This window comes from Polypterus senegalus, chromosome 1 (assembly GCF_016835505.1).
Source record: "Polypterus senegalus isolate Bchr_013 chromosome 1, ASM1683550v1, whole genome shotgun sequence".
Lineage (NCBI taxonomy): Eukaryota > Metazoa > Chordata > Cladistia > Polypteriformes > Polypteridae > Polypterus > Polypterus senegalus.
In genome coordinates, this window is record NC_053154.1 from 185,458,363 (window position 1) to 185,602,541 (window position 144,179).

The following is a 144,179-nucleotide window of genomic DNA, read 5'->3' on the forward strand; positions in this document are numbered from 1 at the left end:
TTTAGTTGGGGCTCCTTTGGCCTAGATTACTGAAGCAATGCGGCGTGGCATGGAGTCGATCAGTCTGTGGCACTGCTCATGTGTTATGAGAGCCCATGTTTCTCTGATTGTGGCCTTCAGCTCTTCTGAATTGTTGGGTCCGGCGTATTGCATCTTCCTCTTCACAATACCCCATAGATTTTCTATGGGGTTAAGGTCAGGCGAGTTTGCTGACCAATCAAGAACAGGGATACCATGGTCCTTAAACCAGGTACTGGTAGCTTTGGCACTGTGTGGAGGTACCAGGTCCTGTTGGAAAATGAAATCTGTATCTCCATAAAGTTCATCAGCAGCAGGAAGCATGAAGTGCTCTAAAACTTCCTGGTAGATGGCTGCATTGACCTTGGACCTCAGAAAACACAATGGACCAACACCAGCAGATGACATTGCACCCCAAACCATCACTGACTGTGGAAACTTTACACTGGACCTCAAGCAACGTGGACTCTGTGCCTCTCCTCTCTTCCTCCAGACTCTGGGACCTTGATTTCCAAAGGAAATGCAAAATTTACTTTCATCAGAGAACGGAACTTTGGACCACTCAGCAGCAGTCCAGTCCTTTTTGTCTTTAGCCCAGGTGAGACGCTTCTGACGCTGTCTCTTGTTCAAGAGTGGCTTGACACAAGGAATACGACAGCTGAAACCCATGTCTTGCATACGTCTGTGTGTGGTGGTTCTTGAAGCACTGATTCCAGCTGCAGTCCACTCTTTGTGAATCTCCCCCACAGTTTTGAATGGGTTTTGTTTCACAATCCTCTCCAGGGTGCGGTTATCCCTATTGCTTGTACACTTTTTTCTACCACATCTTGTCCTTCCCTTCGCCTCTCTATTAATGTGCTTGGACACAGAGCTCTGTGAACAGCCAGCCTCTTTTGCAATGACTTTTTGTGTCTTGCCCTCCTTGTGCAAGGTGTCAATGGTCGTCTTTTGGACAACTGTCAAGTCAGCAGTCTTCCCCATAATTGTGTAGCCTACAGAACTAGACTGAGAGACCATTTAAAGGCTTTTGCAGGTGTTTTGAGTTAATTAGCTGATTAGAGTGTGGCACCAGGTGTCTTCAATATTGAACCTTTTCACAATATTCTAATTTTCAGAGCTACTGAATTTGGGACTTTCATTAGTTGTCAGTTATAATCATCATAATTAAAAGAAATAAACATTTGAAATACATCAGTCTGTGTGTAATGAATGAATCTAATATACAAGTTTCACTTTTTGAATGGAATTACAGCAATAAATCAACTTTGTCATGCTATTCTAATTTTATGACCAGCACCTGTACATAAATGCTCCTTTGCCATGACAGTGAAATATAGAAAGAAAAAAAAACTACCACTAAAGGAGGCAGTCATTAAGGGAAAGTTCAGTGCAAATAAAGTTACAATTAGCAGGTAGCCTAATGTGGATAAAGAGCCACAAAATGAGGGCATGTGAAAGTGTATTTAACATTAAATACATTCACTAAGACAGGTTCACTAGTTTTGAAAGAATTAATGTACCTGTAGATCCTTTAAAACGTATATTTAAATTTACAAAAGCGTGAACAGATCAAAATCTGTAATAAAAAAAAAAAAAAAATCAGTTGATGTCGGAATTGTTGAGGTGTATGTGAAAGTGCTGCTTCAAATAAACCTAAATTTGTGGGAGATGCCAACCACTCCAAAATCTCGAGCCAAAGATGGCTGAAAATGACGAATACATAGCTAGCCTGTGTTATTGAGAATTACCCAATTTTGCTTAGGTGTCCTTTACAGAGACAGTGCTCACCTTAAAGTTCAGAAATGTTTACTTGGTATGAGGTTTTCACTACAAAATCATTTTGAAACAACAAGCTAAATACAAATATGGGCTTTGAAGTTTTTGAGCACAGAAATACTGACATGCAAGTTGTTGAAAGATAAAGTGTCATGTATTACATTATGAATGTTCATTTGTTCAGTCTCAATGGTGTATGCGGGTTTCAGAAACTGTAAAGTTGCTTATGATCAGATTCAGTCATACTTACAGTCAAATATAATCAAAATGAAGGCTATATAAATATATCCATTTTTGATAAACCCTTTTTAGAAGTCTCTTTCTTTATGCAAAAATTGATGAAATGCCTACACTTGTTTGATTAGGTTTTCCTGCTTCGCACTCATTGCGAACTCTGGTCACTCATGACAATAAAAGGAATTAAGTGGTTTTGAACACAGTTAAAAAAATATTAAAAACATGTTATGAAATATCAACTATTACTGATTTATGAATCACAAATATTACAGCTAGTGTCCTGCAGCTACCAGAACCTGTAGGCTTTGTCATTACTTTAAATGTGTCTGCATATTTTCTCCACAGATGTGTCGTTTTTTTCCAGGTAGCTTGGTTTCCTTCTATATCACAAAAAATCAAGGACTGGATTGAGGGGTTTGCCAGTTTGCTCTGCAATGGGCTAGTTTCTGACTTGAATCCAGTCTTGCCAAAATGAACTGTGTGAGATAAGTCTCAGACCCAAGATTTAAACTGATCTGAAAAAAAGATGTCAAATTATTGTTTAGCTTTAATTAAAAGAGGTTTTATACTGTAAGATTTCTTTGATGGACTTTTTGTTGAAGGGAAAATAAAAACATAATCAGAAATTCTGTTCATTTGAGTTATTTGATATATTTAATTGATATTGCTAGTTAAACAAAGAGTGTGACATAAAAAAGATATTAATACAACAAATACATTTCAATGGACAGGTCTTTTCTGAATAATTATTGGATTTCATGGAAAATCGCTGTTTCTTGAGGCTGTTAGCACAAACCTGTTAGAACAGAAAGAAAAAACATTTTACAAATAGATAAATGGTGCTTGTTTCCCAATTGCAGATATGACATGAACAAATAAAGTTAATGTTCCAGTGAGAATCACTAGTGCATTTTGAACTATAACTTATACATTAAGCATATATGATTAGGGCCCACGATTTACCGCGGCCCGCGGAATTTAATGGCACACCGTGGAATTTAGGGTTTTGCAGCAGTAAAACGCCACACTGCGGAAAATACTAAATCTGAATGAAATCTCACCATTTGAGGCATATTGATATTAGTATGATTAGTTTTGATTACTTCTTTAAGTTCTTTCTTTAGCCTATTGCATCATCTCATTATGTCATTAGCTTTTCCATTGGAAGAGTAAACATACATTTTTTAAGTCGATTTATAGCATTGGTGGTACTTGTAGCAATTTTTAAATCGATTTATTGGCTGTGATAACAATTTGACCTATCGTGTACGTAAATTTAGTAAAATTAATCTTTGAATATGGCCAATAACAATAACAAGCAACGCAATAAAACTGCAGTGGATATTGGACCTGAACAGCGAGTTAAAGAATTTGGACAGGATAAATTCTACACTGAAGGTGGTTTACTGTGGTGCAAGACTTGTAACGAACCGGTCGATCATGTTAGACGCCAGACTATAACTGATTATCTGGGGACAAAAAAGCACACAGAGCGTGCAAATAAACGACAGTATGGGGCCACGAATAACCTAACAAGCAGCAAACAATAAAGTACTATTACCGGATGCATTGCACGATCAACTGCTGCCAAAGATAAGTTAGTGATGAAACTGGTTGAAGCATTTATGGCAGCCAATATGCCGCTGGAGAAAGTTGACAACCGACCATGTGTAGTTTTATGCTGAAGGGCGGTGGTGGAATACCGCAGGCTAATATACTTAGGAAACTATACGTTACAAGAATTTTCAACCAACAACAAACTAATATAATAGCGAAGCTAGCCGGACAAAAAGTGGTCATTATTGCCGATGAAACAATGGATGTTGTTGGACGTTATGCTGTGAATGTGCTTATTCAACCGCTCAATTCTTTTAAACCAGATGAATGCACAGCAATGTTAGTGAACACAGATTTTTTAACCGAAGTGAACAATGTAAGCATTGCACAGCTAATTATCCGTACTCTGACTGAGGTTAATGTGCACTTCAATTACGTTGTAGCGTTTGTTATGGATAATGCAGCTTATATGAAAAAATGTTTTCGTGACAGTTTATGAGGAATACTGCCAAATGCCCTTCATGTCATATGTTGGGCCCACATCCTGTCATTAGTTGGAGAAGAGTTTCGTGAAGCACTACAACTTTGTGATATGCTGGCTGCTTCTGTCAAGGCCATATTCTCCAAAGCATCAGGACGTCCTGCTAGATATCTTCATCATCTGCGACAAATTAAAGTTGAAAAGGCAGCCATGCTGCCAACTCCAGTCATCACAAGATGGAACTCTTGGTTCGAGGCTCTGCTGTATCACGCTGAGTATCTAGACTATTATATCTCATTCGTTGCTACTGAAATCGAACACAGTGGAGCTATAGTCCAGTTAAAGAAGCTGTCGGTGTTGCCGCAAAGTACTGATAAACTTAACGAGCTGAGAGCTGAACATGAATTTGTATCTGTTCACTGCCAGCCAATTATGAACACTCTGACTTCTTTTGAGGCACAGTCGTTCATGGCTGTCAATGTCTACAACAAAGTGTCTGACTTACTGTCTTGCCTGAAATCGTCCAGATTTCCAATTGCAACAAGCAGCTGTGAAGATGCAAAGCACAATGCTACTGCTAAACTTAAAGAATATTTTGTGGGAACCAAACAGCCAGTAATAGACCTATTCAGATCTGCAAGAATATTTGATCCACAACAGCTACCACTCTTATTGAAGAATTTTGCTGATCATGCACAATCAGTGCCAACAATGAGGCTGGAGCAAATGAATGGCAAGCTTATCTGGACATAGCGTCTCGTGAAGTAATTCCAGCTGATATCACTGCTTTTTGGCGTGCCTTAGAGGACAGACTGCCTCGCTTAGCAGCTCTTGCTACAGTTTTCACCACTGCAATATTCTCTGTCACAAGAAAACCTACGAGCTTACAGTGCCGTTTTCTTCAACAATAAATAAACAATAACTTTAGAAACATTATTTGATAGTTTGTTGAGAATAATATTATGCCTACATATGTTTCAGCATCGTTTGCCTAATGCAAATCTGTGGATTAAAATGTGCGGATGTGAACGCTTTGATATACCTATTTGATTAGTATTACGAATTATGATGGATTATTATTAAGGAATAAGAATAAGAAAAACTGAATTTATTTTGCTTGGGTTACGAATTAGTCTTATGGAGTTCTGGTACTGCATTTGCCGTGCCACGGTACGCTGCAGAATTAAAAAAAAATGCCACGGAATTTATGATTTATTGCCGTGGTAAATTGTGGGCCCTATATATGATGCCAAAAAATATGTAAAACATTATTTCAATGCTGTAGACCACAAAAAGTATACATACAGTATGTAATAAAAATGCAAAGTAGAATTCCATAACTTACAAGGATTCTAAAGAGCATATGCAAGGTTTAAATAGTTTCTTCATTATCTTGTCACACACATGCCCATGGGAGGCAGCTAAAGGGCTCAAATAAGGGTAATTCCATGTCAGACCAAGGGGTGGAGGAGTACACTAATCCTTTCTCTCTTTCCTCTGCAGACCAGTTATGGGAAATCCCGCCTGTTTCTGACGATGTCACTTCTGTTCCCGACCTTGATGATGTCACTTCCTCTGCCTTTCCATAAAACTGCCATCTTTACCTCCTTCAAGTCAATTATGTTTGGGACTCGAATCTGTATGTAATTGTACAACTAATTTACTATTTTGACGCAAGTTTCCAAGTATACGGGAGGCTGTCCCCAACTTTTTTCAGACCCTTGTCTATTCATTTGACAATCTATAGCTTGCTTTTGTAGATGAAAAGGAGCAAGAATCCATTTTCACTGATGCCATCACTGACTGCATGTAAACGGCCGTGTAAGTGTAAGGAAGTAAAAAACCTTGGATGGTCCACTTGTTCATCACAGTTACCACTCACACCTGACCAATACAGAATCAAAATATATACATTTCTCCTAGCTTTCTAACAGGTGTGTTTAGTTGAACTTGATTTTGCTTTCTGATAAGAAGTAATGCAGTTAATTTTGAATAGCTTAAAGTTTACTCATTTTTAAACAGCAGTGTATTCAAGGTTTACATTGAATTACAGAATAGAATAAACTGGCACCCATGACCTATAGGAGACTTCAGTGCAGAGTTGTAGGGACAGACTAGTAACAGTAACAAAAGTGTGTGGCCACTAATAATACCACCTTAAACAAGTATCTTGCATATCTGAGCATACACTGGTACCTCTATGGCATAAAAAAACAATAAGAATCCTAACCCAAAAAATGGAAATCAGGGTGATAGGAGATCCACGTATTAGGAAAATAAGCATGGTTTTCATGAAACTGAATTTCATGATTTTCATGAACTGAATTATTTTGCCAAAAAAAATTATGGAACCAATAGAATGGGTGGCATGGTGGCGCAGTGGTAGCGCTGCTGACTCACAGTAAGGAGACCTACGTTCGCTTCCCGGGTCCTCCCTGCGTGGAGTTTGCATGTCCGTGGGTTTCCTCCGGGTGCTCCGGTTTCTTCCCACAGTTCAAAGACATGCAGGTTAGGTGCATTGGCAAACCTAAATTGTCCCTAGTGTGTGCTTGGTGTGTGGATGTGTGTATGTGCCCTGCGGTGGGCTGGCGCCCTGTTTGGTGTTTGTTCCTGCCTTGTGCCCTGTGCTGGCTGGGATTGGCTCCAGCAGACCCCCGTGACCCTGTGTTAGGATATAGCAGGTTGGACAATGAATGACTGAGAAATAGAGTTTTATACAGAGAAAGAATAGTGGTTAGTTCCTGTGTGGAAGTATTTTCCTGTCCTAATTCTACATGTGTCGATCTGCCACTTAGTGCTTGGTTAAAAACCTCTAGAGAAAAAAAGTCAATGGATTCATTTCTTGTCATTTTTATATTTTCTACTGAGCAGTATAACGCCCACTTTGCCAATTATGATGACAATCTTAGCACCCTAAAGATGTGCCCGAAACAGACACAATACTCTACACATTCTTCCACAGTGCTAGAGTGATTATATCCTAGTCTGCAAGATACTGGAAAGGGTGGTTGCTAGGTAAGAGTAAGGGACGAGTATCCATTTTCTGCATTTTCCTATGGAGAAAACAAAATTGCGTGCACAACGGCTTAATTATATGCGCCATCATGTAGACATTATGCAACATGTCATATTTTTTAAAATTACACTGCACTCTTCCTTGATCCTGTGACCAACAGCCGTAAAAATTATTTTGCTGATATACTACAAATTAATTGCTTTCCACTGCTGAAGTAAACAGTGGGAAAAGCAGATATGTGAAAGAGGCTCTGTGGAGCAATATTTCTTGTTTTACAGTCGAATAAAAACTTTATAAACCCCCCTCAAAATTTGTGAGTTTTGCATTTTCTGATTGTGAAATCACATACAAAATTAATTTTGTCGTCAATTTGAGAAATGTATGCAAAAAAGAACTTGTTTGTTTCACTCCTAACTACACACAAGAGTGTACCAGAAGCAGGAAACAAATGATATAAGTCAGGCAGGTAGTAAGATTGATTAAGTCCTAAACACAGCAGCTTAATGTTTTACCATTGATTACTTCATGGTAGATTTTATATATATATTAAAAAAAACAAAAAAAAAACATTAAGTTGTATGAACTGTATTTAATAATGAACTGTATGTATTTAAAAGGCAATAGTTTTTGACAAAAGTTAAATTTCATTTTGGCATGGATATTTTGAAATACAATACTGAAGGTTTAGATAAAATCTGGTAAGATGCCAGTAATAAGTTCATCATAAAAGAATTGATATGCCCACCTTCACAGTCAAATGCTCGATTAACTGTCAGATAGGATGGTCCTAGCCATGACTGATAGTTTCCCATAATTTTCAGAAGTTTCTGTGTGTTGTCAGAGAACATGATGTCTTTCCCTTCATATGGAGAAGAAGCAAAAAGGGAGAACCCTTCTGTGGTATTTGAAAACATTCTCTGTGAAAGAAAAAAAACTCCATTAAAGATAATTAGAAATCTAATTAATCACATAATCTAGTTGAGTTTATTATGTAGAATGTAGTGAGAAGGCAAGCAAAATTACACCTTTTATTGGCTAACTAAAATTATATACAAAAAAAAATTATAAATTAAAGCTTTCGAGGCAACTCAGGCCCCTTCTTCAGGCAAGTGAAATACAGTATTTAGGCCACCCCACTGGCTACAGTATATGCATAATTAATTATAGGTCAGCTATCTTACTTTTAACACAATATGAAGGTAGATCTGAATTATAGCTTGTCTCAAGAGATTCTGGACAAAAGACGTGCTGTAATATATCCTGATACAATGCAACAAATTACCTGTTTTACGAGGTTAGTGTGATCTCTAAATAATGGAATGTAATGTTTGCAGGTGAAAGAATAATGGAATGATGGTAATAAATTAGAGGAGTTCACAGGTATCAGCATTTTTCTATGGCCTTTTAAAGTTGGAGTTCTGGAAATGAAGAACACCTGGAACCACTAGGATTTGTTCTAAGAGGAGGATGCTAGGTAAGAGTCCAGAAAAGTAACTAAGAAGTAGTTGGATTTAGTGCAAAAGCATCTTCTAATCATGCTACACAAGAGTTCTGAATGCAGTGTTGCGAGAAGGAAGGGCTTCAACAGCAGAAGAAATAAAGTCCAGGTTAACTTGAGGGAAGGACAGTATATTTCTAGCTTTTTATGGTCAAGTCATACATTTTAATGAAGGTCTTATTCTATAAGTGTTAGATACTCAGCCTCAAGTTACAGCTCTTTTTCAATTTTTACATTCACATTCTCAGTCCTCTTCAATAATAGATAGAACCTGATCTAAATCAACATATGTAACCTGTGTAACAGAAAGGCGCTATATAAAACACACAAACACTTCTTCACCTGTGGGGCACGTCATCCCCATGAACTCCAAAGGCACAGCACAGTCCAAAACAGCACATGCACAAAAACCATACTCTTCCTCTTCTTCCACCACTCCTCTTCATCAAACTTTGTCTCCCTCCTCCCAACTCTGGCTCCTCGAGTAGTGACTGCAGGCTCCTTTTATAGCAGCGCTGGAAGTGCTCCAGGTGCTCATTGACCTACTTCAGGCTGCACTTCCAGGTGTGGCTGCAGTCCAGCTCACATGGGCTCATTAAGCCATGTAGCTCCCCAGGGCAGTGGCCATGGAGCCCAACAGGGATGAGCTTCAGTGTTACACCATTGTGGCCCTGATGCAACCCAGGGGGGCTGCCACCAAGTGTTCCGGGGAACGTAGGGTGAAGCCCATGGGTGTTCCCCCGGATCCAGTGTTGAAGGTGCGCCCCGGCTGGGTATGGGACCCGGCCACCTGCCACACCTGCTTGTCAATTGTCTTATACTAAACCTTGACCTGACCTACAGTAAATCCAGAGCATTAATCTGTTTTTCTAACTGTGGACTTCATATTTACTCAGTTTCTGTGAGTTCTATGTGTTTTAACAAATCTGTATTTATAAGTGTACTAGTTATTTATTAATTAGTAAAATATATACTTTAACTGAGAATTGTTCACAGTGCTCTGCGTCTGCACTCAGTAACGAGTGCTATACAAAAAATAAGTTGTAATTGTATGACTCACACATTTTTTTGCTCATACCACTGGAATTACTGACAAACAAGTTTAGTATTTATAACAGTAAATGCACTATGATAAATTCCAGGTTTGTACAGTATAGTAATGATCAGGTGTGAGAGGAATGGACTAATACTTATAATTGTTGGTGGCGGATGTCCCTTTGTTATAAAGCAGCTGTTCATTCAATCTCATATGTGAGCCACTGTCACTGCTCTGGATCATGCTGCTCCTTCCCTAAGATTCAACTCTTAGCAAACTGTCCTCTGCTCTCCCCTTCCATGCCCACTGCCAATGCCAATTTGGAATATCCCACTGCTCTCTTTAGGTCCCCATGCCCCCAACAGGCCAAAGTAGGACTGAATATCAGTAAGAAGAAGACCAGGTCCATTGGAATCAACACAAAAATTAATAATATATTGAGAGTTGAAGATGGCTCCTTTACTTAAATTTGAAGCATTGAGGGGATTGAGCCATGAACCAGGCCATCAACCAATTGACTACTGGACAATGTACTCAAATTCCAGTCCAAGGGATCACAGGTCCTTGCTGCTAAAAACTCAGCTGTACTGGTTACCATTGATGCAGAAAGATCATTGTAGGTCCAGGAGCATAGAGGGCAGACTGCATAGCATCCAGACCAGTGGCTCATTCCTCACATCAAGAGATATTGGGTTATTGGATCTTGGGTTATTGGACCCCAGGACCTGACTAGCATGTTAAATACTCACCATAGAAGGTATTGTTCCACCTTAATTATGTTGGCAGTTCCATTGTTGTGACTGTTCTTTCTTTTTCCTTCTCCATATGGACACTCTAACCTTGGTTTCATCTACTTGTTTGATAGTATGTTACGATTGCTGACCAGGTACTTGAATTCTTCTTGCCTTAGGAATAAGAATTACTCCCTAATATCTATATTTTTCCAGCAATATCTTTCAGAGAGGATTTGAAACATAGCCTTTCCTCCTATACCATTCATAACTCTAATTATCTGCAGGCACAGCAAGGCAAATTGACTCCTTTCATAAGCAACCTGGCAGTGTGGTGTACTAGTTCTGGCATTGAACTACAAACCTTGAGGTTGGGGGTTCAAATCCCACTAGTAACACCTGTGTGACACTCAACAAGTCACCACGCAACCAAAAGAAATGTAACCAATAAATGTTGTAAGTTGCCTTGGATAAAGGTATCAGCCATAAAAGGAAATGAAAGTAAATCGATATTTATTGAATATTTGTACTTATTGCTTTATTAAGGGAAATAACACATGATTATTACAAATTTAAATTGCTTAAGGTTTAACTTGTACAACAATTAGGATAAGAGTTTAGAAAATGTGATTGCCATAATATGGTCAGCATTCAGAGTAAATGCAATGCGTAAAAGTACATTTTTTGGAAAAATATTTTTAATAGGCCTATACCTAACTGATGAGAGATTACAAGTCACCTTTAACGACTAATGTTTGTAAATAATTTAGACTGTTAATCAGAATTTAACACATGATTACTTACTTCTATAATATTACATTAGTAATGATCAAATTAGCACTTGCAGTATTACCAGTTAAGTTGGTCCAATTCAATCTTTCTTGGTTATTGATTTTAATAATAGAATGAATAATATAGAGTTTAAAATAAAGGGAAATGTGTTAGTTTAAGGGATGGTAAATAACAACTGTTTTGGGAAAAAGGGACACTCAGGACAAAATGTCTAAATCCATTAGTATAAGGTGAAGATATAATTTAAGCTAGAAGACTCTTCACACAACCAAATATACCATTTCTTTGATAAATATTGTTTTTCATGATGGATGTTAACTTTATGTGAGTAACAGTAATTGATAAAGAATTATGGAACAAAATGTTTATATTAGTGAATTGTGGATTTTGCATTAGGATTAAATACAACATTAGAACACAAATTATATGATATTTAACGTTAAGAATTTATACAGGTTATTGTACAAACATTTTAAAATTTGTAGAACAAGGTATAAGGGAAATTAATTTTGTGGCATAGTGTTAACAGTGGTTTTAGGAGCTTAAAATTTGGTCGTCATCAGAAATTCAAACAGCAACAAAATGGAGGAACTTCAATTCTGACATCATAGCAGTTTTATTGTACTGTGCAGAAACATTAAGAATAACACAAGGATACAAAGCAGATTCAAACTGTTATCAAAAATTCTCTGTGAAGATTTTTCAACAGACAGTACAGTGAACTGACAAAACAATAAATAATGATCTGGGCCAGAGAGCAAGGCAAGAGCTAGCAACCAATCCAAAGAAGAAAGTGGAGATGGATTAGACATAAACTCAGGAAAAAAATGGAGATGGGCATAAAGCAGCAATATCATAGTAGTGGCTACATCAGGAGACGAGGGTAGACCTGTCATTACCCACTTTAAAAAAACAGTTGCAGACCCAGGACACACTTAACAAATGATCTGGGAGTACAGTGTTTGGAAATTCCAGTGAAATGAACATGAGACTCACTCTATTGCTATGTTAGCCTTCACCATGGAGAACTATTAGATTGGTAGTTTTAGTATTAGTGAACTATTAGATTTGTAATGGTAAATATAATTGAAAGGTTTTAATACAAAAGATTTTCTGAAACATTATTATTGCTGTCATACTCACCTGTGTTCTGTTGAGAAAATTATACACTCTGCACTTATCCTCAGGTCGAACCACTACAGCATTAGCCGGGACAGCTGCTAGGCTGCATTTCTTGTAGTCATTTAGGCCTGCCTCAGTACCATCTGGACAAAGCAGCTTTAAATCTTCAAGTTCAAGATCTTTTGCCCATGATTCTTGATTCTTCCCTTGAAGGAGAACAAAATAAATATGCCCTGGCTTAACAAATCCTGCAACCATTAAGAAATTTTACAAAGACTATAAAAAAATTTACAGAACATTTTCAATTTACCTCTTTCTGTTTTTGACCTCCACTAATTAGTATTGATATAATTAATTTTAGTTGTGCTGACCGTGAAAATGTCTTCTGCACAACTCAACAAAAAAGATACTAGATACTACTTGCATATTAATTTGGTTGGTTTATACATTTATCAGTTTTCCTTTGCTTTTTCTTTTACTCAAGGTGGGGAAAAAATTTTAAATAAAACTGAACTAGAGAACTGGCCTCACACTAAACACATGTCTGGGCATTATTGGACCCTGGGGAGCAATTACCCTTACTTTTACAATAATACCACAACAGATGCCAGTGAAGAGGCACATACTAAGATGTTGTAAAAACTTTTATACACAAAAAACAAAAATGTATCAGCAGTAACAAGACTGAAAAGCATAGTGTAGCATAGCATAGTAAAAATGAGAAACAATTTTTAAAAGCAAAGAACATTTAAAAATAGAAATTTAGTTTTAAAAATATGCAAACTATGATATGCAAAGTCTTTCTAGTCCATGCAAATATAACATTTCAGAGAATCTAGAATCCTAATGTGACAAGAAAATGAGGATTAAACCCAAATACAGCATTTCCTAAATACTTAACACCGGTCAACTAGTTTTATGTGGCTTTATAGTATATCCATAACATTTCACATCAAACTCCACCATCCTTTTTTTAGTTAGTATGGCAAGACTAAAATCACTTCCTGCGATGCCTTACTGCTATCTGCTGAACATATCCTTTCATGTGTTTTCCTCTATGTAAGATCTTCTAATTCTTTCTTATTTTATTCCATTTCAAAAAACATTTCAAATAAAGTCATGTAATACTGCCTCTATTCCACAATTAAATCATCCATCCATCCATTGTCTAACCCGCTGAATCTGAATACAGGGTCAAGGGGGTCTGCTGGAGCCAATCCCAGCCAACACAGGGCACAATTCTCCTGTAAATGTCAATAAATATTACATTGATGCTAATTTAATCCAGAATGCTTTTATGACACAGTACTAATTATTATGTCTTCCTTTCTTGGATGACTATGAAATATAACCTCATCCTTCATCATTTGATTTAAAGGAGACTTTTGGTATTTTCATTTTGAACTTACTTGTTTTCTATAATGGTATCTTAAATTGCCAGATGAAGCTGTCTTCTAAAGTGAAATGTTGTTTTTAAATTAAAAAAATATATATCATGCAAATTTTTGCAGATTAGAATAAGTTTAAAGGAGTATGAGTCCAAATGTGAAAAAAAAACCCTTAAAACGGATATGTCAAGTTTTCAGCCAAGAATGCACTTCACCTCACTGCTCATCTCTTGCCGCCACAGTAACACAAGAAGTTACTTCAAAATCAATCCAGAGAAAACAAAAAAAAAAAAAATAGAAATTCAGGGGTAAAATCAAAACAATATTCAACCTACAACCCAGGGGAAAAACAAAAAGAAGAAAGACACAAGCGAAATAACTGCATCTACTGTAAATTTTTCAATATAATACAATATTTAATAGCATAAGAAAGTCATATACAACCCTGGTATGCTTATTCTATTTTTCATGGTTATGTCAATAACTATTTATTGTTTAATGGCATTCTGACTTTAGTATTGATGTATAGATTTATTTATTTTTTGTTTCTTTATTTATAGGTGTCTTTTAAGGCACTCAAGGACACATTACAAAACACATTAATAGTAATAGAGCAAGTTCAAGAATAGCAGTGCTATTTTAGCAGTAAAAAATGGGTGTAGATGGTGTCACACACGTGCGCATGGGAGACAGCTAAAGGGCTTGAGTAAGGGCAATTCCGAATTACACCGGGATGTGGCAGAGTGCACTGACCTTTTTACTCCCTTTCCTGAAGACCATTGACGGGAGATTCCAACTGGCCCTCTTGACGTCACTTCCGGGTTTGAGCCTATGGAAGAAGATGTTGCCGGCTCCGGCCCCTGTGATCTCACGTCCAGGCTCGAAGACCCTATGGCTGAAGACACTTATGAGCCCAACCCTTTTGACCTCACTTCCTGTCTTCCCCGTTAAAAGCCATCACCTTTTACCTTTTCCCTCAGTTCTGTTTTGGAATCGGTTTTGTGCACAGCAGTGCTATCATTTACGTCAATTTGCAGCCAGGAGACCATATATATGGGTGGCTGCCCCAAACCGTACTATGGCTCTTTATGGAGTTTGTGACAATGGCTAATATTATGTAGCCATAATATGGAATAAAAAAATAAAAAATTACAGTAACAATAAAAACAGTGTTAATCAAACATTAAAATTAAATATGGCGACTAAAATTTATGTCAAACAAAATAAGCAAGCTTAAAGAGTTGTGTCTTAAAGAGAGATTTAAACGTAGGAAGAAAGTCAAAGTTACCAATGTCTTGTGGGAGAGAGTTGTAGAGAAAAGGGGCAACTCAGAAAACACAACCTTCTTCCTCTGAACCCTCTGTCTGTTCTGAAAGATTCCTGTTCTTGCCAAGTGTTTCTCAATCTTATCCTTAATAATGCCTTCCATTAATTTTCCTGTGATGCATGTTAAGCTTACTAGCCTACAGTTGCTTGGATCTGCCCTGTCACCCTTTTTATTAAATGTGATGATATTTGCCATTTCCCTGTCCTTCTGAATCTCTCCAGTGTGCAATACTTCCTAAAAATATGTGTTAATTGTTTATATATGTACTTGACAACCTTCTTAGGGACTTCAGGGTAAATATTATCTGGTCCTTGTGATGTGATTGATTTCAGCCTATTTTATCTGAGCAGAATTCTCCCTCTACAATTTCCAAATCCCTCAGTACCTCCTTAGTAGTCCCTTTTACCTCTGGGAGGTTATCCACTTGCTCACTTGTGAAGATCTCAGAAAAATGCAAGTTTAGGGCATTCGCTTTTTTAATGTCGGTATCTTTTATTTCCCCTTTACTATTTCTGATGCACTTTACGTCCTCCTCGACTGTTCCTTTAATACTAAAATAATGAAAGACTTTCTTTGGGTCCTCTTTGCCTATATATAATATAGAAATCTTCCTCTCCTTTCTGATATCCTTCTTAATGGTTGCCCTCATGTTCTCATATGCTCTACGATTCACTTTGCAGTCATTAGTCTTATATGCCTTGTGAAGCAGTTTTTTCCTTTGTAGTATCTTTTTTAAATCTTTATTAATCCACTGTGGAGTTTTTTTTTTAATTTCCTATTAATTCCAATTTTAGGTACGTATCTGTCCTGCATTACATGTAAAATATTTTTAAACCTGTTCCACTGCTCTCGACTGTCTCAACACTTAAAAGCTTATCCCAGTCTATCCTCTTGTTGTATCAGTTCAAACTTTGCCCTACCAAAGTTCAACTTAACAATTAGTCTTTGCATCTGTACTCTTACAATACTAAGAATTGTATTACATTATGGTCACTTGACCCTCGTGGTTCAATCACCTCTACACCCTCAAATCTATTTTGATTATTACAAAACACTAAACCCAGACAAGCTTCACCCCGTGTTGGTGCTTTAACATACTGTGTTAAAAAACAGTCACTTATTACTTCTAAAAACTCCTGCTCAAGAACCCCTCCATCTGCAAGGTTATCCCAGTTAATATTTGGATAATTAAAGCCCCCGATGACTATAACATTTCCCTGTAAACCTGCCTTTTTGATATTACTAAAAAGATGTGTGTTGAAGTAACTGTCTGAATTGGGTGGTCTATAACACACTCCTAAAATAAGATCTCTTTCCCTAATGTTTTCTAGACAAAGCCACATCCCCTCACTAAGATGCGGCTCATCGTCCAACTGAAGAGGACTTACATTTAAATTCTGTTTGACATAAACAGCATCCCCACCTCCTTTTCTATTCTGTCTATTCTTCCTAAAAAATGTGTATCCCTCTATGTTACACTCATCCCCATCTTTGTTTCCGTTAATGCCATATCATAATTATGCTCTGCTATATATAGCTCCAACTCACTTACCTTATTTTTTGATACTTCTAGCATTAATGGAAGCTATGTTAATGTGTTACTCCTTTTATATTTAAATGTTGGGTTAGAATTTACATTACTACACATTTTTATTTTTGAACCGTTGTTTGTTCCTCCGTGTATAGATCTAAACCTTGCCTGTCCTAAACTCCCTGTCTCCCCATTCCATAGTTTAAACAATCTTCAACTAACCTACTCATATGCCTCCCCAATACATTGGTGCCCCTTCAGTTCAGATGTAACCCATCACAGCGGAACAGGTCCCATCTGTTCCAAAAGGAGTCCCAATGCCCCATAAACCTATACCCTTCTAACTTGAACCAAGATTTGAGAAACACGTTAAGCCTTCTAATCTCCTCAACCCTACCTGGACTGGCATGTGGCACAGACAGAACTTCAGAGAAGACTACCTTGTCAGTTCTGCTCTTCAGCCTGGCACCTAACTCTTTGAATTTGGATCGCAGAACTGACAGACTATCCTTATGTATGTCATTTGTTCCAACATTGACAATGACAACTGTATCCACTCCCTCCCTGGCCAAGAGCCCATCCACCCTTCCAGGGAGGTCCCCAACATGTGCACCTGGAGACTCTCTATCTCTGGAGCACATCTGCGCTTCAATCCCCATACTGATTGAGTCCCCACCTATCACTATTTCTTTCTTTCACAAATTAGTTTTGAGATGGCCCATTGTGGCTCCTCATCCCTGCCTACCACCTCAGAATCATCAGAGTTACTGTCCAGCTCTTCAAGGACCAGATAACGGTTTGACACTTCTAATTCTGGGGTTGATGCCCCCGGACAGTGTGCACCCTTTACATTACGCCTTACGACCGTGACCCACATATTTCAACCTGTCTAGCCTGGAATCACCTCCCGTGCGACCTTAGCGGTGCACAATATCTCTGTAAAAGAGACCTGGGACAGATCCGTCAATTGTCTACTACAAAGCAGGCCAGCCAACCTCTCCTACAGTTCAGTGACCCTGAGCTTGAGATGCTGGATCAGCTGGTGTCTCCTGCAGTTGTAGCCCTCATTGACAACTGGCTCCTCCAAGCCGTCATCTAAAAAGTCCAACATCCAACAGGTCTTGCATTGCACTGGCCTCATTATTAAAATTTCATTTAGGAATAGCAAAACTGCCTTAATTTTTTTTTCTTAAAATTAAGTGATTTAACTTAAATGGTAACACTAAGAAGTGCTACAGCTATTTTACACATTCTGTCCCTTTAAGCTCCTGTGCTGTTCTCTCATTCAGCTGCCTGCTGTTTATCCTTCAATGAGGTTAACTTTATTTTTCTCCGTCTGTTCTCCTAACTTTGCACTCCTCTTATTCCTTCCTAAAAGCTCTCCAGTCACACTGTTTGTATTCCCTGTATTAAAGAACCCTTACTCTGTTGCCTAAAATGAACAAATAAATAAACCTTTACTATCTTATCTGCTCCTAGAGCCCCTTGTGCCTGATCAGGGTCTTAACGCTGGCCACTTAACTACACACGGCTGAGCCTTCTCCTTTATTGCTTTGAAGTCAGCTGCAGCCATTTTTTCTTTTAAACTAAGGAATTGCTGTTACATCATGGTTATTTACTTACAGATGCTGATATCAGTTACTGTTACTTTCTACCTGGCTTCCTCAATGCTAATTCAAATACAGATAACAAGAACAAGTACATGTACATGTACAAGTACAAGTAACTTTTCCAAGCACATTTATTTGTTCTTTAAAAACAAAAAAAGACACATATGTAAATAGTGATTGTAAAGATATTTAGGTCAAAATTATTCTTTATTCTATAGTATGTATGAAGACCAAGTTAGGGTTTCATTTGGTATATTGCAATCACACATAATGCACTAGGGCCATTTATTTATAGTTTGAGGTCGCAACTGGCCTGAAACGACCAGATAGACAAATATGTCAATATTGAATTTAGAAAGGTTTAGTTTAAAAATGTTCAATATTTAATATTTTATATGACAGTGAATTTAATGAATCATTTGCTATATTGCAATCATGGATAAGGATATAGGTGCATTTATTTGTAGTGTGAGGCCTCATCTGGCTTGAAAGGCCTAGATGGACATGTTAGCCAATAGAGAATTTAGTAAAGATTATATAAAAATGTTCTCTTTATTCTGTTTTTATAGGTAAATTTAGAGTTTAATTTGCTATATTGTAGCAATGTTCTAGGGCAAAGAAATTATGTATTCTTTCAAATCCTAATCTATACTAATAAAAGGCAAAGCCCTCACTCACTCACTCACTCACTCACTCACTCACTCACTCACTCACTCACTCACTCACTCATCACTAATTCTCCAACTTCCCGTGTGGATGGAAGGCTGAAATTTGGCAGGTTCATTCCTTACAGCTTCCTTACAAAAGTTGGGCAGGTATTATATCGAAATTCTACGCGTAATGGTCATAACTGGAAGCAGTTTTTCTCCATTTACTGTAATGGAGATGAGCTTCAACGCCGGGGGGAGTTTAGTGTGACATCATCACGCCTCCCACGTAATCACGCAGTACATAGAAAACCAGGAAGACCTCAAAAAGCGCTGAAGAAAACATGCATTATATAATTGAGAAGGCAGCGAAACAATAAGAAGCGAGCAAGTGACATATACAACCATATTCATCAGTTCTGCTACTTCGGAAACAAAGCACGATGTAAACCTACACTTTAAATTAAGTTCATAGACAGGCTGCGCTGGCGTTTGTAATTTAGTGCCTGCCCATATAAGGCCGTCCGTCAGCGGCAATCCAATAGCAAACTGCCACGGGTAAATATTCACGGGTGAAGGACTGTGCTTATGGAGAGGAAGATGAGATGGTCAGGGTGGTGTTTGACACAAACTCAGCGAAACTGCGAGAGAAAGTTTTAAGTGCCAGGACTAAGGTAACATTAAATACAGCCATGGACATAGCACGAGATGGCACCAGCACAGCTGGGAACCTTCGATGCATGTACACGGCGGCTCACGTGAACTGGCGCAGTGCACAGATAAAAGCAACAGTTCCAAAAGCGCTGAACAAAACCGAATTACACAATTGAAAAGGCAGCAAAAATATGAAGCGTCTCATACATACAAGCATATTCATAAATCCAACTACTGCGGAAACAAAGCACACGTTGGAAAAAGTCAATGTCCCCTAAAGGAAGACAGTGTAAAAAACCGTGCATGCAGTGTGTCAGGTCTCAGATAAAGAAGAAGACGAGCTGTTTATTGATGCAGTAAGAAACGAATCGATGAATGAAACCTGTCATCTTTACAGCGATTGACAAACACGGAATGTAACTTGAACACAACACATCCTACAAATACGAACCTGATTGAAAGAAATAATGATAATCAAATCCTTGATGACAGCAACACTCAGTAACACTCACAAAACAAATACTGTATATTGACAGTCATGTTACGTTATTTTTAAAATGTTCCCTTTTCTTTTCTAGCTTTTTAACACACTACTTCTCGCTGCGATACGCGGGTATATATATATATGTATATATATATAACCCGATCTACATACTCGAATAATGGATACTTTATTAGCCATCAATGATTGTTTTGGTAAAGCCATACTCAGTGTATTCATTAGATGAGCGGTAAAAAGTAAGGGCAAGGGGAGGATGACTTATTGAGGCATGCAGGCTGTAGTCTTGCGTCAACTCTATCTGAATTGGCGATCACATTTGAAAAAATATATCTTTTCAAGTTCTATTTAGTCCATATGTGTCAAACTCAAGGGCGGGCCACATCCGCCCGTGTGTAATTATATCCGCCCCGAGATCATTTTATATACTGTATTATTGTTATTAAAGCCGGGTATATGAAGCGCTGGTAACACAATAAACTACAGATCCCATAATGCAGCGCTTCAGCTGCCTTGCCGAACACTTACCGCGTTAATCAAGTCTACCTTAAGATGCTGCAAGTTATTGCGAAGCTAGCTCACACGATGCTGAAGAGAAAAGTTGATTCTGAAAATAGAGCCTTTAAAACCGATGGGAGGCTGAGTATATGTTTACTGAACCCGTGTGTCTCATTTGTGGAGCTAATGTGGCTGTAATTACAGAATTTAATCTAAGACGGCACTATAAAACAAAACATCAGGGTAACCTGAAAGACCTGAATGCAATGCAGAAGATACAGAAAGCAGAAGAATTAAATAAGAATCTGACACTTCAGCGGACGTTTTACCCGTGCACAATCACAAAGTGATTTCAATTGAAGCTGCTTTTATGGGAGACACAACCACTTGCCCCACTTTCCCTGTTGCCAAGTAATGTTAAACCAAGTCGTCACTACGGTGTTCCCAAATCGCACTTTGCTGATAAACTGGCGCACTGAGTTTGCACGGCGCTTTGGTGACTTTGAAGAACAAAAAGTCCGTCTACATGCGGCTCGAACCTTGTGCATGTTTGGTAGCACATATCTGTGTGAGAAGCTCTTCTCAGTGATAAAGACTAACAAAACAGCACACAGGAGTCGCCTCACTGATGAGCACCTGCAATCCATCCTGAGAATCTCCACAACACAGAACCTCACACCAAACAGAAACGAACCTGTTGCCAAAAAGATGCCAGGCGTCCAGCTCTAAAATGACATATGAGCAAAGACAACTGAATGATTTGATTTGTTATTGCTGAAAGGAACACATTTTATTTATATTTCCAGGTTTTGTTATGCAGCATGTTCATATTTGAATTTGTATAATTTTGACAGGATATATTTTTATGGAGAGCAAAATCTTTTGGGATATTTAAAATCTAAGTTTATTTTTATATATAAAATTACATAAGAGTAAAGAAATTTGAATGTTTGTTCTTTTAATGTTTACTTTATTTCTAACTTGTATAATTTAGACAGGATATATTTTTATGGAGAGCAAAATATTATAAGTTGTTTAAGGTTTGAGTTGATTTATTCAGGAATAATATTCCTGTCTGTTTTACCATTCCTACCAAAGATATTTCTGTCGACTAAATAAAAATTCCTTCTATTTAAAATTTAAATAGAACTTGAACAAATACGATAGTTCATAATATCCACGCAGACTTGCACGTAAGAGCGGGTGTCATCCGTTTTAACAAACAGCGTATTGCACTGATACTGAAATAGCTGTGTGTGTATATATGTAGATATGTATGTATATGTATATATATGTTTATATATGTGTGTGTGTATATATATATATATATATGTATTTGTGTGTATATATGTGTGTGTATGTATGTGTGTATGTATATGTATGTGTATATGTATAGATATGTATATATATATGTTTGTGTGTGTGTGTAAATATATATATATATTTATATATATATATATATATATATATATATGACAACAACACTCATCACTCACAACAGTGACAAAACAATAACATTGACAATCATGTTACGTTATTTTCAAAATGTTTCCTTTTCTTTTCATTGCTTCTTTAACACACTACTTCTCCGCGAGCCTTGGTATTTTGCTAGTCTATACTAATAAAAGGCAAAGCCCTCACTCACTGACTGACTGACTCACTCACTCATCACTAATTTTCCAACTTCCTGTGTAGGTAGAAGGCTGAAATTTGGAAGGCTCATTCCTTACAGCTTACTTACAAAAGTTGGGCAGGTTTCATTTCGAAATTCTACGCATAATGGTCATAACTGGAATCTATTTTTCTCCATATACTGTAATAGAGTTGAGCTCGATGGCCGTGGGGGGCGGAGTTTTGTGTGACATCATCATGCCTCCCACGTAATCACGTGAACTGACTGTCAGCGCAGTACGTAGAAAACAAGGAAGAGCTCCAAAAAGCGTTGAAGAAAACATACATTATACAATTGAGAAGGCAGCGAAACAATAAGAAGCGAGCGAGTAACACATACAAGCATAATCATGAATGCAGCTACTTCGGAAACAAAGCACGGTGTAAACCTAAAGTTTAAATTAAGTTCATAGACAGGCTGCCGCTGGCGTTTGTCATGCCCACGGCTAATGCGGGATACAAGTTTAATGAGAGGACGCAGAATATATACGAGAGTTTTGATCACTTTGTAACTAAGTTAAAATTGCTGGTGAAGGGCTGTGCTTATGCAAATTCCGAGAGACTGTGTTTGTGGGGGGATTGACAGTTAAGGCGGGTGGGGGAGTGACGTCATCATCTCCCATCCCATTCACCTCATTGCGCTCAAAGCGGCGCTCTGCGGCTAATGCGGTCTTGCAGAAGCAACTTCGTCACACTGCCACCAAATACTCACAGAAAAATCCACAAGTTAATACACACGCTGTCTCTAGAGTTTCTCCACACTCAATGTATTCCTCGCGTCCCCTTTATACTCTCTGATCTCCCATTTCAATTCAGATGCCTCCAATTTCCAGTAAGGCTCTGCTGTGCGATGACAAGTAATAAGTCTCAAGCAAAGACCCTACAAAACGATGTCATTGATTTCAGGCATGATTGCTTTTCTCCTGGACAACTATATGTTGCATTCTCAAGAGTGAGCTCGCGCAGCTTCGTCATATTACAACCAGAGTGCAGCCAGAAACTTTTAAGTGCCGGGTCTTAGCTAACATTAAATTAAGCCGTGGAGAGCTCACGTGAACTTACTGAACGCAGTATGAGTGATCACTTTCATGCATCAAACCTGTTCAAAAAACGCATTACACAATTGACAAAGTGATGGCTTTATATGTCATTCGTTTATAAAAGAGCAGAGAAGCTGTGTAAAGGTTGTTTCACAAAAAAACAGCGGAGCATCTTATATGAGCAGGCAGTCAGCTAAAGAAGGGAATCAATAAATATCTATAATCGTAATAAACGAGCAAAAAATAACATTACCGCCGCCGGATTAAATAAAGGAAATGGGTACCTGAACAGTAAAGTAAGTCTCGAATAGCTACACAATAACTATAAGAATAGTAACCGCGAAGCAAGGAGAAATGACGGCCTTATATGGCATTCGTTAATAAAGCAGCGGAGAAACTGTGTGAAGGCAGCTACACAAAAAAACAGCAGAGTGCCACACTCTGAATGTATTCCTGGCATCACCGTTATACCATCTGATCTCCCATTTCAATTGAAATGCCTCAAATTTCCAGTAAGCCTCTGCTTCGCAATGACAATTAATAAGTCTCAGAGACACACCACTGCCACTGATTTGAGGCAACATTGCTTTCCTCCTGGACAAAACTATACGTTGCATTCTCAAAAGTCATATATATATATATATATATATACATATATACACACCCCGATATACATACTGTCAAATAAACGAACCACACACCCTGGCGCTGATGTCTGAGGTTCGATTCCCGAGAGCGGGTGCAGTGAGTGTGTACTGCCTGATGAGCCCAGAATTAGGGCGAAACACGTGCTGCATACTTTTTACATTATTTGACAATAAAACTATTTCAATATATTCTATATATATATATATCAGCGCTTCCCGATTCATTTTAAACCTCGCGCCCCCTTGGTTTGAGAAGAAGTATGAAAAAATATGAGGTTAACGCAGAAAAACAGATCACCAATTGAAGCTTTTTGAATAATGGATACTTTATTCGCCATCAATAATTGTTTTGGTAAGGCCATACTCAGTGTAATCCTCCGTATTAGTTCATAATACCCACGCAGCACTAAGTGCACGTAAGAGCAGGAGTCATCCGTTTTAACAAGCAGCGTATTTCACTGATACGAAATAGCCTGCCCATTTAATTATTTAGGAATGGATAGATAAATTAAGATTTTGTACAAATAATGTTTTTAATTTTTCTTCCTCGATGGATTCTGGCACCCCCAGCAACAGCTGCTCGCACTTCAAAGGAGATATATATATGTACATATATAGATAGATAGATATATATCCATTCATCCATCCATCCATTTTCCAACACGCTGAATCCGAACACAGGGTCACAGGGGTCTGCTGGAGCCAATCCAGATAGATATATAGATAGATAGATATAGATATATAGATTATATAGATAGATAGATATATAGATATAGATAGATATATATATAATTATAGATTGATAGATAGATATTTAGATAGATAGATGTGTATGTATATGTGTGTGTATATATGAAGATATGTATGTGTGTGTATATATATATATATATATATATATATATTGTGGCCCCGGCGGCTGGAGCCGGCGGGGCGTAGGAGGCGTGAGGAGGGCTTGTGCCTCCTCCAGACCCGAGGCGTCCGTCCTGGTTCTGTTGGGGGCCACGGGTTGAGGCATGGAAGCCCTTCCTGTAGGGCCGTGGTCACCGCCAGGCGCGCCCGATGCGGTTTATCCCGTCGCGGTTGCGGTTGGGGCTGGAGCCGGCGGGGCGCCTTGGAGGACGGAGGAGGCGAGTGCCTCCTCCAGACGGATGGGGCGTCCGTCCTGGTTAGGCAGGGGCCTCGGGTACAGGGCTTTGAAGCCCAGCCCTGTAGGGACCCGTGGGCCACGGCGCCGGTGCCTAATTATCCGGGAGCCCGGCACTTCCGCCACACCAGGAAGTGCGGACTGTGTGGCACCCGGAGAGCTGCCAGGAAGACAGCCGACACTTCCGCCACGCTTAGGCGTGGCTAGAGGCGGAAGCACCTGGGGCTCATCCGGGGCATTATATAAGGGGCCGCCTCCCTCCAGTGATTGGTGGAAGTCGGGAGGCAGAAGGACTGAGCTGGAGAGCGAGGACAGGAGGCGCCAGGAAGCAAGGCACAGGACTGTGGGCCCTGGACTTGGGGGAATCAGTGCCAAGGGCTGGGGTTGTGAGTGCACGTGACTTTTGTATTGGTGTAAATAGTGTCAATAAACAGTGTGTGGAGCAAAATATGATGTCCGTCTGTCTGTGCCGGGGCCAGCGTTCACAATATATATATATGCCAGCAACACTCATAACAATGACAAAACAATTACATTATCAATCATGTTACGTTATTATTAAAATGTTTCCTTTTCTTTTTCATTACTTCTTTAACACACTACTTCTCCGCTGCGAAGCGCGGGTATTTTGCTAGTCTATTATATAAACCACAAAGGTTTCGGCAGTAGTTTTTTCATAAATGACATTTGGATTTATTATTATTATTATATAAATATTAAAGGCATAATTTTGGATAACTTAAGTCACTAATGTTTGACTTTCTCCAAACAACTATTAAGCAGTCCTCACAAATATTGTGGTCCCTTTAATGTAGTGTGTGATTAGTAATTTCTATGTCAAGTAAATGTCCTGCTAAACATCATATGTCCTTATAAACAATAAAAAATGAATTTCCCCACAACCATGTTAATTGTCAGATTAAGAATTATTAGTCATATCAAGAAATTGGAATAGATCTTAATTAAGTCATAAATATAATTTATATACATTTTTTAATGATAACATTAAAGGAAAGTGTTGCTCTCATAATGCAGGATTCATTCAGGTGACCCTAATAAACCATATTTACCAGTATGTCTGTGTGTGTGCGTGCATGTACATACATGTTCCTTATTGACTCACTGACTGACTTCTTCACTAGGGAAGACAGAAAAGAATGTGAGCCTTACTGCAAACTTAATTATAAAAAAAAATCTGCAGCGATGTTTTACCTTCAATAGAAGGATGGGATTATTTTACTTCTGGTGTGTGAGGGATACAGAATAATACAGATGGCAGCATGTCTAACTATAAGTCAGTAAGATTGTAATTTGAGTGTCTCCTATATCCTTTTTAATCTTGATTTTATTTATGTTTCATATACAAAAATACTGCCGTTCCTTGCTCTTCATAGCTGTTGAGCTACTACTACAAGAGACAGCACCAGAAGCTGGTTATCAATATTCAGTAATGATTGAAAATCAATAAAAGTATTTAAACTTGCTGTAAATCTCAACTACTGTTAATCAGAGAAATTAATCAAATAATTTTTTGCAACAAATATGCTGTGTTTGCCAATAACCTGGTTGACCGAATATTTTCCTGGAAATTCGCTGTGCAGATGGCTTAATAATAAGACATTAGACATAATGCTTTGTGAGGCCAGTATGACATAACAGAACTGTAGCAGCCTCATGCAGAACTTTCATGCATGTGTACTGTAAGCATACTCTACCTCACATTTTAAATTGCTACTCAATCTACTTCGCACTTGCATGCATGGTGTCATTACATACAGTGGTGTGAAAAACTATTTGCCCCCTTCCTGAATTCTTCTTCTTTTGCATGTTTGTCACTTTCCAATGGTCTTTGTTACTTATGGGCCCATCTTCAAAAAATTTGGAATGCAGGTTCCCAACATAACTGAATCCTACTTACGTACATATACAGTCGTGTGAAAAACTATTTGCCCCCTTCCTGATTTCTTGCATGTTTGTCACACAAAATGTTTCTTATCATCAAACACATTTAACCATTAGTCAAATATAACACAAGTAAACACAAAATGCAGTGTTTAAATGATGGTTTTTATTATTTAGGGAGAAAAAAAAATCCAAACCTACATGGCCCTGTGTGAAAAAGTAATTGCCCCCTGAACCTAAGAACTGGTTGGGCCACCCTTAGCAGCAATAACTGCAATCAAGCGTTTGCGATAACTTGCAATGAGTCTTTTACAGCGCTCTGGAGGAATTTTGGCCCACTCATCTTTGCAGAATTGTTGTAATTCAGCTTTATTTGAGGGTTTTCTAGCATGAACCGCCTTTTTAAGGTCATGCCATAGCATCTCAATTGGATTCAGGTCAGGACTTTGACTAGGCCACTCCAAAGTCTTCATTTTGTTTTTCTTCAGCCATTCAGAGGTGGATTTGCTGGTGTGTTTTGGGTCATTGTCCTGTTGCAGCACCCAAGATCGCTTCAGCTTGAGTTGACGAACAGATGGCCGGACATTCTCCTTCAGGATTTTTTGGTAGACAGTAGAATTCATGGTTCCATCTATCACAGCAAGCCTTCCAGGTCCTGAAGCAGCAAAACAACCCCAGGCCATCACACTACCATCACCATATTTTACTGTTGGTATGATGTTCTTTTTCTGAAATGCTGTGTTCCTTTTACGCCAGATGTAACGGGACATTTGCCTTCCAAAAAGTTCAACTTTTGTCTCCTCAGTCCACAAGGTATTTTCCCAAAAGTCTTGGCAATCATTCAGATGTTTCTTAGCAAAATTGAGACGAGCCCTAATGTTCTTTTTGCTTAACAGTGGTTTGCGTCTTGGAAATCTGCCATGCAGGCCGTTTTTGCCCAGTCTCTTTCTTATAGTGGAGTCGTGAACACTGACCTTAATTGAGGCAAGTGAGGCCTGCAGTTCTTTAGACGTTGTCCTGGGGTCTTTTGCGACCTCTCGGATGAGTCGTCTCTGCGCTCTTGGGGTAATTTTGGTCGGCCAGCCACTCCTGGGAAGGTTGACCACTGTTCCATGTTTTTGCCATTTGTGGATAATGGCTCTCACTGTGGTTCGCTGGAGTCCCAAAGTTTTAGAAATGGCTTTATAACCTTTACCAGACTGATAGATCTCAATTACTTTTGTTCTCATTTGTTCCTGAATTTCTTTGGATCTCGGCATGATGTCTAGCTTTTGAGGTGCTTTTGGTCTACTTCTCTGTGTCAGGCAGCTCCTATTTAAGTGATTTCTTGATTGAAACAGGTGTGGCAGTAATCAGGCCTGGGGGTGGCTACGGAAATTGAACTCAGGTGTGATACACCACAGTTAGGTTATTTTTTAACAAGGGGCAATTACTTTTCACACAGGGCCATGTAGGTTTGGATTTTTTCTCCTTAATAATAAAAACCATCATTTAAAAACTGCATTTTGTGTTTACTTGTGTTATATTTGACTAATGGTTAAATGTGTTTGATGATCAGAAACATTTTGTGTGACAAACATGCAAAAGAATAAGAAATCAGGAAGGGGGCAAATAGTTATTCACACCACTGCATGTAAGTGCTTATTCATTTATTCTTTTTTACTAATTTTGGTATTCTTACTTATTTTTAATTTGCATTTCTTTTTCCTTAGCTATCTTGTAAAGCACTACATTCTTTGTATGAAAATGTGCTACAGAAATGAATAATGCTTAATCTGCATTTCTGAAAAAATTATCATCTGTACAACTCCACTGTTTTTTTCCCCACAGTATTCTTCTTGTTGGGTTAAATGGTCTATTCTCATCTAGATTGTTCTAATGTTCTAATTAAAGTAGCTCAAGTAGTCCAAGTGCCACCTACCCAGTTTCAGCAGTCATAAGTCACACTTATTTTCATTTTTCTCAGAATCCTGTTTGTACTCTGGCTGCATGCATTGTGGTATGCCTTGCAATTTAGTAACCTCCAAATTTAATCAAGTATCGGGCTTGAATGTGTTCCCAGTCCAAATGTGATTGAGGCTAAAATGGACAGGAAGATGATAACATTTTGAGAGACAGTGTAATTTTTCTGCGGTGGGCTGGCTCCCTGCCCGAGGTTTGTTTCCTGCATTGCACCCTGTGTTGGCTGGGATTGGCTCTAGCAGATCCCCATGACCCTGTAGATAGGATATAGTGGGTTGGATAATGGATGGATGGATGGATGGGTGTAATTTCTGCAATGGATATACACAAGAAATTTCTTTGCATCTGTGGGTGGCAGATATAGGTCATTTTGCTACATTCATAAGAAATACATTTGTGAAAGTGTTGCTGTTTATGTACAAAATGTAAAGATTCAAGTAAACATGGAAGGAAAATAACATGAATACCCTTTTTTCCAAATATACTTTATCCTGAATTCTTTCATTGGAAGCAAAGAAATTGGGCACACAGAAAGAAACAGCCCTAGATGGGACACCAGTTCATCAAAGGACAAACACACTCACATTGGGCTAATTTGGAATTACCAATTTACATAACATGCACTTTTTTGGACTGGTGTCACATCCAGGGTTATTTTGTGAAATGAAGGAAGTGAAGTGCCCGCATAGACACAGGGAGAACACATAAATTCTACATTATGATACAGCTCACAGTCTGAACATGTATGGTAAATAGCAATGACAACCACTGCACAACATTATAGGTTACAGGTAAAATATCAGTTTGATTGTATGGAAACTTTTACTGAGTGTGCATATGATTTATTACTAAGAAAATTTTTTGAAATTACAAAACATATACTTTCTTTTTTTAAAAAATCATTTTATTGTAATCATTCCATACAAATCGATGAATTTTTACAAAAAATAGGATTGAGAATGAAAAACAAGTCGACCCCCACCCCTGAGAGAGAGACATGGCCAACGGGGTAAAATTTAAGTCTTGTAAACATACCTAAACTGATGGGTTTAATAGACCAATAGAGATGAATGAAGAAGAAAAAGAAATGAGGAGATAATTGCTTCCTCTGTGCTTTAAGAGCTTATTCTAAAATATTATTGATTAGATCCTGGCAGGTTTTGAAAAATTCTGTACAGATCCTCTAACTGAATACAGTGTAACCTCAGTTCACAACCATAATTCGTTTCAAAACTCTGGTCGTAAACTGATTTGGTTGTGAACCAAAGTAATTTCCCCCATAGGATTGTATGTAAATACAATTAATCCATTCCACACCATATGAACTGTATGTAAATTTTTTTTTTTTTAAAGATTTTTAAGCACAAATATAGTTAATAACTAGCAAAATACCCGTGCTTCGCAGCAGAGAAGTAGTGTGTTAAAGAAGTTATGAAAAAAAAAGGAAACATTTTAAAATAACGTAACATGATTGTCAATGTAATTGTTTTGTCACTGTTATGAGTGTTACTGTATATATATATATATATATATATATATATATATATATATATATATATAACAAAATACCCACGCTTGGCAGTGGCAAAGTACTGCATTAAAATTTTTATTAACAAGAAAATTAAACCTTTTAAAACTGAGGGATAATATGCTAATAATTATTTGTTAAGGATCTCTTTGTATACCACATTGTGAGTTCGGCCCTCCGGTTGTAATATGACCAAGCTGTGCGCTGAGCTTACTCTTGAGCATGCGACTTACAGTTGGCTATTTGAACAGTAATCTTGTTTCAAATCCTTTTGGAATGATAAAGGAAATGGGTACCTGAGCAATGTAAAGTAAATCTAAAATACCTACACAATAACTATAATCGTAATAAACGAACAATAAAACAGCAGAGAAGCCGTGGATTAAATACAAAGGCTGTAGTTATCAGTAGGGAGATGTGAATCCCGTGGCGAAGCAATGAAAGGAATGTAGGGACCGGAGCGACGGACAGCCTTATATAGGCAGGCAGCCAACAACGTGGGAGGCATAGGGATGGGGGACCCAACACCACCTCACACGGTGACCGAGCTGCAGGCTATGGACATATATATGTAGGTAAGTAAGATTCAGTTAGTGTTGGGAACCCGTGTACCAAATTTCTTGAAGATGGGCCCATAAGTAACAAAGACTGTTGAAACGTTCAATATGGCGGCCGACAGTGGCATCATACCACCGAAATTAGTACGTACATTGGTTTCGGTTAGCACAGGGAAGCCGCCTACCAAATTTCGTGAAGATGGGGCCATAAATAAGAAAGTTCAACATGGCGGACGTTGTTGACTGTTATCGACCGTTATGTGTAGAATTTCTAAATGAAATCTGCTTAAGTTTTGTAAGTAAGCTGTAAGGAATAAGCCTGCCAAATTTCAGTTTTCTACCTACACGGGAAGTTGGAGAATTAGTGATGAGTGAGTGAGTGAGTCAGTGAGGGCTTTGCCTTTTATTAGTATAGATTCCATAGAATGCACAGCGTAATAGTAAACTAAATGTAAAAACATTGAATAACACTGAGAAAACCTTGAACAACAGAGAAAACTAACACTGCAAGAGTAATGCTATAGCGCTAGGAACCACTCGCTAAAAACACTTTTTTTTAATAAATTTTAAGCACATGGAAAAAATGAACATTTGAAAAATCCGTAATTTAATAAACCACCAAAAAAAGTAACATTGCAGCAAAGCACGCTACAAACCGATAGCTGTAAACAGAAGTGAAGTGGTGTTAAAATCCAATAGAAAAAAGTCTACATTAAAAACAACAAGGTTAAAATAATGCTTGGATCTGTCTCTTTAAAAACAAGCCTGTTGCATTCTTTAACTAGCTTCTCGGCCTTATGCGTCCAGCTGTCTCTCTCTCTCATGTGAGTGTCTCTCTCGTGTGTGTGTGTGTGTCTCTCTCTCTTGCTCGCTGCACAGGGAATGCACAGGGAGAGACTAAACACAAGTGGAAATCATCGGCGCACACAAACCGAAAGGGAAGCTGGCTTGTTCGTATAACGAGTCTGTGGTCATGAACAGATGAAAAAGTTTGGGGATCTTTTTGGTCGTAAACCAATTTGTACATATTCCGAGACGTTCATGAACCGAGGTTCCACTTTATTTGATTTTTTCCAATTTTTTCCAAAAACAACATTGGTTTCCCACTGACTTAAAAGAGGAGAGTTAGGATTCTTCCTGTTTAGCAAAATAAGTCTGCGTGCCAGAGGTATAGTGAATGCAATCACAGTTTGTTCTTCTCCACTTTAAACCCATCTGGAAGAACATCAAACACAGCTGTTAATGGGTTAGGAGGGATTATGACACCAAGGCTTTCTGAAAGGCACTTAAAATTTTGAACCAAAATGATGTTTATTGGGTGCAGGTCCAAAACATGTGATCCAGTGAGGCTGGGACTTGATTGCAGCGTTCAAAGGTTGGATCTTGCCCTGGAAACATTTTGGACAGTTTTAGGTGAGACAGATGTGCTCGATATATAATTTTGAGTTGAATAATTGTATGCTTTGCGCATATGGAGCTCGAGTGAAGTCACAGCATTGCTACTTTCCACTCCTTTTGTGATATATTGATTAAGAGATCTTTTTCCCATTTTCCTCTTGGATCTTTGAAAAGGAGGGAGTGTAAAATGATTGTATATATTGCAGAGATGGTGTCTAAGTCCTTGAAATTGAGCAATACTTTTTCCAGCATGGACGAGGGTGTAAGATGAGGAAAATCAGGCAGGTTCTGTTTAACAAAGTTCTAATTTGAAGATAGTGAAAGAAATGTGTAACTGGAAAGTTAAAATTGGAATGTAATTGTTCATAGGATGCATAGATGTCTTTTCCAGATATTAAAAACTGCATATGTTTGCGAGGGTTGAAAGAGGTGGTTATCTTGCAGAGGTGTAACAGATAAAAGCTTCTCCATCTTAAAATGCTTTCTACATTGGTTCCATATTCTTAGTGAGTGAAGCACAATTGGGTTATTAGTATATTGCTGATAACTTGCATTTATTGGGGCACAAAACTGAGAAGTACTGCAGGATTTTACTTCTATTGCAGACCAGGCCTGTGTATGTTCATTTATTTGTGTCCAGGTTTTTATAGCTTGTATGTTTGCTGCCCAGTAATAAAACTGGAAGTTGGGTAGAGCCATGCCACCTTCTGCCTTAGGTCTTTGTAGGGTCGCTCTTTATATATGTGGATGTTTTGAGTTCCAAATAAATTAGGTTATTGTTGAACCTACTTGCTTAAAAATGATTTATTGATGTATATTAGAATGTTTTGAAATGAAAAAAGAAGCTTAGGAAGAATATTCATCTTAACAACGTTAATTCTTCCAACTAGAGTGAGATGAAGGGTTGACCATCTATGCAAGTCTTGCTTAATTTTTTTCCATACCGACGGCGAAATTTTGTTGATAAAATACCCCTAGTTATTTAAACTGATCTGCAATGATAAAAGGTAGAGTGTATAATCTAATATTATATGCTTGAGAATTCACTGGAAAGAGTACACTTTTATTTAGATTAATTCTGAGACCAGAGATCTTTTGAAATTCTGTGAGTGCTGTTAAGACTACAGGTACAGTATTTTGTGGGTCTGATATATACAGTACCATATCATCTGCATATATAGAAATTTTCTGTTCCAGTCCTTCTCTGAAAATTCCCTTTATCTGATAAGAATTTCGACAGTGAACCACCAGTGGGTTCAATGGCGATTGCAAATAGCAATGGTGACAAGGGGCATCCTTGTCTGGTACCACGTTCTACTTTAAAGTAGTCTGAACAAATGTTGTTAATACAAACTGAAGCTTCTGGATTGGTATATGGTAGTTTGATCCATGCACAAATGTTCGGGCCAAACCCAAATTTCTCTAATGTAGTGAAAAGGTATTTCCATTCAATCATGTCAAATGCTTTTTCTGCATCCAATACTAATAATATTTCTGGGGTATTTGACTTTGTTGGTGAGTATATTACATTAAACAGGCATCGAAGATTGGAAGATTAGTGTCGACCCTTGATAAACCAAGTTTGATCTTATGATATTACAAAAGGGAGCACTTTCTCCATCGTTCTAGCTATGATTTTTTTTATGAGTATCTTATCATCATTATTCAGAAGTGAAATTGGTCTTTATGATGCACATTGTAATAAGTCCTTATTTTGTTTAGGAAAGACGGTGATTAATGCTTGGCGAAAAGTTTGAGGAAGAATTTGATTGTCTCTAGCTTCTGTAAAGGTTGCTAATAGGAGGGGAGCTAGCTGAGTGGAGAATTTCTTATAAAATTCTGCAGGGTAGCCGTCAGGGCCTGCTGCTTTCCCGCTTGAAGTGACTTTATCCATTTTCTCTGCACTAAAAGTATCTATTTGTGGTATCTGTAATGTATCCAGAAATGCATTATATTGTGTGTTGTCTTCTTTAAACTCAGTAGAATATAAGGATTTATAGTAGTCGCTAAATGTGTGCGTTATATTTTCATGGTCAATGATTTTGTCTCCGTTGAGCTAAAAGCTTATTAGCTTTCTCTCCGTTGTTCAGTTTCTTTAGTTGTCAAGAGGTTGAGTTCTGAATGCAGAGCCTGCTTTTTCCTATGTAAAGCCTCACTTAGAAGCCTCGCATATTCTTCATCTATTCTAGTAATTTTGCTTTTTAACTCTGATACTTTATTGTTTTCTAATTTATTCCTGTGGGAGATATATGAAATAATCTGTCCTCTTAAGAAGGCCTTTAGAGTTTCCCAGAGTATTCCTGCAGAAACCTCTTAGGATGTGTTTGTCTCTAGGAAGAAACTGATTTGTTTGGAAATGAATTCTGTACAGTTCTTGTCTGCTAATACAAGTGGGTTAAGACGCCATCTGCTAGGTGAGTGTGTAGGGTATAGTGACTTTAGCTGCAAGATCAGAGGTGCATGGTCAGAAATAACAATAACATCGTACTTGCAAGATTTAATCCTAGGCAAGAAATTATCTATAAAGAAATAATCTATTCTTGAGTAGCAATTATGTACTTGTGAGTAGAAAGAATATGTTCTTGAGTTTGGGTTTAGAAACCTCCAGTGGTCTGATAAGTTGTGGTCAGTTACAAACTGTGTAATTGTCTTTGTAGTGTTAGATGTCATACCCCTGTGACAGGAGTCCTATCTGAGAGTGGATTTTAAACACAATTAAACTCCCCAGCCATTATAACTGTATTAGTGTTCACATTGGGAATGGATGCAAATACATTTTGTATGAATTACTTATCAATATTAGGTGCATAAACATTTATCAGAATCATTTTACAGTTAAATAAGTTGCCCATGACTATCACATATGTCCCTTCAGGATCAGATACTACATCTGATGTTACAAATGAGACTGTTCTATGTATGAGGATTCCCACACCTCTAGTTTTCTTTGTAAAAATAGAATGGAACATTTGGCCAGCCCAGTCCTTTTGCAGCCGGAACTGATCCTTGCTTATTAAGTGGGTCTCCTGTAAAATACTATTTTAGCGTTTAAACCTGTTCGGTGAGAGAGTACTTTCTTTCTCTCTGATTCATGATTCAGGCCTTTAACATTCCAGCTCACAAAGTTAACTGTCCCATCATAAAACGGATAATAAAAGACTTACGTCTAAAGGTATTTGATCCGCGTATGCGATAAGCTGCTGCTATCTTGGTATCTGATTTAAAGTCCTCTCCAATTATTTTAGAGAATAGTTCAGCTGTGAATTTCACTGGGTTTGGACTTTCACGATTCTCAGGTAGACCTTCGATTCTAATAATATTCCTTCTGCTTCCATATTCCAGAGCAGCAAGTCTGTTTCCGAGTTTTTTGCATTCGGAAATGGCAGCTGTTGCTGTTCCATCAGCGGGGAATGCTAGATTTTCGTCTGTTTCAATTCAAGACATGAATGTCTGCTTAACATCCTCCAGCTGATCGGCAAGTGTGCTCAGTTTAGACGCGTTTTCCAGAATGTGCTCCTCTATTTTATGCAGCAGACCTTAAAGGCTGACCTCAAAGCGAATATTACATGTTTCTCAGAGTCTTTATTATCCTGTCGCAGCTCTTGCAGCTCCTGCCGCAGCTTTTTACTTACCTTCTCGCTTGCCTTTTCGCTTTTCTTTATATCATTCTTTATCTCTTGCTTAAGCTCAGCGATCATCACCTTCATTTCGGACAGATCATTTCTGCTTTCTTCCACCGCAGGTGAAGCGGCGAGCTCTATTACAGCCGATGCTCACGGCTCATGTGCAGTAGGTGAAAGCGCAGACTGCAAGGCTTTTTCCAGTTTCAAATGATCTTCTCCAATCGGTGAGCTATCTTGTCCAGCGTCACTCGCACATTCGCTCCCCATTTCGCTCTCAACTGGAGACAATGTAGCAGACCATGGTCCCGAGAAGCCTTGGATTTCGTGCATCTGTTCCAGGTCAGTCTCTGAAAGGCCGTACCTTGAGCTTGAACTTGGACTTGTTGGTCTGGGTTTACTTTTAACTTTAGTTTTCTTTTCCATTTCTTTCTGAGCCCTTTTCTTGCCGCCCATGTTTTTATATACTTGCATATACTGTATTGTAGTAGAACCATCGGGTTGGATAAATACAGGATATCTCAGGATAATAAGGAAATAATATAAAAACACCACTGCTAACGACGCTCTGCTCAGACGTCCATCTCTCGCAACGGACGAGAACAATATTTTCAATAATATTACATTAAAATGGAATAAACTGTTCCTTATTAGTAACCTTTTTTTAAAAAAAAGTCATTTAAGTTTGTGTAGCTCTTTATTTCTTTATTTAAGAATTTTATTTTTTTTTTTTTAATCATACAATACTGAAATTTTCATGCCATGTCCCAAGTAAACTATCCATTTCTTATCCATCAGGATATACGGCAAACATGTGTCAGAAAGTGCTGCTAGAGCTCCATTATACATAACTTTTGATTTTCTTTGAATTTCCATTTGCAGGCTTCTGTATTTTGTAATTGAAACTAATTAAATTACAAGGGTCCCTTTAGAAATTAAAACTGATGCTGTCTCAGTCTTGCATGATTTTTTTTTAGTATTTAAAATCTGACTGGCTCAAGTATGATTATCTATCTGGAAGTTTAAAATGTATCACTTCAGCTTATACGTACATCATTGTAATTCTACTCTAATCTCTTCTATCAGAAAAAATAAAATGCTTTACAGAATATACAGTTGTGCTTGAAAGTTTGTGAACCCTTTAGAATTTCCTATATTTCTGCATAAATATGACCTAAAACATCATCAGATTTTCACTCAAGTCCTAAAAGTAGATAAAGAGAAACCAGTTAAACAAATGAGACAAAAATATTATACTTGGTCATCTATATATTAAGGAAAATGATTGAATATTACATATTTGTCAGTAGCAAAAGTATGTGAACCTTTGCTTTCAGTATCTGGAGTGACCCCCCTTTTCAGCAATAACTGCAACTTTGCAGCAATAACTGCAACTAAATTGTAGCCAATTCCTCCATACAGAACAGCTTCAACTCTGGGATGTTGGTGGGTTTCCTCACATTAACTGCTCACTTCAAGTCCTTCCACAACATTTCGATTGGATTAAGGTCAGGACTTTGACTTGGCCATTCCAAAACATTAACTTTATTCTCGTTTAACCATTCTTTGGTAGAATGACTTGTTTTCTTAGGGTCGTTGTCTTGCTGCATGACCCACCTTCTCTTGAGATTCAGTTCATGGACAGATGTCCTGACATTTTCCTTTAGAATTCTCTGATATAATTCAGAATTCATTGTTCCATCTATGAAGGAAAGTCATCCTGGCCCAGATGCAAAACAGGCCCAAACCATGATACTACCACCACCACGTTTCACAGATGGGATAAGGTTCTTATGCTGGAATGCAGTGTTTTCCTTTCTACAAACATAACGCTTTTCATTTAAACCAAAAAAATTCTATTTTGGTCTCATCCGTCCACAAAACATTCTTTCAATAGCCTTCTGGTTTGTACATGTGATCTTTAGCAAACTGCAGACAAGCAGCAATGTTTTTTTTTGGAGAGCAGTGGCTTTCTTCTTGCAACCCTGCAATGCACACCATTGATGTTCAGCGTTCTTCTGATGGTGGACTAATGAACATGAACATTCGCCAATGTGAGAGAGGCCTTCAGTTGCTTAGAAGTTACCCTGGGATCCTTTGTGACCATGCCAACTATTGCCCACCTTGCTCTTGGAGTGATCTTTGTTGGTCGACCACTCCTGGGGAGGGTAACAATGGTCTTGAATTTCATTTGTACACAATCTGTCTGACTCTGGATTTGTGGAATCCAAACTCTTTAGAGACGGTTTTGTAACCTTTTCCTGCCTGATGAACATCAACAACTCTTTTTCTGAGGTTCTCAGAAATCTCCTTTGTTCATGCCATGATACACTTCTACAAACATGTGTTGTGAAGAGCAGACTTTGATAGATCCCTGTTCTTCAAATAACACAGGTTGCCCACTCACACCTGATTGTCATCCCATTGATTGAAAACACCTGACTCTAATTTCACCTTCAAACTAACTGCTAATCCTAGAGGTTCACATACTTTTGCCACTCACAAATATATAATATTCGATCAATTTCCTTAATAAATAAATTACCAAGTATAATATTTTTGTCTCATATGTTTAACTGGTTTCTCTTTATCTACTTTTAGGACTTGAGTGAAAATCTGATGATGTTTTAGGTCATATTTATGCAGAAATATAGAAAATTGTAAAGGGTTCACAATCTTTCAAGCACAACTGTACACATATATGGCACCATTATTTTGCAAATTTGCATGTCTCACACACAAAAGGAAGAAAACCTGATGAGCTACACAAAAAAGCAGAACAAGTAGTGACATTAGAGGTGCTTTACTCTGAGAGTGCATTCCTTATCATTTGCAAACAAACCTCCTCAGCTACTGTGTTTTTGAATTAATTTTCTCAGTTGGTCTTTCTCACCTGGGTTCCATGGATTCTTCAAGAGTCACAGAGTTAGCCTCACAGATTTACCAGTAAAATATTAGACAATGTTTCATAATGATACTTGCTGGTGCCCCAAACAAAAATGTCACGCAAAGCTTAATATATTCCCATTCAAACAGCCAGGTACCTAATATCTGTCTGTTACCTTTCCAGTGGTTAGAATATTTTCATTTTAAATTCAAAATTTACCACACCTCATTTGCCACATTCCAGGCCTCTGCCAACTTCACAGAGCACAATTTTTCTTGATAACAAAAAAAAAAAAAATAGATTTTAGAAGGAATGCACATACCATTAATGTTATCACTGACTGTTGAGTGTTTGACAAATGCCACATCTCCAAGGTTTTCAGCAACACACCTAAATTAAAAAAAAAGATAGTTTAGTCATTTATATATTTATTACTACTACTACTACTACTATTTTTCATAATCAATAGTGCTTAATAAAGAAAAATATATGTTTTGGAATGCTACGACACTATTGGAATAAAATCTTCATAAAATCTTGTTTATCAGATTGTTTTAGACTCGCATCCCCAACAGTTTCACATCTCTGTTGGAAACATTACTGTTTATTTATATAGACCACGCGGAGCCATTTTCCACAAGCTAACTCTGTCCGGTTTATTCAAACTGTGCATGACAAACAGTCAACTGCCAATAGGACGCACAGTCTGTTTATATATTATTTGCCTCTAGGTGGCAGCATAACGACTTAACATACCCCTTCTTCCAACTTTGAAGTCCAACACATTTACTCAAGAGACATTAGTTATTTACACACAAACGTATTTTTTAACTCTAACATTTCCAGAAAGTGAACAAACATAATCACATTAAGTAAATATTCAGAGGTCGAGTCTTTTCGGCGGCTGAATCCATCTGCAGCTGCGTGTGTAGTGTGAGATGTCAGATGCATGCTCAGTTTGCATCTTTTTCCCTGTATGTGACATGGGTGCACTGTGGGTTCAGGTGGATGCTCCAGCTGGTCCTCTGCTGTGGCCATGGTAGGCGCATCTTGGTGCGGTGCCTCACTGGGCTCTGTGTTAGCTTGAAACATTTATGTGAGTGTAGTGGGAGTAGACTCAGCAGGAATGAGGTCAACTCGGTTGCGTTGGTACAGGGCTCTGTCCACATCTACCAGATAGGAGCATGGGGCTACCAGTTGGAGGCAAGTATCCCGGTTCTGTGTCCTGGAAGAGGCTTTATTCTTATGTTTTGTCCCAAGTTCAGCTCGGGAAGGTCTCTGGCCATTTTATCATATGATTATTTAGTGATTTGTCTTTTAAAATGCAGCTACACATGGTTGGAGCAGTGCATCAGTCACCGGGAGGGGTGTTTTCAGCCTGCAGGCCATTAGCCACTGTGCGGGGCTGGTGTCCATGCCCATAGTCAGCATGTTTCTCCAGAGCAAAATCATTTTCTATGGGTCGTCACCCACACAATTCACTGGTCTGCAAAGGCTTTTAACAATTTTCACCACTGATTCCACTTTGCGGTTAGCTTTAGGGTACCTTGGGGATGAAGTAAAGAGCTCAAAACAAGCGAACCTTGAGAATATAGTGCAAGCAAGTTGTGGACCTGTGTCCATAATGACTTAGTCAGGCTGGCTGTACCTGGCCAATTGAGCCTTGCATCTCTTAATGGTGGTGTATGCTGATAGGTCAGGCAATAGTTCAACTTCCCAGAAGTCTGAGCACACGGTACACTGTCCTACATTATCTTTAATCTCCCCATGCATATTTGTCCAAAACAGTGTCTCACAAGCCTGGTCTAAAGCAGGCTCCACCGTCTATATGGCTCCAATGTATATGCCACAGCATCTATTGCTTTGGAATAATTCATGCTGCCCTTTAAAAAATACCCTGTCCTGTTGACTAATTTCGTTTTGGTAGGCCCAATACTCCTTAATGGCCGCGGGTGTTTCCACCTTCGTGTCTGGCCATCCGTTCAGCACTACTGACTTGAGGATTTGGACATGTTTGTCATGCACGGTGGACTGTTTGATTTGTGACAGATGCTGGCACGTGACATTCAAATAGTCAGCATGGTTTATGTTTATGTATTTATGGTTTATATATCGTTCTGTTCAATTTACATGCTGCAGACTGAATGCTGGACATGTGGTGTGTGTGTTCTGTGAGAACGTATTGTGGCTCTGCTCAGTGTGTCGCTCACATACATAATCAGGCCCAGTTTATAGGTTACTTCCACGGCATAGTTTTGGAGTGAGAGTAACATACTTTGGAGTCGTTTTGTGGAGCTAAGCAGTGGTTTCTTAAAGATTGTGACTAGCAGTTTATGGACAGTTTCAACAGCGATCTCGTCCCAACCATGCAGATAGCTATGAAAGCAGTGGCAGGAAAACAAAATGCTTAAACATTCCTTCTTGATCTGAGCATAATTCTGTTCAGTTGCGGTGAGAGCTCTGGAAGCAAATGCTACAGGTTGCCCTTTTTGTAGTGGGCAGCAGCCGAGGCCATTCAGAATCACTTTGTACTGTTACAGGCTTGTTAACGTTGTAATATCTTAGTATTGGTGCCACAGCGTTAAGACATTTAACTTCAAAGTGTACTTCTCCATGGAGAGATTCGATGGAATTGCTGAATACGTCCCAGTATCTGGTTGTAAGTTCGTGTTCGGTCAGTGTCTCTGTGATATGGCCTTCTAAATTATGAAGTTCTTCCGGTATCGTGATGTGCATCAGTTCCAAACACTCACATGTTGTGCCCTGAATAAGACAGAGCAGTCTACTGTTTCTTACTGATCTATAATGTATGCCTTGTAAGGGAACATTGGATTTAATGAAATTATAATAAAAAAGAAATTTACAGTAAGTATATGCTGGAGTGACCTTTTGGACTGCCTATAAATATAGTCATATGACTTCAATAAAATCTGATTACTTTAAAAAAAACTGCAAACAGCTAAATTAAAAACTGTCATCCTTCATAGATTATCTATATTAGCAACCAAACTGAAAAATGCTTATATACTGTTTATTTTTAAACTGTTACAAAAATATATAAAAAAACTTTAAAATCTCTGAGACAGTTAGTGAGCAATTGCTCATTTATTAAAATGTCATTGTTCAATGTTAAATCTCCATTGAAATAAATTGTTCTCTCTATTATAAAAAAAAAAAAATCCTGGAGAGAAACAGTAGGGTGACGAGATGTGATCTTCACATTAAGATCACGGAAGACACTTAAAAGACCCGCGAGACTAAAGATAATGGCCACAGAGCATCTTGCGAAGACCTTAAACATGAGACTTTGTGCCAAGAGATTGACCCAGGACCATCTTGCGATGAAGCAGGATTAAAAGTTAAGACGGAAGTAAAAAATTTAGGGGTAACTGTTGACTGTAATCTGAATTTTAAATCGCATATTCATCAGACCACTAGGACAGCATTTTTTCACTTAAGAAACACAGCAAAGGTTAGACCTCTTATATCATTGAAAGATGCTGAGAAATTAATTCACGCTTTTGTTTTCAGTAGACTAGATTACTGTAACGCACTACTCACAGGATTACCCAAAAAAGACATGAATCACTTGCAACGAGTGCAGAATGCAGCTGCTAGAATCCTAACTAGGAAAAAAAAATCCGAACACATTTCTCCAGTTTTGATGTCACTACACTGGTTGCCTGTGTCATTCAGGATTGACTTTAAAATACTGGTTATGGTTTATAAAGCCTTAAATAATCTCGCTCCATCTTATATATCGGAATGCCTGACACGTTATATTCCAAATCGTAACCTTAGATCTTCAAATGAGTGTCTCCTTATAATTCCAAAAGCTAAACTTAAAAGAAGTGGTGAGGCGGCCTTCTGCTGTTATGCACCTAAAATCTGGAATAGCCTGCCAATAGGAATTCGCCAGTCAAATACAGTAGAGCACTATAAAAAACTGCTGAAAACACATTACTTTAACATGGCCTTTTTATAACTTCACTTTAACTTAATACTGATACTCTGTATCTTCAATTCTTCATAATAACTATTCACAGTGGCTCCAAAATCCGTACTGACCCCTACTCTCTCTTCTGTTTCTTTTTCCAGTTTCTTTGTGGTGGCGGCCTGCGCCACCACCACCTACTCAAAGCATCATGATGCACCAACATTGATGGACTGAAAGCCAGAAGTCTATGTGACCATCATCATCAGGTCCTTCCATGAAAATCCTAAATACAAAGAGGACTGTTTGATTTATGTTAGGTAGATTGCCCAGAGGGGACTGGGCGGTCTCTTGGTCTGGAACCCCTACAGATTTTAGTTTTTTTCTCCAGCTTTTGGAGTTTTTTTTTATTTTTTCTGTCCACCCTGGCCATCGGACCTTACTTATTCTATGTTAATTAATGTTGACTTATGTTTATTTTTTATTGTGTCTTCTATTTTTCTATTCATTTTGTAAAGCACTTTGAGCTACATTTTTTGTATGAAAATGTGCTATATAAATAAATGTTGATTGATTGATTGAAGTAGAACATTAGATTCTTGCAAGACACACCCTACTTACAACCAAATAAGAGCATGAGCAGCAACACAGTCGTGTTTTGGCTTTGAGCACACACAGATCCAGAGCTCTCAGCGCATAAAAAGCGTGTAAGGACAATACGTTATAGATGAAATGTCGACAACTAAGCGAAGAAGAAATAAGCACGGAGAAAATAGACTTAAAAGTATTGGAGAGACAAAAAAGAAAAAGAATAATCTAGGTGCAAATTCAGAAAATAAGGAAAGTAATTATCAGCCCGGAACAAGTGGAATTGAAAAAAAAAAAAACACGTCCAATCTGAACATTGGTGCTATACACATGTAGAGCAGGTTAGAGATTATGAAAGCAGTGGAATTCGAAAGGCTCAAAAAAAAAATTGGCATGATACACATGTGGAGAAAGTTAAATAATATGAAATTAGGAAAATTAGAAAGTATAAAAAAAAGAAAGTAAAGATCGCAGTAACGCAAACAAACTGAAATTATTACTCGAAAAAGGGAAAATAATCACCACGGACCAGGTGTCATTGAAACAAAAGCAGGATAAAACGAGGTCAGAAATAAAAGACAGAGTAGAAAACAAAGTAAAATGTCATAAAGAGGTTAAAAAACAAGGGGGTCAAACACATGCAGAGCAGGTTAGAGATAATGAAAACTGGAATTCAAAAGACTCAAAAAAAATGCAGGCGCAAAACACATGCAGAGCAAGATACAGAATATGAAAGTAGCAAAAAATGAGTGTCAAAACAAAGAAAATAAACATCGCATTAGCACAAAAAAAGACAAATTATTACTCAAAGAAATAATGAAAAGGTGAATAGAGATTGAATATATGGACATAGGTGATATGTCAGAAGTATATAAATATTGTAAGGCTTTGAAGTTTAAGTCAAGAGAATTTCAACAAACAACTGAGTTTACCTCACATGCATTTATTGGTTTAATTAACTGCTGATGATGTAGAACGTTTTGTCTGTGCTGAAATTCCAAACAGAGAAACCTATCCTGAATCATTAAAAACATGTCTCACTGACATCATTAAAAAGATTCAGCACATTGGGACTCGAAAGATTCCAAAAATTGTTTTTACAGAAGTTCTGAAATAATAATAATGAAATAGCAACAATTAAAAAAAAAATCTTAAAAGTGTATATCTGGAAAAACAAAAACGGGGGTTGGCGAGCGAGGCGCCCAAGTATTCCAATATAAACTTTTGTCTCCCGTGAACTGGACATTTTATTTTTGACACAGACTTGGCTGACTGAGATTGATCTTTTTTCTGAACATTCTCTTCTGGATTGTAGTTTTTTTTAGCACTCCCAAGTCTACAGAATCACTTTAAATTGGTTATGACCTACCAATTGAGGTTCAATTGATTAAGATGGAGTTGCCTCATCCAGTTGTTTGAGTCTTGGTGTATAGACCCCACCAATTGTCCAATGATTTTCCCCAAGAATTCTCTGATTTCTTGCCATTGATCATGACAATATATGATCACGTTTTAGTTCTTGGAGACTTTAATATTTATATGTGTTGACTGTTGGCCAGGGATTTTTTACTTCTTATGGAGTCTTCTGATTTTGTTCAGTCTGTTACAGTTCCCACTCATAAACATGGTAATATGATGCATCTTTTATTTTCATCAGGATTTTCTGTTTGTGACACTGAAATGTATGATGGATATCTTTCAGATTACAGCTTTATTACATTTAATGCCAATTTACAATATCTGCCTTCAGTGACTGTTTCTCCTAGTTATGTGTCATGCAGCTTTAATACTGAATCCACTAGCCTTTCTTGTAATTCTTCTTCTTCTAGGGGTGAAGCATCCTCTCTGGACCTTAGCATTTATGAGCTTGTGAATCAATTCACATCTATTTTGGTGGATATTTTGAATGTTGTTGCTCCACTTGAAGAGAGGAAATGTAAGCCAAGAAGACAGCAGTGTTTGAATGATGCTATGTGTTCTCTCAGAATGATGTGTAGGAGAGCTGAGAGAAAGTGGAAGGATTGCCTTCTGTGAAAGCTGCAAGAAAAGCATATTTTTTCAAATGTTATTGCAAGCAACTCTAACAGTCCTTGAGCATTATTTAGTGTAACCAATAGGATAGTACTGCAAATGCTGGATCATCATTCTCTTCTGATGACTTTTTGCAATATGTTATCAGTAAAATTGGAGCTAACATTTTGTCTGTTGCTCAGGATCTATCGATAGGCATCATACACTCCACTCTCATTTCAGCTAGTTTTGCTATGGGGCCTGAAAAAAATGCTTTAAGTATGCAATGATTCAACTTCTGTTGAAATACTGCACTATTTTAACACTGATCCATCTTCTGCCCGCTTCTCTTCACGCTCCATAACTGTACTGGCTGTTGAGTTCCTGTTTCTTGTCCCACCAATTGCTGCCGAAGTTCACAAACAACTAATATAATTTGTATGCAGAACCGATGTAGTTCATAGAAAAAGTTGCAATAGGGTGTCTACAAATAACCAGTATGTTTTGTACGCGAAACTGACACAGTACATACATACAAATCAACATGTTACCCACATGAAACCAGTATAAGATATGCATGAAACTAAAATAGTGCATGCACAAATCTATTGTTAGATCACAGAACACAAGCCAATAAAGTTCATATGCAAACCAAACACATGCAAGCATAAACCAGTGCAGTTCACTCACAAACCAATAACAAATATACTGGAACCATTGATATACATACACAAATCATATAGTTCATATGCAAACCAGTGGTAAGCATATACAAATGGATATACAGTAGTTCATGCACAAACCAATAATATACGGACACAAACCAATATAGTTCATATGAATGAAATCAGTATTGCACATATGCAAACCAATTAAATATGCAATCCAAAGTAAATATTCATAAACCAAAATGTAAATCAATACATTACACACAAACATATATGATTTATGGCCTGTTTTGCCACAATATAATAAATACAGACTCTGACATCATGTTCCAACTTGATCACACTGTGCCCCTGACTTTTCTCTGGTACTGCACATTGACAATCTGGCAACACTGGAAGATAGATACAGTATAGAAGGAAGAACATCAGAATTGAAGGTCTTCCTGAAAAACAGATATAAAGAAAGTAAACTAGAAAAATCAAAGCTGCCAGTGAAAGTCACATTAGCTGAACTGTTCTATAAAATAACTGGATGGGATTTTAAATTGGACATTGAGATCTCTGCAGCCTGGCAACACTGGAAGATAGATACATGGCTCAAATGCCTCAAAACCCAGTGAAAAAGCCTATAAAATAATTGTCTGTTTTGAGCCTCAAAACCAAAAAGCCAAATTGTCTGTTTTGAGAAGCTACAGGCCAAACAAAATCTCATTTGTTTTTGAAATTTTATTAATTTTATTGCAATCATTCCATACAAATCAATCCATTTTTACAAAAAGTAGGATTGAGAACAAGTCAACCCACACCCCTGAGAGAGAGAGAGAGAGCATGGCCAACGGAGTAAAACTTAAGGCTTGTAAACATACCTAAACTGATGAGTTTGATAAGCCAATAGAGATGAATGGAGAAGAAAAAGAAATACAGAAATAATTGCTTCGTCTGTGCTTTAAGAGCTTATTCTAAAATATTATTGATTAGATCCTGCCATGTTTTAAAAAAAAAATCTGTACTGATCCTCTGAGAATTTGATTTTTTCCAATTTCAAATAGTATAAAACATCGGTTTTCCACTGACTTAAAAGAGAAGAGTTAGGATTCTTCCAGTTTAGCAAAATTAGTCTGCATGCCAAAAGTGTAGTGAATACAATCACAGTTTGTTTGTCCTTCTCCACTTTAAACCCATCTGGAAGAACCTCAAACACAGCTGTTAATAGGTTAGGAGGGATTGTGAGACCAAGGCTGTCTGAAAGGTAATTAAAAATTATGGTCTAGAATGATGTTAATTTGGTGCAGGCCCAAAACATGTGACCCAGTGAGGCTGGGACTTGATTGCAGCATTTGCAGGTTGGATCTTCCCCTGGAAACATTTTAGAGAGTTTTAGGCAAGACAGATGTCCTCGATATATAATTTTGAGTTGAATAATTGCATGCTTTGCGCATATGGAGTTCGAGTAAATTCTCTGCATTGCTATTTTCCACTCCTTTTCTGATATATTAATTAAGAGATCTTTTTCCTAGTGTCCTCTTGGATGTTTGAAAAGGAGGGACTGTAAAATAATTTTATATATTGCAGAGATAGTGTCTGAGTCCTTGAAATTGAGCAATATTTTTTCCAGCATGGACGAGGGTGCAAGATGAGGAAAATCGGGCAGGTTTTGTTTAACAAAGTTCCTAATTTGAAGATAGTGAAAGAAATGTGTAGCTGGAATGTTAAATTTGGAATGTAATTGTTCGGATGCAAAGATGTTGTCTATATAAAGATCTCTAAGCAAGTTAATCCCATTTCTTTTCCAGATATTAAAAACTGCATATGTTTGCGAAGGTTGAAAGAGGTGGTTCTCTTGCAGAGACAAAATCTCATTTTAGAGAGAAAGACAAGATTATTTTTGAAAAATACCTGCATTAGTATTTTTCCAGATTTCTTGTCTGCAACAGCTACTAAATGTGCCACACTCTGCAGCATTAAATAGTGTCTAAATGAAAGTGGTTATTGAAGATCAGTTTTAAACTTTTAGTTCTCTGGACAAAGCAGATAAAGAGATGAGAAGACTGATCCCGACTTTCTTTTGAAAGAAACAATTATAAATCACACCATGTTATGGCAAGGCAAGGATGATTCTACTTGAAGCTTGCATTTTGGACTGTTTGTAAAGTGAAATTTGCTGTAACTATATATTATATTTTATTTCTTTACTCACAGCGATATCTTTTACAGGTAGCAAAACTTTACACCCCCTGTTACAGACTGAAATCAAAGGCTTCTTCTTTTTCGGTGTATACACCTTCAGCATGGTGCTGCCAGATCTAAACACTAGCGTGGCAAATTGCTCCCATAATGAAGTGACTTTAACTGCAGGTGGAAGTTCCATTTTACTTATGGTGCAAAGCAGAGTTGTGTCAGAGTGTATTAACCAGCGAAAGCGCTATGAAGATCCAGTCTGTTGCTAAGGTTCTGCCTTTGTCCAGAAACAGCTCCATAAGGTTTATGACCACAGAGTTGGAAAGTCTTTGCCCTGGGTTATAACTCAGAACACAGTTCACAACAAAACGTTGTCCGAGATTGCAGCAAATCTGCCATTTTCACACACTCTGCAAGGGTGTCTTTGTTGTGAAAGTGCAATGCTGTATGGTAGTCTAATAGTGGTCATGGGACATTGTATCTTTGATTGCCGGTACAAAGAATAGTTCTGAGCAGGCTTCAAGCACAGTGCCAGCTATGGTCATCACATCTTCTTGTGAAAAGAATTAAGAAAAATGCCATCAACTCAGAGAGGAAGAGGTCGTCATACACTGTCATCATGACATTGCCAGATCTAAACAGCAGCGTAGACAAATTGCTCACATACTGAAGTAACCTTTAGCTGCAGGTGGAAGTCCCATTTTACTTTATGGTGCCAAGCAGAGTGCAGCAGTAAAGAAGCTATCTGTCGTTACCATCCTGCCTTTGTAAAGTCTGATAGCAGTTACGGGACATCATATCTTTGATTGTCGGCACAATAAATAATTCTGAGCAGGCATCAGCCATAGCGCTGTTCTTTTGAAAAGAACAGAAATAAATGCCATCAACTCAGAGAGGGAGTGACAAGATTGTTGTACCACATGAGTGTTCCTGAAAAAATAAAACTGAATAATAAAAAAAACAAGAGCTAACTTTTACAAGTAGCCAAAATTCAGACCAAGTGTTACAGACTCAAATCAAATGTTTTTTTTTTTATTATATTATAGTAATAATAATAGTAGCTCACTACTCAAAACAGAGAGCGCCCGTTCTTAAACCTGGAACCTTTGGGTTATTAGGCTGTGGTTCTTACTTCTAAACCATTCAAAAGCACATATAAACTCTCTGTCAATTGACATTTGAGCTTGGATTTTATTTATTAATTTTTATTTTATTGATTTTATTAAAATCAAACAAGATTCCATACAAATAACTCAAGTTTAACAAAAATAGGTTTGAAACAAATGAACCCCCACCCCTGAGAAAGAGAGCTAGGCCAACAGAGTAAAACAAGCTAGTAAAAATAAATAAATAGATAAATTAATAAATAAACAAAGATAAATGGAGTAAAAGAGGGGAGATAACCTGCTTCCTCAATTTAAATGCTTATTCTAAAACATTATTGATTAGATCATGCCAGGTTTTGAAAAAGTTTTGTACTGATCCTCTAAGTGTGAATTTGATTTTTTCCAGTTTCAAATAGTATATAACATCAGCTACCCACTGACTTAGAATAAGAGAGTTAGGATTCTTTCAGTTGAGCAAGATAAGTTTTTGTATTAGTTGTGTAGTAAAGGCAATTACTTTTTGTTTATCCTTCTCCACTTCAAGCCCATCTGGAAGTACACCAAACACAGCTGTTAGTGGATTAGGAGAGATTGTGACACCAAGGCTGTCTGAAAGGCATTTAAAGATTTTGGTCCAAAATGATGTTAAATTGGTGCACACCTAAAACATGTGGTCCAGCGAGGTGGGAACTTGATAAGTGTTCACAGGTTTGATTTTGCCTTGGAAACATTTTGGATAATTTTAAATGAGACAGATGCGCTTGATATATAATTTTGAGTTGAATAATTCTATGCTTTGTGCATATGGAGTTCGAGTGAATTCTGTGCATTGCTACTTTCCACTGCTTTTCTGAGATATTGAGTGAGAGATCCTTTCCCACTGTACTCTTGGATCTTTGAAAGGGAGGGACTGTGAAATGGTTTTATATTTTATGGAAATGCTGTATGAGTCCTCAAGAGTGGTCTATATTTTTTCCGGCATAGAGGTAGGTGGGAGGTGAGGAAAATCAGGCAGGTTTTGTTTAACAAAGTTTCTAATTTGAAGGTTGTAAAAGAAATGGGTTACTGGAAAGTTAAATTTGGAGTGTAATTTTCGTAGGATGCAAAGATGTTCATGTACAGATCTCTAAGTGATTTAATAACCAATGTTTTCCAGGCATTAAAAACTGCAAACGTTTCAGAGGGTGGAAAAAGATAGTTCTCGTACAGAGGTGTCACAGATAAAAGCTTCTCTATCTTAAAATACCTCCTACATTAGTTCCATATTCTGAGTGAGTTAAGCACAATTGGGTTGTTAGTATATTGGCAATAACATGTATTTATTAGGTGCAAAGCAAGGAATATAAAAAAGTACTGCAGGAATTTATTTCTGTTGTGGGCCAAGCCTGTGTATGTTTATCTATTTGTGTCCATGTCCATGTTTTTATACGTTGTATTTTTGCTGCCCAGTAATAAAACTGAAAGTTAGGTACAGCCATTCCACCTTCCGCCTTAGGTCTTTGTAGGGTCACCCATTGAATATGTGAATGTTTGAGGTTATGGTTGAATCTAATTTCTTAAAAATGATTTATTGATGTATATTGGAATGTTCTGAAATAAAAAAGAAGCTTAGGAAGGATATTCATCTTAACAATGTGTGGAGGACGTGAGGAGGGCTTGTGCCTCCTCCAGACCGCGAGGGGGTGTCCGTCCTGGTTCTGTGGGGAGCCACGGGTCAAGGGCATGGAAGCCCTACCCTGTAGGGGCCCGTGGTCACCGCCAGGCGGCGCCCTGATGCCGGTTCATCCCGTGTGGCCCTCGGCCGGGGATGGAGCCCGGCCGGGACGCCTTAGAGGACCAGAGGAGGGCGTGTGCCTCCTCCAGACTGAGTGGGGGCGTCCGTCCTGGTTGTGCAGGGGGCCTCGGGTACAGGGCTTGAAAGCCCAGCCCTGTAGGGACCCGTGGCCACCGCCAGGTTGCGCCCCAGTGCCTGTTTACCCCAGGAGCCCGGCACTTCCGCCACACCAGGAAGTGCCGGGGGGAAGACGACCGGGGAGACACAGATGGCTTCCGGGTGCACGGCCGGCACTTCCACCACACAGGGTGTGGCCGCTGTTAAGTGCCGGGAAGCAGCTGGAGCCCATCCGGCTCCCCATAAAAGGGGCCGCCTCCCTCCAGTCAGCGGTGGAAGTCGGGAGGCAGAAGGACGGAGCTTGAGGAAGGACTGGAGGCGGCCAGGAGAAAAGAGGCACAGGACTGTGTGGCCTGGACTTGGGGGAATCAGTGCCAGCAGCACTGGGGTTCGTGAGTGCACGTGACTTTTATAGTTGAGTAAATAGTGTGAATAAAGAGTGTGTTGGGTGCAAAAATGTTTTCCGTCAATCTGTGCCGGGGCCAGCGTTCACAAATGTTAATTCTTCCAGCTAAAGTGAGATTAAGTGTTGACTATCTATGCAAGTCTTGCTTAATGTTTTCCATACAGATGGCAAAATTTTGTTGAAAAAGAGCTTTATGCTTACTTGTGATGTTTACCCCTAGGTATTTAAACTGATCTGCGATGATAAAAGGTAATATGTTCAATCTAAAATTGAATGCTTGAGAATTCACTGGGAAGACAAGAAATCTTTTGAAATTCTATTAGTGTTGTTAGGACTGCAGGTACAGTATTTTGTGGATCGGATATATACAGTACCATATCTTTCGCATATGGAGAAACTTTCTGTTCTAGTCTTTATCTGGTAATCCCCTTTATCTCATAAGCATTTTGACAGTGAATTGCCAGTGGCTCAATAGCGATTACAAAAAGCAGTGTTGACAAGGGTCATCCTTGTCTTGTATCACGTCCTAGTTAAAGTATTCTGAATTAATGGTGTTAATACAAGCTGAAGCTTCTCAAATGGTATGTAGTAGTTTGATCCATGCACAAATTTTCGGGCCAAACACAAATTTCTCCAATGTAGTGAAAAGGTAGTTCCATTCAACCATATCAAATGCTTTTTCTGCATCGAACAATAATAATATCTCCAGGGTTTTAGACTTTGTGGGTAAATATATTACTTGAAGATCGGAAGCTAAGTGTCTGCCTTTAATGAATCCAGTTTGGTCTTGTAATATTATCAAAGGAAGGACTTTCTCCATCCTTCTAGCTGGGACTTTGGAGAGCATCATAACATCATTATTCAGAAGTGAAATTGGTCTGTATGATGCACATTGTAATAATTCCTTATTTTGTTTAGGAAAGATGGTAAATAATGCTTGGTGAAAAGTTTAAGGTAGAATTTAATTTTCTCTACCTTCTGTAAATGTTGCTAATAAAAGGGGATATAGCTGAGTTGAGAATTTCTTATAAAATTCGCCAGGGTAGCATTCAGGGCCTGTTGCTTTCCCACTCTGAAGTGAGTTTATAGCATCTAGTAATTCTGATAATGCCAGAGGTTTTTCCAGTTCCTTTGTACAAAGCAGTATCTATTTTTGGTATCTGTAATGCATCCAGAAATGCATTAGATTGTGTCTTGTCTTCTTTAAACTCAGTAGAATACTGTATAAGGATTTATAGTAGTCTCTAAATGTGTGAATTAAATTTTTGTGGTAAATGATTGTGTCTCCGTTTGTGTTGGTGATTGCTGGGATTGAATTGTGAACTTCTTGCTTGTGGATTTATTGACCTAAGATCTTATTAGCTTTCTCTCCATTTTCATAATAGTGATGTCTTGATTTAAATATGAGTTGTTCAGTTTCTTCAGTTGTTAAGAGGTTGAGTTCTGAATGCAGAGCCTGCCTTTTCCTATGAAGTGCCTTAACTGGGACACCTGGCATTCTCTTGATCTATTCTAGTAAATTCGCTGATTAGCTCTGATACCTTCTTGGTTTCCAATTTATTTCTGTGGGAAAGATATGAGATAATCTCCCCTATTGGGTTTCCCAGAGTATTCTTCCAGAAACCTCTGAGGATGTATTTGTCTCTAAAAAAATATTGATTTGCTTGGATATAAATTCTGTACAGTTCTAATAAAAGTGGATTTACACACCATCTGTGAGATGAGTATGTGTTGTATAATGATTTTAGCTCCAAAATCAAAGGGGCATGGTCGGAAATAACAATAGCATCATACTTACAAGATTTAATCATACAAGAAATAATCAATTCATGAGTAGCAATGATGCACAGGTGAGTAGAAGGAATATGGTCTTGATTTTGGGTTTAGAAATCTCCAGGGGCTTGATAAGTTGTGGTCAGTTACAAACTGTGTAATTGTCTTTGCAGTGTTAGATGTCATCACCTCTGTGGCAGGATACCTATCTAGGTCTGGATTTAAAAAACAATTAAAGTCCAAAGCCATTGTAATTTTATGAGTGTTCACATTGGGACACAAATACATTTTGCATGAATTCCCTATCAGCAAGAATTATTGTGCAGAATAGTTCAGCTATGAATTTCACTGGGTTTGGACTTTCATGATTCTTTGGGAGACCTTTGATTCTAATATTATTCCTTCTGCATCCATATTTCAGTGCAGCAAGGTTTTGCATTCGGAATTTGCAGCCATTGCTTTTCTGTCAATGGTATACAGCCCTTATAAACTCTCCCACACTGTTAACATTATTAGAGCCCTCTAGACATGAAATAACACCCTTTAGTCAAAAGTTTAAACTGTGCTCCATGACAAGACAGAGATGACAGTTCTTTCTCACAATTAAAAGAATGCAAACATATCCTCCTATTCAAAGAATGCGTGTCAGGAGCAGAGAATGTCAGAGAGAGAGCGCGAGAGAAAAGCAAACAATTAAAAAATCAATACATGCTTTTAAGTATTTTAGAGAAGCATCCGTATCCCCTAGGCAAACAGCCTCTGTGCAAACAGCCCCTCTGCTCACACCCCCTCCGTCAGGCAGAGAGAGTGAGAGAGACAGACAGAAGCAAACAATCAAGCACCGCGCGGGAATCACATCGTATTTTATTGAGGAGTTTTAGTTAATATGTAATACGTGCTCTGATTAGGTAGCTTCTCAGCCATCTGCCAATAGCATCCCTTGTATGAAATCAACTGGGCAAACCAACTGAGGAAGCATGTAGCATAAATTAAAAGGCCCATTGTCCGCAGAAATCCGCGAACCAGTGAAAAATCCGTGATATATATTTAGATGTGCTTACATTTAAAATCCGCGATGGAGTGAAGCCGCGAAAGTCGAAGCGCGATATAGCGAGGGATCACTGTATGCCAGATATTCGGCTGTTTCTGTTCAAACCGTGAATGTTTGCTTAATGTCTTTCAACTGAGCACCAAGTGCTTGGATTTTTAACTTATTGACAGCAGCATATAAATCAAATTTTTTTTTCTTTGGTTATATTCTTGAATAAAAGCACAAGTTGGACTAAATTCTTTATCATTATTAGTATAACATGGAAAAAGTTTCTGCTTTAGGTATGTGTTCAGCATTTCTTGCATTTTCTTTCATACTGCACTTACCCAGATCTTTGTAGACACGGAACACACATGAAATGCATGTATTCTAAATAACAATATACTGTATTATTTCCCTTATAGAACTCCAGGAACCTCACACGCTGATAAGGAGCTTTGGCTTGAGCTGAGTGAACTTTTTTACCCAAGCTGAGCTCCGTCAAGGTGGGGAATGGGACAGCAAGCTGCTCGCTACTTATATTGATCGATACATTTACAATACAAAAGACGCTGATGGAGAGGTGCAAAGGGATTTAAGGTGGGCTGAGATTACGAGTTTTGTCGTAGGCTTCAGGAATTCTAGTGCTAAACTCTAACCTAAGAGCAAACTCCTTCTCACCTGTACATCATTGTTACTCAAGAATTGATTATTTCCTCATAGACAGTTGTGAAAGAATGAGTCTCAACACACTGGAAAGATTTGGGGCAGTCACTCATATATTGTCCCTGAATGCAAAAGGGTTTTTAAGTAAGCATTGATGTGCATAGATTGAGCTCCAGACTGAACTGAACTGGTGGTGGAGAAGATGGCAGTTTTAAAGGGTGAGACCGGAAGTGATGTCATCTGAGGCCTGAAACCGGACATTACGTCTTTCTTGGAGCTGGAATCGAAAGTGACATTGTTGTTAAATCAAGCAGGTTTTCACATATTCAGCCTGCAGAGATAACAGAATAAGGCCAGGCCTGGGGGGTAATTACCTCCACTTGGTCCATTCAGCTCCTTCCTAGTCGCACGTGTGTGACACAGTGTAGTTGCCTATCTTAGAAAGTTAAAGCTTTAAGTTAAACTCATATTACTGTTTGTTTATGTGTAATAGAATACAACATTCTTTTATAGCTATAGAATATGGTATGGCATTTATGCCCTGAAAGTTAATATAAGTTGGAACCTTCTTACTTATATCTGTAATACAGTGTGTTAATTAAGTCAGTATGTTTTGGAATAGACTCATAGCTAGCATGAACTAAAATACCCATTTGCAGTTTTTAGATAGGATAGGCATACAGTTTTCTAAACATTTAGAAATAGTTCAAGTGTATGAATTTTTAAATTTTTTTAAACATTTTTTTATTTTTTAAACAAGAACTTTTCTTTTCCTTGCTATATTAATTTTTTCTCTATTTTTATGTGAACTGTTCTGCATTGAATTTTTACTAAAGCTTTTAAAAATTAAGATATTTTGTCTGTGGAATTATTTCAACATGTCAAGCTATTTCCAGAATCCTACAAAGCAAACTAAAGCTGCAGAACTTTAGCAATTTTGGGTAAACGCAGCTACAGACAGTAATTTTTTGCCCACTATCACATCTTGTAAGTACGACGCTATTATCATCTCTGATCCTGCCCCTCTGATCATGGAGCTTAAATTACTGCATTCTACACAATCATCTCATAGCTGGCATCTTAACCCACTGTCATTAGCTGATGACATTATCAAAAAATTCTCAAGAAAGTTAGCTCCACTATTTTTAGCAATGTTTATAGAAGCTAAAGACAAAAATTCTACCTCAAACTTTCTCCAAGCATTAATTTCCATCTTTCCTTAAGCAGAACAAGGAACTACTACAATGTACATCACACTTACCCATCTCTCTTCTGAATAACAATGTTAAGATACGCCCCAAAGTTCTAGCCAGAAGGATTGAGAAAGTGCTTCTTACTATAATATCACAAGACCAAAACGGATTTATTAAAGGCAGACATTTACCTTCTAACTTTCGACGTTTGTTTAAAATAATATATACACCCATTATATCTAACACCCCAGAGATCTTATTATCTTTAAATGTAGAAAAAGCATTTGATATGGTTAAATGGGACTACCTATTCATCACATTGCATAAATTTGGGTTTGGCCCAAACATATGTGCATAGATCAAACGTTTTTATACTTGTCCAGAAGCCTCAGTTCATATTAACAATATTAATTCAGATAACTTCAAACTAGAAAGTGGTACTCGACAAGGATGCCCCTTATCAACTTTGCAACATTGAACCATTGGTTGTATAATTTTGAAATGTATCAGAGATAAAAAGGATTTTCAGAGAAAGACTTTAACAGAAAATACCACTATATTCAGATGATATGGTGCTGCATATATCAAACCCACAAAATTCTGTGCTAGCAGTCCTAAAAAGCATTAGCAGATTTCCAAAAGACATCTGAACTTAAAATCAAATTGAATAAAAGTGTGCTTTTTAACAGTGAATTATCTAGCACATAATATCGGACTGGACCTCTTGCCATTTACTGTATCTTAGTAGATTAGTTTAAATATCTAGGGGTAACTAATACAAGTAAATATAAGCTCTTTTTCAACAAACTTTTGCTGTCTGCATGGAAAAAATTAAACAAGACGTGAATAGATGGTCTACCCTCCACATTACGTTAGCAGGGAGAATCAACATTGTTAAGATTACCATCCTTCTCAAGCTGCTATGCCTATTACGAATCATCCCTATATACATTAACAAATCATTTAAGAAATTAGACTCAATCATAACTTAATTTATTTGGAATTTGAAACATCCAAGCCTCTAAAGGGCCACTTTACAATGACCAAAAGTAGAAGAGGGCATGGCACTACTCAACTTTTAATTGTATTATTGGGCAGCAAATATACAAGCTACAAAGTCCTGGGGCCTCATGTATAATGCAGCATGTACAATTCAGGATACAGACAAAAGTGGAAATGTGAAAAAAAAATCCAGATGCATAAATCTGTTTGAATGTCAAGTTCCACGCACTTCTCCTAAGAAATCCAGAAGAATGTGAAATTTAAACGCCCATGCATGTGTCTACAGCCCCATCCCAACTCCTCCCAGAATCTTACATATTTTAATATGCAAATCAATATAAATATCACCTTCCATTCAGTGTTTGGTTAAAAGACAATAGCAAAAGCACCTTGAAAGAAATAATTTTAGCGAATGTAAGTGGAGCCAAAACAAAAATGTACTATTTGTTGGTTTAAGCTGTGATGTAAACAATAAAAGGAAGCTGATTGAGTGATACAGACTGTCAGAGACAGTTCAAGTTCAGAAAGTTGCAGAGTGCCTAAAATAAAAAAAACAACGGGTCAGATATCAAAGTTGCCATGGAAAGGAGAGTTGTAGTACACCATCTGAGTGTAATAGGGAATACTATTAGGATACAGAGAAAAGAAAAAGTAGGGATACAGTGATGTTAAAAGGTCAAAATATCAACTTTAATCTTTGTCACACACGTGCGAGTTGGAGACAGTCAAAGAGCCTAGAGGTGAGTGAAGTCGCGAGACAAGGGACTATCACGTGGTACTCACCCGAATCTCTTTCTACCTGCAGAAAACTGGAAGAAAAATAAACCTCTCCATTTCCGGCTCCAAAATGGCTATGATGACGTCACTTTCTGGTTCCACTCCAATGATGTCAATTCCGGTTCCATGATCCATTACTTCTGTCTACTACTGATGACGTTGGTTCCGTCTTCCTGCCTGCAATCGTCATTTCTGGCAAACCATTTCCTCTCCCATCATACATTCTGCTATAAAAAACGCTATCTTGTCTACAGTAAAACATTCAATTCTGTACTGAAAAGTCATTTTTAATCACTTCATTTATTTCAATTGTCTGGTCGACAATATATGGGGACAATCCCCAAACCTTTTTTCTAGTTGAAGACTCTTTATTGGTCACATCTTGTAGTTTATTTTGTCATTAAAGTAGAACATTGTATCTTCATCTTGAAATCAATGTATAATTTACTAGAGTTTCTCAGATCCCATTGTAACAAAAGTAGTACATTAAATGCTTCATTTTTTATGTGCATTGGGATTTTTCCAGTTTAGCAATATAAGTCTACATGCTAGTAGTGCATGATAAAGTGCATACTGCATTGGTTCCATATTTTGAGTGAATGATGGACAATCATATTATTGGTATATTGATAATAATTTGTATTTACTGGGGCACAAAGCTGGGCATATACATTTTATTTTGCACTGTAGACCCGGCTTGTGTACAGTATATTCATCAAATTGTGTCAATTTCCAAGTCTTTATAACTTGTATATTTTCTGCCTAGTAATAAAGCGGAAAGTTAGTTGGTGCCATGCCAACCTTCTTTGTAGATCTTTTTAAGAGTCACCTTTTGAATGCATGGATATCTTGAATTCCAGATAAGTAAGGTTAAAATTATGTCTAATTTCCTAAAAGAACACTTTGTTAATATATATAAGGATGCTCTGAATTAGAAAAACAAGCCTGAGAAGGATGTTCATCCTGACAGTATTGATTCTCCCTACTAATGTGTGATGAAGAATAGACCATCAATGCAAAATTGTGTTGAAAAAATTCTTTATATTTACATGTAAACAACAAAAGGAAGTTGACTGAGTGATACAGACTGTCAGAGAAACTTGAAAGTTCAAGTTCAGAAAGACGCACAGTGTCCGAAATAAATAAGAATTTATCAGATATCAAAGTCGCCATAAAAAGGCGAGTCATAGCCCACAGTCTTGAGTGCCATATGGAAGCGTATTGGGGTACAGAGAAAAGAAAAAATGCTGGGACACAGCGTGAAAAAAAGGTTAAAATTTCCACTTTAATCATGTAGTTTATTTTGTCAATAAAGTAGAATGTCATAAACTTCATCTTAAAATCATTTAATTTAATAGTTTCTCAAATCCCATCGTAACTAAAGTGGCACGTTAAATGCTTTGTATTCTATGTACTCTTATGTGTGTGAATCACTACGTGCTTCTTAAACAGGCTTTCTCTTACGCCGACAGGACACAAAATACATTACATTCATGATGTTACAGCTCTGTGACCAATTTAAATACTAAGATGTCATTTTGGTCTCGTCCGTTGCGAGAGATAGACGTCTGAAGTGGAGCTCCACTAGCAGCAGTGTTATTTTTCATCCTATTGCTTATTATCCTGAGATATCCCGTATTTATCCAACCTGAGGGGCACTACTACAGTATATGCAAGCATATATAAACATGGCCAACAAGAAAGGGGGTCCAAAAGAACCAAAAACTAAAGCAACATCAAAGCTAAGATCGGCAAGCCCAAGTTCAAGGTACGGCCTTTCAGAGACTGACCTGGATCAGATGGGCGGGACCACGGTCCGCCACATCATCTTCGGCTGAGAGCGAAATGGGGAGCAAATATACGAGCGTGAGTGAAGCAGTTCTCGAAAGATCACCTGAAACTGGATTACCTGAAACTGGAAAAGGCCTTGCAGTCCGTGATTTCAACTACTCCACGCGAGCCGGGAACATCGGGAGCTACAATAAAGCCTGCCGCCTCACTTACGGTGCACAAAAGCAAAATTGATCTGTCTGAACTGAAAGTGATGATCGCTGAGCTCATGCAAGAGATAAAGAAAGATATAAAGAAAAGCGAGAAGGCAAATGAGAAGCTGTGACAAGAGCTGCGACAAGAGCAGAAGCAGGATAATAAAGACTTGGAGAAATGCATGTGGGTTCGCTTTGAGGCAGTCTTTAAAGATATGCTGGGTAAAATTGAAGAGCACATTCAGGAAACCTTGTTTAAACTGAGCTTGCTTGCTGATCAACTGGAAGATGTTAAGGAGACATTCATGACTTGGAACAGTCGAAAATCTAGTTGCCAGTGCTGAAGAAAAAGCAACAACTGTCAGCTCCGAATGCAAAAAACTCGGAGACAGACTTGCTGCTTTGGAAGATGGAACCAGAAGAAATAATATCAGAATTGAAGGTCTGCCTGAGAATCGAAAAAGTCCAAACCCAGTGAAATTCGCAGCCGAATTTCTAAAATAATTGGAGAGGACTTTAAAGCAGATTCTGAGATAGCAGCGGCTTAATGCGTACGCGGATCAAATAACGTTAGACCTAGATCTTTTATTATTCACTTTGAGAGATTATTATTTAAGCTAGAGGTGATGGCACTCCTCAGACACAAGCAAGAGATTATATATGAAAATAACCACATTCGTATCTTCCCTGATTTCTCTCCAGCAACAGCTACTAAGCTACTAGCCTTCTACAACATTAAACAGCGGTTACGACAAGCCAGTATCAAATAGAGCCTCTTGTATCCTGCCAAACCGAGAGTGGAATTGCATGGTCAATTCTATGTCTTCGCTAGCAAGGAAGAAGCATGAAAGGAATTAAGAAAGCTGATCCCGGCACTATTCTGAAACATAATAGTGAGTCATAGCCGTTCTTGATATGGCAAGGATAAATAACCTACGGTCTGATCTATTTGTGAAGATACGGGTTTTTATCATTATATATCCTCATTATTACTCATTATTACTCGGACGCTATCTGTTTATGTTTTAATTACAGTTATAGACGTTTGTGCTTAATTCCTTTTTTTTTCTCTTATCTAATTATTTTTTCTCTACCCTAAACGAGACTGTTCAACATCATACCCTTGGTTTATTGTTATTGCTATTATTGCATTAAGACTTATTATGCTTATTCTGGACCACTTTCTAACACCATTCCCCGGGTTTATTATCTTAATACATTAAGATTGTTGAAGATTATATATATTTTAAGTTCATAGTTTGTTAATCATTACATTTTAGGCATATAGTATTTAGACTATATTGGTAATAGATATCTCTATTTTTTAATCCTAAAACGCTGCTGCGTGGGGGCTTGTTTTCCTTTGGCCGTGTCTCTGGGTATGTCAGAGGACCGGGACTGTGTGAAGTGGGGTCTAGCCTCACGTGGGGAGGCAAAATGGGAGGGTGGGGGGTTAAGGGGGGAGAGAAAGAGAGCAGGCTATATCTATACCTAATCTATCCTTTTAATCTTTATAATTATAACTACCAACATAATAATAGGCTGCATGGCAATAACTCTTGGGAAATAGGAAATTAAGGCTGAAGCTGTCTCACTTCCAGTTAAGACTATAAAATGACATCAAAAATTCAGAATCAATGTCTCCATGATGGGACAGTTAACTTCATGCGCTGGAATGTTAAAGGCCTGAATCATGAATTAAAGAGAAAGAAAGTACTCTTTCACCTAACAGGTTTAAACGCTAAATAGTATTTTTACAGGAGACCCACTTACTAAGCAAGGATCAGTTCCGGCTGCAAAAGGACTGGACTGGCCAAATGTTCCATTCTAGCTTTACAAAGAAAACTAGGAGGCGGGAATTCTCATACATAGAACAGTCTCATTTGTAGCATCAGATGTAGTATTGGATCCTGAAGGGAGATATGTGATGGTCATGGGAAACTTATCTAACTGTAAAATGATTTTGATAAATGCTTATGCACCTAATGTTGATGATAAGGAATTTATACAAAATTTATTTGCATCCATTCCCAATCTGAACACTCATAAAATTATAATGGCTGGGGACTTTAATTGTGTTTTAAATCCACTCTTAGATAGGACTTCTACCACAGGGGGAACGACATCTAACACTGCAAAGATAATTACAAAGTTTATAACTGATCACAACTTATCAGACCCCTGGAGGTTTTTAAACCCAAACTCAAGAACATATTCTTTCTACTCACCAGTACATCATTGCTACTCAAGAATTGATTATTTCTTTATAGATAATTTCTTGCCTTTGATTAAATCTTGCAAATAAAATGCTATTGTTATTTCTGACCATGCACCTCTGATCTTGGAGCTAAAGTTACTATGCCCCACACACTCACCTCACAGATGGCGTCCCAGCCCGCTTCTATTAGCAGACGAGAATTGTAGAGAATTTATATCCAAACAAATCAGTTTCTTGCTAGAGACAAATTCATCCTCCGAGATTTCTGCAGGAATACTCTGGGAAACTCTTAAGGCCTTCTTAAGAGGACAGATTATCTCATATCTTTCCCACAGAAATAAATTAAAAACCCAGAAAGTAGCAGAGGTAAAAAGCGAAATTACTAGAATAGATGAAGAACATGCCAGGCTTCCAAGCAAGGCTCTACATAGGAAAAGGCAGGCTCTGCATTCAGAACTAAACCTCTTGACAACTAAAGAAACTGAACAACTAATTTATAAATCCAGACATCATTACTATGAACATGGAGAGAAAGCTAATAAGCTTTTAGCTCAACAAATTTACAAGCAAGAAGTCCGCAACGCAAACCCAGTAATCACCAACACAAATGGAGACACAATCATTTACCACAAAAATTTAATTCACACATTTAGAGACTACCTTATATTCTACTGAGTTTAAAGAAGACAATACACAGTCTAATGCATTTCTGGATACATTACAGATACCACAAATAGAAACGGAGGAACTCAATAAACCTCTGGCATTATCAGAATTACTAGATGCTATAAAGTCACTTCAAGGTGGGAAAGCAGCAGGCCCTGATGGCTACCCTGCAGAATTTTATAAGAAATTCTCAGCTCAGCTAGCTCCCCTCCTATTAGCAACATTTACAGAAGCCAGAGACAATCAAACTCTTCCTCAAACTTTTCGCCAAGCATTAATCACAGTTTTTCCAAAACAAAATAAGGACTTATTACAATGTGCATTATACAGACCAATTTCACTTCTGAATAATGACGTTAAAATACTCTCAAAAATCATAGCTAGAAGGATGGAGAAAGTGCTCCCTTCGGTAATATCACAAGATCAAACTGGATTTATCAAGGGCCTACACTTATCTTCAAATCTTCGACACCTGTTTAATGTAATATACTCACCAACTAAATCAAACACCCCAGAAATATTATTATCATTGGATGCAGAAAAAGCATTTGACATGATTGAATGGAAATACCTTTTTACTACATTGGAGAAATTTGGGTTTGGCCCGAACATTTGTGCATGGATCAAATTACTGTATACCAATCCAGAAGCTTCAGTTTGTATCAACAACATTCGTTCAGACTACTAGAACGTGGTACTAGACAAGGATGTCCCATGTCACCGCTACTGTTTGCAGTCACCATTGAACCACTGGCAATACACTGTCGAAATACTGACCAGATAAAGGGGATTATCAGAGAAGGACTGGAACAGAAAATTTATTTATATGCAGATGATATGGTACTGTATATATCAGACCCACAAAATTCTGTGCCTGCAGTCTTAACAGCACTCACAGAATTTCAAAAGATCTCTGGTCTCAGAATTAATCTGAATAAAAGTGTACTCTTTCCAGTGAATTCTCAAGCATATAATATTAGATTAGATACCCTACCTTTTATCATTGCAGAACAGTTTAAATACCTCGGGGTAAACATCACAAGTAAACATAAAGCTCTTTATCAACAAAATTTGCGTCTGCATGGAAAAAATTAAGCAAGACTTGCATAGATGGTCAACCCTTCATCTCACTCTAGCTGGAAGAATTAACACTGTTAAGATTAATATTCTTTCTAAGCTCCTTTTTTTATTTCAAAACATATACAGTAAACATCAATAAATAATTTTTTAAGAAATTAGATTCAACAATAACCTCATTTATTTGGAACTCAAAACATCCACGTATCCAAAGAGCGACCCTACAAAGACAAAAGGCAGAAGGTGGCATGGCTCTACCTAACTTCCAGTTTTATTACTGGGCAGCAAACATACAAGCTATAAAAACCTGGACACAAATAGAAGAACATACACAGGCTTGGTCCGCAATAGAAGTAAAATCCTGCAGTACTTCTTTATATTCCCTGCTCTGTGCCCCAATAAATACAAGTTATTGGCAATATACTAATAACCCAATTGTGCTTCACTCACTTAGAATATGGATCCAAAGTAGAAAGCATACTAAGATGGAGAAGCTTTTATCTGTGGCACCTCTGCAAGAGAACCATCTCTTTCAACCTTCACAAACATATGCAGTTTTTAATATCTGGAAAAAATTGGGATTAACTTGCTTAGAGATCTTTATATAGACAACGTCTTTGCATCCTATGAACAATTACATTCCAAATTTAACATTCCAGCTACACATTTCTTTCACTATCTTCAAATTAGGAACTTTGTTAAACAGAACCTTCCCGATTTTCCTCACCTTGCACCCTCGTCCATGCTGGAAAAAATATTGCTCAATTTCAAGGACTCAGACACTATCTCTGCAATATATAAAATGATTTTACAGTCCCTCCCTTTCGAAGATCCAAGAGGACACTGAGAAAAAGATCTCTCAATTAATATATTAGAAAAGAATTGGAAAATAGCAATGCAGAGAATTCACTCGAGCTCCACATGCGCAAAGCATAAAATTATTCAACTCAAAATTATATATCGAGCACATCTGTCTGATCTAAAACTCTCCAAAATGTTTCCAGGGCAAGATTCAACCTGCAAACGCTGCAATCACGTCCCAGTCTCACTGGGTCACATGTTCTGGGCCTGCACCAAATTAACATCATTCTGGACCATGTGACAGTTTAAGGGCTTTCTCGCTCCCTTGTACCCTCAGACTACACGTCAGACACCAGGTAAAAGTCCAATAATTATTCATTATAATAATAAAGTGCACAAAGCACGCTCCTCTCCACAAGTCTCATATAAATCAAACCAATAATCAAATAAGCAATCCTCCATTCTCCCAGACACTTAGCCACCCTGCCTCCCAACTCAGCTCTCCATCTGAGAGCTCCCATAATACTTTTATATTCCCTGACCCAGAAGTGTTCCAATCTCCAGTCCATGTTCTCCTATCACTTCCGGGTCAGATAAAAAAGTAATTTTCTTCAACCTGGAAGCACGTCATTCCTCTTGTCCATGTGACTCGGACGTACTTCCGGGGCGCAGGGAAAATAAACAATGTTCCTCCCTGCAGCGTCTCATAGGAGCCCCCATGGTATCCAGCAGGGCTGTGAATAAAGACTCCAGTGACCATGATGCCCTGCTGGTCTTTGGGGCACCTCCATACTGCAGGGAGGGCTCCACTTGTCGGTGTGGGGATATTGTCTGGGAAGAACAGCTGGCCATACATCAAAATCAAAATTTTTAATTATCTTTCAGACAGCCTTGGTCTCACAATCCCTCCTAATCCATTAACAGCTGTGTTTGGGGTTCCTCCTGATGGGTTTAAAGAGGAGAGGGACAAACAAATTGTGATTGCATACACTACACTTTTGCCACACAGACTTATTCTGCTAAACTGGAAGAGTCCAAACTCTCCTCTTTTAAGTCAGTGGGAAATTGATGTTTTATACTACTTAAAATTGGAAAAAATCAAATACTCAGTTGTAGGATCTGCACAGATTTTTTTCAAACATGGCAGGATCTAATCAGTAATATATTAAAATAAGCTCTTAAATCATAGAGGAAGCAATTATTTCTGTTTTTTTTTTTCTTTTCCATTCATCTGTATTGGCTTATCAAACTTTCAATTTAGGTATGTTTACAATCCTTAAATTTTACCCTGTTGGCCTGGCTCTCTCTCTCTCAGGGGTGGGGGTCAACTTGTTCTCAATTATACTTTTTGTAAAAATTGATTGATTTGTAGGGAATGATTGCAATAAAATTAATAAAATCTCAACAAATAAATAAATAAATACTAAGATGTATACTTGATATAATTTTCATGATGATAGAAATTAAAGCATGTATAAAGCATTGAGGCACATACTGTTTCTTGTCTCTTATTACAAGAAATTTATTATATCGTATATATCTGATAATATTATAAGATTATAAATATACAGTACAGGCCAAAAGTTTGGACACACCTCCTCATTCAATGTGTTTTCTTTATTTTCATGACCATTTACAGCACTCCATCACTCTCCTTCTTGGTCAAATAGCCCTTACACAGCCTTGAGGTGTGTTTGGGGTCATTGTCCTGTTGAAAAATAAATGATCGTCCAACTAACCTGACTTCTGCTCAACACAACTGCTGGTCCCAACCCCATTGATAAAGCAAGAAATTCCACTAAATAACCCTGATAAGGCACACCTGTGAAGTAAAAACCATTTCAGGTGACTATCTGTTGAAGCTCATCGAGAGAATGCCAAGAGTGTGCAAAGCAGTAATCAGAGCAAAGGGTGGCTATTTTGAAGAAACTACTGTAGAATATAAAACATGTTTTCAGTTATTTCACCTTTTTTTGTTAAGTACATAACTCCACATGTGTTCATTCATAGTTACCAATGTAAATGGTCATGAAATAAAGAAAACACATTGAATGAGGAGGTGTGTCCAAAATTTTGGCCTGTACTATATATATATATATATATATATATATATATATATATATATATATATATATATATATATATATATATATACATACATAACTAATGGTTAAAATATGTATTTAAAAAGAATCATGAGCATATATGAAAGTCAGCATTGTGTATTATTTCACGCTAATATAGTAAGGGTTAAATCAAAAACAAAACCTTTGCCTGCATATTTTTGTTTTCTCTTTGCATCTGCAAACCACCAGGTTCTTGCTGCAAAGGTTAAAACTTCAGTCAATCAACCTCACGCCTGGACAAATTTGTTAAGAAGAAGGCAGGCTCTATTGTAGGAGTAAAGTTGGACATTTTAACATCTTTGGCAGAGCGACGGGCATTAAGCAAACTCTTGTCAATCATGAAGAATCCACTGCATCCACTGAACAGTGTCATCTCCAAGCAGAGGAGTAGCTTCAGTGACAGACTTTTGTCACTGTCTTGCTCCACTGACAGACTGAGCAGATCGTTCCTCCCCCACACTATGCGACTCTTCAATTCCACCTGGGGGAGTAAATGCTAACATTATTCAAAGTTATTGTCTGCTTTTACATGGATTTTTATTTCTATTTAATTTAATATTGTTTTTTTTTTTGTCTATCTATCTATCTAAGTACACTGTGTACTGTGAAAGAGCTAAACGGGCCATTTTTTTAAGAAATGCATCTACTGAGACTCTAACAATGAGAGAAAGCCATATAGGCCACTTACTTTCACTTGCAGCAGTTTGGCCTCTGCCTGCTTAAACAATAACAGGAAGTGATGATAAGACAATAAAAAAAGTGTTTTATAAGAAATAGTTCCATTGTCTTAGAGATGTAGCTGCCTAGAATTTGCCTTGAGGGATTTTTGTGCAACAAGAAACTATTCATTTGAGTGGCCCAGTGTCTTATGTATGGGTCCTTCTGATACCAAGTTACTGGTGGAAATTGATTGATAAGTTTCAAACAGATTATGCACATAGGGTTAGGTGATGGGCATTAGGTAATGCTGGCAGGAACTAGGTATGTTCATGGTGAAGGCCTATCAAGTGGGCGTGATGAGCAGGACAAAGCACTATTCTCATTAACCTTGAAATATTGGTGGAACTAATTGGAGGCAGGCTCAAAGCTACAAGATGATTGGGAGTCAGGTGAGGATGAGTAATGGGTACTATGAACTGTAATAAAAATATGGTTTGCCCATCCTTAGGTGCTCAATTAATCTGAACTAGGACTGTGTGTGCCTCACGCAATAAAACTTGATTCTGCTGCCTGCCCTGAGACTATGAATGCCTTCTTTGGGGCTGAGGGTGTCCATTTCTGCCTGCTTCAACAAGATCAGGTACAAGCAGCTATAGAAATGACAAGAGAATAAGAAAATTAATAGAGGTTAATATTCAGTAAGCGAGTTTCCTTAGTAAGATAGATGAAGTGTGTAATAAGTTTACTGGATTGAACAGTACTTAGTGGTCAGGAAAGTAGGGCAATTAAGAGGGCTACAACGTAAGGGTTTATTAATACGAAGGAATACAAATGGTGCAAGTGGAGTGCTTTTAAGTAAGGAATAAGATAGGCACAAAGTTAGGATAACAGACAGAAAAGTAAAGGTAACCAACCACAAAGAAAGACAAACATCAGGTAGTCAAGGAAGAGAATATTACAAGAGTTTAAGAGGCCAGAATTTTTTATCTTTAATTTTACCATTCAAGTTAAATCCATCCATCCATTATCCAATCCGCTATATCCTAACTACAGGGTCACAGGGGTCTGCTGGAGCCTATCCCAGCCAACACTGGGCGCAAGGCAGGAAACAAACCCTGGGCAGGGCGCCAACCCACCACAGGGCACACACTAGGGACAATTTAGAATCGCCAATGCACCTAATCTGCATGTCTTTGGACTGTGGGAGGAAACCGGAGTACCCGGAGGAAACCCATGCAGACACGGGGCGAACATGCAAACTCCATGCAGGGAGGACCCGGGAAGCACTACCCACTGCGCCACTGTGCTGCCCAGTCAGACTGTTTTATAACATATTATGTTAAAGCACCAAAGTGTGGGGTAGCCTGTCTATATTTAGTAATAAACAGGATGGAATTGAGTGTGTAGAGGTGACTGAACCACTAGGGTCAAGTGACCATAATATAATAAAACCAGTAACGGCATACTGCACGATAATGTGCAGTGAATACACTTGACTTGAGCATTCATAATTTTATACTCTTTCTCTGTCTCTGTTTAGCATTCGTTTACTTTTCTCCACCCTAGTGCCCCGTTGCTTCTCTTCTTTCGTCGGCATCTTTTCTCGTTAAAACTGATTAAGTTAGTTTTTGTGTTGCAATTACTTAGTACGTTTTCTTTAATTTTTCACTTAAGTTGGCTGCCGAGAGTTGATTCTACAATAAAATAAAATAAAAAGAGTAATAAAAATCATCACTCCGAAAGCGGATAGTAGACGTCACGTAGTACATGTGTACCAAATTTCAAGTCAATAGGTGAAATGGTTTGCGAGCTACAGGTGATTTAAAATCCTGGACAGACAAACGAACAGCCACAGTAGTGTATTATATAAGAAGATGCTCAATGTTTTTGGAAGGATGCAAAGTTTAACTTTGGTAGGGTAAATTTTGTGCATATGTGGCAAAGTTTAAGGAGGATAGACTGGAATAACCTTTTGAGTGTTGAGACAGTCAAGGAGCAGAGGAGCAGGTTTAAAAAGGGGAAGAGAATCCACTTCCTAAATTTACATGCTTATTCTAAAATATTATTAATTAGATCCTGTCAGTTTTTAAAAAAGTTTTGCACAGATCCCCTTAGTGAGCATTTAATTTTTTCCAATTTCAAGTAGTATATAACCTCGGTTACCTAATGACTCCGTGAGTTAGGATTCTTCCAGTTGAGAAAGAAAAGTCTACATGTCAGTAGTGATGTAAAAGCAATTAGATTTTGTTTGTTCTTCTCCACTTTAAGCCCATTTGGAAGTACACCAAACACACACCCAGGCTGTCTGAAAGGCATTTAAAGATTTTTGTCCAAAATGACGTTAATTTGGTGCACACCCAAAACAAATGACCCAATGAGGCTGGAACTTGATTGTAACATTCACAGGTTGGATCTGCCACCGGAAACATTTTGGACAATTTCAAATGAGACAGATGTGCTCAAAAGATGATTTTAAATCGAATAATTGTATACTTTGCACATATGGAGCTAGAGTGAGTTCTGTGCATTGCTACCTTCCATTCATTTTCTGAAATGTTGAGTGAGAGATCCTTTGCCCAATGTACCCTGGGATCTTTAATAGGGAGAGACTTTAAAATGTTTTTATATGTTAGAGAAATGCTGTCTAGTCCTCAAGACTGATCAATATTTTTCCGGAGTAGAAGTAGGTGGTAGGTGAGGGAAGTCGGGCAGGTTTTGTTTAACAAATTTTCTAATTTTTAAATAGTGAAAGAAATGTGTTGCTGGAAGGTTAAATTTTGAGTGTAATTGTTCCTAGGATGCAAAGACGTTCTCTATGTACAGATCTCTAAGTGATTTAATCCCAAATATTTTCCAGAGATTGAAAGCTGCGTATGTTGGAGAGGGAGGAAAATGACATAGATAAAAGCTTCTCTATCTTAAAGTACTTCCTGCATTGGTTCCATATTCTGAGTGAATGAACCACAATTGGTTTATTAGTATATTGTCAATAGCTTGTATTTACTGGGGTACAAAGCAAGCAATATAAAGTGCTGCAGGATTTTTTATAGCTTGTATATTTGCCTCTCAGTAATAAAACTGAAAGTTAGGTAGAGCCATGCAACCTTCTGCCTCGGGTCTTTTTTGGATTGCTCTTTGGATGCGTGGATGTTTTGAATTCCAAATAAATGAGGTTATGATTGAATCTAACTTCTTAAAAAATGATTTGTTGATGTATATTGGAAAGCATTGAAACAGAAAAAGAAGCTTAGGAAGGATATTCATCTTGACAATGTTAATTCTTCCAGCTAAATTGAGATGAAGGGTTGCTTAAGTTTTTCCAAGCAGATAGCAAAATTTTGTTGATAAAGAGCTTTATGTTTACTTGTGACATTTAAGCCTAGGTATTTGAACTGATCTGCAATGATAAAAGGGAAGGTGTCCAATCTAATATTGTGTGTTGAAGAGTTCACTGGAAAAAGCACACTTTTATTCAAATTACTTCTGAGACTGGAAATCTTTTGAAATTCTATTAGTGCTGTTAGGACTGCAGGCACAGTATTTCATGGATCCTCTGCACAAGGTGAAATTTTCTGTTTAAGTCTTTCTCTGATAATCCCCTTTCTCTAGTAAGCATTTTGACAGTGAACTGCAAGTGGCTCTATGGCAATTGCAAAAAGCGATGGTAACAAAGGGCATCCTTGTCTAGTACCACGTTCTAGTTTGAAGTACTCTGAAATAATATTGTTAATTCAAACTGAAGCTTCTGGAATGGTATAGAGCAGTTTAATCAATATTCATATGTTTGGACCAAATCCAAATTTTTCCAAAATGGTGAAAAGGTAGTTCCATTTAACCATGTCAGATGCTTTTTCTGCATCGAACAATAATATCATCTCCGGGGTGTTAGACTTTGTGAGTAAATATATTACATTAAACAGATGACAAAGATTGGAAGCTAAGTGTCTGCCTTTAATAAATACAGTTTGGTGCTGTGATATTATCGAAGCAAGGACTTTTACAATCCTCTCGGAATTAATTTAACATAATTGAATTTAATATATTGTGAATGATGTTGCCACCGTTTAGCTGCCCATAATGGCACATCCGGCGCTCACGGGCAGTTCAGTACTTCCCTGCTCCATTTTCCTACTGTTTAGCTCTGGCAACTGCATGTTCATACACTCTTAACTGCAAGCTGTCCCTTTGTTAAACAGTAATACTATGGCAAAGAAACACAACTGCCCTACAGAAATTCCTTTTTAAACAACATTTCAATGAGAAATAAACACTCTTACCCATTCTTTGCGGGATCAGCAACAGGCTTGCAGGCTTACCACATAATGTGCATCTCGCACATGAGGTTTAGAACATTTAAAAGACCCAGCCCCATCCAACCTAATGGCTCACTCTCCTGTCCTTTGTCCCTCAGACTGCGTCTGCCCCAGTTGCTGCCTCCGAGCCGCTGTACACGCTTGATGAAAAAGTCTTTGTATGCTTTTAACAAGGAAAGGGAACTAGACTGTGACATGTGTGCTTGCCTGCTGAATAAAGTCTTGTGCTTGTTTCTGCCAGTTCAGCAATAATTATTTTGTGCCTATTAAACCTGGTTCTTTTTTCCAGCCTCCTATGCAACTCTGTGAGTGAAGCACAACAAGATAAACATTATTTGAATAGGAATATAAAAAAGAAACTGGCTGGTTTGCTGATGATACCAAACTAGGTAGATTGGCCAGTAATTTAGAATCCATTGAATCATTACAGAGGTACTTGCACAGCATAAAAGCTTGGACAGACCTATGGCAGATGAAATTTAATATAAGTAAATATAAAGTATTACATGTAAAAATGTTAGGTTTAAATACACAATGGGAGGTCTGAAAATCGATAGTACACTTTTTGAGCAGGTTTTAGGAGTCACAGTGGACTCATCGCTATCAACAGCCAGACAGTGCTTAGAAGCCATTAAGAAGGCTAACAGAATGTTAGGTTATCTTGGATAATGTGTGTAGTACAAGTCCAAGGAGGTTATGCTCAAGCTTTATAACACGCTGTTAGACCTCATCTGGAGTACTGTGTGCAGTTGTGGTGTTAAGGCTACAAATAGGACATAGTAGCACTAGAAAAAGTCCAAAGAAGAACAACTAGGCTGATTCTAGGGTTACAGGGTGTGAGTTATGAGGAAAGATTTAAAGAGCTGAGCTTTTTCATTTTAAGCAAAAGTATAGGACTGGTGAGCATGCTGAGCTGAATGGCCTTTTCCTGTCAAACTTGTTCTAATATTCTAATGAGATGATATTTCCATAGATAGAAAAAAATACTAGGCAGAAGAGCAGTGACATTTGGATACCGAGAAGAGAAATAGAGGAGTGTTAATAATGTTTTTTAAATACTGTGTGACTGCAAGTAGACCAATTACTTTGGAATATTGTTGTAATCAGCATCATTCCCCCCAATAATTAACATTTCTTTTAGCAGTGTTCAGAGATAAGTAGTTTTCATTCATCAATTACCTTAACTTACTGGAACAATTAATTAAGGACTTCATCACAGAAATGGCATTTGTACTAAAAGAAAGAGGTATACCTGGGTGCCATTGGTGTATAAAGGAAAATTAATGTTATGTTTTCTAATGATAGTTCCCAATGGAAGCATATAAAGGGAAAATAGTAAAGGTCCCGGTATTGAGCCCTGCTTGACACCATATTTAACTTCTCAGTATAATGATTGGAGTACTGTCAGCACATTTCTGTCCTGGAATCTATTTGATAAATAAGTGCTAAACCAGGTAAGGACAGTGCCAGTGAGTCCAATGTAACTTTCCAGCTTGTGTAGTAAAATTGAATGGTCAAAGCTGTCAAACTTTGACTTTATGAAAGGATACCAGAATGTCATTTACAACATGTGTTAGTGCTAATTCTGTTCTATGACTAGTGCTGAAGCTAGACTGGATTTGCAAAAAAAAATTGTGTAAAAGTGTACTTTTTCAAGAATTTTAGGGTGAAAGGATAAATTTGAAATTGGTGTATAGTAGCGATATCTTATACCAGAAGTACCAATTTGGTAGCAAAATTCCAAAAATGTAATGGTACCTGCGTTTTTACAGTAGCAGTAGAACCAAGAAAGGTAGTACTGCACTCATGCATGACTACAACTAGGCACAATAATCCATGAGGAAAACATGAGGAAAAGCTAAATATAAAAATGGCTCACAGCGTTAATGCAGCAATTGTACTTGTTAAAAAAAAACAGCAAAACACACACACACAGTTTTTAGCCCATTATGGAATTATTTCAGGAAAAGATTTGTGCATGCTTTGAGAACAAAATAATGTTACACTTCAAATAAAGTATAACTGAGAAAAACAAAAAAGGTAAATGTGAGATTAAAAACCTATAAATAGTGTCTTATACAGCCCCAAAAAATAAATGGAGGCTTTGCACTCATTCTTTGATTGTAATGAGTACTTCTACAATGTCCATGAGCACTCCAAGCATTTGCCCATTTTCTAACTAGCACTTCAATGTCAATGTTCAATGTTGCCATTCAAGGATATATAGGACTGTGGGGCATGGAAGGACTACTGGTGCAAACAACAGTTTTAGCAAGAAAACATTGAGGCAAGATTCAAACAAAATGGCTATGTAGCTTGTCTACATTTATTAATGCCACAATAAAATTTATTTAGTCTTTCAGTGCTTTGAAGGACAAGGCAAATCTCCCTATTAATATGAACTATGTTAACAGAAACACATAATTGCCAAAACATGCAGTTAACAGGACAAGCAAAATAGCACACTCCTTTGCTAATATGTATCTGCAAACACTGAATTTGTGCCAATCACTTGACCTTTGAAGACAAACTATCATTCATTAATATAAACCATATGCAGAAGCACACATTATATGTTTGAATGGTACATTGAAGAATGTATTGATGTGTCACAGTTATACATTATTTGAATACAGGTAATGACAACCCAAAAATTGATTTGAATATAGCATGAGTGCTGTGTTGGACGATTGGGCATGCCAGCTGGGATGGAGGTTGGTTTCCGGGTGGAAAGGGGGGTCACAATGGAAGGACAGGGGATATCTGCAGTCCTACCTTATTTCTTTACACACAGTGGCAGCATCTCATTGGTAGGACACCCATAGGAATATCTGCAGGGTAGGCTAGAATTCTAGTCTCATGGGAAAGTACTGATAGGGTTCTTGGGTGCTGTCAGGGGGAGATGCAGGGGATTGTTACAGCCCCTTTAATAGACTTGCGCTTAACCCGGAAGTGCATACAGGCTGTGGGCACAGGAAGTACTCCTGGGTCTGGCATAAAAGAAGCTAAGCTTCCTGTAAGAGCAGTCAGAGTCAGAAGGAGTGTGGATGAGGCTTCAAGGGAGGTGTGGAAGTAAGAAAGAAATTTTTTGTTGTATTGTGATATTGCACAAGAAAATTTGGGGAATGGCAGAGGTAAAAAATGATGAAGAACTTGTGTTTGAACCCAGGACTGTGTTGTGTAGTTGTATCTGGGGGTTTGGGGCACTGCTACACTCCTCTTGTGGCCACTGCTGGTGTAGTGGGCAGGATTCCTAGCCATTTATTTGGCAGGGACCTGTATATACAAAAATTTGTTTGACCAAAATTCCAGATGAAACCGCACCACAATTACTAAAATTTGTGACAGACTCCTCTGGTACTATGATAAAAAAAAAATCTGTATAGCAGAGTGAAAGATACGCAAGAAGTCAGACTCAGGGTACTCCTGTCTATCAACATGCCTGCCCAAGGGGAGAAGAAATCATTGGGTCTGCACACCTGGCCACTATAGAGAGACTGCAGGGACAAGTATGTACAGGGTGATAGATGCAACACAGAAGTATGTGCCAACCCTGATTGAAATATGTTGTGGGATTGTGTTAATTGTGTCTCCTGTTCCTACATTGTCGGTAGTGGAAGCATGACTGATAGACAGATAAGCCCAGGCTGGGTAAAGTAGTGGGAATGTAGATCAAAAAGGAACTATGTCGTAATGCATGCATCCAAGTAGCTCTAATTTCGACAATAAGTACAGGTTTAATGGAACCGAGTGTTGCTTTGGGTGCTAGGAAGGGTAAAAGGTCACGGACGTCTCCTAATTGTCCAATAATGCTGCATTCAATTAGCCATTGCTGCATTACTCCTCATGGACAGACCCATTCTGTCAAATTGGCACATAAAAAATTGGAGGGTTATATCTTGTATGAGCTCAGCGAACATCACCTGCAGTTTAGAGATTTCAATTGTACTTTCTTGTACCGTAGGTGAAGTGGCAGGCTCTACTGGAGCCAGTGCCCCCGCTATTCCCGGCTCGCGTGGAATAATTGAAGCTGCGGAACGCAAGGCCTTTTCCAGTTTTAGGTGTTCTTCTCCGATCGGCGAGCTATCGAGATCTGCACTCACAATCGTACATTCGCTCCCCTTTTCACTCTCAGCCGGTGACGATGTAGCGGACCGTGCTACTGAGGAGTCTGTACTTTCGCCCATCTGATCCAGGTCTGTCTCTGAAAGGCCGTATCTTGAACTAGTGCTTGCTGATCTTAGCTTGGGTGCAGCTTTAGTTATTGATTCTTTTGGACCCCATTTCTTGTTGGCCATGTTTATATAGGATTACATATACTGTAGCAGTCTCCTTGGATTGAAGAGATACAGGATATCTCAGGATAATAAGCAAATAATATGAAAAATAACACCGCTGCTAGCGGAGCTCCAGTTCAGACGTCCATCTCTCGCATCGGACGAGACCAAAACCAAGATATAAAGAAAAGCGAGAAGGCTAATGAGAAAGCAAGGGCAAAGGCACATGAGAAACTGAGACAGGAGTTGAAACAGGAGTTGCTGGAATTGAAACAGGAGTTGCAACAAGCAAACGAAACGCAGCGGCTGATGCTGCAACAGGCAAATGAAAGGCTGCGACAAGAAATGCAACTGGAGATGCGACAGGTGCTGGGTAAAATTGAAACACTTACTGATCAATTGGAGGTTCTCAAGGAGACATTCACGACTAGGATTGAAGTAGCCGAAAATTTAGCTGCCAGTGTCGAAGAAAAAACAGAAAATGTCACCTCCGAATGCAAAAAACTCTGAGACAGACTGGCTGCTTTGCAAGATGGAAGTAGAAGGTATAATGTCAGAATTGAAGATCTGCCTGAGAATCGAGAAAGTCCAAACCCAGTGAAATTCGCAGCTGAACTCTTCTCTAAAATAATCGGGGAGGACTTTAAAGCAGAATCTGAGATAGCAGCGGCTTACCGCGTATGCGGATCAAATACCGTTAGATCCAGATCTTTTATTAATCGCTTTGAAAGATTATTATTTAAGCTAGAGGTGATGGCAATCCTCAGAGACAAGCAAGATATTATATATGAGAATAACCGCATTCGTATCTTCCCTGACTTCTCTCCAGCAACAGCTACTAAACGCGCAGCCTTCTAAAACATTAAACAGCAGTTATTGCAAGCCAATGTCAAATACAGCCTCTTGTATCCAGCCAAACTGAAAGTTGAATTGCAAGGTCAACTCTATTTCTTCGCTAGCAAGGAAGAAGCAGAAAAGGAATTAAGAAAGCTGATCCCGGGACTATTCTGATACATAATAGTGAGTCATGGCCGTTAATGATATAGCAAGGACTAATAATCTTCTGTTTTATCTTTTTGTTTAAAATACGGGTTTTTATCATCATATATTCTCATTATTACTTAGTATTACTAGGACGCTATCTGTTTATGTTTTATTGTGCTTAATTACTTTTTCTTTTTTCTCTTTTTTTTTTTCAGCTAATTATTTCATCTCTACCCTAAACGAGACTGTTCAACATCAAACGCTTGGTTTATTGTTATTGCTATTATTGCATTAAGACTTATTATGCTTATTTTGGACAAATTTCTAACACTATCCCCCAGGTTTATTGTCTGGGTGTATTATCTTAATGCACTAAGATTGCTGAAGACTATATATATTTTAAATGCACATTTTTTTATTTTTTTTTTTTAGACTATATTGGTAATATTAATTGCTATCTTTTAATCCTAAAACGCCGCTGCGTGGGGGCTTGTTTTGTTTTGGACGTGCTCTGTCTCTGGGTATGTCAGAGGACTGGGACTGTGTGTTAAGTGGGTTCTAGCCTCACTTGGGGAGGCAAAATTTAAGGGTGGGAGAGAAAGAGAGCAGGCTTGATCTATACCTAATCTATCTTCTTAATCTTTATAATTATAACTACCAACGTAATAATAAGCTGCATGGCAACAACTCTAGGGGAAATAGGAAATTAAGGCCGAAGCTGTTTCACTTCCAGTTAAGACTATAAAATGACATCAAAAACTCAGAATCAATGTCTCCATGATGGGACAGTTAATTTCGTGAGCTGAAATTTAAAGGCTTGAATCATGAATTAAAGAGAAAGAAAGTACTCTCTCACCTAACAGGTCTATTTTTACAGGAGACCCACTTACTAGGCAAGGATCAGTTCCAGCTGCAAAAAGGCTGGACTGGCCAAATGTTCTATTCTAGTTTTACAAAGAAAACTAGAGGAGTGGGAATTCTCATAAATAGAACAGTCCCATTTGTAGCATCAGATGTATTATTGGATTCTGAAGGGAGATATGTGATGGTCATGGGAGACTTATCTAACTGTAAAATGACCTTGATAAATGTTTATGCACCTAATGTCGATGATAAGGAATTTATACAAAATTTATTTGCATCCATTCCCAATCTGAACACTCATAAAGTTATAATTGCTGGGGACTTTAATTGTGTTCTAAATCCACTTTTAGATAGGACTTCTTCCACAGGGGGAACGGCATCTAACACCGCAAAAATGATTACAAAGTTTATAACTGATCACAAGGCTCATCATATAGATTCAGTCGTCCAATTCAGTCTCTGGATCCACCCTATCCCCTGTAAGAAAGGCGCTATATTATGCCCAACCCAACACAGACTGGACAGGGAGGCACGTATACAAATAAAGAAACTTTTATTTTCTTCAGCTAGAGGGTACGTTTTCTCTGTAATCCCTCCAGCCACAACACAGTCACAAGCACAAACTCACTAACCAAAACACTCCTCTATCTTTCACCACCACTCCTTCACAAGCTTTGTCCTCCTTCAGCCCCACTTTGGCCACTGAGTGGTGGTTGCTGGCTCCTGTTATAGGGTACGCGGAAGTGTTCCAGGTGTTTGATTGCTGACTACCTCTGCACTGGTGTGAGGAGTCCCAACTGCAGCACCCCCTGGCAGCGTTTGTGGAACCCAACAGGGCTGCACAAAACTCCAACCCCCATGAAGCCCCGGGGGAGTCTAAGGAACCGCTGCAGCCCAGGGAGGCTGCCATCTAGCGTCCAGGGTGAAATACTGGGTTTCCCATCATTGCTTCCCTGGAAAATATGCTGCAGGGGTGTCCCAGCCGCCTGCAACACCCCTTTCTGGACAGGTCACTGCGCCGTACAAGGCTCAGCTGAGATGGGTGCCATGTAAGTGTCTTGTTGGACAAACGAGCTTCCCAACTAAGATGGATGTTGGTTTTCAGACAGAAAGGGAGGCCACAATGGAAAAACAAGGGGTGTCTGCCACCCAGAGTTATATTGTCTCCCTGAACACACGATGCAGGATCCCACTCATGGGATACACATACCCATGGGAATCTGGGTAGAGCAGGCTTGGAATTGGAGTCATATGGGACCGCCTTTTTGGAATTCTTGAGTGCCACCAGGGGGAGTTGCAGGGGAACATTACAAACTCTTTAACAGACGTCTGTCTAATCTGGAAGTGCTTGTCTGGCATAAAATGGGCCAAGTTTCCTGTAAGGGTAGTCAGAAGAGAATTTGGAAAATGGTGAAGGTAAAAAATAAAGATCTTATATTTGAACACAGCCCTGTGTTGGTGTAGTTCTGTCTGGGATATTTGGGGCACTGCTAAAGCCTCCTGGTGGTTACAACAGGCATAAGCAGTACAAACAAAGGTTGATCACTTGTTCAATTTTGCAAGAAATTTTTGAAAACATCATAATAAAGGCTTTTCAACAAGAGTTCTGAAATTATGGATTAATATAAAACTGACAAGTTTGATTTGACAGAGCTTTACATTTGGGTCAAACATAAAAAAGGAGGGTCAGATTTGGAAAATGAAGGCACCAGGAGTTTTTCTTGCATTTAAATTTTGACTCATTTGTTAAATGTTACTCTTTAGAAATATCTTTTTAACCAGAAGCTAATGATGAAAATATAAAATCTTACAATATCAAATATTACGAACTTAGAATGGTTTATTGACAAGCCAGACTTTAAAAGTATGTTGTTTCAAAAACAGCTTTAAAGAATTTGTTTGAATGAAAATATCTGGAATTTTCTTTTAATTCACTAATTCAACAGAATATATTTAATAATGTTTGAATTTTTATATTTAATGTGGATTTTATGCAGTATTTTTCAGTTACTGGACAGAAAATGTCAGAATAAATTTAGAATGTGCACATGATACACTTAATCTGGTAGTTTATAATACTATTCTTTATACTGGGGAGATCCCCATCTCTGCCACACATTACAATTCAAGCCTTGCATTGTATTTTCAAATTTATGAATGCCAATGCATGTTTACTTAAATGATAGCTGGGTAACTACTTGATGTATATACCAATATTTTGAACTTGTTGTTACTGTTAGTGTTTATATAGTTTATATTATATTACAGCAAAGACACAATATTGTTCATTTCAATAATGAAAATTCTTTAATAAAAAGCTAATGAATGAAATTTCTGTTTTTGCTGTGGTATTGAAAGGTACCAAGTATTGTAACATTTCACTGTTATTGGTATTGAGTAAAAAAGTATGGTATTGTGACATTACTAGTCTAAATTTATTAACCCACTGTGCACTATGAAGTTTTTGACATAATTACTTCTAAATTACCTACCCAAAAATGAACAGCTATTATTCTGCTTATATAATGAAGGAGCCGAAAATGGTTGAAGAAAAAAAATTTTTTTACGCTTTAGGGATTTCTTATCAAAAACTTTGAGTTTATAGTACATAACCAAGACAATGTATGATGCACAACCGTGGAATCAATTTTGTTTTGTGCCTCAGTCTGTCTTCTGTCATTATACCCAGTTTAGATGTCACATCCCAAAGCACTGGAAAGTTATATTGTTTGGCACAAGGTGTCTCCCTTTTTGGAAACATTGTGCCACCTTATGGAAACATTTAGCACCTCTTGATCCTAAAAAATCTCTCAAAACAAGTATTGTAGCTGCAATTATATTTTTTAGAAAAAAATATACATTATTACACAAACACTTTATTTTGCTCTGAAGTAAACAAGTAAACAATTTCTAACTATGTACATAGTGAAAAGTCAAGCAAAATGACACCTTTTATTGGCTAACTAAAAATATTACAATATGCAAGCTTTCGAGACAACTCAGGCCCCTTCTTCAGGCAAGATCTAAAATTAGGATGTTAAATTATTGTAAATGACCGGCACTGAGTAAATACTGTTATGAAACCTGACAGTCATTTTCTTATCATCAAAAAGTTTTATCAGCCAGAAGTAAGAGTGAATAAAAGATGAGTGGGATACAACAAGTTTGATGAGAACCTTACGGCTTAACAAAAAAGTGGTGTAACTACTGTATGTCATTTTAGAAAATAAGTATACCACTCTCTTGATATTCATCTTGACCTTGGCGGAGATATTCTAATACTACATAGTAATGGAGAAGCTAAAACCACTTTCAAAAGCAGGTTTACCCATAACTGCGTAGTATGGCAATAATACACTACACTCATTCCATCCAGTGGCACTATTTTAAATGTCTATGAATGTCAACCTCATGCGCTTGAAATTATAGTAGCCTAGAAATATGGCATTTCCTCCTCGTCAGCATAGTACCTGCCCATTAATACATAGGGATGAGAGTTTTCATTTGCTTTACTTTATGTTCGCCACCTGTTTTATCTGAATTTATGTCTTACTTGATTTTTACCAGCCCCACTTCAAATTATAGCCATTTCAGGCAATGATATAATTGATCCTGCGTTCAGCGTGCAGCTGAAATTTAATTGTTATCTAACTGAAATATTCATAGTACAAACTTAACTATCGATCTAGAATATAGAAAAAAATATGTTATGTCCTTTCTGTTTCTTTGTTGAGCCACTGCAGCTCTCATATTTGTGATCCCACTGCAACAAATGCTGCATCAACAGGCTCTAACTGCCTCCAACTGAATGTTCAAACCATAGATGGATAGAGGATAAAGGAAGCATTAGAGCACGAAAGCAACATACAATATACCATACAAATGAAAAAAACAATTACAATAGCAATGTTTTTTCTTCCAGTTGCCCTTCACACCAGAAATTTTAACTGACTTCAGACCAATTCCACAGCATTGTTAGAGTCATAGCAACAAACATTTTTGCAATAATCTAACAATTTTCTATGTTATGGGCTGTTTATCTCACAGTATTTTGCATCTTATGTAATACTAATCATAGAATGTGTAGACTGTTTCATGACTTTTTTATTACGTTTAAAATTAAACAATGACATATTAGTTGATTTCCCCTGTAACTCATGCAAAGTTACAATGGACGGAAGCACATGATTAAAAAAAAAAAATTAACCCAATTCTCACCATTGTTCAACAGCCTTTAGACCAAAACTTCTATCCTAATTGGACTCCAATGGATGTGTTAAATCAGACATAACATACACGAGACAGAAAATGGATTGAATGTGGATTACAAAACCACAAGGGATGAGGTAACCTTGAAAACACCTTGGAATCTTTGTAACTGTTTACAGTAAGAAAGAAAAAATAAACTACATACAATATATGTGAAAAAGGCATCCACAACCAGACCTGAGTGCTCCTGCCTCCCCAAAATGTCTCTCAGCAGGATTGTTGGCACAGATGTTCTTATCATTGTCATCTCCAATGCATGCTTCACATAAATTCTTAGGATTGTTTCCTTTTGGATCAAATTCTGGGTCTTTCACTCCTGGGACACAGCTGAAGCCAAAAAAGTCGCCAACCACTTGAAATCAAAGAAGAAGAAAAAATTAAATAAAATAAGATTAAACAAAGTTAGCATTATACTACACAGACTTATTCCACTGTTGCTAGGATAGGCTCTAGACCTCATGACCCTGAATGGAATGGAATATTATGGTGGTAAACGGGGCAAAATAACTAGTTGTCTTTTTTGCAGTGTAATAAAAACATAAAATGATGATTGTATGGGATTGTAAGATGAATTTTTCCCAGCATATTTAAAATTCTGTAGGTAGTTTCTAGTGTATATATATTTAACCAAGTCTTATTTGCTTGTGGTTTACAAGTAATAATTTGTTTAGTTTTCAGCTAATCTAATATCCTTTTGGAATTAAAAATGAATTTAATACTACATGTGTTTGGTCCGATGCTTTACAATTTAGTAAAAAGGGTTAAATGCAGTATACAGAATGTTGTACACTTGAACTTGCTTATTGCAGTACACACTTTAACATTTTACTATATTTGCCAAAAATAATGGGTTGCTCTTATTATTATTACTTTTTACCTACACAGCCCCTGGAGGAAACTCCCATGTAGACATGGGAAGAATGAGCAAACTCCATGCAGTCCCCTTATTGCGATGCAGCAGCACTGCTAATGCAACACACTATTTTTTCTTTAAGTTAACTAATTTGCAATTTGATTGTTTCCATCCCGAAGATAACTTAAAATAAAGTCAGTTTTCATCCAAAAATTTAACAGGAAAACGTATTTTCAACTGGCTTTTGATAAAGTGGTATAAAGTATAACATTGTATTGCAAAGATATAAGAATACAGATTTAGATTTAAGACTAGCAGTACTCTTTTAAGTTTTACCTTATTTGTTAATTCATACCAAAAGTCTGCAGCTTTATTTTTAAAACAAACTGAGCTATGTTTATCATTTAGCAGTGACTGCATTTTAGGCATGCATTTTCACTGAATAGGAAACCATTAAGAGATATCAGGCATTGGTGAAAATTGTATTTTTTTTAATGCTGAAGACAAACTCTAAGGGGGATTCAGAAAGTATTCAGACCTCTTCACTTTCTGCACTTTTATTTTAAATGGATAGAAAGTGAAGAGAGTGAAGGGATCTAAATACTTTATGAATCCACTGTATCTAGCAATTGGCAAGGGATTGCCATGGTCAACAAAGGTGTGGCCAGGATAGCAATGGCCACAGAGTAAAAAGAGAACCTAAACGATCAATGATTAACACATGCAATCTTTCAATAACTACATTTATTTTATACCAAAGCAAAGAAGGGGCCTGAGTTGCCTCGAAAGCTTGCGTATTGTAATCTTTTTAGTTAGCCAATAAAAGGTGTAATTTTGCTTGGCTTTTCTCGATATTTAACTATAAAGACAACTTATTGAGAATAGTGCCTGATAAGGTTGAATTTACCTGAATTAAATATTGTGGTCTCACAGCCTTGCAACTTGCAGAAATTACATTTATTTGACTGGGAAAAATTAGTAATGTTTCAAATCTGCACATTTTCCGTTGTTAATCGTTTTTCTACTGTTTGAGATTTTCTTGTTTTTAACAGCATTAAGCTGTTATGCTTTATTTGCTTCAAACTGCACATATAAACACTGTTTTCAGGTAGTGCAATCTTACTAAATGGGCTGCAAATTACATTGGCATAAATGAAAAAGAGTACTGCTCATTGCATGAATCCCATATCAAGCTGCAATAGTGTGATAAATGATCTGTAGGGAAACAGAACCTGTGTGGTTATTAGAGGCTTTACATAGACTGGATTCACAACCTGATTAATAAGAAGACTACCACATCCTACTTAATATCTTACATATGATGGAGTTTACACAGTCCTTGTTGTTGAAATTGAAATGCACAGGAAAACACTGGCTTTGCTCAGCTTGCCTTATTTGCCACAAACCTTTTATTTAAGATGCACCTACCAGGTCCTGTTTCACTGATGCTTAACTTCAACTAAAGAATAAATTCTCCTCACAGGCTTCCCTTTGGAATGCAATTTCTGGGTCTCATCTGATAAGATTTATCAATCATAGGCGACTGACATAAACCGATGTCTCTGAAAGGTATCATTTCACATTGATTCACTGAAGCCATAATATTCTATAATTTTGACTTATGTTCACCCAAAAAACAAATGTTAAAACACATCCTTCCTTTATAACCCATTATAAGCACTGCTGTCTATGCCCTCCATCATAACTTCCCCTCCTTCCTAGGTTGCAGCCACAGCAAAGGATGGAGCAAATCCTTCTTTTGTAGAGGGTTACCTAGTGCTGGACCGTAAAATCGGAAGACTGTTTATAAGTTAGATTTGGCAGATACATCATCTCTGACCTGCTAAAAGAAAGCATGACACACATGCTAGAAAGACTGATCACTGACATTATCAGCAGACATAGTTTTTATACTAGAGAATGAGGAAAACTGTGAATGAAGTATTAAAAACAGTACACTGCACACAGCCCCGCGCCATAACATTTAAGAACTCAAGAGTGAGAAAACCATCTTGGTAAAGAAAGACAAAACATGCTAAACTTCCTTCCACATGTGCCAGAGCAATGTTTCATGGATCTTGAAGGAGTCAGGACAAAGCATGCCAGAATCAACAGAAAACAAACCATAAGTACATCTATTCTGATTATAAGAAGTATTGTCTCTAACTCTGTAGTAAGGGTAAAGCCAGCAAATGTATTGATGTCATTGGTATTACTGTAGCCAAATGTAATGAACTTGTGTTACAGATATGTCTTTGGCTGTTTTAAGATTCTCTTAAATTTGTTTGGAAAATTCAGAGCAACATCTAGCACACACTATTCTCATGGGGCCAAACATGATATGTATATATCTACACATTCATATACATGTCTATGTACAAATGCACACACAGAGAGAGTAGCTTTGGGGGGTGGAATTAGGGATAAGTGAATACATTCAATGTGAGAGCAAATAAATGCTGCCATTAAGTTCAAGCACTAGGAACTTTATAACTAAGAACTTACCCATCTAAATGGCTGAAAGGCCAGAATTATACCATTTCTAGAGGAGTGAAAAAAATCAAACATATAGCCTTTTTTCATTATACTCAGGTTAGTCATCCATCCACTATCCAACCCACGATATCCTAACACAGGGTCACGGGGGTTTGCTGGAGCCAATCCCAGTCATCACAGGGTGCAAGGCAGGAACAAATCCCCGGGCTGGGCACACGCACACACACACCCACACACCAAGCACACACTAGGGACAATTTCACCAATGTGAGATCACCAATGCACCTGACCTGCATGTCTTTGGACTGTGGGAGGAAACCGGAGCACCCAGAGGAAACCCACACAGACACAGGGAGAACATACAAACTCCATGCAGGGAGGACCTGGAAAGCAAACCCAGGTCTCCTTATTGCGAGGCAGCAGCGCTACCACTGCGCCACCATGCCACCCATAATTAGGTTATGAATAAACTATTATTTTGTTCATTGTGGCAAGTGTGTTTTGGTTATTTCTTAAGAAAAAGTCTATTGCTTCATCTGAACCACAAACTCAGAAAAGCACGTTGATGTATGCAGATTTTTACGAATTTTGTTCATAAACTAAAGAGATCTCCTCTTAGTTCTGGAATCCTGGCAGAAAGCTTAAAACAAAATCTCAAACATTGTACAGAAAATATAAAAATATAACTAATAGTAATTATATCACTGTAATTTATTATTCAATGACTATGCAAATAATATGTTGCTATAGTATTTTATATTTCTGCAAATATACAGTATTTTAGCTTGTATTAGCTAAGTAATAGACAGTATTTAAACTGTGAAAGGAGGTGCCTTTGACATTTAAAATGCCAGAGATCAGACACATAATCTTTCCTCTAGCCAAGTACTTACAAGTAGGACTTCACCGAGCCAACTCATTTTTGGATGTGTTCTCAGAAAAAGGCACACAGATACAGCTGAGCACCTCAGCAACACACAAGATGGACTTGCCTGTGACCTGAACACTTACATTCTGATATTATCATGTTTTGCTGTTTTTTTAACTGCAGAAATTAAAATGGACATTAAAAGTCAAGCTAAGTGGTACTTTGTTTTAATTACAATTAACCTAAAGAAAATGTCAAGACAGTGACAATAAATAATCAAAACCTATTAAATGTCTCACAATTTCTAAGGAGTAAACTGGAAAATATTTAGAAAATGCAAGGAAACAGATCATTGAAAGCATCTTCCTAGATGGAAGACAATTTACTTCACTCACTAGCAATCTGCCAAATATAGTATAATGTGTAAACCCAAATTATGGATTTCATGCTTATTATGTTTTCTAGTTTTGGCATAATGTGGTCAGAAAAAAAAACCCCAGTTAAGAAAAATAGTATTTATAAGGAATCTTTGAAATTACCTAAGTATTTGGAAAGATGTAAGTGCTCTGATGGCAGATAATTGTACTGGGACTACAATATTCAGAACAATAGCGTTAATGGCAAACAAAAAAACAGAGAAACAGTTTGATATATTTTTGATGCAATTATTCTGACATACAAAATACCTTTTGGGAAGTTACAGTGTTCATCTATACTTATTTGTGATGTGTTGACTAGGAAACCAACAGGAACTGTCCATCCAACAGTGGTTTGGATACCAGGATGACAGGAGCTTTTTTCATGCATCTCCAGCAAAGAAAGATCACTGGATGATTTCCTTGCAAGAGCAACTACATAATAGTTGATACCATCTGCAAGAAAATAAATACATTTAAAACTAACTGTTGGGTTACAAATTGAATGAAAACCATTTCTTTAAAAATAGTTAAAGATAACTTATTGTTACATATACTGTAGCCATTTATTGAAGAATATGCACAGATGAACAAATACAACACTTAACCTTAGCACTTATGTATTAATAAGTCAAATGTATTGTTATTTATAATTTTTAAAAAATAAATAAGAAAGGAAACCAAATTCGTTGTCAATTTAATTTCAAATAGCACTAAGTATTTCAATGTTTTTTAAAGGGCATAAAGTGAAACAAATTTCCTGCGCTTTACGATATACAGTACAATAATTCTTAATTATTTCACATGCAGTAACTTTATCATTGTGAAAATTTCAGAGTACAAAACATATGCTACGAAAGCTAAAACTAAACCTAATGTAAATTAAAATTACATATAAAAGACTGCAAAGTTAATCAATAGTAGGATTTAGGAGTGTAGTCCATACTCTAAATGTCCAGTTTTTTTTTTTTGTTGTTGTTGCTCAACTAAAATTGGCACAGAACTTTTAAATTAATCACAAAACCTTTAGAAGATGTAATTTTCCATGCTTAATGCACCTTATGTAATTCAGTGTAACTCCTAAAATCTTGAATAATTATACTGCCTAAGTGTTGACCACAGTAAGGTCAACTCTGCTAGAGTTAGATTACCTTTTGAACATTAGGAGTTTCTGCCTAGTGTCACTGATATAATTAAGTTTATATTAATATTGTTGATTTCACTTTGATGATTTAGTAATTTGACTGAATTATAAAAATTCATAGTGTCTTCAGGGTAAACCTAAGCTGCTGATGTGGTAACGCATCAATAATGCTCACCTACTGAATTGTAAGATTCTCCAGCAGCAAGCTCCAGTCCATAACACCAGCCAGCAGAGTAGATGTCATGTGGTTCCATGGTTGCTGCATCAGCTGAGCCATTCTAAAAAGAGGTCAGATAAAACTTTCATGCACAGTCTACATATAAAACTCCATATTCACAAATGTTTATTATAGTAATATAAAATCCATTAAATATAATATTTTTTTTGCAGTCAGTTAACAATAAAATTGCTTCCAAATCGCAGGGTTTAATATCATTTTATTTTTAAAATGTGATCAAGCACCGTTCCAATCAATGGATTTTTAATAGAAAAATATTTTTAAAGAATATTTAGAACCAGAATAAATCTGTCCTTTTTTACTAGAGAAGGTAAATGGAAAGGTCTGTAAATAGATATGCAGATGCCAGGTGTGTCATGCTTGGTTCACAGAAAGAGACTGCTGGTTACTGTAACATTACATACTGTAGATTACTGTAACGCACTCCTCTCAGGACTACCCAAAAAAGACATAAATCATTTGCAACGAGTGCAGAATGCAGCTGCTAGAATCCTAACTGGGAAAAGAAAATCCAAACACATTTCTCCAGTTTTGATGTCACTACACTGGTTGCCTGTGTCATTCAGGATTGACTTTAAAATACTGCTTATGGTTTATAAAGCCTTAAATAATCTCACTCCATCTTATATATCGGAATGCCTGACACGTTATATTCCAAATCGTAACCTCAGATCTTCAAATGAGTGTCTCCTTATAATTCCAAAAGCTAAACTTAAAAGAAGTGGTGAGGCGGCCTTCTGCTGCTATGCACCTAAAATCTGGAATAGCCTGCCGATAGGAATTCGCCAGGCAAATACAGTGGAGCAATTTAAAACACTGCTGAAAACACATTACTTTAACATGGCCTTTTTATAACTTCACTTTAACATAATCCTGATACTCTGTGTGTTCAATTCTTCATAATAACTATTCATGGTGGCTCTAAAATCCGTACTGACCCCTACTCTCTCTTCTGTTTCTTTTTCCGGTTTCTTTGTGGTGGCGGCCTGCGCCACCTCCACTTACTCAAAGCCTCATGATGCACCAACATTGATGGACTGAAAGCCAGAAGTCTACGTGACCATCATCATCAGGTCCTTCCATGAAAATATGATGATTTATGTTAGGTAGAATGTCCAGAGGGACTGGGCGGTCTCTTGGTCTGGAACCCCTACAGATTTTATTTTTTTCTCCAGCTTTTGGAGTTTTTTTTTGTTTTTTCTGTCCACCCTGGCCATCGGACCTTACTCTTATTCTATGTTAATTAATGTTGACTTATGTTTATTTTTTATTGTGTCTTCTATTTTTCTATTCATTTTGTAAAGCACTTTGAGCTACATTTTTTGTATGAATATGTGCTATATAAATAAATGTTGATTGATTGATTGATTGATTGGTGCAGGCTTTCATTCTAATTAGTTTATTAATTCTTAGTACTTTCTGTTATTAATTTCTCACTCAAGACAGTTTTTGCTATTAACTGATTTTTGGTTTAATTAAAAGCCAATTTTGTTGTTAATCTAACTTTATATTTAATTAGATACCTCACATAAGTTCTTTGACTGCAATCTCAAAAGTTATTAAAACTAGGGCTTTTTCTTCCTTAGTTACAAAGATTTGTATTATAGGCAAAGCTGTACATGTATTTTGCTTTATCTCCACTGATTTTTTCTTGCAGATCTTTTTTTTATTTTAGACCCTAATTAAATAATAAAATTAGACAACAGTGGATTAAGTTTATTTGACCCATTTTCACGTATGTATAACCGTTCTGACATATCTGTTTAGTACAACATTTAGTAAGAGGTTTATAAGCAAAGGTTTCTGATGGCTAAGAGGAAATGTTCCGCTCTAATTTATAAATAAACTGTTTTCTCAGAAAAGTAAAATATCCATAACTATTCATGGTAAAATCCTGAATTAGCAGAAAGGAACAATAAGCAGAAAAACATTTTATAACTGACGTTTGATTTTGAAATTAGCCCCTATCAATTGCAAGCATCCCCCCCTTTGTTTATGTTTCTGTTTTGGAGATTCTGACATCTTGGTATTAATCTGGACTCAAGGATGCTACAAGAGAAACCCAAATTGTTCAAAGTATACTTCTCTGTGATCTCTCTTATTTTATACACACACACACACACACAAAGGTAAATCAAAAAGTAAAGGCAATTTGAAAATTACTGCAGTGGAAACAATCTGAAGCAATTCAGCACATTCATGATGGCTTATTGATGGTTCAAACACATACTGTACATCGCAGCACTCTGCCACTATTCTAGCTGAACCCAAGGTCAAACGAGCAAGGACGCTCTAGTGCAGGGTTGCACCGTTGTTGAACATTTCTTTAGGCAGAATGAGTAAACTTGCTGAACTTCACCAAAGGATGTTGGCTCAGTATGGAAGTAAAAACAGCAAGACTTAACAAAAAGTTTATGAATGGGTGGAAAGGTTTAAAGAAGTGTAAAGCAAGTGAAACTGATGAAGCTTGATCTGGTCGACCATCAACATAGAGCACGCAAGTCCACATCAAGATGGTAAATGCCTTCATTAGAGAAGACTGACAGATTATGTTGTACACTGTGGCTGCTCAGATTTGGATATCAGCTATGGATCTACACATGCCATAGTGAATGATACTTGGAATAAAGTTTATGCAAGATGGATACCCAAACAGCTTACTAATCTGCAGAAGCGAACATCTTTTAATGCCTGTATTAAGTTATAGTATCAGTTTGCTTGCTCCATCAGTTATATTGCATTAGGTCTAGGATTCTGAATATTACTGCTAATGTTTGCAATGTGCCATCTGTTTGAATGAAAAATGCAATTCATATTACTACTTTATTTTAAGATTTCATTCCAATTGATGGTCATCACAAACTGAATTTGCCCAACCAAGAGAGACTACCAGACAGATCAATATCATCTACTTGTAGCGCCTTGGTATCAGTGCAGTTTCTGGATGTAGCATAGGATCAGTTTTGGGAAAGAAGTTAACATTAGAGGTTAGTGCAGTACAACACATTAGAAGTTTTAGGGTGGCAGTTTTACAATGAAAGTTAAGGTTAATGGTTTATACAGTTACAATTTAAAGTGAACAGTATTTAGATTCTCCATGACAAGCTTTACACCTAAAATAAGACATTTAGTTCAACATGAGCATAGCTAATAGTTTAGCTACTGTTTTTTTTCCTTCAAACTGCAAACAAAGTCCTCTAAAATTGTCTCGAGTTTGATATTTGCTGTTCTATCTGTAGCATGCACTTGCCGAGGGTTTCCATATAGGTCTAAATGTTCAAATTTAACTACCTGACAATCATTCCAGGACTAGTACGGCTTGCTGTACAAAAAAAACTCCAGAATCTAAGTGTCTTCTTTTTAAATGTTTTCATGAAATTCAAGACAAACAGTTCACACAAAAATAAAGGAAAATACACCCAAAGGGGTAAAAAGGGAAATGTGTGGTATTCTGGATTGACTGCAGCAACATACATAACGTTCAGAAAACTACATGCCCTTAATACTTATCTGTTTCTTTCTAGCTATCTAACCTCAATCTAAAGGCTATTTTATTGTCACACAGAGCTAACATTATGAACATTCAATTTTCTTTAAAATTCAAACTTTATTTATTTATTTATTTTAATTTAAACTGAGTCTGTGTTAAACTACATTACATTCAAGTTCAAAACTAAACAAACTAAGGTAAATTTATTTGGCTTTTACACTATCTACATGTATAAAAGTTCCATAGATAGATAGATAGATAGATTAGATAGATAGATAGATAGATAGATAGATAGATAGATAGATAGATAGATAGATAGATAGATAGATAGATAGATAGATAGATAGATAGATACTTTATTAAACCCAAGGGGAAATTCACATTGTTCTATATGCATACTTACTCCTCAAAACAGCTATCCTAAAACTACACTGACATCAAGGGGCAGGATTTATTTCATATTGCTGGTGGGCTTCTCTTCTCTTTAGATGCAAATTGTATTTTTATAACATTTTCAGCATCCTTCAATGCAAACTTACCCATTAAGTTAAAACTATGAGGAGGACAACAAAAATTCACTGAATCAGTCAATAGCATGGGAGAAGGGTGTAGTTTTTTACTATGCTGCTAGGCATTGTATGCCAACAGTCTTGTTAATCAGTCTGCTCAGTAACATTTTGCTAATTTGATCAAGTGCATAAATTTCATTTTAATCTACAATTGTGCAAGTGATATTTACTTTACAAGCCAAAAAACATTATCTCAACACATAAATATTGCTATACTTACATTTAAAAAGCATGATATTTCAAAATATCACTACTGTAAGCCACACCATAGTAGCAATGTTAGGACAATCCCAATGGGTTCTGTCTGACAGGGGCCCTCAGAAATACCGAATATAATTTTATCAGTTTTAACTGGCCAATTATTAAAAATGATATTTAAAAGAATAATTTAGTTATAATTTAGAAACTAATATTTTTTGCCAAAACTAGCAATTCATGTAGTCTCTACATTGTTGCCCCCACCCCACCACTTTAAGTCAGAATTGTTCAGGCTGGTTATCCTAAACTTGAATAATAGAGCAGCAGTCAACCCACTTATTAAGCAACTTAAGATATGTTTTCATTTTGTTTTATTTGAAATGTCAAGGTGAAATGTCCGTTTCAAAAAATAGAAAGGAAGAAAAGCTTGAATGAGGGAAGAGAGGATGGCAGTCGCTTACCAAACTCTCCATATTTAGTGTAAACAAACTGTTTTACAAGATTGTGCAATCGAAGTCAGCAACCAAAAGATCAAAAAAATCTAATTAAAAGCCAGTTCCAATAAGGTGTACAGGTATATGGTTATTATTAAGTGATCCACAAGGACGGTGCTGTATCTCAGTAAAGAGAAAAAAACATGTTTCTGTTTCTAATAATTTTAATACTAGGCTGCTTTTTAATAAGTGTATCTGTGAGCTAACATTGTTCATGCACCTAGCTAAACCAGTTCTGCCCTGGTGTTATGCAAACATGTAGTTTCAGCAACCCTTTCTTCATTTATATTACATAGTAAGTATTATGTTTGTCAGATCGAATGTCACTGTTCAAATATAATTCCATTTTAATTGAAAAAGGATTTGAAGTCAGAAGTTGACAATCAGTATGACAGTAAAATAACAGTTGTTTGTTCTACCTCACACTAGTTTTGGCATCATGTTCCTCCAGACAAGGCTATGTAAAGCTGTGGTATTTTGCAGACCTGTTTTTGCACAATACTTCCACAAAACCGCTTTTGAAAACTTAGTTTGTTATGCTCATTAGTAAAACCTACAGCTACTGTACACCCCTTCACAATAATCTTTGGGATGTTTTTTTTTCCCTATCCCACTACCTTGCTTTTTGTTTTTGTAAGAGCCAATCTTAGAAAGTTAAAATTTTGAGTTAAACTCATATTAATGTTTGCTTAATTTGAATAGAATATAAATTCCTTTCATAGTCATAACTTATGGTATAGTCTTTTCCCCCTATAAGTTAGCAAGAGATAGAACCTTCTTACTATAACTGAGTAACAGTGTGATAATAAGCTTAGTTTTGTTTAGAACAGGTCCCAGTAAAGAGGGATTTGAAAGACCCATTTTTAGGCTTAGAAATGGGATAAGCATACAGTTTTCTGACCGTTTTGAAATGGTTCAGAAAAGTTAAGTAAATAGTAACGATTTGAGATGTAACAAGATTAAGCTTAGAATTTAACTTTTCTTAACAGTAATTTTCCTTTTTTGATATTTCGATTTTCCCTTTTTTGTGTGAACTGTTTTACTTTAAAACTTAGCTAAACTTAAAAAAACAAAGATATTTTGTCTGTCTGTGGAATCATTTCTGCGCGTCAGGCTTTTGTTGAATCCCATTTTTTGAGTTGAAGCTGCAGAACTTTGGTAATTTTGGGAAAAGGCAGCTACATTTTTCATTGAATTTTTTCTAATCACTACTCCAGTACAATAAAACTGCATTTGATTCTGTTCCAGTTCATGCATAAATGTGAGATTTCAGCCTGATGTATTATGGTAAGATGTTCCCATTAATGTAAAATGAAAATAACTGTCATAATTCAGATTTTTCTTTTATTATTGTCACACTTCAAAATTACCACTTTATAAAGGTCGTTTTGGTGTGAGGAATGCACATTTAGCTACCTCGACCAACAAGCAGTGTCACATAATTAGTCTGTTTTATGTGACTCCTGGTTTGAAAGAAGTTTGAAACTCTGTGTTTTGTCTGTCTTTTTGTGTTATATTAATTCTCACAATGCAATATCATATAACATACTGTATACACGGATGATGACCTAAATATTTATCGCACTTTGTTACCTATTGAGCCTTCAGATATCATACCTATATTTGTGGACCTTATAACTTTGCTGATAATGGTTGCCCACACATGCAGTATGATGTCCATTGTAGGACATTGTCATGTTTCACTGTCCAATTATCAAACATCAATATTACTCTGTATCATGTATTATTAGTCATTTTTTCACTTCTCACAATGACTCGGGTGCCGCCGCGAGTGGCAGCCATTCCAACAGTTGTGAATTTCTCCTTGGGATTAATAAAGTATCTATCTATCTATCAACAAACTTCAGTATTACTGTGCATCATGTATCGGTAGTCATTTAATACCTCATTATTTATCACTTCTTAAGCCATCAAACATCAATATTAGGCCGGGAGTTATACCTCACGCAACGCAACGCATGCTGCAGTGGATGCTCCTGCTACGCAAGCGTTGTAGTGTTCATACTTGCCTGCATACTTTACGTAAATCTGGAGGAATCCACCAGGTGGCAGTGCGAGATATTATCACGGTGAGAACATGTTCAGCTTCTCTGTGTTGTGAATTGCCTAGAACACCTATTAAATTCTGATGACAGCTTACCGCAATATCTCTGAAAAGGATGTTTATTGATTAAATCCATCAATCCAGGGATGTGTCCATTCCAGCAAGCATTGGGCACAAGTGAGAAACAGTCCCTTGACGAGGCCTCAGCTCATCGCAAGGTGAATACAATACACATACACTAGCGCCATTTTAGCGGCACCAAATCCCCAAATCTGCATATCTTTGGAAGGAAACCGGAGCACAGTGTGGAATACAAGCAGGAAATACCAGCAACATAACTTCCTGCGAGACAGCAGTGCTACCACCACTGTGACACCCCCATGTGTGTAATTATTCCCCCATGTGTGTAATTAACAGTATTGATTATTTAAACGAAATTATATGTAAAATGTAACATACACACTTTAATGCATTTCATCATGAAAGTGATATCAAGTATAAATCTAAAGATTCTAAATGTGCAGAGAGTTGGAATATCATACATTTAATTTGTTCTGTGTGGCGATCTATTGCTGTTTTCCGCTGCTGTCAGGTCCAAGAAGCTCGTATCGATTAAAAACTGGGATGATGTTTACGACGATCTGCTTTAATGATAAAGTAAACTACGAGGTTAAAGTGGACATTTCGAGATTAAAGCCAAAATTTCCACTTTAATCACAAAATACACATTTTCACCAAGTCCTTTATTTTTTTCTCAGTGGCTCAAATATAACGCTATACATTATGTTGCTGTTGTTAAGTTGCAAAAATAAAAAAATAAAAAAGACGACACAAAAGACGGTATGTGAGACTTTTAAAATGTATTGTGTCATTACGTTCGGGAACTATCTACATGTGACAGAAAGCCTCTATGCAGATCCTATGGGATGAATACTTCGATGTGGTGAAGCAAAATGCCGACATACAGATGCATTCGTGATGCTTTTATATTCAAGCGTCTCATATTCCCGATCGTAATGACAGGTAAAGTAAAAAAAAACTTAGCAGTTGGGTTAAGGGCAACTTTTAAAAGAGGCAAAAACTGAAGAAAGCCCACAGAAAGAACATGCAAATTATACACACAGAGTGCACATGTTTGTTGTAGAAATCTGACAAAAATTATATGGCAGAGCTGGTCATATACAAAAGATGTGCAGACTGAGCTGGCAGCACTAAATTGCTTCAGTATGTGTGTGAGGAAACTGATGGTCTTGCACACTGTAGGAATAGTACTTCAGCGGTTATTTGTAATAATCATTGCTTTTCTATAAATTGCTTGGCTCTGAACTCCTTAATCCTCCACCCATCCATCCATTTACTCAACCCCATGAATCAGTTATATAGCATCTAGAGGACATTTTGGCACCAGGGAGCAAAAATTAAAGAAAGAAACAGCCCTGGATGGGACGCTGCCCATCAGTGGGCACAAATACCCAAATAATTTCAACTATAATTTTGACCAGTGCCAACTTTTACCACAGATGTCAGAAATGACTACATACACACAATCTATTTATTATTCAGTAGGAATGATGTTATGTATGGCCTTACAGATGAAAAACCTTATATCTCCAAGGTATGAAAAGGCTGCTCTGCGAAACAGCAGACGTGAAGACATGAAGTCACTTACAGAGGAGTAGCTGTACAAGTAAATTAAGACATTTTTTTCAAGTAACACATAAAAACTTTGTGAATGTTATGACACATATAAAAATAAACCTCATTTGGTTTCACCGGTCTTTCTCTTAATCCAAATTTTATTTACAATAATTGGGCCTCCTATCATTGACGTCATGTGGGTATAGCGACAGCAACAAACAGGAAGTGTTTGATTGATGTTTCCATAAACCAATGGGCTCTGTTATATGTTATTAATCTACATTCTGCATGCGCCCTCTCATTGCTCACCCCACTCTGATTGGTTCTGTTAAAAAAGAAAATGAAAAGCCACGACAGACACCTGGGGCCTCATGTATAAACGGTGCGTACGCACAGAAATGTTGCGTAAGAACTTTTTCACGTTCAAATCGCGATGTATAAAACCTACACTTGGCGTAAAGCCACGCACTTTTCCACGGTACCTCATGCCTTGTCGTACGCAAGTTCTCCACTCGGTTTTGCAAACTGGCGGCACCCAGCGTCAAAGCAATGGTACTGTTCTTGTGTGATTACTCATTATTTTCATGACGCGGCTTTATAAATACACAGAAACTAACCGCATATTGTTTATTAGTGTAATGCATCTGATTGTAATTAACTCATAACAATATAATGGTCCAGGGAACAGCCATAGTATTCCAAATACCATAACTGCTTTAGCGTTGTTACTCTCACTTCTCCTTCTTCTTCTTTCAGCTCCTCCCGTTAGGAGTTGCCACAGCGGACCATCTTTTTCTATATTACTCTCACTGCACGACTCGGAGTATTTATATCACTGTATCTGAGTGTGAATCACAGCAGCAGCTGATCGGAAAGGGAATTATTGGTATACAGCTTCAAGGACACGCTGTCTCAGCCACGGCAAAACGTTTCAAAGCCTTTCCTGTACAGACCTCGCGGTTCAGAAACAGTTTAATCTACAGTACAATCACCCCACTGTAAACTTACACTACAGTTATAATATCTCACAACCTGGGCCACTTTATAAAGCGCGTATTTACATATGATGAGGATATCATTTTTAAGGTGAAATGCAGCAAAATATGTTTGTTAAATTATACACATAAAACTTTAACTTCATTTAAATAATCTATATTCTTCACTGGGAGTGTCGTGAAGGATAGAATAATTAAACATGTACTACGAAGATATTTCAATGTTCTTTAAACGTTTTGAAGAATCGGCGCTAAGCTTACAGATGGCTTAACGTCTATTACAGAGCTGATTGTATGGCGATCGGTTACTTGGGGAAAGAAAAGCAAGGACTCTTGGGCGGCCGCCAATATATATTGAATATAAAACAGAAAGAGAAAATAACAACACAGCTAAAAACGCAGCGACAAATTTTGACAAAAGATAAATGCTTGTCATGAGCAGGAGGCTCATGAAACACATGTTTAATAAAGTGCTTTAGCTCCTATCATCATGAAAATGACATCACGTATACATCTCAGTATTTTAGTTATTCAGAGAGCTGTAATATCACAAATGTAATGGACTCTCTGTCCAGTTGGAGGAAGAGAGCCAGTTTAAGAAGCAAGTAGTGATTCACACACATAGATCACATACGAGTAGAAGATCAAATACAAAACAAAGCATTTAACGTGCTACTTTAATTACGATGTGATTTTAGAAACTGGTTAATTAAACGATTTTAAGATGAAGTTTATAATGTTCTACTAAATGACAAAATAAACTACGTGATTAAAGTGGAAATGTCGAGATTGAAGTTGACATTTCGCGCTTTTTCCCCACCATGTGCCATTTTTCTCTGTACCCTAATAGACTTTCATATGACACTCAGACAGTGGGCTTACAACTCTTCTTTTCACGGCAACTTTGATATGTGACTTCTTTTTTATTTCCGGCACTGTGCGATTTTGTGAATGTGAGCTTTCAAGTTTCTCCAACACGCTATGTCACTCGATCAACTTCATTTTGTTGATTATACCACGGTTTATTTGAACAAATAGTATGTTTTTCCTTTGCCTCCACTTGGTATTCGCTGAAATTCTTATATTTTCCCGTGCTTTTCCCATTGTCTTTTCACAGAAGGCTGCGCTTAAGGGCGATTTATATTGATTTGCATATTCAAACAGGCGTAATTCTGGGAGGATTTGGGGCGTTACATAATGCGCGTGCACGAGCGTTAGTTTTCACGCTGATCGGGATTTATGTAACGGAAGGACGTGGAAGTTGGAGTATGCAAAGATTCCTGCATCTCGATTTTTCTGTGCGTAAACACATTTCGGCTTTTGTGCTTACGCCATGTTATAGTGCGAGTTCTACGCACGGCGTTATACATGAGGCCCCTGATGAACGAAAACAAAGTACTGATGACTGATGGTGTGAAGGAAAGATAAGTGAGTAATAATGCATAATGAGCGACTACTGAGTAGTGAGATACGATGAATAATGCTGATGTCTGATGTTTGATACGTGAAAAATGACAAGGTTTTAAATGACTACCAATATATGGTACAGAGTAATACTGATGTTTGATGGCTGAAGAAATGAAAAATAACAAAGTTTTAAATAACTACTGATATATGGTACAGAGTAATACTGATGTTTGACGATTGTAGAAATGAAAAATGATGATGTCATTAAATGGACACTGTACTAACTTTGCATTGGATTTAAACAGCAGAATGATGCAGTGAATTTGGGTCTAAGATTTATTTACCTTGCTAAGCTAGGAGCATACTGTGAGAGAATAATTTAGAGGTAACAATAGTTAAGTATTTTGGTTTGCAGTGCATATTGAAATATATAAGAATCAATTTTGGAAAACTACTGAGTTGGCCAAATAAACAAAGGATCTACCAGAAAAAGGTTGATTTAATACACACAATGTACCAGAAAATAAACTAAGAAATCAGTAGATGTCCTGTAATCAACAAAATCATCACATACACTGAAATTTCAAGCATAACAGCCAAACCTATATATAAAAGAAGAATAAGAGTATAACAAAAATAAACTTTTATTTCCTAAGTTATCAGAGTTATCCTAACATATCCTAAGTTGTAGACAAACAAACCACCCAGAGTAAATGTATGCATTGATTGACACTGTAAGTAAATTCAATAATTTATAAAATGGAACCTTTACCCTGTAGTCTGCAATTTACCCTGATTAAAGACCTATATGAGACCAGCGTAAGAAAGCATGCTGCAAAAATCATTGCTGATCCAACTCACCCAGGGCACCCCCTATTCCAAAGGCTTTCCTCCTGAAAATGCCTTTATCCCGTGAAAAATAAAAACAAAATGCATGAATTAAATTGCTTTTTCCCATGTGCAGTTATTCTGACTAACCAGGTTTGAGTTTTTACTTAGTATCTATGAATATCTGCACACTTCAAACTTTCTTTCCTTCATATTTTATTCTAGTTTATCTTTATATATTTTGTGTTGTCCTTATACAGTATGTTGCATAAGTACTACCAAGACAAATTCCTAGTACAGTATATGTTAGTGTACATGGCCCAATAAGGTGAATTATTATAATGCGTAAAACAATGAAGAATTAATAATATGAGGCAATAACAATTAAAATATTCATGATACCTTTATTACAACTTTGCTGCATCTGCAAAGAAGAAAAAGATGTATTTATTTTAATCCTGGCTGTTATTCATTGAGTAACGGCTTCACTTGCAGCACTCAATCAGTGTCCTGTGTTAAAAACTATTCAAGTCAGGGTCTTCACAATTGGTATAACTTGCATCAGCTGCATTTTTTTGGCTAACCACAGTCTACACGTGATTTTGCTCAAAAGTTTGCTTAATATCATTTGTTAACTTCTTAACCTGGAAAACATTTTCATCTTACAGATTTTAAGTTGATTTGAAAATGTCTGCCAAATAAAACTTAAAATGAGGACTTAAGATTTACAGATCATTACAATGCAATCTTTAGTACTTCAGTTACTTCATTTGTGAGTGTCACACATCATCATCTTATTCAACTGAGTCATAGTGCCTTAATGTATAGGCTTACTCTTTTAATCTTTCCTCAAATTCAACCCCTGTAGCCCTGGAATCAGCCTAGTTGCTTTTCTCTGGACCTTTTCTAGCGCTGCTATGTCCTTTTTGTAGCCTGGAGAACAAAACTGGTACTACAGATGAGGCGTCACTAGTGCAGCATAACCTCCTTGGACTTGTACTCTACAAATTGTCCTATACTGTATAACCTAACATTCTGTTTGATTCTTTATGGCTTCTGAATACTGTTGGGAAGTTGATAGCTTAGCGTCCACTATGCCTCTTAAATCCTTCTCATAAGGTGTACTCTCGATTTTCGGACCACGCATTGTGTATTCAAATCTAACATTTTTACTTCCTATGTATAATACTTTACATTTACTGACATTAAATTTAATCTGCCACACATCTGCCCAAGTCTGTATGCTATCCAAGCCCTTCTGTAACGATTTAACAAATTCCAAATTTACTGCTAATACACCTATTTATGTTTTATCTGCAAACTTAACCAGCTTGTAGTTATATTCCTGTCCAAATCATTTAAATTTATTAAAAATAGCGGCAGTCCTAGCACTGACCCCTGTGGAACACCACTCTTAACATCAGCCAATTCTGATGAGGTTCCTCGCACCATCACACTCTGCTTTCTGTGCCTGAGCCAATTCTGCATCATCATCCTGAACTCCAAGTTCTTTTTGTTTGATGCCCAACCTCTCATGTGGCACCTTATCAAATACTTTCTGAAAGTCAAGATGAATAATATCATTTGCTTGTGATGATGCGGGTTCAATACATGCTCCCATCTTCTGTCTGGGATCCCTTGAACCCTACACCGTTGGTAATGTTACCGATGAGCTAGACAGTGAGGCAATAACAATGGAGCAAGGGGATGGAGTATAAAAGTGCAAAAGTGCTTTTATTTATAATTCAACAAAACAAAAACAAAGTGTTCAATTAAAGTGCAGTGCTTCAATGTCTTCATTAAATAAATAATCTGTAAAAGAAATGTGGAGGTTTAAAAATCAAAATAGAAAAAACAATCCTTTAAAATGAGGTTGAAACATTGCTGGAAGCAGTCTTTTAAAAACAATGACATGCCTGGTTGCTTCTTCTACACTAGCGTCTCACCTGCTTCTCCCGTTTGGGCCTTGCAGCAGGCGAGACACTCTCTCTGCAGCTGACCTTCTCTCACTCATACAGGTCTGGAGGCCACTCAATCCTGGCTTCGGTCACGCACTCATCCCAGGCCTGAGACTTGGAGTCCTTGCCAACCAGGACACTCACAATAAGGACTTCTCAGCCAAGTCTCCCAACTCCCACTTTCTTCAACGGCGAGTCACCTTCCTTGCTAGTCACTCCCGCTCTTCTCCAAATGCTCAGCGGGAGCAACTACAATCAGCTGCCCTAGGTGCTAGCTAAACACCTTGCTAGGGCCCACCGTCCAGCTACCCTTGAGCCTGATCTCTTGCTAGCCTTTGCGCTCTCTCGCTCTCACCGGCTTTCTCCTGCTCCATGCTCTCCAGCAACCTACGTCTTTCTTTCCTCTCTTTTTCCATTCCTCCCCTTCTAGCTGACTCGCGCTTTTATATATGCCAAGAGGGCATAGCAGCTTCAGCACATTAGCAACCCCTTAGGTGAGAAATGCCCTGCAGTGTGCAGATCACCCTGAGATTCAATACAGCCACCACGCCCCCCCGCTAAGCCACGAGTGCGGTGATTATTTATTTAAAAAACTGGCCTTTGCTGAGAGAGCTGCGGACCCATAACACTACATTGCTTCACTTTGATCATATCCTTTTGTTGACTCCTCATAGAATTCCAGCATCTTAGTAAAACACGACCTCCCTCTTCTGAACCCATACTGACTGTTCCTAATAACTCCTGTCCTTGGTGTTGCTCAATCTTCTCTTTAATAATTCCGTCCATTAATTTTCCAGTGATGCATGTTATGCTTACTGGCCTATATAGTTGCTTGGATCTGCCCTGTCACCCTTTTTATATAATAGAATGATATTTGCCATTTTCCAGTCCTTCGGAATCTCTCCAGTGCGCAGTGACTTCCTAAAAATATGTGTCAAAGGTTTATATATGTTCTCATTAGCCTCCTTAAGAACTTCAGGGTAAATATTATCTGGTCATGATGATTTGCTTGATTTCAGTCCATTTAATCTAAGCAGTACTTCCCCCTCTACAATTCCCAAATTCCTCAGTACCTCCTTAGTAGTCCCATTTACCTCTGGGAGGTTATCCACTTGCTCACTTATGAAGACCTCAGAAAAATGTAAGTTTTGGGCATCCACTGTTTCATTGTCTGTATCTTTTAATTCCCCTTTACTGTTTCTGATGCACTTCACCTCCTCCTTGACTATTCTTTTACTACTAAAATACTGAAAGAATCTCCTAGGGTCTTTTGCCTTATCTGCAATATTCCTCTACAACTGTCTTTTAGCCACCCTGATATCCTTCTTAATTGTTGCTCTTGTGGCAGAGTTAGTTTATGTTTTATTTTCGTGAACATTCTCAACACTATGTTTTTTTTTTTATAATGAAATGCATCTGTTTTATATATTGTGAATTTTGTTAATGTGAATCCAATCAATGCATCTTTTGTATAATAGTTCCTGTTTGCCTGTTGTAGCGGTGGGGGCTTTAATTAATAAAAACACCCACATGACGCACATGTAGTGTACAGCAGACTCCTGGCAAAAGCTGGAAAAGCTGCAGGTAAGGCGTTTCTCAATACTCTCCATCTCTTGTTTAAGCTGACAAGTTTTGAAATAGTGTATTCTGTCTGAAACTGCATAGAAACATCAAGTCATGTGTTTATTGATGTGTCTTGAGGTTCTCTCGTGACTTTTGGTTGGCAGAGTGGATTTTAAAAGTGTTTAATGTGACGGAGATCCAGCCTCATTATAGCATATTATTTGCCATACTACGGGAGACTGAGAGAGCGCCTGTCGCTGTGTGTGCTGACTTTGCCCTTTACTGCTTGTCTTTTAGGTATGTTCAATGTATTTGCTTCATTTGGTGTTAATTTCATTATTTATTTTGTGTAATTTTGTATTTATTATATTTGTGTATATATATATTTGTGTATATATATATATATATATATATATATATATATATATATATATATATATATATATATATATATATATATGTGAACGCTGGCCCGGCACAGACAGACGGACATCATATTGTCACCACACACCATTTATTTATATACACTATTTACACAAAGTGTTCTCACGTGCACCCCCAGTGCCTTCTTGCACCGATCTCCCCAGTTCCAGGCTACACAGTCCTTTTGCCTTCCTGGCCACCTCCCGTCCTCTCTCTCTCTCTCTCTATCCAGTTCAGTCCGCTTCCTCCCGACTTCCACCAATGCCTGGAGGGAGGCGGCCCCTTTTATGGGGAGCCAGATGGGCTCCAGCTGCTTCCCGGCACTTAACGGCGGCCACACCCCTCTGTGTCTCCCCGGTCGTCTTCCCCCCGGCACTTCCTGGTGTGGCGGAAGTGCCGGGCTCCTGGGATAAACAGGCACTGGGGCGCCGCCTGGCGGTGGCCACGGGTCCCTACAGGGCTGGGCTTCCAAGCCCTGTACCCGAGGCCCCCTGCATAACCAGGACGGACGCCCCCACTCAGTCTGGAGGAGGCACACGCCCTCCTCTGGTCCTCCAAGGCGTCCAGAGGCTCCATCCCCGGCCAAAGACCACACAGGGTAAACCGGCATCGGGGCGCCGCCTGGCGGTGGCCACGGGCCCCTACAGGGTAGGGCTTCCATGCCCTCGACCCGTGGCTCCCAACAGAACCAGGACGGACGCCCTCTCGCGGTCTGGAGGAGGCACAGGCCCTCCTCACGTCCTCCTGGGCGTCCCGGCCGGGGACCACTATATATATATATATATATATATATATATATATATATATATACTAGCAAAATACCCGCAGTTCGCAGAGGCGAAGTACTGCATTATAATTTTAATTAAGAAGAAATTTTAACCTTTGTAAACTGAGGGAAAATATGCCAATAATTATTTGTTAAAGATTTCTTTGTATACCATGTTGTCAGTTCGGTCCTCTGGTTGTAACATGACCAAGCTGTGCGCTGAGCTTACTCTTGAGCATGCAACTTGCAGTTGAACAGTAATCTTGTCTCAAATCTCACAGCTTGGATTGCTGCTGTCATAATCGGTTTGAGTTTCATGGTTTTTTTCAGTTATGACAGTATTTGCAGGATTTGTTGTATTGAAGTGACATTCGGCATCTGTCAAGCGTTGTAAGCACACAACCGGTTTCAGCAATAAAATCACATCCAGCTTTTGAGAGTTTAAACATTCATAAACATTAAAGTGTCCACTACTTAAATCGTCACCTGTGAATCTAAGATGTTTAAGAGGCTTTGGCGGTTATCGAAAGGTGTAATATATTTGGCCATTTCGGTACACTTGAAAGCAACAACCGAACAATTCAGCAGCAGCCATCAACTCACATGCAGAACCATAGGTGAAGGGCTTAAGCATTTCACTCTTATAGTGCTCCTGTGTAGTATAATTATCTCCTGTACCATCATCAGTCCACACCTTGAACCTGTCCCAGTCATTCAATACATAAGACACAATGTTCCTCCGGATATAAAGAGTGAGCCTGATATGGCAGTGCAATATGATCATCTCGATAGACATTGTAATGGGGGTTGGAATGATAAAGGAAATGGGTACCTGAGCAATGTAAAGTAAGTGTAAAATACCTATACAATAACTATAATTGTTATAAACGATAAAACAGCGGAGAAGCCATGGATTAAACAAAAAGGCTGTAGTTATCAGTAGGGAGATGTGAATCCCATGGCGAAGCAATGAAGGGAATGTAGAGACTGGAGTGACGGATGGCCTTATATAGGCAGGCAGCCAACAACGTGGGAGGCGTTGGGATGGGGGACCCAACGCCGCCTCACACGGTGACCGAGCTGCAGGCTATGGACGTATATATGTACGTAAGTAGAATTCAGTTAGCATTGGGAGCCAGTGTACCAAATTTCTTGAAGATGGGCCCATAAGTAACAAAGACTGTTGAAAAGTTCAATATGGCGGCCGACAGTGGCATCATACCACCGAAATAAGTACGTACATTGGTTTCGGTTAGTGCAGGGAAGCCGCCTACCAAATTTCGAGAAGATGGGGCCATAAATAAGAAAGTTCAACATGGCGGACGTTGTCGACCGTTATCGACCGTTATGACCGTTACGTGTAGAATTTCGAAATGAAACCTGCTTATCTTTTGTAAGTAAGCTGTAAGGAATAAGCCTGCCAAATTTCAGCTTTCTACCTACATGGGAAGTTGGAGAATTACTGGTGAGTCAGTCAGTCAGTCAGTGAGGGCTTTGCCTTATATATATATACTAGCAGAATACCCGCGCTTTGCAGCGGAGAAGTAGTGTGTTAAAGAAGGTACGAAAAAGAAAAGGAAAAATTTTAAAAATAACGTAACATGATTGTTAATGTAATTGTTTTGTCATTGACATGAGTGTTGTTCTCATATCTATCTATATATATATATATATATATATCTTGTTCTCATATCTATCTATCTATATATATATCTCTATCTATATATATATATATATATATATATATATATATATATATATATATATATACCGCTTGGCAGCGGAGAAGTAGTGTGTTAAAGAGGGAAAGAGAAAGAAAAGGAAACATTTTGAAAATAACGTAACATGATTGTCAATGTAATTGTTTTGTCACTGTTATGAGTGTCGCTGTGATATATATATATATAGCAAAATACCAGCTTCGCAGCGATGTCATGTGTTAAAGAAGTTATGAAAAGAAAAGGAAACATTTTAAAAATAATGTAACATGATTGTCAAAGTAATTGTTTTGTGTATTTGGCGGCAGCGTCACGAAGTTGTTTTCGGTAGCTGCATCAGAAAATGTACCACGACGTCTGACACGCCTCCTTTTTACTGTTTTCTCACAGCTTGGATTGCTGCTGTCATACACACACACACACACACACACACACACACACATACATACATATATATATATACATATATATACACATACATATCTTCATATCTACATATCTATATACATATCTACATATACACATATATATATATACATACCTATCTACATCATATATACACACACATACATACATACACACACACAAATATATATATGTGTGTGTGTATGTGTATATATATATATATATATATAATGTAGATAGGGGTGTGTGTGTATATTGTCACGCACGCTGCAAGTAGGAGGCATGGATTGATTCGACAGCACCTGGGAAACCACCGCCAGGGAATGGTGGGGTATTAACTTTCTCCCTCTGCTTCCTCATAGGAAAAAAGACCGTCCTGCACCATAGGCATGGATGACCGCAGTGCGATACTTCCGCCCTTCCTCCGCCATCTTGCCCTGACGTCATCCTTCCCATCCTCCCTTGCGTCCTTCCCGACATTCCTCCACTTCCGCTCCTCCCCAATAATGGCCGCGACGCCAGGAGTCGGCGCCGCGATTATGAACTGTTTAGTTTATGATTTTGACCTGTTTTTTTGTTTAACTGTACAATATACGGGGCCGGAAAACCCCAACCCTTGCTACTGTCTCTCTCGGTCCTTTACAATATATATATATATATATATACACATACATACATATATATACACATACATATACTTGTGTGTATGTTTATATGTGTCTATATGTGTGTGTATAGCTTTGGTCACTGAGTGCAAGGGAAAAATAATAAAATATAGTCTATAAGTTATTAAACAGTAAAACATTAACGTTTTAAGAAGTACAGGTACATTGAGCACTACTGGAGTGGTTGTGGGTAAACTACATTTTAAAGACTGTGTAACACAACAGGTAAGTAACTAACAGCAGCTAAAATGTATATGGATCATCTCTCGGTAGTAGATCCCTTTTGAAAGGCGCTACACGACGGCTGTGGTATAGAAATTACATTTTCTATGTGAACGCTCAAATTTGTGCCTCTGGTAATGTGCCTTACCGGCATTTAAAGAAAATTAGTTTTGTGTCCTCTGCAGTGTTAAGAGAGAAAGGCTTTGGTTTGGCATAAAAGGAAAAAAGGTGTAAAGAAAGGAAAGTTGCCTTTTCTTTTATATAGTATAGAGAGATGTGTTCGCTGACGCTATGATCGCCTTTTGGGGACAGTCGCGTGGGTCTTGTGTAGACTGGTGAGACGCCCCGCCATTAATCGGCTGTGATGGCACTGTCAGTCCTCCACTCGTGTGCGTGTTCATAATCCGAGTTAGGACCTCATAATCGTATACGTGCAAAAGAAAGTGTGAATCGCCTTAATATTATTTTGCCGTGGTGTAGAAAAGGGGTCCCGTGTTTGCACTTGTCTGGGCTATAGCGCAGGGGAGGATGAAAAAATTAAAAGTGCTCACTTTGACTTAAGGCAGAAGCGCAGTCAGCGCCTCAAAGGCGGCACAGCTATGCACGCGCTGGCTGCTCGACTTTTGCTGGGCAGGAGACCCCTTTTGTACACACGCTCATGATATCAAAAGTCTCAGCGCTCTTTGGAGGTAATTCATATATTATATATATAGCAAAATACCCGCCTCAGCGAGAAGTAGTGTGTTAAAGAAGTAATGAAAAGAAAAGGAAACATTTTAATAATAACGTAACATGATTGACATTGTCATGAGTGTTGCTGTCATATATATGCCTGCCTAAATAAGTCACCTCGCTTTGCTCTTACTTTATTTACCGCTCATTTAATCATGGCTAATGGCGGAAAAATTATAAAATGGAAGGAGGATGGCTTTACCAAAACAATTATTGATGGCGAATCGATTATTCATAAAGCTTGAATTGGTGATCTGTTTTTCTGTGTTAACCTCATATTTTTCATACTTCTTCTCAAACTAAGGTGGTGCGAGGGTAAAATGAATCGGGATGCGCTGATCAATGTAATCGGTGTACCAGGAAATCATGCATTGACAAAAGCTCCCTTTGCTTGTAATGCAAAGTGTGATTAAATGCATTATTTTTAACGTTATGGAGCACATGCATCAAGCTTCTCAGCTGTGCTTGTGCTAAGAAAAGGAAAGATTTTAAAAATAACGTAACACGATTGTCAATGTAACCTTTTGTAAGTAGTGCCTGGAGGATTCAGTGTGGAGAAACTCTAGAGAGAGCGTGTGTATTAACTTGTGGATTTTTCTGTGAGTATTTGGTGGCAGTCTGACGAAGTTGCTTCGGAAGACGGCGTTAGCTGCAGAGCTCAGCTCAGAGTGAAATGGGATGAATGGGCGGGGAGATGATGACGTGACTCCCCCACCCGCCTTAACTGTCAATCCCCCACAAACACAGTCTCGGAATTTGCATAAGCACACCCCTTCACCTACAATTTTAACTTAGTTACAAAGTGATCAAAACTCTCGTTTATATCCTGCGTCCTCTCATTAAACTTGTATCCCGCATTACCTGTGGGCATGTGAAACGCCAGCGGTAACCTGTCTATGAACTTAATTTAAAGTTTAGGTTTACACCTTGCTTTCTTTCCGAGGTAGCAGCACTCATGAATATGGTAGTATATGTCACTCGCTCGCTTCTTATTGTTTCGCTGCCTTCTCAATTATATAATGCATGTTTTCTTAAGCGCTTTTTGGAGGTCTTCCTGGTTTTCTACACACTGCGTTGACAGTCAGTTCACGTGATTACGTGGGAGGCGTGATGATGTCACACGAAACTCCGCCCCACGCCATTCCAGCTCAACTCCATTACAGTTAATGGAGAAAAATACCTTCCAGTTATGACCATTAGGCATAGAATTTCGAAATGAAACCTGCCCAACTTTTGTAAGTAAGCTGTAAGGAATGAGCCTGCCAAATTTCAGCCTTCTACCTACACGGGAAGTTGGAGAATTAGTGATGAGTCAGTGAGTGAGTGAGTGAGTGAGTGAGGGCTTTGCCTTTTATTAGTATAGATAAATCCTATTATTGAACTTTTATCTGGTGTCTGAGGGTGCAAGGGTGCGAGCAAGCACTTAATCTGTCACAGTTGGCGTAGCCGGCAGGATTCTCTGGCCGTCAGTTTGGCAGAGGACCTGAATTTAAAAAATTTACTGTGGACAGAATACCCCAAGAAGGCAGCGTCAAGACACGCAGAAAAATCGCCACTAACCCTATCTTTAAGTCCATAATGGGGAAGAAGAAGACAAAGCAGAGCGCCAGCAACAGCGGAGGTCTAGCGTTCGACATTGCCTGCGCTCAAGACGAGCCATGGAGCAGGTACGAGTTTCGGGAGAGATTTCCGAAGGAAGACGTCTCCGACGAGGTATGTGCTGGGAATGTACTTTACAATCTTTTTAATTTAAAACATGATGTCCCATGTACATACCTCCCAGATGTCCATCCGAAGGCTCTGCGGGAGGCAGAAGACAAACCCGAAGGCGATGGCGCGCTCTCGTTCAGGCAAACGAGCAACCCGAAGGACTTCCGCATTACGGGTGCCGGCAAGGGACACGTGACCTACCCCGAAGGATTCCAGGAAGGTGACGTTCCATGTTCAGCTGTTTGTGGCTTCGCCCAAGAAAAGACGGACTTGGTTTTTCCGAAGGGGAAAAGGGAGACGAGCGAAGCACTGCTCTCCCTACAAAAAGGTAAGGAGGCCCGGGAAATGACTGATCGGTCCGTCGACAAATTGATACAGATGGATCGCAGTCAGCCAAAAGCGGCACCGCGGTCCTCCGAAAAGAACTCCAAATCCCAGGCTCCCTTGCGGGACCTGTTGGAGCACGTGCCAGGAGCGGCCGTGTTTATTGGCTCCCAGCCGGAGGGTAAGGCTAATGATGGCTTGAGCATGCCTCCGGTTGTATTGAGTAATTTTTTGGACGTGCACGAGCTGGAGAAGCTGCTTCAGCCTGTGCACAGATTTTTACAGGTGGTGCAAACAATCCAGACGATCGTTGCAGACTTGAGAGGAGCGGCTGAAAAGCCTATGAACAAATTAAATGAGTACCTGCGGTGATTGTCTCGGGAGCCTCCTGTCTTAATTGATTTGGCGGTACAGGTAGGTAAAGCCGGTACCGTATATAATGAAATAGGGACGCAGAGTGACATGGGCCCGCGTTTAATCCATAGCGGGTGCCAAGTGGATGCGTGCTCTACAAGAGAGGCGATGCGATAACCGAGTGGTGGCGGAAGGGCTAATCGATCCGGGGCAGCTACACAGTGCTGACTCCCGGAGCGAGACAGCCCTAAAGACGCCGCCACCGGTAATTTGTAAAAGTAAAGGGGTGCAAACAGTAAAGGGTCTCTCTTTACATAATAGAGAGACTCAGACTGTGGACAAGCCCCAGATTAAGCAGGAGATCCCAAAAATAAAACGGGGGTCTCCTGACAAGAAAGGTATAGAAGCAGAAAGAGAAAAAACACTGTTAGAGGCGGCAGGGGTTTCTCTCCCAGCAAGAGAAGGGGCGGACCTAACATTTCCTTATTGTTTTCAGTCCCCTAGGGGGAGAATACCAGGAGGACAGAGGCAGTGCTACCGCTGCCGAAGGTTGGGCCACATTTGGCGATACTGTCCTTGGAGAGAGGGGGACAAGATATCGAATTGGAATAATATTCCCCCTAGGTTCTCCAGGGACCAAGATATTCGGACTAATCAAGGCTCAACCGGAACGTCCTCTTGGAGGAAGACTTCCCTCTCGGGGCAGGCCGCTCCGAATCTTTATAATTCGACGCTGGGGGGGGAATACTGTGGAGGATGGCCGGCTGTTTATCCCGGCCAATACCCCCAAGCCGCCAGGTGGAGCCCTCCTTGCAGCATGGAGGTCCTCAGAAGACCAGCAGGGCATCATGGATAATGGAGTTTTTATGCACCGCCCTGCTGAATGCCATGGGGGCCACGAGAGGGAGCTGCAGGGAGGACCGAAGAGTTCTTTGTGCCCTATGACCCGGAAGTTCGTTATAGGAAGAGCGACGGGCTTCCGGGGTGAGAAAAGGACTATTTACCCTGACCCGGAAGGAATAAGGACTTGTGGACTGTTGGGCAGGAACACCACCGGTCAGGGAGTATAAAAGGATCATGGGAACTCCCAGACAATGAGCTGAGTTGGGAGGCAGGGTGGCTAAGCATCTGGGAGGATTTGGTTATTGGTGTATTGTTTGTTTATTGGGAATTGTGGAGAGGAGCGTGCTTTGTGCACTTTATTATTATAATAAATCCTATTATTGGACTTTTATCTGGTGTCTGACGTGGTGTCTGAGGGTGCAAGGGTGCGAGCAAGCACTTAATCTGTCACTATATGTATATATATATATATATATATATAAAGCTGGATGACACTTTTGAGATCAGAGTGCCTGTCGCTGTGTGTGCTGATTGTGCCCCTTACTGCTTGTCTTTTAGTTGGATGACGTTATTGCAGAATAAACGGCAGAATCCGGATATTGGTGTGTCTGTCTTCTTTCAAATCATCAGCAACCATTTTAAAGCCGCTACACTGTCATGTTCTCAAACTCTCTAAGGTTCACTTTGCAGTCATTAGTCTTATAATCCTTATAAAGCAGTTTTTTTTTCATCTGCAGCTTCTTTTTTGTTGAGACCTGCCAAAACCTTCCAAAAGTAATTTTACAAAGTCAGTCCTGAAACGAAGGTCTGTAGCTGCGGCTCTACAACTGCATGATGTATGGTGCTGTGGCTCTGCAAGTGATGCTACTCTGTGTATGAACTACATCGGTTCTGCTTAAGAACTATATTGTACATATATTGGTTGCTCACATGATCTTCGACAGCAATAGGAGGGGGAGGAAACAGGAACTCAACTGCCTGTAGAGTCATGGAACATGAGGAGAAGCAGATTGGAGACGGATCTGCATTAAAACAGTGCAGTGTTTTCTTTTTCACAAAATACCTTTGCAAAAGGACTTAACAGAATCTACCTTTGAGTCTTTATGGAATACAAGGCTGAAGTTAGGTATGTATTTGGCCTTCTTCTTATTTGCTCCCAGCTAAATGCTTCCTTGGAACCCGTGACTGTACTTTTTCACACAGCTTTTGCAAACTAGTTACTTATTCTTAAGGCAAAATATTCTACATTTACGACTGACACCTTTATCCAACATACAAGAGTTAGTTACTACTGGTTACATTTCTTATGCCAAGACGGAGTCAAGTCAAGACGGAGGTAAAAAGCTTAGGGGTATTTGGTGACTGTAATCTGAATTTTAAATCGCATATTAATCAGATCACTAGGACAGCATTTTTTCACCTAAGAAACAGCAAAAGTTAAACCTCTTATGTCTTTGGAAGATGCTGAGAAATTAGTTCACGTGTTTGTTTTCAGTCGACTAGATTACTGTAACACACTCCTCTCAGGACTACCCAAAAAAGACATAAATAGTTTGCAACTAGTGCAGAATGCAGCTGCTAGAATCCTAACTAGGAAAAGAAAATCTGACCACATTTCTCCAGTTTTAATGTCACTACACTGGTTACCTGTGTCATTCAGGATTGACTTTAAAATTCTGCTTATGGTTTATAAAGCTTTAAATAATCTCGCCCCATCTTATATATCGGAGTGTCTGACATCTTATATTCCAAATCGTAACCTTAGATCCTCAAATGAGTGTCTCCTTAGAATTCCAAGAACAAAGCTTAAAAGAAGTGGTGAGGTGGCCTTCTGCTGTTATACACCTAAAATCTGGAATAGCTTGCCAATAAGAATTGTCAAGCTAATACAGTGGAGTACTTTAAAACACTGCTGAAAACACATTACTTTAAACATGGTTTTCTGATAGCTTCATCTTAGTTAAATCCTGATGCTCTGTATATTCAATTAATTATCATGGTGGCTCCAAAATCCGTACTAACCCCTATTTTCTCTTCTGTTCTTTTTCTGGTTTTCTGTGGTGGCTATCTGCACCACCACCACCTAAATGAAAGCACCATGATGTCCTTACATTGATAGATTATAGGCCTGAAGTAAACATGACCATCATCATCAAATTCTTCCATGAGAACCCTGAGTGATTGAGGTCATTTATGTTAGGTAGAATGCCTAGAGGGGGCTGGGTGGTCTCGTGGCCTGGAACCTCTGCATATTTTATTTTTTTCTCTAGCCATCTGGAGTTTTTTTTTTCTGTCCTCCCTGGCCATTGGACCTTACTTTTATTCTATGTTAATTAGTGTTCCCTAATTTTAATTATTTATTCTTTTTTCTCTTTCTTCATCATGTAAAGAACTTTGAGCTACATTATTTGTATGAAAATGTGCTATATAAATAAATGTTGTTTTTGATAAACACAGGGTTGAAAATGCAAAGCCCTAACAACAATGTCCCAACGTACAGCGTGTATATAATTTAACATAAGAATGTGTCCATTCTTTGAAAAGTTAAATATACCACATTTAGGACCTGCATGGATGAGTTACATCATACTGGGCCACTTTACCTTTCACAGTTTTCTGACAAGGCATACTTTTTTTAAGATGCAGCGGCGGTTTGCTCTGTCCCATGTAGGACCAAAATGTGGAATATTTATTTTTTCAAATAATGGATTGGTTTACCGATTAATTTACACACTGTAAAATATTTTGCCTTGCTGTTAAAATAGAATAATAAGCTGGTTTGTAAAACCAGTGTGAATAAGTAGCTGACTGCAAGCATATACTGGATATAGTTGGGAGTGAATAAAAAGCCAGCCGAACGCGTTTCAAATTTCAGCCCCATGAACATTTCAGAATTAAGGCAAAATACTGTTAAAAATAGTAATAAAAATAATTACTACCAAGCCCTTTCACAAATATACAGTGATGTGCAAAAGTATTCTGTCCCTTTAAAAGTCATCCGAATTTACTGTTTGAAGAATGATTTGTCCATATATTTATCCATTCAGTATGTTTAACATGAACTCTTGTGCTGTAACAATACATTTCCAAAGTCCAAATAAACTCTTTTCTTTAGATATTTAACTGAAGGAAAAAACTCCAAAGTATTAAGTATTCAAGTCCAAGACACACATACTTTCTAATAACAGTATGCAGTATAATAGTATGCATTAAGAACCCTCATTCTTTTGGGGTATATAAGTATGCCCCAGGTGTGCACATTGTTCAGAAGTGATTCTTCCCTATTCTTGGCAGAATTTCTAGAGACCCTCTATGTTGGTGGGGTGGCACCTCTGAACAGCAGTTTTCAAATAGTACCACAGATGCTCAACAGGGTTAAGATCAAGACTTTGACTTGGCCATTCCAAAGCATTCACCTTTCTGTTTTTGAGCAATTCCAGTGTCACTTTGGCCTAATGCCTTGGTCATTGTCATGTTGAAAGATGAATCTTATCCCGAGCTTTAGAATTATTGCAGACAGGACACGTTTTCTTGCAATATTGTGTGGTATTTGTACTCCTCCATTGTCCCTACAACTCTGACAAGATTTTAATTCCCAGAACATGAAAAGCATCACCATAGCATGATGCTGCCATCACCACATTTCACCCGAGGTATGGTGTTTCTTGAGGCATGGGCATTCATTTTACACCACATATACCTCTTTGAAGTCTGGCCAGAAAATCCTATTTTGGTCTCATCTGACCATAAAACCTTCTCCCACATCTTGACTAGGTCTTTCTCATACTTTGTGGCAAATACCATACATGATTTAATGTGGACCTTCTTAAGGAATGGCTTCTTTCTTGCTACCCTCCCATAGAGGCCTGTTTTATGGAGAGTTCTTGAAATTGTGGACCCCTGCACTTTCACTCCAGTTTCAGCCAAACAGCATTGCAGACATCTGAGATTGACAGTTGGATTTTTAGTCGCCTCTCTCACCAGTAGACACTTATGTTTAGTTTTGAGGGATGGCCTGTTCTAGTAAGAGTCTGGATGCTGTGATGAACCATACACTTTCTGGTGATGGACTCAACAGTGCACAGTGGGACATTCAAACTCAATGCTGTTTTTCATAGTCATTTCCTGCCATCTTGTGCATTTCAAAAACTTTTTTTCTCACATCATTAGAATGCTCCTCTGTCTTTATTTTTGCGGTGACTGTTCAATAAAGACTACAGCACTTACAAAAGGAGATTTGTATATAAAGAGAGATAGAAAGGACTCACACGTAGCACCTCATTATGTTTAATTATGACTGTCACCTTTGTAATCAGTTTGTCATTGGTGTAAAACTGGAGCTTCCAAAGTACAGAGGTTTAAATACTTATGTAGACAATAACTTTGAAGCTTTTCTTCTTCAGTTAAATATCTACAGAAAATGGTTTGCTTTGGAATTTTTTTTATTACAGAATAAGAAAACATACTGAATGAATAAATATATGTACAAATCTTTTGACATGCAGAAAATGATGATGACTTTCAAGGGGATTGAATACTGTTGCATGCCACTGCATGTTTGTGAAAAGGCTTGGTGGTAATTATTTTTAACATTTGAAATGATCACAGTTAGGTTTGCATTCAGCTGAGTTTTTATTCACTCCTAGCTACATATAAGCTTGCAGTCAAGCTACTTATTCACAAACCAGCTTTTTCTTCTGTGTTAACAACAAGGTAAAATATTCAACAGTGTGTACATTAATTGGCAAACTGACCCATTATTTGAAAAAATAAATATTTCAGATTTTGGACTTGCATGGGTTGAAAATGTTAAACTTGACTTTAACAAAAGAATCGGTCCTGGACAAGTTTATATTATGCCAATTAATATACACATTGTAAATGTGCAAGCATTGTGTCATAGTGGTTAAGACCTTGCACTTTTAAACCCTGAGTTCATGGGTTCAAGTCCTGATACTGACACTATGTTACTATAAGCAAGTCCCTTCACCTGTCTGTACAGTGCGGGCGGCACTGTACTAAAGAAATGCAACCAGTAGTATCTAAATGTTGTATGTTGGTAAAGGCATCAATTGCAAATGTAGAATATTTTGTCTTTAGAATAAGTAGCTGGTTTCAAAAGTTGTGTGAAATGGTACAGTGCCTAGTTGCGAGCAAGCATGGACCTGGAAGCTAGCAAGAATATGGCCAAATACGTACCTAATTTCAGCCTTGTAGTCATTACAGACTCAAGGGTAGATTCTGTTAAATAGCAGTTATTACCACCAAGTTCTTTCACAAAGGTATTGTGCAAAAAAGAAAATACTGTACTGTTTTAACGCAGATCTGTCTCCTGTCTGCTTCTTTAAATGCTCCATGACTCCACCGTTTGTTGATTTCCTGTTTCTTGCCCCTCCCATTGCTGCTGAAGATCATGTGAATAACCAATATAGTTTGCACTCAGAACCGATGTAGTTCATGCAAAAAGTTGACATAGGGTGTGTGTACACATAACCAGCATATTTTGTACGCAAAACTGACATAGTACACACATACAACCAATAGAGTTCAAGCATCAAACCAACATATTACCCACATGATACCATTATAAAATGCGCATGACACCAACACAAATCCATTTTTAGACTGGCACAGAACGGAAGCCAATAAAGTTCAAACCGATAACATAAGAGTGTAAACTGATGCAGTTCACTCGCAAACCAATAACAAACATACTGGAAACAGTCATATATACACGCAAAGCAATGTAGTTCATATGCAAATCTGTGGTATGCATTTATAAATAGATATAGTTCACACACAAACCAATAATATATGGACACGAACCAATATAGTTCATATGAATGAAACAAGTATTGCACACATGCAAACCAATTAAGTATGAACGCAAACCACTTGTAAATATTCATAAACCAATAGTGTTCACACCAATCTAAACCAATAGATTATGCACAGAAATGTATGATTTATGGCCTAATTGGCCCCTCATTGTGGGGTTATTTGCTTACAAATGGTGATATTGGTTACTACTGCTTTCTACACTACCTTCTCGATGCTAGTTTAGATACAGATAACAAGAACAAGTGCACATATAAGTACAAGTAACTTTTCTAAATGCACCTCCAAACACCTAGCTACTTTTGTTCTTGTGTGGGCAAAAATAAACTTTCTAAAGGGAAAAAAACTTTAAAAACCCCTGCATCATTCCTTAGTGGCAACCAAAACCCATGTTTTTAAGGTTTTTAAGAGAAAAGTGTAATTTTTATATTTAACTCAAACCATAGAAAACACCAAAAACTCTCTGTAACCTGTAGCGTCAGCACGCCTCAAGCCTCAGCACGTGGAAAAAGAAAAAAAATAGAAAAACCCGCAACCAATCTGACGATCAGGCAAGATTCACAGTTGCAGCATCGCAGGTACAGTAGATTGTGGCTGGTCCTGGGCGACCTCCCCAATATGGATTTACTAATAACACTTTCTATTCAGGAAAACAAATTATCTACAGCTATTATCTAAACCATCAGATTTAAGGTATCAGCTATGAAGTATTTTGGTTTGCAGTGCACATTGAAATATATAAGTAGTTGTTTTACAAACATGAAGAGAACAACTGAAATGGTTAACTAAACAAAAATACAAGGATGTACCAGGGAAAGGTTGATGTCATACACACAATGTCCTAAGAGCAGATTAAGAGATCAGCAGATGTCCTGTAAACAAAAAATCTGGACAGTTGTCACATACACAGAGGTTTCAAGGGCAAAAACCTAAAAGATATAAGAACAAGAGCGTAATAAAATAGACTTCTATTTAGATAAGTTAACTGGGTGTAAGTCAACAAACCAATCAGAATAAATGTATGCATTAATTAGCACTCTTATGTAAATTAAGTTATTTATTAAATAGACCTCTGCTGTTATTTCTTTGACAATTCTGTAATGGCCTACTGTGATGAATGCTCCCTCTTCAGCATTTGTTGCAGAGTAAATAAAGGATGCAGTGATCAAGCTTCCACCTACCCGATTACTAACTTTAAGAGGTTTTATCCAACTTGTCCTAGTAGAGGATAAGTTTCTTTCTTTAATTAATATGTTGATTTTTACCACATAAGTCCACAGTATTAATGCTAACACACTATTCATAATACATTTTAAAAATAATATAGGGAAAGACTTTGGCTGTTTTCCCTGAAAGACAAAATACTACTAGTAAATGTAATTATTTTAGTACCAGTGGCAATTAAAGATACAACACTGCAGTAACAAAGTACTAACGCAACAATGGAAGTCAGTAAAGATTATAACTACCAAATTTAAAATAACAGGTGTACTGGATAACAGTCAATTTATTATCTACTAAAAGGTATTTCTACATTTAGTATTTCAAATCTTCCAAATAATTTAATGCCATGTTGAGAAAAGGTGTTAAAATGTTTTACCTTAATTTTCTCCATGCAGTCAATACTATTGTAGGCTCTTGTACACAAAAGTCGGCTAAACTTGCTCTTTCCTGTGATGTTTCCTGCAAAGTTCATGCACTTCTGTTCCTCTGCATCTGACAAGACACACCAGGTAACTAAAAAAGTCAAAAAGAAAAAAAATTCTATTAGCTATTAGTTTTATGTTAAAAAAAATGTTGTTTTCAATTTTTTTAACCCAACAGGGAAATAAATTAAAACCTAGTGAATAATGACAGACATGAAAATCATAACCAATAATCATATTAACTACAGCTATTAAAAGGGGGCATTTTACAAGATGTACTTATAAAATCGACACTTAAGCTAAGATGCCTCGCTTAAATAAGCCGTGTTTTTTTTTTTTAGGGGCTCAGTTGGTTCCAAGAAAACTGTTTCTCTTTAGCTGAATTATGACCACAATTATGCACACCCTCGTGTAATACCACTCAGTTGCAGAGCTGCAGCACCATAAGTCACTACCCGTCTAGACCTGCAATTTTAAGATGGAAGTTAAGGTTAGGGATTAATGTAGTTAACATGTACTGTGCCTGCAACTAAGCAGCCCCAAGAACCATTTGTTGATAATATCTATCATAGTTCAAAGTTTTATGTAACTTTTTTAGTTTAAATGCTGCTTACTGAACATTCGCCCTCTTGGAAGTAAAGTTGTTTTATTAAATGATATTATACTAGCAAAATACCCGCGCTTCGCAGTGGAGAAGTAGTGTGTTAAAGAAGTAATGAAAAAGAAAAGGAAACATTTTAATAATAACGTAACATGATTGACATTGTCATTGTAATGAGTGTTGCTGTCATATATATATATATATATATATACACACACACACACACACACACACACAAACATATATATATACATTGTGGACTGGGACCCGGACACAGGCAGACGGACATCTTATGTTCACTCACACACCCCAGTGCCTCCAGCACCGATTTCCCCAATGTCCAGGCCACACTCTTCTAGTGCCTTTCTCTTGGCCACCTCCCGTCCTCTATCCAGCTCTGTCCTCTTCCACCTGACATCCACTCCTGACTGGAGGGAGGCGGCCCCTTAAATGGGAACCCGGATGGACTCCAGCTGCTTCCCGGCACTCAGTCCTAGCCACACCCCAGTGTGGCGGAAGTGCCGCGCACCCGGAAGCCGTCCGGTGTCTCTGTTCTCCCAGCACTTCCTGGTGTGGCGGAAGTGCTGGACTCCAGGGTTCCTCAGGCACCGGGGCGCCGCCTGGCGGTGGCCACGGGTCCCCACATAACCAGGGCGGACGCCCCCTCACAGTCTGGAGGAGGCACAAGCCCTCCTCTGGTCCTCCTGGGCATCCTGGCCAGGCTCCAGCTCCGGCCGGGGACCACAGTGCCCCACCGGTAGCGAAGACACGTGGGTCCGAGCGACACTCCCTGAAAGGGCAGCACATCCCCAGAGAGGGTCCTACTATGTCCCCAGGGTCCAACACGGCACCCTGGGACATCTCAGTTCGGCACCCCCTCCGACGCAAACGTGCCCCTCTGGTCTGTGCCGCTCGCCCCCGCCGTCCCCACCAGCTGGGTCATCATCGGCCTCCCGGCGGGGAGCCATCCCGCGGAGTGGCCCGTTCGAGGAGGGCAGGTCCTAAACGACATCGGCTCCAGCGCTCGTCGGGGCTTCGGACCTGTAAAAAGAAAAAAGGGAGGGCCAAAAGCACTGCCAGGACACTCACCCCAAGCGTCCTGTCGGTCTCTGTACTGGCAGTGCTCTTGCCCCCCTCCGACAGCCCCCGACTTGCCTGCTTGAGTCCTCCACCGCAGGTTCCGTGCCCGTCCTCTTGTTGTCAGCGGGCCCAGCTGCCCAGGGGATTCCCTCTGCCTCTGCAGAGGACGGCCTTCCTTCGGACGCTCGCACCCAGCGAGACGCCCCTTCCTATCGGAGGACCCGGCATTCACCCCTCGGTTCCTCCTTCTCCTCTTGGACGCCTTGATGGTCTGGGTCTGAGCATGGCAACAGCTCAAATCCAGCCCCGTCTGCGTCCCTGCAGAGCGACGGGAGACTGCCGCGGGCTTGGAGTGCAGGGCGCTAGGACCCAGGGCACTCATCAGCCCCTGTCCTGCCAGTGCCTGCGTACTCACTCTCCTCGCCCCATCGGCCGTCTGCACCGCCGCGTCCGCTGTGGGGGGATTGCTTACTTGAAGCCGGTCCTCCTTAATAAAGTCGCGGCCGTGTTTGGCAGATCCCTCTTTATGCTTTACGGGGACGATACAACCTACCTTCCCCGTGGTGTCTTGCTTGCCGAAGGCTCCAGCGTCACGCCGATCCTCCGTCTGACACGGCGTCTCTCCCGACATGACTGCCTTCCCCCTCAGCTGCTCCAAGCGGTTCACAAGATCACTGAGCACCTGTAATAGAGGCAACTCGGCGGGCCGAAGAGATTCCTCCGGCTCGCGCCGCCGCTGGCGGGATCAGTGAGACAGACGCCGGTGGGCTTACCTGTCCATCAGCACCACTTGTCGCCTGCCTCCTGTGGGTCACTTCCTCTGGCCCAATCGGGTCTCTTCGAGGCACGAGACTGGCATTCCTTGGTCCTGCTTCCATCCAATCATTGGCGGGCACACAAGACACACCGGCCAATCCCGTGCCTGTCAGCGGGCGGGACATCCGGCCCCCGGCCATTTTGGCTCTTTTCTCCCCAGTGCGGCGGCATGCTGGCTCTTCAGGTTGCAGCATCTCCCTCTCAGCAGCTCTCCCAGCTGCTGCGGCATTAACGAGGCACCGCGGTTCGACAGGCCCCTGCCACCGACAAGGATCCGGGCAGGAAATTTACCTCCCGGGTCCTGTCTGTCCGGGGAAACGTCCCCGGCATGGCCTTGATAGGCGGCCTGCCGTCCCGTGCGCCTTCTGCTCGCGGGAGCCCGCTGCACTCCAGCAACGGCCATTGTCCTTCCTCCGCACCTGGGAAGCTCGGCCATAATGTGGTCCGGCGGCGGTCCATGGGGTGAACTGCTCCCGCGGGGTTGTGCATGCGTCGCTCCCGCTGCGAGTGTGTGGGTTCCGCTGCTGCGCCGGGCCGTCCACTGAAATAATTGTTTTTAAAACAGGTCCCCGTCTTGTACCAGATGGACCATCCTGCCGACTATGCCACTGTGGACTGGGACCCGGACACAGGCAGATGGACATTTTATGTTCACCCAACACACTTTTATTTACAATATTTACAGGCTTTTTTGTGCACTCACACACCCCAGTGCCTGGCGGTGGCCACGGGTCCCTACAGGGCTGGGCTTCCAAGCCCTTTACCCGAGGCCCTCCACATAACCAGGGCGGACGCCCCCTCACGGTCTGGAGGAGGCACAAGCCCTCCTCTGGTCCTCCTGGGCGTTGACCACACGGGATATTCCGGCATCAGGGCGCCACCTGGCGGTGGCCACGGGTCCCTACAGGGCTGGGCTTCCAAGCCCTGTACCCGAGGCCCCCCACATAACCTGTGGCAGGCTAGTCCATTTTTTCAAAAACTTAATTTCTGCTACTCAAAATGCTTTTCAGTATCTTGTGTGGCCCCACAAGCTTGTATGCATGCTTGACAACGTCGGGCATGCTCCTAATGAGACGACGGATGGTGTCTTGTGGCATTTCCTCCCAGATCTGTATGAGGGCATCCCTGAGCTGTTGTACAGTCTGAGGAGCAACCTGGCGGCGCCTAATGGACCGAAACATAATGTCCCACAGATGTTCTATTGGGTTTAAGTCAGGGGATCGTGAAGGCCATTCAATTGTTTCAATTCCTTCATCCTCCAGGTACTGCTTGCATACTCTTGCCACATGAGGCCGGGCATTGTCGTGCATTAGGAGGAAACCAGGACCTACTGCACCAGCGTAGGATCTGACAATGGGTTCAAGGATTTCATCTCGATACCTTATGGCAGTTAGAGCACCATTTCCTACGCAGTAGATGTCTGTGCGTCCCTCCATGGATATGCCTCCCCAGACTATCACTGACCCACCACCAAACCTGTCATGTTGAACGACATTGCAGGCAGCATATCATTTTCCTTGTCTTCTCCAGACTCTTTCACGTCTATCACAGCTGCTCAGGGTGAACCTGCTCTCGCCTGTAAAAAGTACAGGGCGCCAGTGGCGGACTTGCCAATTCTGGTGTTCTTGAGCAAATGCCAGTCGAGCTCCACGGTGCTGGGCAGTGAGCACAGGGCCCACCACAGGACGTCGGGCCCTCAGGCCATCTTCATGAAGTCTGTTGCTGATTGTTTGGGTAGAGACATTCACACCAGTGGCCCTCTGGAGGTCATTCTGTAGGGCACGAGCAGTGCTCAGCCTGTTCCGCCTTGCACAAAGGAGCAGGTATCGGTCCTGCTGATGGGTTGAGGACCTTCTACGGCCATGTCCAGCTCTCCGAGAATAACAGCCAGTCTCCTGAAATCTCCTCCATGTTCTGGAGATTGTGCTGGGAGACACATTAAACCTTCTTGCTGCAGCACGTGTGGATGTGCCATCCTGGAGAAGTTGGACAACCTGTGCAACTTCTGTAGGGTTAAGGAATCGCCTCATACTGCCAGTAGAGATAATTACTCAAGCCAAAACTAGCACGAGTGAAAAACCAGCCAAAAAAGATCAAGAGGGAGAAACTTGAAATGACCTCCACATGTAAAACCAGTCCTGTTTTGAGGGTTTTCTAATTGTTGCCACTTTAGTGCACCTGTCGTTAAGTCCATGAACACCAATACAGCTGAAAGTGATTAACAATGACCTCAGCTGCTTAACCAACCAGAAAATTATCAGACAGGTTTAATTGATTTCATGCCAGGCCTAATAAAAAAGTGTTCCTTTAATTTTTGTGAGCAGTGTATATATATATATATATATATATATATATATATATATATATATATATATATATATATATATATATATATATATATATATATTAGGTGGGACTCGATTAAAAAAATTAATCTAATTAATTAGAGGCTTTGTAATTAATTAATCTTGATTCATCGCATGTAATTACACACGTAAATTTGCCCCAAACCGCAAATGTTTTTTTTTAATTTAAAAGGGTTTTAGTGGGCGACAGAATCAAATAATAGACATGGACATGAATATAGTAAACTCAAGCTCTTTTAATTTCTGAAAAAAAAATGCATTTAAACTGCATTTCAATTCAAATCAGAATCATCATCTGTGGCTAAAATTGGTCAGATTTAAAAATAAAGTGGTATTCTAAGTACAGTACTTTAAGTACATGTTCAGAATGGTATTGCCTTTAAATAATAATATGAAAAATTTCAACATAAAGTGCAGTTTTTCATCTTAAAAAAATAAGGCAGAAACATAAAAGTTAATTTGACCAGCTTCACCTTTAAACTCTGAGTAACCTTAGCCAAAATTATTTTGTACATTAGGCTAAAATAGTGTGATCATTGAACGTTTTGTAATTAGATGTAATTAAAATTACTAACAGTCACGGAAGTCCAATGATCCCCAATAAGAGCCAAAAAGTCCGCTTTCTGTAATGCATCTAATTTTGCTTGCTTTTCAGTGTCATAAAGCTGTTGAATTGTACTTGAAATTGTCTCTCGGCACGGCAGTTGAAATATTGGATGACCTGACACTAACTGTAGCACATTTTCTAACCCCCTATCTTCCAGCACTGTTAGTGGGCTACAGTCCAAAGCAATCCATTTTGTGAGAGAATTTGTAAGTTTGACCAATGTTGACTTACTAATTTTGGTCCTGAAGCCAGTCATTTCATCAGTTTTGGGCTGCTGACACCTTTTGTTGGTACTCAAACTCGTACTGCTAGTGCTAACAGCATACACAGTTTCTGTGTTTGCTGTAACATGTTTTGCATTTAGATGGTACCGTAAGGTTGAAGTGCCTTGGTGTTATGCAAACTCCTTTTTGCACAGTTTGCACAAAACCACGCTTTTACCAAGGCTTCCGTCGGGTAGTCTTTTGAAATGAAATTTTCCTCCAATCAGTCCTAGCAACGCGCTTTCTTCCGACTCTTATATTTTTGTAGCTCTGTTGTGTGCATCAATGTAATCGGTGTACCAGGAAATCATACATTGAGAGAAGTTCCCCTTTGCTTGGAATGCAAAGTGTGATTAAATGTGTTATTTTTTAACGCGTTATGAAGCACATGCATCAAAGCTTCTCAGCTGTGCTTGTGCTAAGAAATGGAAACATTTTAAAAATAACGTAACATGATTGTCAATGTAACCTTTTGTAAGTAGTGCCTGGAGGATTCAGAGTGTGGAGAAACTCTAGAGACAGCGTGTGTATTAACTTGTGGATTGTTCTGTATTTGGTGGCAGCGTGACAAAGTTGCTTCTGCAAGACCGTGTTAGCTGCAGAGCTCAGCTCAGAGTGAAATGAGGTGAATGGGAGGGGAGAGGATGACGTCACTCCCCCACCCGCCTCAACTGTCAATCCCCCCACAAACACAGTCTCTCGGAATTTGCATAAGCACAGCCCTTCACCAGCAATTTTAAACTTAATTACAAAGTGATCAAAACTGTTGTTTATACCCTGTGTCCTCTCATTAAACTAGTCGTGGGCATGTCTATGAACTTAATTTAAACTTTAGGTTTACACCGTGCTTTGTTTCCGAAGTAGCTGCAGTCATGAATATGCTTGTATGCATCACTGTGCATGACAAACAGTAATGGGAGCATGTCTATAAACTTAATTTAAACTTACGGTTCACACCGTGCTTTGTTTCCGCAGTAGCTGCACTTATGAATATGCTTGTATGTGTCACTCGCTCGCTTCTTATTGTTTCGCTGCCTTCTCAATTGTATAATGCATGTTTTCTTCAGCGCTTTTTGGAGCTCTTCCTTGTTCTCTACGTACTGCGCTCACAGTCAGTTCACATGATTACGTGGGAGGCGTGATGATGTCACACAAAACTCCGCCCCCCCACAGCCATCGAGCTCATTACAGTATATGGAGAAAAAAAGGTTCCAGTTATGACCATTACACGTAGAATTTCGAAATGAAACCTGCCCAACTTTTGTAAGTAAGCTTTAAGGAATGAGCCTGCCAAATTTCAGCCTTCCACCCACACGGGAAGTTGGAGAATTAGTGATGAGTGAGTGAGTGAGTGAGTGAGGGCTTTGCCTTTTATTAGTATAGATTAAGTACAAAATCTGATCTGTGTCTTCTCACAGAAACTTGGCTTAGTAAATCTGACACTTTTCCCCCTAGCTGAGGCATCACCAGATGGGTGCTCGTTCCTTCATAAGTCTAGAGATTCTGGTCAAGGAGGAGGCCTTGGAATAATTCATTGTAACAAAATGCAGATCACATCTAAAAATGTTGGCAACTTCACATCTTTTGAGGCATTCATTTTAAATATTAAAACAGATTCCAACACAATTATAGTGCTAGTTTACAGACCACCAGGGCAATATTCATTGTTCATGACTGAATTTAGCAACCTTTTATCTGATTTGGCTATAAATTATGCTCACTTAGTATTGATGAGGGATTTTAACGTACACATTGATGTGGAAACTGACACTTTTGTGGTATTCAGTAGCATTTTGTCAGATTGTCAAAGGTGCAATTCATAATCATAACCACACATTAGATTTAATTATAACTTACAAAGATGAAATTTAAAATTTAAATATTACTCCATGAAATTAAGTTTTTTCTGATCACTACTTAATTATGTTTGATTTGGTCCTCCCCTTACCAAACACTTACAGATTAAAACAAAGACAGTGTGACATATAGATTGTAATTCTGCTTCAAAATATATAGATACTTTCAGTAAGTCAAGTGTAATTGTGGAAAACCATTTAGATCAGTTAACATCACATTATAATGTGACCTTGAGAGATGCTCTGGGTGCAGTGGCTCCCCTTAAAACAAAAGTGATCAAAGCACATAGAAACTCTCACTGGTTTAATGAGAACAGTCAAGCTCATAAATTAGAGTGTCAAAAATTGGGGAGCACGATGGTGAACAACAAAGCTACATGTCTTTCAAATTGCATGGACAGTGTTTAAAAAATCTAAAAAGGCTCTCTTTAAAACTCGCTTAGAATACTATTCTACAATAATAGCAATAATAAAAATCCTTGGGTACTGCTTAGAACAGTGGCTAAATTAACAAATGGGAATTCAGATCTACAGTGCAAAATACCAACAGATATCTGCAGTACAGACTTTATGAACTTCTTTAATGAAAAAATTCAAAATATAAGATCCCAGATCTCAGCATCACATTGCAAACCACATACTAGCTTAGCAGATTCTGTCTCACATTGTATTCAACACTTTAGAAATTTTAATCCTGTAACTGAGCAGGAAGTCTTAGCTTTAATTTCTAAAATGAAACCTACTACTTCCCTAGATCCAGTGCCAAAAAAACTAGTATAAATTGCAATGGATGTTCTTGCAGTGCCTGTTCTTAACATTATCAATAGTTCATTATTGCATGGCACAGTACATAATGCACTAGAAGCGTCAGTCATTAAACCATTACTTAAAAAGTCAGACCTAGACCCACACATTCTTAATAACTATAGACCCATTTTACATTGACCCTTTTTCTCTAAAATACTTGAAAAAGTAGTCGCTAGTCAGGTTCAGTCACACCTTACGCATCACAATTTATTTTAGAAATTCCAGTCTGGCTTCCGCACTGGTCATAGTACAAAAATGGCACTTATGTGTTGTAAACAACATTCTGATATCCTCTGAAGGAAGCTCCACTGTAATTATGTTGTTAGATTTTAGCACAGCTTTTGACACCATTCACCATTCTATTTTACTGCACAGGCTAGAAAATGGCTTTGGGCTCACAGGCACTGTGCTCACCTGGTTTAGTTCTTATTTATCAAATCAATTCCAATACATACAGAAATGTGCTGGAAGTACTCCATCATTATACACAGAAGTGAGATATGGTGTCCTGCAAGGCTCAGTACTGGGACCTTTACTGTTTTCACCTTACATGCTTCCACTGGGATCTATCATTAGAAAACATAATGTTAATTTTCACTCGTACGCAGATGACACCCAGTTATACCTTTCATTTAGATCAAATGAAGTTTCTCCGATGTTGTCTTTAATTAGTTGTGTTAGTGAATTAAAGGAGTGGATGGATGAGAATCACTTGTCTTTAAACATTGATAAAACAGATATGTTAATTATTGGAGGGAATGACGTTGATCACAACAATATTTTGTCAACATTTAACGAGGTTGGAATTATTAATTTTACTGAATCAGCCCACAATCTAGGAGTTATCTTTGACTCTAGCTTGTCATTTAAAGTACACATTACAAAGCTGTCCAAATCATGTTTCTTCCATCTTAAAAATGTTGGAAAATTAAGGCGGTTTCTAAATAAACAGGATTCTGAGAAATTAATTCATGCATTTATTTCCAGTAGGATTGGCTACTGCAATGCTGTGTTCACTGGATGTTCAAATTGTTCTTTATACAACCTCCAGTTAATGCAAAACGCTGCTGCAAGAATTATCACAAGAACAAGAAAATACAAACATATAACTCCATTTTCTTAAATCCGTTCATTGGCTCCCAGTTAAGTTAAGGGCAGATTCCAAAATCCTCCTTTTAACATATAAAGCCTGAAATGGCCAAGATCTGGCTTACTTATCCAAGCTTATGACTAACAAACCAGAGTGCACATTAAGATCTCCAGATGCTGGTCTGATTATGATTCCAATGATTAATAAAATAACAGTGGGAGGTCGAGCTTTTATTACAGGGCACCTAAACTGTGGAATGGTCTGCCTGCTACTATAATAGGTGCCCCTTCAGTCTCAGCTTTCAGATGCCAGCTGAAGACTCATTACTTCAGTTTAGCATATCCTGACTAGAGCTGCTGATTATCTGTACATAGTGCATCTCTGTTGTTGGTCATTAGCACTAAAACATAAGTAATTTGATAGTTATAATTTGTTAGTAACCCTCACCTTTTCTGTTTCTCTTCTCTGTACTCAAATGTGGCAATTGGTGCCACTGCCCACCTGCCAAGTTGTTTTGCCTAAGGAAAAGTTGTCTCTAATGGAGTTTCACAGGAATCGTCGGGTAGTGGGGTCGTTTCATTGGACTGGCTGGCCCTGTGCTGACTCAGCTGTGTAATGGCCAATTGGGGGAGGCAGCTTGATGGCTGAGGTCTCCAGGACTCTAAACAAATCCATATCATATTATGTGATATCATCTACTGTTAAATTCTGCTCTGTACTTGTAATATTTTAATTTTACTATTATATTCGATTGAGCATTACTTGTGTTTTGCTCTGTGTATTGTATTGACCCACTTCTTTTTGACACCCACTGCACATTTAACCTACCTGGAAAGGGGTCTCTCTTTGAACTGCCTTTGGGGGCTGTCAAAAGGCTGGGCCTGTTAAAGCTCATTGTGGCACTTCTTGTGTGGTTTTGGGCTATACAAAAATAAAGTGTATTGTTTTATATTGTAATGAGTTAGAGATGCCAATATATGCACAGTCTATTGCGCTCATGATGTTTGGGAAGTCAAAATAGCATTTTGTATCACTGATACCACTATAAATGCATTTTATATTGATGCAGTTATCAAAAAAAGGGAAATTTATGCAAACAAAGTGCACAATGGTTAGGCATTCCCTACAGCAAGTTGACTATGAAATGTACTAATTTCATATAAAGTTGTTTTTTTGCAATTCTAGAGTCATCAGGATGTGTCAAGGGTTCCCTCATTCATCAGATTTTCAAGGAACTGAGACACGATGGATGATCCCACAGGGTTGTTGAAAGCACACTGACTGTTACCACAAACATCTGCGTGAATGTCATCATCATGAGTACCAGACTGTATTTAACAAATTTTATAATGACTGTTTCAATTTTACTGGCATATCCACAATTACAAAATATTTTGTATTTTTATTATTATATTAGTGGGAAAAACAACAATATGGACTATTATAAAATAAATGAAGTGGCTGAATGCATTTAATATGTGTAGCATGCACACTATGGTTAATCCCAGAAGGTTTTTCAATGTAGTACTTTAAAGTTAGAAGTTTATTGACTTAAAACTGCAACATTATGTAACTCATGTTTTTAACATTTTTTAACCTATATTTATATTACAGTATATGTTTTTCCTTTTTATCTCAGCTGACAGACAAAAAGAATAATGGCAATGAATGGACTAAAAATTCAATGTGATATATTATTATTTTTGTTGTTTTCAATAGTACAGCTTTTCATGTTTTACTACACTGTAGTGAATATATCAGATTAATTTAAAAGTTAGTGTAACTAAGAAAGCAGCAACTGTTACGTTAAAAAATCCCATTCCATTTACACATTAAAAATGTCATGCAAAAATACCTGAAACCTGTTATGTATTGAAATAAATGTAACAATGATTGGTAGTATTCCCAGGCAGCAGGGGACGCCAGAGTGGGTTAAGAGATATCTTGGACAAGTGGTTACTGAAAACGTTCTGAGTAAAAAGCCTACTGTGCAGTTAACATAATTTCTTGCCTCAGTGTCTGTTATTGAATATCAGCCTCAAATTACCTAACATAGCAAACTGGCGACGAGGATAAAGTAGACCAAAAGCGAAACATTTCAATGATTGCCAAGACTTTTGGGAAAATACCTTGTGGACTGATGAGACAAAAGTTGAACTTTTGGAAGGCAAATGTCCCGCTACATCTGGCGTAAAAGGAACACAGCATTTCAGAAAAAGAACATCATACCAACAGTAAAATATGGTGGTGGTAGTGTGATGGTCTGGGGTTGTTTTGCTGCTTCAGGACCTGGAAGGCTTGCTGTGATAGATGGAACCATGAATTCTACTGTCTACCAAAAATCCTGAAGGAGAATGTCCGGCCATCTGTTTGTCAACTCAAGCTGAAGTGATCTTGGGTGCTGCAACAGGACAATGACCCAAAACACACCAGCAAATCCACCTCTGAATGGCTGAAGAAAAACAAAATGAAGACTTTGGAGTGGCCTAGTCAAAGTCCTGACCTGAATCCAATTGAGATGCTATGGCATGACCTTAAAAAGGCGGTTCATGCTAGAAAACCCTCAAATAAAGCTGAATTACAACAATTCTGCAAAGATGAGTGGGCCAAAATTCCTCCAGAGCGCTGTAAAAGACTCATTGCAAGTTATCGCAAACGCTTGATTGCAGTTATTGCTGCTAAGGGTGGCCCAACCAGTTATTAGGTTCAGGGGGCAATTACTTTTCCACACAGGGCCATGTAGGTTTGGATTTTTTTCTCCCTAAATAATAAAACCATCATTTAAAACTGCATTTTGTGTTTACTTGTGTTATATTTGACTAATGGTTAAATGTGTTTGATGATCAGAAACATTTTGTGTGACAAACATGCAAAAGAATAAGAAATCAGGAAGGGGGCAAATAGTTTTTCACACCACTGTATATGTTTTTCCTTTTTTATCTCGCTGACAGACAAAAAAGAATAATGGCAATGAATGGACTAAAAAATTCAATGTGATATATTATTATTTCTTGTTGTTTTCAATAGTACAGCTTTTCATGTTTTACTACACTGTAGTGAATATATCAGATTAATTTAAAAGTTAGTGTAACTAAGAAAGCAGCAACTGTTACGTTAAAAAATCCCATTCCGTACTACACATTAAAAATGTCATGCAAAAATACCTGAAACCTGTTATGTATTGAAATAAATGTAACAATGATTGGTAGTATTCCCAGGCAGCAGGGGGCGCCAGAGTGGGGTTAAGAGATATCTTGGACAAGTGATTCCCAGTGCGTGAGTACGTCTGTTTATGACTGCAGCGGGAGTTTTTATTCAGTATATTTATATAAAAACCCATTGTGGCAACATGGCTGCGACGCTGGGGCACATGGACAATTTTGATGAAAATATGGAGCAGTGGACCACATATATTGAGCGTTTTGTTTTTACATAAAACAAATGAAATTACTACCAGTGAGTAGTGCAGAAATTCGTAGAGAGACCATGTTCGACCCTACATTGTCTAAACTAATGGATATGGTGTTGCTGGGACATTTTCCTAAACAATTGGGGGATAATGATGAGTTACAGCCTTTCATCAACAGACAAATGGAGCTTACTGTACAACAAGGATGCCTGATGTGGGAGAGCATAGTAATAGTGCCCCCTAAATTACGCCCTCATGTTTTGTCAGAGCTACATGTCAGCCACCCAGGTATAGTGAGGATGAAGTCTTTGGCACGCAGTTATGTTTGGTGGCCAGGGATCGACAACCAGATTGAGCAACAAGTACACAACTGCCAGTCATGTCAGCGTGTTCAGAATCTTCCAAGCCCTGTGCCCCTCCACCCATGGATATGGCCAAGTGGGCCATGGCAGAGAATTCATGTTGATTTTGCTGGGCCTTATGAAGGCCATATGTACTTAGTAGTAGTTGATGCCCACTCAAAGGGGCCTGAGGTTCAACTAATGGATAGTGTCACAACTAGTAAGACTATTCATGTCATGAGGACCCTTTTTAGTCGCTATGGTATACCTGAAGTCCTTGTTAGTGACAATGGTCCACAGTTCATTACTGAAGAATTTGCATATTTTATGAAAAACAACCATATTAAACATATACGAACTGCACCCTATCATCCAGCTACCAATGGGCTTGCAGAACGCTTTGTGCAAACTTTCAAACAAGCTTTGAAGGCATCAAAAGGGTCGGCTTCAGTACAGCAAAGACTAGACACGTTTTTACTCTCATATCGCAATACTCCACATGCTACAACAAAGGAATCTCCAGCTATGCTTTTTATAGGTCGCAAATTACGTTCACATCTAGATGTGCTTAAACCAAAACGTCTCAAGATGTTCAGCTTTTGCACAGTAACCGGAAGTCCAGACAATTTAATGTGGGTGACCCAGTGCTGGTCCGGGATTACCAAAGGGGAGAAAAATGGACACCTGGAGTGGTAACCTCTCAGCTGGGACCAGTCTCCTACAGTGTAAAAGTTGGGGATGCTGAAGATTGGAAACGGCATGTAGACCAGTTACTATTTAACCGAGCAAATGAAAGTGTTCCACAGGTCACACAGCCAGAAGAGACACCTTCTTCCAACTTGGTGACACTGTCATCAGTAACAGAGAATATTTCAGTCGATGCAGGGCATAACCCTGCGGGAAAAGGCTAGTCATTCCAGTCATGGTTCCTCAAACTAGTGAACCTCAGACATATGCACCTCCAACTTCACCTACAGAGAGCAGTGGCAGACGCTATCCTTTGCGAGTATCTAAGCCTCCAGATCATTTAAATATTTAAATGTTATAAAGTAGTTGAAACAGCACAATGTATTTATGTAAATAGTTACCTTCAAGCAGAACTGCTTCATTCTGGATATGTGGCAGTGAACTACAGCTTTGTTATAGTAGTTTTGCTCATTTTGACTGTTTATTCTTTGTTGTTTTATAAATAGGTGGGAGGGAAATGTTATGTATTGAAATAAATGTAACAATGATTGGTAGTATTCCCAGGCAGCAGGGGGAGCAAGAGTGGGGTTAAGAGATATCTTGGACAAGTGGTTACTGAAAACGTTCTGAGTAAAAAGCCTACTGTGCAGTTAACATAACTTCTGGCCTCAGTGTCTGTCATTAAATATCAGCCTCAAATTACCTAACATAGCAAAACCTTTCTCTGATGTTTTGTTTTTCATTGAACAGAAATTAAATGATCCTTCAATCAACAATATTCATCTTTATGAAAGATGCATTCAGTTGTAGGTGAAAGACTCAGCTTTCCATGCCCCATGGCCTTTCACAGTCTGTATAAAGAGAAGGAGAAGAGCAGCCACACATTTTTTTCCAATACAAAAAAGAAAAGGAGCTGAAAATGTTTTCTATCACAGAACAATGGCACAACAGAATCAGGTATAGACTCACAGAATAAACATCTCAGCATATTTAAAGAACGTTTTTTTTCTTCAGAACGTATTTTTTCTTCAGCTGAGGTTCACATCTTCCCCGTGTCCCTCAGCTCTAACACATTCCCAAGCACACCAAAATTAAACAAAACTAATAAGATGTACAATTATATATATAGCATACTCTAAAAATCTAAGTGTTTTGTGTTTATTGTCATTACTGACATTAGCTAGATATACATTTTTTCTTAACTTTAATGTAATGTTATATAGCATAACTGCAGTGTTAGTATACCATATGAAAGGTGTTTATTGTCATCATTAACATTTCTTAGATATCTTATTTAACCTGATTTTTCTGTACTTGGAGAGTTAAGTTAGCTATATATTTTTCTGACAAATTATTTTCATCTTGATTTCCACAGCCACATTTCTCCATATACAACGAGAATATAAGAACAACATTGATTAAATATCAAAGTGCTCTCTCTACACAAGACATCATGCTGCCTCACTTTCAGCCATGAACCCCATGTTGTAAAGTATGCAGGTAATTATGTCAGAAGTATATGCATGTATGTTTTATTAAAAAAATACTTTAAGCTACGGTGGAACAGTGGATAGCACTGCTGCTTCACAGTTAGGAGACCCAGGTTCGCTTCCTGGGTCCTCCCTGCGTGGAGTTTGCATGTTCTCCCCGTGTCTTTCCTCTGGGTGCTCCGGTTTCCTCCTGCAATCCAAAGACATGCAGTTTAGATGCATTGCCGATTCTAAATTGTCCCTAGTGTGTGCTTGGTGTGTGGGTGTGTGTGTGTATGTGCGCCCTGCGGTGGGCTGGTGCCCTGCCTGGGGTTTGTTTCCTACCTTGCGCCCTGTGCTGGCTGCGATTGGCTCCAGCAGACCCCCGTGACCTTGTAGTTAGGATATAGCGGGTTGGATAATGGATGGGTGGATGGACATTAAGCTACTTACTTTTTGATTGTTAGATTTTTGAATTAGAACATTTTGAATGAAGTTTCAAAAACTGAGCTAACCCTGAATTTTCCATTGGTTTTTTTCTTAAAGAATATTACACAAACACAGAATCTTTCAGCATGATATGGAGGCAGAGATGTTGTGTGTGGAGAATAAATCTGTGTTCAGGGGGCAATTTTCACTCCCTTCATTACTGTCAATGGAAAGGCAACATAGAGGAGGCCCTTCAAAAACGTGATTTATTATCTAAATTTCCAGAAGAACAGGAGAGGGAAAACGTCCTTAGATCCATTTCCTCTTTACACATATGGAAGAAATGCATCTATTTTTAGATGTGAGAAGAAAAAGAAAAATTTCTGTGCTTTTTGAGAAAATGTAACATAAACATACATATTCCTCGTTGTTCTTTTACAATCTACAATTCTACTTCTATGAGGTGTGGCAGAAAAGTAATGAGACTGATTTTTCATTTACCAAAGTTTTTATTTTTTTCAAACATCAATGTTATCCCCTTCAAAGTAGTTCCCTTGGGCAGCTACACACCGATGAAGATGTTGTTCCCACTGTTGGTAGCAGTGCTGGAAGTCTTCAACCGGTATGGTCTTCAGCATGTCCGTTACACTCTTTTGGATGTTTTCTAAAGTCCCGAAATGACGTCCTTTGAGGACATTTTTCAGTTTAGGAAAAAGGAAAAAGTCACACGGACTGAGGTCAGGTGAATAAGGGAGCTGGGGAACCACAGGAATGCCTTTTGAGGTCAAAAATGCTGTTATGGAGAGGGCAGTTTTTCGGCACCATTTTGGCACAGACCTTTCGCATGTGCAAATGTTCAGTCAAAATTTGATGAACGGTAAATCTGTTCAAATTTAATTGTTCACTCAACATTCTTAATGTTAAACGACGGTCTGATCTCAGAAGAGTGTTCACACGTTCGATGTTTTCATTGGTTTTCAAAGTTGAAGTCCTCCCTGAACGGTGTTCATCTTCAACGTGTTTTCTGCCTTCCAAAAATGATTTGTGCCAGCGAAAAACTTGAGCTCGGGATAGAGAATGTTCCCCATAGGCCTGTTTTAACTTTTCAAACGTCACACTTGCCGTCTAATGGCACAACGTTGCTCCAAATTCTGCTGTTCCATTTTGCATGACACACAACCAAAAACACAACTTCGCTAATAGCAGTCACAAAAATCACGTAGTTAACGGAAGGAGTTGAAACTCGCACTGAGCTATGGGAGGGTACTGATACACGTGCTCTATCAAGGACAACAGCGCAGCGTTGCCAGATCGCTTGCAGTGTTGCCAGTCTCATTACTTTTCTGCTTTAATCTTTGCAATCCATTATCTCAGATCTGCATTTCTTAGCGTTATGCATTAAAATAATGTTTTATAAGGCAACAAACAAAACTGAACCAAACTGCTGTACAAGAAAGTGTAAGAGAAGCAGTTAAAATATATAAGTACATATTACAAAACTGCAAGCATAATCAACCATTAAATCTATACTAATAAAAGGCAAAGTCCTCACTGACTGACTGACTGACTGACTGACTCACTCATTCACTCACTCACTCACTCACTCACTCACTCATCACTAATTCTCCTTCCCGTGTAGGTAGAAGGCTGAAATTTGGCAGGTTCATTCCTTACAGCTTACTTACAAAAGTTGGGCAGGTTTCATTTCGAAATTCTATGCGTAATGGTCATAACTGGAACCTATTTTTCTCCATATACTGTAATGGACTTCAGCTCGATGGCCGTGGGGGGGCGGAGTTGCGTCTCACATCATCACGCCTCCCACGTAATCACGTGAACTGACTGTGAATGCAGTACGTAGAAAGTTCAGCTACTGCGGAAACAAAGCACGGTGTAAACAGTAAGTTTAAAGTACGCTCCCGCTGCCGTTTGTCATGCCTTCGTCGAATACTTTATTCGCAAGATACAAGTTTAATGAGAAGACACGAGGTATAAACGAGACTTTGGATCACTTTGTAACGGAGTTAAAATTGCTGTAGCAAGAAACTTTTAAGTGCCGGGTCTTAGCTAACATTAAATAAAGCCGTGGACATCACAACATCACACAAGATAGCAGCTCATGTGAACTGACTGAATGCAGTACGAGTGATCACTTCCATGCATTAAACCTGTTCAAAAAACGCATTACACAATTGACAAGGTAGGAAAAGAATATGCTCCAAGCTGAGCTCCACATCTAACGTGGTCTTGCGGAAGCAACTTCGTCATGCTGCCACCATATACTCACAGAAAAATCCACAAATTAATACACACGCTGTCTCTAGAGTTTCTCCACACTCAATGTATTCCTCGCATTCCCGTTATACCCTCTGATCTTCCATTTCAATTCAAATGCCTCCAATTTCCAGTAAGTTCTGCTTCGCAATGACAAGTAATAAGTCTCAAATAGCTACACAATAACTATACCAATCTAATAAATGAACAATAAAAAAGCACAGAATCGCGAAGCAAGGAGAGACGATGGCCTTATATGGCGTTTGTTTATAAAGCAGCAGAGAAGCTTTATGAAGGCAGCTACACAAAAAAACAGCAGAGCGCCACACTCTGAATGTATTCCTCGCATCACCGTTATACCCTCTGATCTCCCATTTCAATTCAAATGCCTCCAATTTCCAGTAAGGCTCTGCTTCGCGATGACAAGTAATAAGTCTCAGGGACAGACCCTACAAAAGGTTGCCATTGATTTCAGGAAAGATTGCTTTTCTCCTGGACAACTATACGTTGCATTCTCAAGAGTAAGCTTGCGCAGCTTCGTCATATTACAACCGGAGTGCTGAACTGACAATGTGCTATATAAAGAGAACTATAACAATCGTAATAAACAAACAATAAAACAGAGGAGAACTCGTGGATTAAATAAAAAGGCAGCTTCCTTGGCGAAGCAAGGAAAAGGATGGCCTTATATGTCGTTCGTTTATAAAACAGCAGAGAAGCTGTGTAAAGGCTGCTTCACAAAAAACCAGCGGAGCACCTTATATGAGCAGGCAGTCAGCTAAAGAAGGGAATCAATAAATATCTATAATCGTAATAAACGAACAAAAAATAGCGTACAAACCGCGGATTAAATAAAGGAGATGGGTACCTGAACAGTAAAGTAAGTCTCAAATAGCTACACAATAACTATAACAATCTAATAAACGAACAATAAAACAGTACAGAACCGCGAAGCAAGGAGAAACGACAGCCTTATATGCCGCTCGTTTAGAACATTAGAACATTAGAACAATCTAGACGAGAACAGGCCATTCAGCCCAACAAAGCTCGCCAGTCCTATCCACTTGTATCCTCCAAGAAAACATCAAATCGAGTTTTGAAAGTCCCTAACGTCTTACTGTCTACCACACTACTTGGTAGCTTAGCTTGCTTTATAAAGCAGCGGAGAAGCTTTGTGAAGGCAGCTACACAAAAAAACAGCAGAGCGCCACACTCTGAATGTATTCCTCGCATCACCGTTATACCCTCTGATCTCCCATTTCAATTCAAATGTCTCCAATTTCCAGTAAGGCTCTGCTTCGCGATGACAATTAATAAGTCTCAGGGACAGACCCTACAAAAGGTTGCCATTGATTTGAGGCAACATTGCTTTTCTGCTGGACAACTATACGTTGCATTCTCAAGAGTAAGCTCAGTGCACAGCTTGGTCATATTACAACCGGAGTGCTGAACTGACAATGTGGTATACAAAGAGATCCTTAACAAATAGTTATTGGTATATTTTCACAAAGTTTAAAAAGGTTTTCTTTTCTTCTTAATAAAAATTTATAAGCAGATCTTCGTCTCTGCGAAGCGCGGAGATTTTGCTATATAAAGTATATATATATGTAGATATGTATATATATATATGTATATATGTGTATATATATGTAGATATGTATATATATGTGTATATATATGTGGATACGTATATATATGTGTGTATATATATAGATATGTATATATATGTAGATCTGTATATATATATATGTGTCTGTGTCTATATACACTCACCTAAAGGATTATTAGGAACACCATACTAATACGGTGTTTGACCCCCCTTTCACCTTCTGAACTGCCTTAATTCTACGTGGCATTGATTCAGCAAGGTGCTGAAAGCATTCTTTAGAAATATTGGCCCGTATTGATAGGATAGCATCTTGCAGTTGATGGAGATTTGTGGAATGCACATCCAGGGCACGAAGCTCCCGTTTCACCACATCCCAAAGATGCTCTATTGGGTTGAGATCTGGTGACTGTGGGGGCCATTTTAGTACAGTGAACTCATTGTCATGTTCAAGAAACCAATTTGAAATGATTCGAGCATTGTGACATGGTGCATTATCCTGCTGGAAGTAGCCATCAGAGGATGGGTATATGGTGGTCATGAAGGGATGGACATGGTCAGAAACAACAGAATAACAGGTAGCCCGTGGCATTTAAATGATGCCCAATTGGCACTAAGGGGCATAAAGTGTGCCAAGAAAACATCCCCCACACCATTACACCACCACCACCAGCCTGCACAGTGGTAACAAGGCATGATGGATCCATGTTCTCATTCTGTTTACGCCAAATTCTGACTCTACCATTTGAATGTCTCAATAGGAAATCGAGACTCATCAGACCAGGCAACATTTTTCCAGTCTTCAACTGTCCAATTTTGGTGAGCTTGTGCAAATTGTAGCCTCTTTTTCCTATTTGTAGTGGAGATGAGTGGGGTCTTTTGCTGTTGTAGCCCATCCGCCTCAAGGTTGTGCGTGTTGTGGCTTCACAAATGCTTTGCTGCATACCTCGGTTGTAACGAGTGGTTATTTCAGTCAAAGTTGCTCTTCTATCAGCTTAAATAAATCGGCCCATTCTCCTCTGACCTCTAGCATCAACAAGGCATTTTTGCCCACAGGACTGCCACATACTGGATGTTTTTTCCTTTTCACACCATTCTTTGTAAACCTTAGTAATGGTTGTGTGTGAAAATCCCAGTAACTGAGCAGATTGTGAAATAATCAGAGCGGCCCGTCTGGCACCAACAACCATGCCACGCTCAAAATTGCTTAAATCACCTTTCTTTCCCATTCTGACATTCAGTTTGGAGTTCAGGAGATTGTCTTGACCAGGGCCACACCCCTAAATGCATTGAAGCAACTGCCATGTGATTGGTTGATTAGATAATTGCATTAATGAGAAATTGAACAGGTGTTCCTAATAATCCTTTAGGTGAGTGTATATATATATATATATATATATATATATATATATATATATATATATATATATGTGTATATATATATATGTGTATGTGTGTATATATATGTATATTTATCTGTATGTGTATATGTATATGTGTGTGTATGTATGTGTGTATATGTATGTGTATATATATGTTGATATGTGTATATATATGTATTTATGTAGATGTGTATATGTATATATAGATATATGTATATGTAGATATGTATATATGTTTATATGTGTGTGTGTCTGTGTGTGTGTGTGTGTGTGTATATATATTGTCACACATGTGCGATTAGGAGGCAGTCAAAGAGCCTAAAGGTGAGTGAAACATTGCGAGATAGAGGGTTGTCACGTGGTACTTACCTAGATCTCTTTTGGTCAACAGAAAACCTGAAGAAAAATAATTCCTCCACTTCCGGGTTCAAAAATGGCCGCTGATGACGTCACTTCCGGCCAACCACGATGACGTCACTTCCGGCTCCATCAATCCACCTCACTTCCGTCTCATCATGAAGACGTTTCCGGTTCCTGTTTCCAACGTTACTTCTTGCCAACCATTGCTTGTCCCATAATCTTTTCTCTATAAAACCACCGTTTTGACTGAAGAAAATTGTTCACTGTTTTGATTTAAGACATTGAATCACTTAATTCTTTATTTGTCTGGACGACAATATATGGGGATGGTCCCCAAAACTTTGTTTTGTTTTGTGTAGTATTATTTCAAGAATAATAATCTCCACAAAATATATATATATATATATATATATATATATATATATGACAGCAACACTCATAACAGTGACAAAACATTTACATTGACAATCATGTTACATTATTTTTAAAATGTTTCCTTTTCTTTTTCATAACTTCTTTAACACACTACTTCTCCGCTGTGAAGCGTGGGTATTTTGCTAGTAAAAGATAAAGTCAAAGTGCCCACACTCATACATGCATATTGTAAAAGGCACTATATATGCACACGACCTGACATAGACTGACACGGAGGCACGTGTAAAATCAACTAAAGTTTTATTTTTTCTTTAGCAGAGGTTCACATCTTCCCCGTGTCCCTCAGCTCTAACACATTCCCAAGCACACCAAAATAAAGCACACCACACTCTTCTTCCTCCATCACTCCTCCCAGGCAACCTCATCCTCCTCCTCCCGACTCTGTCTCCTGGAGTGGTGGCTGCTGGCCCCTTTTATAGTTCACCTGGAAGTGCTGCAGGTGCTTGATTGTTGAGTTCTGGCTGCACTTCCGGGTGTGGTGAAAATACTGCCCATAAGGGCTTAGGAGTCCCAGCTGCAGCACCCCCTGGCAGCACCTACAGGACCCAACAGTGCTGCACCAAACTCCAGTTCCCATGGAGCTCTGCAGGAGACCAAAGCACTGCTCCAACCCAGTGCCATCTAGCATCCAGGGGGAGATACTGAATAGTCCATGGCTGCTCCCCCTGAACATATACTGAAGGGGTGTCCCAGCCAGGGACCACCACAATATTTATAATCATGAATGTACATCAGCCAGCATATACAAACATAATGTTAACCTCTTGCACGGTTAAATGCCAGTGAGAAGAGATAAGACTAATGACTTAGTCCTCTAGTACTCCTCTAGTATTGTTATTCCATGGAAGACCCAAAGAGTGTCTGATTTAAAAAGAACATGTCGTAGAGCTGAGCGTAAATGGAGGAAAACTAAACTAACTATCCATTATGAGATATTGAAGGCTAAAATAGCAGAATACAATAACACTGTCCGTCTTGAGAGGCGCTGCTATTTCTCTAATATTATAAATAACAATGCTAGTAATCCCAGAGTCTTATTTTCAACAATTGATCGTCTGTTAAACCCAGGTAACACAAAGGAATGCCCCCAGAATACTTCCAGTGAAACCTGTGAGAACATTGCTGTATTTTTCAATCAAAAAATAATGATATTAGAGATAACATAGTATATCTCCCCAACACTGCAGAACCTCCAAAGCCCCGGTACTCCATTATAAACAAATTAAATGCTTTCACCAGGATAGATTTACCTGAATTACATAGAATAATCTCTCAACTGAAACCCTCCACCTGCGTCCTTGATCCAATACCAACCAGGTTTTTCAAAGAAATATCAGGCGTGCTAATTGACAATATTCTGGACATAGTTAATTTGTCATTAGATACGGGGGTCTTTCCAGACTGTCTTAAGACTGCTGTAGTTAAACCCCTGCTCAAGAAAAATAATCTCGACCCCTCTGCCTTTGAAAATTTTAGACCCATTTCTAACCTGCCCTTCTTAAGTAAAATTCTAGAGACGGCAGTCAGTATGCAGTTAAATGACCACCTCAATAAACATGCTATTCTTGATACATTTCAGTCAGGTTTCAGAACAAATCACAGCACAGAAACTGCACTCGTTAAAGTAGTAAATGACTTGCGGGTAAATGCAGACAGAGGCCATTTATCTGTTCTCATCCTCTATGCTGATGACACACAACTGTACTTATCTATAGCACCTGATGACTCCGACTCTTTCGATACACTAACACAATGTCTTACTGGTATTTCTGAATGGATGAATAGTAATTTTCTCAAACTAAATAAAGAGAAAACTGAAATTTTATTAATTGGCAATAATGGATTCAGTGAGGTTATCAGAAATAAACTAGATGCACTAGGATTAAAAGTTAAGACGGAAGTAAAAAATTTAGGGGTAACCGTTGACTGTAATCTGAATTTTAAATCGCATATTCATCAGACCACTAGGACAGCATTTTTTCACTTAAGAAACATAGCTAAAGTTAGGCCTCTTATATCATTGAAAGATGCGGAGAAATTAATTCACGCTTTTGTTTTCAGTAGACTAGATTACTGTAACGCACTCCTCTCAGGACTACCCAAAAAAGACATAAATCATTTGCAACGAGTGCAGAATGCAGCTGCTAGAATCCTAACTGGGAAAAGAAAATCTGAACACATTTCTCCAGTTTTGATGTCACTACACTGGTTGCCTGTGTCATTCAGGATTGACTTTAAAATACTGCTTATGGTTTATAAAGCCTTAAATAATCACGCTCCATCTTATATATCGGAATGCCTGACGCGTTATATTCCAAATCGTAACCTTAGATCTTCAAATGAGTGTCTCCTTATAATTCCAAAAGCTAAACTTAAAAGAAGTGGTGAGGCGGCCTTCTGCTGTTATGCACCTAAAATCTGGAATAGCCTGTCAATAGGAATTCGCCAGGCAAATACAGTAGAGCACTTTAAAACACTGCTGAAAACACATTACTTTAACATGGCCTTTTTATAACTTCACTTTAACTTAATACTGATACTCTGTATGTTCAATTCTTCATAATAACTATTCACAGTGGCTCCAAAATCCATACTGACCCCTACTCTCTCTTCTGTTTCTTTTTCCGGTTTCTTTGTGGTGGCCTGCGCCACCACCACCTACTCAAAGCATCATGATGCACCAACATTGATGGACTGAAAGCCAGAAGTCTACGTGACCATCATCATCAGGTCCTTCCATGAAAACCCTAAATACAAAGAGGACTGTTTGATTTATGTTAGGTAGATTGCCCAGAGGGGACTGGGCGGTCTCTTGGTCTGGAACCCCTACAGATTTTATTTTTTTCTCCAGCCTTTGGAGTTTTTTGTTTTTCTGTCCACCCTGGCCATCGGACCTTACTCTTATTCTATGTTAATTAATGTTGACTTATGTTTATTTTTTATTGTGTCTTCTATTTCTCTATTCATTTTGTAAAGCACTTTGAGCTACATTTTTTGTATGAATATGTGCTATATAAATAAATGTTGATTGATTGATTGATTGACTTAAAAATGGCCAATTATGGGGCAGACCTAATATAATAAGACAAGCCATTAAAGAGTTTAGGAGCAGCCGTCTTGAAAACCCAATCCCTCTTTGCTTCAACCTCAATGTCGGTACAACTAAGAGTATCTGGATTTTAAACTGCAGTGCTCTTGC

At 38.5% G+C, this 144,179-nt stretch overlaps 1 protein-coding gene across 1 annotated transcript; it reads right to left on the bottom strand.

Moving 5' to 3' along the window:
* Positions 1–2,729: 2,729 nt before the first annotated feature.
* On the bottom strand, positions 2,730–120,671 carry LOC120539564 (otolith matrix protein). Its single transcript, XM_039769795.1, has 9 exons — positions 120,635–120,671; positions 119,057–119,193; positions 88,189–88,291; positions 87,140–87,325; positions 82,414–82,588; positions 39,097–39,164; positions 12,286–12,470; positions 7,831–8,002; positions 2,730–2,827 (listed from the first exon to the last, which is right to left on the bottom strand). Exons 1-9 carry the CDS (start codon positions 120,669–120,671, stop codon positions 2,817–2,819), a joined length of 1,074 nt encoding a protein of 357 aa, XP_039625729.1. The 3' UTR covers positions 2,730–2,816.
* Positions 120,672–144,179: the final 23,508 nt, after the last annotated feature.

Coding starts and splice junctions, on each gene's coding strand:
- LOC120539564 (XM_039769795.1), bottom strand. CDS start 120,671: ATGGCTCCCCGCCGGGAGGCCGATGATGACCCAGCTG. Junction 87,326..88,188: donor AGAATCTTACAATTCAGTAG/GTGAGCATTATT, acceptor ATTTTCTTGCAG/ATGGTATCAACTATTATGTA. Junction 12,471..39,096: donor AGTCAGTGATAACATTAATG/GTATGTGCATTC, acceptor TTCTCCTTCAAG/GGAAGAATCAAGAATCATGG.